Here is a 144,179-nt window from a genome sequence, read left to right as displayed (position 1 = left end):
TGTTTGCTCTAGAAATAAACAGAATAAGACCTGATCTGGGCGTCACATGTCACAGTTGCTAACAAGATGTTTAATCTCATGTTGGATTTCAAGGGTCAGTCAAGTCTTCACCTTTTTCTTCCCCCCGCAGGTTGGACCTTGTTCCGTGACTTCCACAGGGGTACTGGCTGCAGTGTTGCCCAGTTCATCCATTTACGAGCACATGCATCCAAGCGCTGAGGTGTGCTTAGCTGCTCTGTATAAACATTAACCTGAGCGGACTGTCAGATGACCTGCTCCTAATCTCAGGTCCTTTTCAGAATAGAGACCGGACAGCGGCCGCAAGGGTTCGAGCTCATCCCACTTAGTTTGGGAGCTTGAATTGAAACATGCATGCTGGATTTAAACTGTCTGGTGTAAAGCAAGATTTCACCAGTGGTGTGTTTCATTTAGCATCCACAGCAGTCCCTCCATCACTATTTTTATATTACTATTCTCTATTAACTATTCTGAAGCTCTTCCACGGCTGATCTCTGACCTGCGGTCAAAGATAATCATGCCTACTCACATTCATTTGAAGACTACTTGCCTTTCTCTGTGCTCCCCAAAACCTGTGGCCGTTCTCATGTTTGTTTTCCAAAATTCACCTCCAAACATCATTACACTAAGTGAGTTTAAAGTCTAGCTTTAGGGCCACGCTGTTGGCAGTGTCAACAACTGGGCAAGTGAAGCCGCTATTAATGCATCAACCCAGCTAGACATTGGTAGTGGGAGGGGTGCCGGCACACTCCGCCTCTCAAAGGTCGTCCAAGGTATGCTAATGGGAGTCTGATGACATCACCGGGACGATATAAGAGGCAGGCAACCGGGTTTGGCCGCAAACCTCTCTGAGCTGTAATCTGAGGAAACCAGAAGGCGCGAAACTAGCTCCGTCTGCCTCCACGTCTCCCCTGTGGTCCTGGGATACAAGAGGACACCGCACTGGAAAATATGCTGTTCTGCCATTCCCAGCCTGAGTCCTACCACCAGCACTCTGCTAGTTACATTAGGTAAAGCACAAGCTTCAGAAACGGGACGATTGCAGGCGCTTGCATCTGGGAAAGGTTATATCTACAGCAGGTTAAATCAAAGTGTCAGTGCAAAGCAGTGATATATGAAGAGATCTAGAAGTGCTTTTATGAGTTGAAATTTATTGTTTTAAAATGTGCAGATTTGCAGTAATTCTGCCTCCAGGAGCACATTTCTGTATTTTATTACTCACATTAAATTGCATGTGAAATTCTTATTTCTATTTTAAAGGAGCATTGCATTCAAACTCCACATTTCAAACGTCGACTACTTTTTCTCTGCTTCTCTGATGAGTGACATGTATTTTCAAAGGTCAACCTCTTGCACCTTCGTCCCTGTGATTAAATGATTAGATGAAACAGGATGATCACCTTTGTCGTCCACATGCTCAGCCCCTCTTCTTTCCTTCTGGTCTCTTTCAGAGAGGCCTTGGCACCTTTCTTGAAGAACGAAGAAGCGAGGCTTATGGCTGAAAATGGTGCCAGGAGGCCCCCGTTCCAGTACATTCTGTGTGCAGCCACCTCGCCGGCTGTGAAGCAGCAGGAGGAGAGTCTCACTTATCTCAACCAAGGTAGCTATCAGTCCTGTCAGTTCACTGTCCACATTGACTAAATGGACCGGAGCTCATTTTGTCACATGTCGTCCCAGCAGTGGCAGGATTAGATTAACACAATGAAAAGCCAAAAACCAGGACTGCAACAAGATGACAAAATCTGGAGCTGCACAAACAGCAGATTGCTGGCCAGATGAGCTTCGGCAGAATAAAGAATGAGCCCGATTTCTTTTACCTGCAGAGATTTCTTTTGCTAAAGCTCTTAGAGTCGCAGCTCTGGATTTCAGGTCTTTATGATTTCAGAAGTCTAAACTGTCTGGTTCTATGGAGGCAAAGAAAGGCCATAATTATTGACATTTTTATAATTACTCAATTATTATGAATTAAGCTGCTTATTATTTTCTTGATTTATCATTCAGTTGGTGAAGTGTTAAAAGAAAAAAATGGGATTCACAGTTTCTCAAAATAACGTCTTCAGTTTGATTGTAACAACCTAAACATCAAAAATCATCACATTTGAGAAGCTGGAAGCAGATGTTTGGCATATTTCATTAAAAAAACAACTAATCGGTTATCAAATAAAGTAGATTTACTCTGTTGATTGACTAATTGTTGCAGGTCTAAATTTAATCACTACTGAATACTTAATATTGAAATAAAAATCTACAGCTCTGAAACCAGAAAGCGTGGTTTGAATTCTCAATGGTGCCGGTTCTTTTGGCTTCACAGAATCTGAAAATTGCAGTGTTGGAGGTTTCCGGTCACTCGTCTGAACTTTTCTTTCTCGGATCATGTGACCGTCAGGACACGACCTGATAGGACGGAGGTCTGACTGATTCCATTTAGGCTCGATCAATGATCCTCGCGGAGGTCTTTGATTTTAACTTTCCAGTTCGGACAGATGAATTTGAAAGTAAAATATTTCAATGCCATGAAGTCAGAAGTATTTAAATGTTAACATTATTTGGTAATTACAGTATTTTTACATATTATGGTGTCTAAATTACTAATGTACAAAAACGTTTGGAATTGGTCCAGCCTCAGCTGGCAGAAAATAGGCTGTGATGTAATCAATCAGGGCAACTGCACCCGTCAAAGTACGTCCAGGAAACAGGACAGATTCAGGTTCTTATACTGCATACTAAAGTGTCTGACAGCATCATGGCACAGACCCATACAGAGATACTCTCTTCAAAGCCACCAGACTCCACTGACGGAAACAGTAATTTTACTTTGTTCAAAATAAAGAAAGCTCACTGAAACAGTCTTGGTTAGTCTTTCCACTATTCCAACAATAACCAACTTTTTTCCTGCTGACAGCTCGCGGCGAGCTCTCACTCAAAGCGGCCACACCCAACATTTTTACTTTAAGTCTTAATATGATTTAAACGAGCGAGTTACAGTTGTCATGAGCAGGGAAGTTGGCGACAGAGACCAAAGCTGTTTTTTTTTTTTTTTTTTTGCCAGGTGGTAAATTTGTTTATTTCTGCTGTAAATTTTGGTATTTTAATATGGAAGTCTATGGGGATTGACTCTCTTTTGGAAGCAGCCTCGAGTGGCCATTTGAGGAACTGCAGGTTTTGGCGCTTCTTTATTCAGGTGCCGCTTGGTTATAAAATTGCTTAAAAATGAAAATGATTATGGCCTTTGTTGCTTCCATAGCTTTCTGTGTTCGGCAGACAGTTGTTAACAGCCGGTGTAAACTAGGCTGTCTGGGACTAAAAGCCTTTGAGACTTTTAAATTATGAATTTATTTAAATCACTGTGCTATTTGAAAGTCATTATTGATATATCTGTGCAACATGAGCTCCTACATGTGTTAATTTGTCTTGACTTTTATCTCCTCATCTAATTGACCCTCTTTCTGTTTCTTCTCTGTCTGTTCTCTTTCCCTCTTCTTCTTCTTCTTCTTCTTCTTCTTCTTCACATCACTCTCTCCACTTCTGATTGTTTCCGTCTCTCTTGTTGAACAGTGATATATTTTTTATTTGTGCTTTATGTTTCTACCAGTTTGCCCTGCTTATCTGCTCTACAGTAATTTGGTTGGAGTAAAAACAAAAATGAAAGTAAGCTTGCTGTAGCATGCAAATCCTGGCCAACGACTACGCTGCCGTGTAAAGATGGCACGTATTGATTAGATGTTAATTGCCATCAGGGTCCACAGCTTAGTTTCATCTCTATACTGAAGAAGCTCTGATAGTTTAACAGTGGCCCTCAGTGGCTATTTTAATTCTATTTTCTTGTTATATTAAAGTTAATGTATCGTATTTGATCAGGATGGAGATACATAAACGTTTTCTAGCGGCTGGCCTTCATATCTGGCTTAAACAGTTTCTAATTTAATTCAATCTCTATCTCCACTGCCCCTCTTTTCTGATTGACTGATTTCACATTTTTCAATTTTAATCAGGTTTTTTTTAATGTTTTAAAATGTAGGTCAGTCCTACGAAATCCGTATGCTTAACAGAAAACTAGTGGAGTATACAGATATAAGCAGCAAATATGTAAAGGTAGGTGTAAGGTATTGTGTTTTCTGTTGTTTTTGCTGTCTGTTTTTTGACCTTCAGTGACCTCTTCCTCTTTCTTCTCCTATCTGTTTTTATGTATGCATTTCGTGGTTTGTCACAGGTCCCTCGACCCTCCCTTCCACTTCAGGGGTGGGGTGTCGACCTTGGAGAGCTTGGTACTATCACCCAAACTTACCTTTCCTCTTTCCTGAACTTCACAAAAACTCATCTTCCCTTCACGTGTTCACCACACACACACACACACTCTATATGATTCACCCGAACGAGCCAATCTGCTTCACTTCCTGCACTGCTGGGATTTTTTTCAGAAAGACTTGTGCATCTTGACCTGATTACAACATTTTCTTTCTTTAACTGACATTTTAAAAACGAGGTGATATATTCCTGATGCCACGACTTTCTGAATCAAACCCGTTAGCAGCCCATCATTTCTGCCGTGCCAGTTTCATTTCCAGCACGCAAGTCGACTAAATTCCAGACGCGAGTACAAAATGACTCTATTTATTGCAAAGACGCTCATCGACACGCTCACCGAAGAGTAAAGAGAGGTCATATTATTTCATTTCTGTGTGAGTGCATCCACTTGACATGTCTGTATCGTCAGGCTGCCGTCCCTCGACCGTAATGTCGCATCCTAGAAACACGAGAATGGGACAGGTGGCATCTATGCAAACACATGACGCGCCGGGTTCACGGCTCTTTGAGTTCTGGTGCTCAGTCATGCATGAGCCTCCCTTATAAATATCCCCGTGGTTCATGTTTCTACAGGTGCTTAATTCAGTTTGTTAAACTTTGATAGAATCCTTCAGTAGACCCTCGCTGCCTCTTAAACACCACCACACATCCTCAGTTTGTAACGAAGGCTTCCTGTTAAAAATGGCGGCTCTCAAACCCAACGCAACCCAGATGATGTCATCAGGGGTATTTTCATGACTAATTAAATCCTAATCTCTGAGAAGGGACGCTATTATTACCAATAAGCTCAAAGCAGCAGCTGTTGCTCTGCAGGTGACAGAATTAACACCGTCTTTGTTCAGGGTTCCCACATGAACCCAAAACTACCTCAAGTTTGCCAGCTTGGTGGTAACAAACATAATTCTTCTGAGCTTTGGAAAATTAATGGATGGAACCAAAAGCATTTTCTGGTTTTTAACTTTTTTCATCAACCTGACATGATCATTAGTTCTCAGTAGTTTCTCGCACCCCCAAATTTTATATGCTTGAGCATCACCAAAAAGTCTTTAAAGGTCCTATAAAATGGCATCAATGCTTCCTTACTGTGCTGCATTTCCTGTTTAAACTGCTCAGCCAATGGTCTTAAGGCTGTGTGGAAATGTAGATAAAGGTAGAAAGTTTGGCTTGATGAAAATTTTTTAATGATTTTATCAAGTGGAGTTTTTGAACGCATCATGAGTGTTTTTCAGGAACTAGCAGCTTTCTGGGAAGCTCAAATGTCCATTTCATGGGATCTTTAAATTTCTTGTCCAGGTGAATGTGGGAGCTGCATCTCACAGGTCACATGTGCATGTAGCTCATTGGCAGTGGGTCATTTTCCCTCTGGAGACACAGTGTGCACATGCCCTTTTTAAGAATGTGTGACGGGTAGGAATGGAGATGAAATTCGATGTGAATTTCCACCTCCTCACCCTGATGAAACTGTCTGAGTATGTCTTCATGAATAAAATGAGAGGAGCCTTTTCGCACCGTGCCCAACAGTCCAGCTGTTCGGCTCTGTGCGAGCTGCCCCGCTCGGGCTGTTCTCCGGCCTAAACGCCTGATCCTGCCTGTTCGCAGAGCATCGTGCGCGTGGTGTTTCATGACCGTCGACTGCAGTATATGGAGCACCAGCAGCTGGAGGGATGGAGGTGGAACAGACCTGGGGACCGGATCCTGGATATAGGTGAGTTTACTGTACTAACATAGACCTGAGTTCACTGATGGGACGGGAATCGAAGATCTCTGACTTCCTCAGGCTTCATGATGTGTGTTTTAATATAAAAGTGAGCACCAAGAGGCCCTTGAGGAAGGTATTTATCTGCATACTGTCACTGTAGCGATTACTTACTGACAGTACAAGACTAATGCTGTTCTGGAACACAATCCATGCATGCTCACACTCTAACACAAAATTCATGACTAAATAAATAACAACATGCTGATGGGCCTCCCATGGGGAGCATGAATGTCTGTGCCAAACTTCATGCCAATTCATCCAATAGTCATTGAGATGTTTCAGTCCAGACTGACTGGCCAGCAAACATCCATAATGCCACGCCGGGAGAAAATGAAAACCTAGTGAAAATCTGTTCCTGCCAACCTCAAACCAGACAGAAGAGCACAGACAAAACCGAACACGTAGAAAAGTGTGTTTTCAACTCGGAGCTCATCGCTCATACTCATTTCTTGCAGATATCCCGCTGTCAGTGGGGATACAGGAGCCCCGTTCACACCCTCTGCACCTCAACACCATTGAGTTCCTCTGGGATCCCGTGAAGAACGCCTCTGTTTTCATCCAGGTACAGCTAGATTCTGTTCAAAATGTCTGCAGGACTTGTTCATGCATGCTGTACTTGGCGGGCCGACCCTCTTTCGTCTTCTCAGGTCAACTGCATCAGCACCGAGTTCACCCCCAGGAAGCACGGTGGGGAGAAAGGAGTTCCCTTTCGCATCCAGGTGGACTCTTTCACCACCAACGAGCACGGGGAATACATGGAGCACGTCCACTCTTCCAGCTGCCAGGTCAAAGTCTTCAAGGTAAGAAAGTCGCCATGAGCTTCCTGCTTACCTGCCCGCTGTGCTGTGCAACTTCACTCAATGAATGTCTGTTTTTTTTAAAGCCTAAAGGAGCTGATCGCAAACTGAAGACAGACAGGGAGAAGATTGATAAAAAGGTCCTTCAGGACAGAGACAAGTATCAGCCGTCCCACGAGTCCACCCTGCTGAAAGAGGTGAGGCGTGCCGCTCTCGCTCTGCAGCCACGTTACGCAACAGAGCACACCTGAGAGGAGCCTCGGCTTTCAGGTCGCTGTTTATTGATCCCACGGCAGTAAATTCTTGTGTCATCTGGAAATTTATCTAATCTCATCGGCACTGAAGCACTTCAGTCACTGTGCCTCACCTGCCCGTCAGTCGCAGCATGTTTTAAAGCTGTACTACATCAGCGTTAATATGAGCTTTGTGTGTTATGAGGTTATGAGTCAGTCTTTTGAAAGTCTCTGTCAATGATTGAGACTGTGAGTGACTCTGCAGTTTCCGCTTTAGTGTTAATCTGGTTTGCCATTCATGTGGATAAAAAGCAAACATGCACTGTATGTTCGTGGTGTGATCACTAAACACTTAGATCCTTTACATGAGGTGAAAAATACAATGATTCCACTGTGCAGAAATACTAAATAAAGAGTGTTCCAGTATTATTGGCCCAAATATTATTTTATTATCATTATTATTATTATTGGTTGATTTATATAAAAGCAATATTGTAGCTGGTTGAGGTGGATTTAACTACCTTACATAATGTTATATCCTACAGTGGATCATGTTTTAGAAACTGATCGTACGTGCTGCATGTGAAATATTAATGCGTAACTGTCAGTCAGTAACTATACTTGTCAGATACATGACAATAACTGTGCAATACTTGAGTAAATGTACTTAGTTACTTTCCATCACAGCTGAAAATAGTGAAATGAAGTGACAGCGTTTCCTCGTTGGTCTAAAAATCAAGTCAATCAATGGAAACACTGGCACACCGCAGGTATCTTACCTTGTAGATGGTAATGTTTTGGCAAAGGTGTTAGCAAACCGCTGCCTATTCACACATCAAGCAAACTTTGAGCAACATTAGCATTCTCTGTTTTGGTCTCCACCAACCTTTCACCAGCTAGTTGCTAACTCTGTCCCCAGGTTGTTTGATGCAGGCGGGTAGTTTACAGTTTGCAGCTAAAAGAGACGTTACACATTTGATCCATTTTTAATGTGAAGACACACATTTAGTGCAGCTTTGATATATTTTCAACTGTGAATTTTTGCTCCTGCAGCCTTTGTGCTAAGATAAATTTACTTCACCGGCTTGAATAATCAGGAAACACCTTCCTTCTTCTTCCTGTTTCCCTCTCAAGTGCTCTCCTTGGCCTGATGCCCTGAATCTCACCATCCACAGCGGCAGCAGCAGCACGCCATCACCCGTTTACCACAGCTCGCCCACTTCCTGTAGATTCACAGATGGGTGAGTCAGCATTCACAGCGAATGTCACCATTTTGATGTTCACTATGCAGCAACATTACTAATCTGGCTTAGTTGAGCTTTGTAGGAAAACTGTAGATTAACGTGGACTTTAAATTGAGCTAATTTTTGATGAGATTAATAAAGACTACAATGTAAAAATGCATTGAAGGTGGTTACTTTGCTTTGTTGGTATTTTCAGAGATGAAAAGGGTGTAAAAAACCTGTAAATTCTCCATCTAGGCCTGAGGTTGACCACAGCGCCGGTGGTGGAATACAAACAGTGGTCATAGCTCAGGCTGCTTTCCAGGAATACCCAACCTCCTCGACCTGTGCCTGATAAACAAAAAACAGGCTCTTTTTATCATGAGTGGACAGACAGATGTGTTTCATAGTAGAACAAACAAAATACTCAACCAATCACCCCAATCTGTTCTCTCTGTAGCAACTGTTCTCCAAACCAGCAAGAGGATCTGCTCATGCCCGGCTGCTCTGATGTAAGTAACGGAGAGCAGTGCAGAGTGAAAGTGTTAATGTGGCTCTCTTATTCCTTTTAGGCCATTATTTGGAGACAGTGGATGCTGTGCTGCTATACTCAATTCAAGGGCTCTTCTTGTTTTTGACATGTAGCACCTCCTGCCGTCGTCCTCGCCGCAGGACACTCTGCAGTGGCTGCACCGTCACAGGTTCTCGCCGTTCTCAAGGCTCTTCTCCAGCTTCTCAGGTAACGGGGGTCAAAACCACAACACGAGAGCAGAGAGAGAAGAGAGCAGGCACGTGGCTGAGTGGCTCACTGGGGACATATTTCCCTGAGTGTTTCAGAGCAGGAAGGAAGCAGAACGGATTTTCTGCTGTTGTTGCAGGTGCTGACCTGCTGAGGATGAGCAGGGACGACCTGATCCAGATCTGCGGCCCAGCAGACGGCATTCGCCTCTTTAACACCATGAAAGGAAGGTGAGCCATTAAAACGCACCTCTAAGCTCTCAGTCACATCAAAAGCAGACACAAAATACTGTAGGTGGCGCTAGAAGCAGGGCGATTCATGCAGTGGTTACTGTTGGTTTATGCTACACAGCGAGAGGAAACGCACATGCTTTGCATCTGTTGTTACTGTGAGTTCAAAGCATGAACCTAACGAGCAGCAGACAATGATACGAGTCCTCTGCAGACTTTATTTCTGCCTCTCAGGCTTCATACAGGCTGTCCTACCTTAATGATGAAGGACTGACTGCAACACAAAGGAATAACTGCAGACTTTCCTCGCCGTCGTCGTTTTTGCCTTTTTTGAAAAAGTGTTAATGCACTAAATGGGAGATGGAAACAGCTTTGCTGAACAAGTTCTGACGCAGTGAACGTAACTCACATAACGCTCTGTGTGGATTGTGACCACTTAAAAAAAAATACTAGTCCTTAATGCTTCTGCTAATTAATGTTTCACGTCATCAGTCATGTTTCTACGACTGCACGTTCCACCTGGTGCTACAGGCTCTGCTCACACTTTGCAGGTGCATTCAGCCCCGTCTGACCATCTATGTGTGTCAGCAGCAGGCCAGACATCAGCCTCCCATCAAGCCAGGGGGTGGAGAGAGTAAGTGCACATACTGTATCAAGTGATTCAGTGGCCACTTTATTAGGTACACCCGTACAATCTACTGTAATCCAATACAACAGCCGTGCTGAAACGTCTATCTTTACAGACTCATTATGCTGGAAATGTGGAATTTTAATGACATGTTTACTTAACACCTCGATGACACTTTAGGTGTCATAAAAGGCGACTTTATGGCAGGACAGTATTGGCGTGCATGAGATTGTACCTGTTCACACTGAGTGTAAATGTGCACTAACAATCAGTGAGATTAGGTAAGAAGAGTGACTGCAGCGTTTTTCAAATCAGTGTTTAATTTTGATTGTCACTATTCTGACCATATTCATCAACAACATGTCTCATGTTTAATTCAATGTTTAATGTTTTAAAGGGTTATTACATATTGTGGGGTATCTGGAATATAATGGGAAACCAAAGAGACCACAGACTTTCTCTGTGGGGGTTAAAATTTACAAATTGGTCACAATGGACAAAAAAAAAATTAATTTAATTTAATTTTGAGCAGAAAACCATCAATAAAACTCAGAGAAAATGAATAATGTAGTGGTGGACTGTCTCCTCTGTCGTCCCTGCAGTCTATCAAGCGCTGTACCTGGAGGAGCTGACGCTGTTGGACCTGTCTGAAAAGATCGCCATGCTGTACAGCATCGCTCCACAGCAAATTACACACATCTACAGACAAAACCCCAACGGGATCCACGTCTTAGTCTCCGACGAGGTACCCTTTCATCTCCTCTGTCAACCAGTGGCTCCTCATGCCTTTGAGCCATCTACACATGAGCATATTTAAGAGACCAAACACGGTTCTTGTTGTCAGCTCACATCTGTCCAGCTGCATACGTACGTTCAGGCGAGCTACAGGTGGAGATTCTGATCGCCCGATCTGTTTGTTTCAGATGGTGCAGAACTTCAGGGAGGAAACGAGCTTCGTCCTCAGCACCATACGGGGTAATTATCTCCAACCTTTACTTTCACATTTAAACATTCAGCATCCGTTGTACTGCGTCTTTGATTATTTGGAATTTGTGAATGATCTTTCACCGCTTTGTTTTGTGTTACCCAGATGAGAACACAGATGGCTTCCACGTTGTGTTGAAATGACCAACAGACACTCGTGAGGTTCAAAGTTTCACCGGTGGAATTGTACAGATTGTAAATAAATCCTTCTGGACTGCAATATGTGACATTTACTAAGAGTAGACTGCTGTTAAGCTTTTAGTTTTCTGTTGATTTTGTAGTTCTGTTCGGTTTAATTTTCCTGTTTTATTTGTATTTTTGTTAAGTTACTGATTCCTGTTTGATGCTTTGTAATTAGTGGTGACCAGTGCTGTGTTATCCCTTCACATGTGCATACATTTTTGGTTTAAACACGTATAAATGTAAGTTAATGACTCTGGTGATAATAAAGCAAAGTAAATGTCACACGTCATCATACAGACAAATAGAAAAGACAAATGAACAAAACTGTATTGTGTTGTTTGAATGTAGCACGTGTCCATTTCCTGCTTGTCCCAAACGTGAAATGCTGTGATGTAGATTATTGACTGCTTCTGTTGCATATGCTATACGGCCTATTTTCTTGATGAGGTGTAATGTTAAATCAGGTGAAAGTGAGATATTTATGCACATAGCTCGACTGTATGTTTAAACAGACACACTGTGTTGCAGTTTGGAAGATAATTTTGACTGCTGCGGCTCTATGATGAGTGTGTTTCACTCAAAATAAAGTACTCTGCACTGTTTTCTAGAGGTCCACAGCTTTTATTCTGGTGGATGAAAATGGCTGTTATCACAGATACGGTCTGATCATCTGTTCTATGCAAAAGCTGTGAATATAAATCAGCCTTCTGTTCTGTAGGCATGTTCAGTTTCACCCTGTTAATGGTGCCATCATGTGAGGGAATGTGTGTATTACCGGCACAGGAAAGTGCTGCTACTGGTGTCGGTCTAATAAGCAAGAGAGCTAATTTTTTCACATTTATTATGTTCGTCATCTGCTAATATCCCTTGGGCAGACATGCAATCGTTGTTAAAATGAACATGTGCCTGTCCCCTCTCAGATCTTGTCCTGCCGCTGATTGGGGGTCTGTTGTTGAGCTGAATTGGATCATGTCAGGAAAAATAAGAGCACATAGGTATAAGACAGCAGGCATTTCCCAGTTTGTAGGCTTAAAGGCCAATAAGCCTGTCACCTGCAGCACAGCAAACCTTAAAAAAAAAATATTAGTGTCTCTCTGATGTGCAGAATGCAGGGAACCTCGTACTATATAAACTGTAACTTTACACTCTCTGGATTTGGACAACTTTGAAGGCTTAATCCTCATATTAGCTTTAGCATCTTTGCTCAGGAATAGCACATTTTGTCACCCACCTCTCACACTGGAATTTGAAAGTGCGCCTGGCGCGCGCAGCTACGGCGCCCTTTGGGTCAGCGTGCAGGTGGGATGACATTCACTGTGACCGCTTCACTGGTTTGGAAATTAAATGAGCAAAGCGGCATTTTGCTTCATGGCAGCCTTTGGAGGGACGTGATGACGCAGATCATCGTGCGTCAGGCAGGAGTCCGGCTGCAGGTACCGTTTCCTGGAACCAATCAGCACGCAGAGAAAGTGCTGCTTGAGTTTCGTTTCTTCTGAACTGGCTTCACAGATAGACTCCCGGTCAGGGAGCAGCTCGGCGCAGATCGAGACCTCGTCTCTGCCAACAAGCGCGCAAAGAGTCTCCACTTCTGTCACATCAACTCTGTGAAGCATCAAACGGCGGATCGTGAGGATGGGTGAGAGCTGCACTTCTTTCTGTGTGTGAACTGTAGGATGAGAACAGGCTGATCAGAGCAGAACGAGATGGTTAACCTTGCGGGTTTTAGATCCCCCAGCTCGTTGATGTCTCTGTGTTGCGCCTGACTTGCAGGGTTTGTGTGATCTCAGTTGGTCTGACGGTCTGATTCCTCTCACAACCGCAGAGTTAAAAAAAAAAAAAAAAAAAAAAGTTTTGTGTATGGAGCAAAGAGTTTAGACTTAAGCTTCTTCCTGGTTTTATTCTAACCACAGCCGGCAGCAGAGAGCACACTGATGAAATCAAGAATTTCTCATCTACCCAAGAATCCATTTCACTGCGTCATTAGGTATGAGACTGGACAGATGAGACAGATACAAGGTTATAATCTATCTATAGATAGAATATATGACCAGATTATACAGGACATTTCCAAAAATGCACTTTGGGGATCAGTGTTGATGTGAAACATTCAGTTATTCATGACTGTAATGTTGCGCTCATCAATGTAGTACATGTAGTACTTGACATGTCATGGACACTAGTGCTGATGCTACTAATACTGTCGGTTATTGACGTGTTGAAGGAGAAAAACACCAAACTGGTTCTTCCACATGTATTAGTAGCAATGATATAATACTGTTTCATTGCTATTTAGGGTTGGTTTTATCAGTTTTATTTCATTTGTTATTCTAGTGAGAGTTAATTTGGGTGAAATATCAGTATTAGTGTTACAGTAGGCCTCTCTCTTGGCGAGACTTGTGATAGCACAGGTGTAACTACCACAGGTATAACTAGTAGCTGCGATGGTTTTGATTCACTGAGGTGCTCCAGGTGTCATGGCAGGTAGAGCTGGGAGAATGTTTTCTTTTGAGGTTTAGTATTTCTGGCCAACACATACGCTGAACATCTCGGTCGTCAATCCAGGAGAAGATATGCAACCTTACCTGAAACCCAGGTGAGCTCTGCCATGACGCACGCTTGGCTTTGTGGTCAGGCCAGCTGAGACACATCGCTCCGGTCTGCTGCTTGTGCCAACAGCCACAGGGCTCAACACTGGCTTCAGTTTCGTTTAGGTTATCAAACTAGTTCAGGGATGAAGCTCATTCAGTCACTGTCCACGAAGGTCTCCACAAAAAGATCACGCCACTCCCTCTCAATTGTCCGACATCTGCCCTCGGGCGGCTCCTATCATGTTAGACACGCCCTGCTGAGACCCACAAACTGGTCAAAATAAAAACTGTGACCAAGCCAGCATAATCAGCAGCAAATGTCTTGGTTCACTTTGTCAACAGAATATTGCCAGAAGTCAAAAAGTTCACCACTACAGAGGTCTGAAGTACTTTGCTGTGTTTTTAATCCTTTTTAATGCAGAGCGACAGCTTGGGTTGGTTGTGTGTTTCATATACTGTTTGATATTGTGTGTTATTACTGTGTTACTGCTGCACAACCACTTGCCCCTCTGGGCACAAATAATTTATTTGACTTGACAAAGTCTTGAGGTTCAATACCAAGTCATGAATCAGATCAAGCATTTGTTTATACATGAACATATTCATATTTATACTTTGTCTCGCAGCATTAGCCGTCAGGATGAGTGAAAAGTGAGAGACCTATGATGGATGACCAGGAAAATTTAAGGTAAAGCTGAAATCTGTGGCATTTTGTGTTTCATGTGCTTGCAGTACAGTGTCTGGTCCTCTGTTCTGATTTGCTCTTTTTAAATCCTGCTTGTAATTTTAGTGATCCCTACATTTGTGAAGAAGGAACCAACGCTGTTATGGCAGCTGAAGGCGAAGTCAAGGTAAATAGCTGTTGAAATTCTCAACATTTTAGGGCAAGATGCTCCTTTTCAATGCATTAAACTGCCAGCTATAGGTGTTACACTAGATTCAAATGCACCTTAATATATATATTTAAAGATAAAGACAGTTATCAAGCAAACACAACTTTGCAAAATGTGTTCACTTCATATGTATTAAACTACCTCAAATCTTACTACACCTAATACTTCAACACTAAATATCATCAACAAATAATTGCATGTGCAGTAATTTGAGTTGAAAATGGGGAAAAATAACAGCACTTCTTATTTTAGAGTCAGGAGGAGGATCTGCCACCTGACATCAATGACTGGAGTAAACATCAAGTGAGAGACTGGGCTCTCAAGTTGCCTGATGTGGACAACAGAGTTGCAGAAATACTGTTTCAGCAGGACATTAGAGGGCGCAGTCTTTTGCTTTTAAATACAACAGACTTAAACCAGATGGGTGTGACTTTTGGACCAGCAAAACTTATCATTCATGCCAGAGATGAGGAAGTGAAATTAAAAAAAGAGGAACCAACAAGCTCTTCAAATCAGCCTGGAGATCCACGCAAGCCTTATCCATTTTGTAGGTACCATGACACGTATAGATACATGGAGGGCAGCATTCTTGATATTATAGAATCAGGTGCCTCTGACTTAATTGAACCGTGCCACGAGTATAAAGGTTTCACCAATACAACCAATGAGACAAAAATGGGCAAGTTCACTGCTGAGGTTATTAGCTTTGCAGCTGCCTGCATGAATAGTCGCACCAATGGCACCATACATTTTGGAATTGGGGACGAGCCAAACTTCGTCCATGGTGAAGTGTTGGGAGTGGTTGTTGAGGACAGAGAGGCTTATGCAAAGCAACTCAAATCTGCCATTGATGGTTATTTTGAGCATAAACACAAACAGACTGCTCAAAAGTGCATCAGACCCCCTCGATTTGTTGCCATTCTCAATAAGAACACAACATCATCTGGCAAATGTGTGATAGAAGTGGACATAGTTCCCGACTCTACGGTCTGTCAAGAAAACATCTACCACACTTTCAGTGTGGACACAAGTAAAGCCAAGAAAAAAGCCAAAGGTAAAGAAACTGTCCAAACTGAAACACAACCACTGAAACAATTCTTTGTCCGGGATGGTGGCAGCAGCAGGGATCTCCTCTTGCCAACCACGTTTGCCAAACCTATGCAAGAGTACAACCAGTTTGTCGACAGTATGGCACAGTTATCACAACGTCGAAAACAAGCAGAGGAGAAGCACCTCAACGTAATCAAAAACAGTACTCAAGGCTCCAGATTAAGTCAGATGATAACTGGTGGTTCCCTCTCTTTAGATAAGTCACACTTTGAGCGGTACGTGATCGTAACTAACAGATCAGATGCAATCCAGTTTGACTCACTAGGATTTCTTGTGGAACTTAACCCAACAGCTGTTTTAGACTTTGATCCAGAATCGGCTAAACATGGATTAGAGAGTCACTTCGAACAGCAGAGTGCAGTAAGTGTCCATTTACCGGCACAGTATAAAATCACAGAAGCAGTTGAGGACATTGCAAACAAGTTGAAGTTAACTCGAAACACCAGCTGGATATTCTGCAATGGAGGTATTGAGACTGAGGCACCTTCAGACGTAGACCAGTGGTTGATGGAGAAGGGAGCTTCCGTTCGAGATGTGATTTCCTTCTTGTGTCGGAAAGATGTTCTTCCAACCAAGAGATTCCTTGTCATTTTCTTACTTTTGTCACCAGTGAGTGAGAAGATGGACCCTCTTGTTGAGACTTTCAGTACATTCTTGCAGGAGCTCAAAGGCACCGAGCAAATCCTTTGTATATGCGACAATAAAAATGCATTCAACTCCTGGAAAGACCTAATCCATGCTCGGTGCAGAATCGACATTGCCCAGAGATGCATATATGAGCTTACTTTTGCTGAAGTCAATGGCACTATTCTTAGTCTTTTGTCAAAAAACCGTAGATCCAGTCGTTTCCTACCCTGTCATGGAAGTGGCCAAGTCCTTCTAGAAAAGAAAGTGGAGCGTAGCCTGAACACCTTAGAGATCCTGTGCGTGAACCAGTGTGAAGGAGGACATGAGGACAAAATCAGCATAGAGGAGAACTTCTACAAAGGAGGAAAAGTGTCGTGGTGGAATTTCTATTTCTCAGAGCAGCCTGGATCCACACCGTTTATCAAACGAGACAAGTTTGACTTCATCATGAACACAGTCATACCAGATTTGTGCTTCCTAAGAAAAGCCTGCGTGTTGTTCAACCTCATGCATGTACCTGGATGCGGTGGGTCAACGTTGGCCATGCATACTTTGTGGGCTCTCCGGGACAGATTTCGCTGTGCTGTCCTCAGAGACAGCAAGGCTGACTTCGCTGAAGTAGCTGATCAAGTGGTCAAACTGCTAATGTATCAACAGGACGAGTCAGTACAACGGGCCCCTGTCTTGCTGATGATAGATGACTTTGATGACAAGGAAAAAGTGTTTGACTTGCAGCAGTTCATTGAAAAAGAATGTGAGAAAAGACACATTCAGTCTAACTCTGCACAGGTCATTCTCCTGAACTGTATGATGTCAGAGTTGCCTGAACAGACTGAGGCTGAAGACACAGTATTCATTGGAAACAACCTCTCTGACAAGGAGCAGAAACTGTTCGAGGAAAAACTTGTTGAAATCGAGAAAACACACAAGAATGCTCAAAAAACGTTCTATGGATTCATGATCATGAAGAAGAACTTTTTGCCGGAGTACGTACAGGGTGTGTCCCGCAAGACCCTGAAGAGCTTCAACATCAATCAGAAAGAGGCACAGCTCCTGGCAGTTTTAGTTCTGTTGCATGTATACTGCAAGGGGGGCTCTCTGTCCGTCTCTCTGTGTGAGGAATTTCTTGGTCTTCAACCAAAGCCATTTTGTGGAACCATCAAAGTCGAAGACGGGTTTGGGAAATTTTCCACTTTAATTGCCAGCTGCTCAGTTGAGGGTAAGGTTGTATTCAAAGCTGTGAAAATTATCCATTCAAGTATCGCAAGGCACTGTTTGCAGGAACTTACAACAACACACAATGTGAGCAAAGCTGAACTTGCCGATCTTCTGCTGACCACAAACAACCTTTATGAGAGCACACAAGGCAAGGACAAACTCCTGCAGGATGTTCACCACATTTTGGTGAAGAGATATCATTCAGTGGAGGAAGAATCTCAGTTCTCTCCACTCATTCAACACATTGCAACTGAAACCCCAGGCCTGGAAGAGATGGTACTAAAAAATGCATCCAAAAGATTTGAGAAAGATGCCGTTGTCTCTCAGTTACTAGCCAGGTACTATTACCTGAAAAAGAGGGATTTCTCAGAGGCTAAATTTTGGGCAAAGAGAGCAAGAGATTTTTCCAAAGACAGCTCATATATTGCAGACACATCAGCACAAGTTATCAAGCACGAGCTTAAAAATGTCATTGCGAATTGCAAGGGAGACCTTGTTGGTCATGATGATTTAAAGACGTTTCTCAAAATGGCTCAGTCAGCAGTTGATGCATTCAAGGAAACACAGACTCTTGCAAAGAAGGAGTCAGCTCAGCGATTACAAATCAAGACAGACAACTGTCCTTTCAATACATCAGGGTGCCTGGGAGAAATTCAGGTTGGAGTACTGGTCATTGACATGCTGGCAAAGACCCCCGTCTTTTCTTCAGACAACGTCCGCCATGACTTAATGAGTGACGTTCTCTCTGACAATGTTAAACTCGAGGAAGTAGAGAGATGTGATCAAAGGAGAAACAAACACAGACCCTACTACATCATTCTCAGAGAGTTTGAGGATTTACTGTACAACCTCAAATGTGAGATGAAGGCAAACATTGACTTCCTTGACAATTTTTTTGTCAACTTGGGCTCCAGATTTGGAATGAAAGACAGTCGTGAGCAAGTAGCTCAAAATGAGCTTTTCAGGTGTTTTGGCGTGTATGCAAAGCTTTTCTGCAAGACAGATTCTGCATCTCTTTTGAAGAATAAAACCATGCAAAAAAAGCTGAAGCTAATCCAGGTGAGACAATACCTGGAGATGCAAAAAGCTGATACCTATTTCGGGATTCTGAATTTTCTCTCAAATGACATCTCACCTGAAAAATTGGATAAGATTGCAAGACAGTACGCATCTTGTCTTGTACGTGAATATGGTCATGACATGACGGTGAAGGAGAGAATCAACTTCCTGTACCTCAATGTTGTGTTGAGTCGTATCAAACTGGAATCACCACACATTCTGCCATACCAGAAACTAATTAATTACCTTTGCCAAATCCTGTGTGAGCCAGTACGTTTAAGTGACAGTTTGCCACTGCACTTCATTGCAGTTGTGCTGTTGTGGCCACAGCCAAACCAGCCCAGTCAAGAAAGTAAAGGTCTGGTGAGGTACATCTCACAGATGAGGACCTCTTATTACTCAGAGATGAATGAGGTGTGCAATGGCAAGAGGCCCGTTGTCCATTTCTTCCTAGGGAAGAAGCAGGGCTACGATCGACTGGTGCACCTCAGGGCAATCAAAAGGTGCATGGTGGTGACTGACCAGGAGCAGTTTTCCTCCATGTGGGAAAATGGCAAAATATGGAAAGAGAAGAAGGTGGAGGAGCTCCTCTGTAGGGTCACTGGTGAGGTGAAGCACAACTTGATACTGGCAGATACTTGTATCCCAGATCTGAAGGTCGAAGTCACTCCAGTGTTTCGAAGCGAGCTTAGTGGCCGTGCCTACGGGTCGAAAGTGTCGTTCTTCATGGGTTTCTCAATGAAAGGCCCTGTTGCTCTTGACATTCGCTAAGCTCTGAAAGCAGCCTGCTCCAGATCGTTGTATTTTCAGCCAATCGTTGTGGATCCATCTGTTTTATACACCCTTGTATACTTTGAAAAGGAATTGAGTTGCTTGTAATGAATTATGATGCTACTGTATTTTACATTTTTGCCTGTATCCATGGCTCTGGACATTACAGCATTGATACTATTTCTTTGGAAAGGAAAATATTTGTCAATTATAACCTCTTAAAGTGTTTTATTAAAATGTGTCCTATAGTTCACAATATGTTGTATGTATAAGTCATTATAATGAAACTGAAATGTGTTTTTTTCCATAATGAAATAATCTGACATTTGAATTGTTCTGCATTAACTAAAATTTAATAACATTCCACGAAATGAAATAATCTGCATCATACATTTTCCAATACATTTACGTACTTTAACAACTGTGTAAGAATTTGCAATATTTTACATTTAGTATCTTTGATCCTGCATTTTCCATTATTGATGCAGCAAATGTATTTCTAAAGAAGTTTGAATGATGTTTTACTGACTTTACTGACTCTCGTATTTAACAGTCACTTATTTTTTTTATATTGAATATTGAATTGTTGATTTTTGTTTTTACTTTTTTTTTTAAACTATTTTAACTACTGATCCAGATTCTGTGTTACTGCTAAATGTTTTGTACTTTTGCTATTACATTACTTAAATGATTTTGTTCAGGTTTTTTTGCATTCCATGAAAAACAAGCATCGCCACTGAGTTTTGTAATACCTTTCCAATAAAGATGTAATGTTTCCATGTAAGAATGTGTTTAAAATTTACTGTTTAGCTGTCACTGTCCAGCCCAACACTTAAGAAACACATCGCTATCCTAAAATTGAGTCGTTATAAGGATACACACATTAAACACATAGGTGTTTGCCTTAAGTACATTTCAGTACTTCAGTATGAAGTTGCATAGCCCATTTCAGGATGCCCTTACCTGTATGACACACTGGAGGGCGCCACAAACTCAGAAATAGTAAAACCCTTGGGTTGTGCAATTTAGGCTGTTAATACACATAATATGACTTAAGAGATACAACATAAAGTTCCTTTGTGCTCCAGTGTCCAAAATCAAAAACAAGACAATGATAGTTCAATACATTTCAGAAACATCTTGTAAAAACAAACCTCAATTCAATTTGGATTTTATGCCACTGGACACAAATCTTGAATGAATGAATGAATAAATGAACCACTGCATTAAAAGTGAACAGCAGCATATTTAAATACACGGCACATGACGACCATAATGTGAGAATTAAAGTTTGATGCCCTGCAAACATGGCTGAGATGCAAAAAGCAGTCCAGAGGTTGCCAATACATTTCATGATCTACCCATATACTGTGCATGATAACTATATACAGATGGTTGTAAGTGAACTTGAGGGTGGAGGAGGACGGCGGGTGATAGACAGTTGCAGGGTCACCAAACAGAAGAGCTCCCACCTCCCTGGATGATGGGCAGGCTGACTCGTGTCATCTGAGGTTTGAATAGTCAACAAGGCAATGCTGCCCCCTTTTTCTGCCTCTCACTTTCTGTTGCACATAGACTTGCACAGTAAAGCTCCTGTGGGGGTGCTGCAGATGCTGTGTTGCCATGTGGGTCACGATGATGAGGGAGGTGTGGATCCTCTTACTGAATATGTATGTTGCTTTCTGGCCTGTCTGAGCGCAGGTTGTCAGCCTCGGGAGACCTTCCACGTCCGTGTCGCGCTGATGTCAAAGCAGCAGATGGCTCAACAAGTGACGAACATCTGTAAAAGATTCTATGTCTAAATTTGAGGACAGACAGCATATAGACACAAAAAGTCAAACATCTGTTCAGTTGTAATATCTTTGCCTTTAAGTGAAACAAAATCGCACAAATGCCATGATCATACAGCACAGGGCAGCATTTTATGACAATCCAGACATGTTTAGAGCATCTGCAAGCATAGTTATCTCAGATATTCACAAAGTTACCCCAAATATCTCCATGCCGTTTCATCTGTGGAGGCCTTGACGAGCCTCAGTTTGGTGGGTTTATGTCGATAACAGTTACTTTGGTCATTGGTGTGAGTGATTTCCTCCAGTGTCATTTAAGATGGACTGAGTCAGATGTTAGCCCTAAATATACGTGGCACTGCAACACATGGCTGAAAGCAATCTTCAGAGGGTCATCTTCAGGGGGTCAAAGGTCATGCAAGTGATTAGCATGTCCCACCTTTAGCATATTGTAGTGAAAGGGAGCCGGGGACACCAAACATAGGTCTAGATTCAGGAGAAGACAGGGATACATGGATGACCACCTGAAATGCATACAAATATTCTGAATTGTTATTGTTAAACATACTTGAGGATCAATAAGGTCCAAGCGACTGAGTGAGACGTTATGCGTCTGCTCATCCCTGTCAGAGAACTGGGCTGCATCTTCTTGATATACAGGCCGGGAAGCGGAAGCAAGCATGTTAATGTGATCCTGCTGTGTCTCTCCAAAAGGCACATTTTCATTTCAGAACATGTTAAAGAAAAAAGATAAAGGTTTGTGAATGAATCCAGTCAGTTTACAAATTACAGTAACAGTGGAACAGGTGTATTTTGAACCTTATACAGACTTTAATTTCAGACTGGGCAGAGACAGCTAAGATACAACTCTGTGCAACGTCTAGTTTCAATGAGAAGTCTCTCAGTATATATAGACTCTGCAGGGCGTCCAGTGAGAACACAAATATCACTCAGTTCAGTCTTTCTAGGCAGATTCAAAATCTCCTGAAATGTTTGGTGAAGCCAAACAATCAAACCAGGAAGTGCAGGGTGAGACTCGTGGTCGGAGACAGAAGACTGATGTGTTTCCTGGGGAACAGAAGAGCAGACATGATCAAAAATGCTGGAGAGTCTTGCATGCAGGCAAAGAACAACATGGCCCAGACTGCATGTGGGAGAGCAGCTTAAATACTGGACTGATCGGAAATGAGGAGCAGGTGAGTGGACAGGTGGGTGTGGCTGGCAGGGGGTGTGAGAGTGGAAAGTACTGGCTGGGCAGGTGAACAGATGAATGGAATGGCAGCAGGTGAGAAACTGAGGGCTCTGTGACAAACAGTTTGTCAGACTCTCGATGGACAGTTAAAGAAAAAGGATCAAAATCGATGTAGCAGAAGAGGCGACATCGTCTCGACCATCACAGAGGTGAGGCAGCGGGCTGCAGACGTCTGGTAAGCTCTCTTCTTTGCCGCATTCATGGTCATGTTTCCAAAAATACTCTCTAGCACACCAAATGTGTATTAATCCACCACTGGAAATAGTCCCCAGCAAATGCACTGTTTCCTGCTGTTTGAGTAATGTTTGGTAAAAACTACGGCGTCCAGATGTTTTTGGGAATGACTGAGCCTCTTTTGAAATGAAACAATACATTTGTAAGCTGTTTTTAAACCTGCAATAATACATTTTGGCCTCTTGGGGGCAGTGTATGATTCTACAAGCACAACACTGACATATTATCACTTTCTTGGTGCACATGGTCTAGAAAATTGCTTATTTATACGTCCATCAGACACGGAGCAGCATGGAATTTGTCTCAGTAGTTTGCTAAAAAAAGTCTTTTTTAAAGGTTTTCTTCAGCTTTAGGAACAAATGGACGAGGAGCTAAGCCCCACAGACAGGTTGGGGAAGCTGAAAAAACTGAGAGACGGGCTAACTGCTGGTTTTGGTTATTTAATGGGATTTGCTGACAGGAGCAAAAGTTATATATTTCCAGGCTTTTTCTCAGATGAGTGGATGATCACATGGCCACCACTTATTTATACTGCAGCTGATTTTCATGTCATGGTATTAATCATAAAACAGCACATCCTATCCTGAACATGTGACATGTGGCCTATTTGTTCCATCTTTACAGTGATGACAAACCCCACACTACTGTCTGCCTGATATTCATTTTGCACATGTACTTTCAGAAAGTGAACTGAGCTTGGGAGAACATTCTGTTGAGATATCTGCAGTTGTTGTACTACTACTTGTAGTCTTTACATGAACTCAGTAGAAAATGTGGCCTGTGTGTGTGTGTGTGTGTGTCAGAGTGGTTTTGACACATTACTTCCTCCCCTGTAGAGAGCGTATCAGAGCTGTGAAACACTGATCTCAGCTCACAGTCAGCCTGACTAAGCCCTTTGTTGCAGCTCAGAAATAAAAATTGTCTTCACTGTCTCGCTCTGTCTTTGGCAGCCTGATGAAGTTCGTATTTTTGACGAACTGAGAAGCATGTGTGTTCCCTCAGTGGTCAGCGGGGATGAAAGCGATCCTGATCATCTTGCGCCCTTCTGCCATAAAATGCAGCTGTCCACCCTACATTAACACATCTGTGAGAAGCTGAGCCGGCTGAAAATTGGAAGAAAAACTCCTGGTCAGCTATGCCATCAGAGATTTTGTCCTCGCAAATGTTGTTCCCGCTGCAATAATGCATCCATTCATAATGCATGAATGGATGCATCGCAATGCTGTGATTTGAACTCAGTTTAGAGGATCGGAATAAACATTTATACGAGTCGTTGGTATAAATTCATGTCAGAATGAATGCCACAGATTGCACCGTCACACTTGCTTCTATGACTAATATTTTCAGCTAATCAAAGGTTTAATATTTGGACTTGTGGGACAGTTTCCCACAACCCCCTGAGCAGTGGTTCTCATTGAGCCCAAAATACACGACCCTGTTGACCCTCCTCCCAAAAGTCCACTACCACCCAACCCAACCTTCCAGCTCTGTCTGCTGGCTTTGAATTATAACCTTTGCACACTGGCGGGAGCACAATGTGACGATTGTGATTGTATTTTAATTCTGATGGCAAGTGAAAAAAGATAGCTTCCTCTGAGAATGGGCTAGATTTATGGGCCCTGTCCTGGCCGCCGGCCCCACATCCTCTCTGATCTGCTCTTACTCCGACGACCCCTCGACCCTGGGGGGTCATTAGAGAGCCCCCGAATGGTCCGGTTGGCTGCCAGCCCATCTCACACTGCTTGTTTTCCAATCAAATCACTATATTTAACGGGGACACGAGCCCAGGGCCAAGTCCAAACAGACATCTGTTTGAAATTGTTCCTCGCAATTATTTCACACAGAAGTTCTCCCTCTACACCCCCGTCCGCACTGCTCGCCCCACTTTGGTCTTTTGTTTGTTGTTGTTTGTTTTCAGCAAATCCTCCCCCTCTGGATTGCTAATGGACAGAACTGAGAGGGGGAAGTGGGGGGTTTTGGGGTTGGGAAGTGTGGTGGTGGCGAGGGTCTGGCTCCTGGAACCGCTGTCACAGAGATACGCAGCCAGAGGAGAGTAGAAAACCAGCGAGGGCTTTTTGATTTAGCACAAAGCAGGTTTTTCACTGTGAACACAGGGAACAGCTTTTACAATCAGGGGCCCTGTACTGCTGCCAGCTCACATGACGTCTCCATCAACACTGTCCGTCAGGGGCTTTCATGCCCTGCTGGCAGCGTGGACTTGCAAACAAAGCCAATCTGATGGAGGAAAATGCTCTTATTATCATGATTACTGGTTAAGTGTGCTTTACTTTGTGGAGATGAATAAGAAGAATGCAAACTCCAAGCGTTTTTTTTTATGTTGTTACTGCAGGGAACTCATGTCTGGCGCACTGTGCATAATCAGTTGAATTGCTCCTGAAATTACATAAGATTTTCTAAAAAATCGTGTCCTTACAAAGCTATTGTGTGTTGTGTTTATATAACCCTCATGACATTCTTATGCATTTATCATCCTCATTAAACCCCTGTCCATTTTTTAGCCTGGATAAATGGCGTAGGACCAAAAAGCCTTCCCTCCTTTGAGACTTTGTTCAAACAGTGGACTTGGAGAAAGGTCAGAGCGAGATCTTCCTGTCATCCACTCATAAAGCTGCTTTGCGGCTGTAGAACAAGCTGAGGCCACATTTAGTGTTTAAAAGGACCAAGAATCTACGGCCATGCAAGCAACTCTGTGAGGATGTACAATGCTAATGTTTAGCAGGTTTAGCAGGTTTTAATGTTCACCATGTTAACCATCCTTTTATTTGGCGTGCTAGCATGCTAACATTTGCTAATTGTCACAAAAATGCAAAAAAGAGCTAAGGGTGATTTTATATATCTGATATTTTTTGTTGGTTTTGCAAGGATTTGGTTAGAATCAAATTATGGGACACATTTTGGCATGTTGATGAGAAGTTAATAAATCCCTAAAGTTATTGCAATTCATCCTGGGGGAGACATGAAGGTCTGCACAGAATTTTATGGCAATCCATCCAATAGTTGTTGAAACATTTCACTCAAAACCAAAACTATCACGATAGAAGAGCCAGAGGATCAACAGAGTCAGTAAATTCATCCTCTGTGATGAATGCCTGTACAGAGTTTCATGGCAATTCATGTAATAGTTGAGATATTTCAGTCTGGAACCAAGTGGTGGTCTGAAGAGAGTCCAACAGACAAACATCGGCATCCATAAACTTCTTACATGACTAAAACAGATAAGGCTCTCAGTTCAGCTTAAAAATGGCAGCTGACCTGCGTTAAAGCAGCCTGCTGCTGCCCCCTGCAGGCAATGGCTTCAAAGTCTGACTCTTCATTTTTAACAAAAGTAGAAGCTTCTTTCTGCCTCGCAAGATGTGAAAAGTCACACATGTGTTAACAAAATAGCAAAACAAAGGTAGTGAGGTCAGGGTGGTAGGTCAAGTGATGAGAGACAGGACAGGGGCACCTCAGAGACCAATCAGATTTCAGCTGAGGCCAACACCCCTGGATCCGCCCACAGGAAGAGCCACCATGGAGAAAATGTTGTATGGTTGTTCAGGAAAAATGGATAAACTGTTTGGTGGAGAATTTGGTGCTCACTGAGTTTCACGAGTTTCCTCTGTGGCCCTCAATCATACGCCGGCTCCTGAAATTGGCACTCGAGAAGTCCTGGTCTAGACAGTCAGGTGAGCCTACCTCAGGACCAAAATTAGTTATTGGGACCAGAACTGTCATATAGAAAACACTGGAATGACTGGTTTCCTGGATATACAATGTTTATGTAAAGGTGGAGGGGTGTGGATTTACCATAACCAGACAACTAAATGCTTTTGCACAAGTGATTCACGCTGAGATCACTGTTCTCTGATCCACATTCAGGTCTATCAAGGGTGGTGGTTCTATGAGGTATGTTGGGTTGTTGAGCATTTAGCAGGAGTATCCCGATGCTCTTAGCCACCCCCACCCGTGTAGCCGGAGATTAGATGTGTGATAATGCATTGTCACCTAAAATGGGACGTTTTGACACTTTGGAGTGCTAAAAGCAGCGAGGACTTTAGCACCGTACCTGAGTTACACTAAAAGCCGAGTGGTGAGTGGCTTTGCTCCGGTCATTTGGGAAAGATGCAACTAAGGACAGAATACATGTGTGATACTCGTCTATGGAGGATCAGGCCTTACATTAGGCTTTCTTGTTTTAATGAGTGAATATTTTGATGTGCAAAGAGACAGCGGTGTTTTGTATCAGCTGCATAACCACACACACACACAGTATCAGCAGGATAGCCATGGTTGTACAGGTGGTTGACAAAATAATGTTCCCATGTTGTATTTTAGCTGAACATGGAAAAATTCCAAATTAGCAGCAGAAAGGTGTCTAATTATTATGCATTATCAAACAATTCCTCGCATTTTTAACCCAATCACAGCACCAGATTGTTTTGTTAGAAGTTAAACAAAAATGAATTTTTAAATTTACTGGCACATGATATGTATGTATAGCTGATTAAGTGTTGCACTACATACGACTCCTCACACAAATAAGCTAAAATAAATCATTTTAGACTGAGAATAATTGTGAGCATTGTTTAACTTAAGTTTGGCATGCGTGCATGTGTGCTTGTCTGTGTGCGTATGTGCGTGTCGTCCCACACCCGTACGACCACACTAGTGTGATTGCAGGTTTTATTTTTCTTGGCAACCCATGTCCCGGTGCATGCCATACAGTTTGAAATGTTCAGATTGGCTGTGTTTGTGCTGCCGTTCCAGGCAGCCGCTGGTTTCCATTCATTTTCAAACAGCATGAAAGTCAGTTAGCAGGTTCTTGAAACTTACTCAACTTGTGCAATCCGTCACAGTGACCATCAGGTTTGCGTTCATGCATTCACAGTTGTCAGTGTTAAAATTAATGATGCCGCGAGTGAAGATCTGAAAAGGTTGAACTAAATTACTTCACAGCCTGATCAAACACATTAGTGCTCTGTCAGTTTTATTTTGTGGCTCTCATGTGAAATACTTTACTCATTACTTACTTAATTTCTTGCAGTGGTGACAGTGAAGGGAGAGACACCGTCAGCAGTACCAGAGAGCATCACACTACAGCAGGAAGCATCAGGTGAGTCCACAGTTTGATTTTTGCATTCGTGGTAAAGCTTTGCTGTATCCATCGGGCACATGATGCCAGAGATGCACACACACATTGCATCCAATAAGCACACAGATGCTTACAGATGTGCTTTTCATAACCTGTGTGTGTGTGTGTTTTGCAATTTTATGGCTACAGGATTGTAAAACGGTGTATGATTATGTGGTCTTGTTGTAGTGATTATCAGCTGAGACATGTTCAAGGCGCATGAGGTGATGATGCACATTTAAAATGCTGCAAGGGCAGATCGCAGTGGGACTGATGTTCAGCTTTGTCGTTGACTGAAAGTCAGATTTCCGTGGAAAAGAATATTTTCGTTTTCAGTGCAGAATAACAGGGGAAGCCTTTCAAAACTGTGATCACTGTGAGGGTGACTGAGGCAGAAGGAGGGAACCTCCACTGCGCTTCAGGTGCTGCCCATAACCTCTCCAGTATAATCTTTCTTTCAATACGTTTAAAAATGCAAAGTCTGGCCTTTCTATTAACAATTCTCTTGAAGTCATCAAAACCAGCGAAAACACCAAAACCAAAAACGTGTTGCTTTCCGACTTCCTGTCCTGTCTGTGGCATCCAGCGGTTCCCACTGTAGACTAAAAGTAAGCACGCAAACAAAAAAAGGAAACTGGACTAAAGCAGTATTTTTGTTTGAACAATGGATTGTGTGTAAAGTGAAAGGGGTCGGCTCTGTTTTTGTTCAGCTCGGTGTTTTAGTTTTTCTGTTTCGGTTCAGTCTCGCGGCTCTGCCCTCGACTGCGTTTCCCACCGTTTATCAGGCATCAGTTAAAGACCTTTGTGTCGACAGTGATGAGCTACTTTTCTGTACATTTTTAGATGTAGTTTAACCAAAATCCAGTGGTTTCAGATGGTACAAGAAGATGACAGAGAATGAGGGAAGCAGCAGTTCCTTAAAATAGACATCAGCATCCCACATGCTGGCATTATGGCGAGGATATATGCAACACTTGGTCCGTCCTTCATACAGCGCCGCAGTGGTTTACCATCATACACAGACCTGCTGTGTGTGCTAAAAAGAGGAACTTGATTTGGCAAGCGTACCATTGTGCATTGTATGGAAGGAGACAATCTGTGTTTTGTCTGGGCTGATTTTTTTTTTGCTTCATCAGACCCCCTTCCCTGCCTCAGGCCCCGGGGAAAAGCAGGGGGAATATATGATACTTGTGAGATGGTCAGGACTCGTATTAAAGTCAAGTCACCAGCTGGGACTCTTGCAGCAGTTAAAGGTAACTGACCCCAGAGCCTTTCGTGCTGTGGTTGGCCTCTCTGAAATGCATTATGGCACCAGCATCCTCTTTGTTCCAATGATTTATGATGCTATGAAGATTATCTCAGTGCTGAGCTCTTTTAAGGGATCCCAGGCCTTTGTGATTAAGGACAACAAATACGCTAAAATAGCGGTTTGCAAGGTTGTGCAGGTAGATTCTACTGTAGAGGGCTTTTATTTTTAAGCCCAGTCATTCCACTGTCTCTCATCTGTACTCAGTTATTCAAACTGTAGTTCTAGCTGGCATTTCCACTACATAATTACAGTGCTGTGGACGTGAAAATACTAGTCCATCCACAACAGCTTTTATGTAGCAACATGAGCTGCAGCCCAGGTCTCCCAACCCCTAAACAAGGTCAAGGGTTCAGGTTTAGGCTGGGAAACCTCCTTTTGGCTTATTAGTACGTTTGCCCCAGAAGACGCAAAAATGCTCAGACGAGGAGGTTTTCGTAGTGGTGGGGGGGGGTGCTTGGGCCAGTGTGGCCTGAAGAAAATGCAAGTGAGCCAAACCAGAGGAACATTAGCGAAAATGGAACTGCCCATATTCCCTGTGGTCTTCTCTGCCACAAGAACAGATGTGGATTCAACTTTTTAAACATATACGCGAGCATTAAAGAGTTTTTCATGCTTTATTCCAATGGCACGCCGTCCAGCAGTGAAAAGTGAATTCACGAACATGCTTCAATAATCAGAATCGCCGACCATTCATTTCGAAGGGAAAGTGCAGAGGGTGGGGGAGACGAGTGGGTGTACGTCCTTTGTGCCAGTTACAACAGGAAAAGGAAAAGTTGAAAAAGCACAAAAGAGGAGATGAAAACGTTGCTGCCCGAGAGCTAAGACGAGGTCATCGACTCCCTACACTCACTCTCGCTCACATAAGCCTTTAATCAGAAGATCCCCTCCGACTTCAATCAAACGATGGCATTTCTCAACGGCCTACTCATGACGAAGCTCTCAGAGCATCTGACCTCCAGGCTGGCTGGCAATAGAGGATAACCTATGAGAGGTCACAATCTGGGTTAGGGACTGACCCTGGACTCTTACACCCCCGAGGAAGGCCACAATGCTGGCCTTCATCACAGACATCCCGCAGGCTCTGTGCGCGTTCATCATAATTCTTGCACTTCCAGACTTTAGCAGGGCACGCTCTGCCCCCGGGCCAGCAGCAGCAGGATGGGCCAAAGCTCTGCCGGAGCAGTAGGTAACCCTGACTCAGACACGGGTCACGTCCCTCTGATCTCAGAGCTCAATGCAGGAAGCCTTTGATGAGAAGCCGAGCCAAGCCTGGGGAGACAGGCACAGCAGCCCCAGCAGCCCCAGCTAGTGAATCGCTTTATTATGATGACCTGACCTCAAAGGCCAAAGAGCAAAATGTGACACACTCCGATATTTCTTCAAATGCATTCAGGATGCGTTTTCAAACAGAGTTTTGTCCCATTTTATTACAGTTTCACAAAAGCAATTCATATTAATAGCAGCGACATAAAACCATCAAATATTCAAACTGGTGGATACACCAGTGGCCGTTTTAGAGATCTACCTGTTATCATATGTATAGACATAGACGCATTGACGACAAAAACTGTGTGGTTCATTTCCACAAGAGGAAGTGCCCATAGCAGCTTGTCTTATCAAACAATGAACTGCTGTTCACGCACCGCTGGGACCTGCTGAACTGCTGAACTGCTGAGTAACTAAATTCTCCCTCAAGTGGTAAAGAAGACTTCGGGGACCTGATGGATCTGTGTGATTACAGAAATAGATGAATGAGTGAAGATACAAAAAAAAAAGAGAAAGGAAAACTTTCTATATATAGAACTATAAAATAAATGTAACTGAAACAAGTAAAGCAAGGTTTTGTCAAGGCTAATACAGCTGGCAGTTAATCACATTAGCTTCATCAGCTTCTGTAGGCAACCACACGACAGACATATGTGAGATGAAGACTTCAGGCTCACTGTCATGGTAAAATGGTATTCAGATTTTCACCATTTTATCTTAGTCTGGTAGCCTTCAAACAAATGTGCTTTGTCCTGAACTTACTCCAACAAAGTTCTTCCAGTTTAACTCTTTGGTGAAAATGATTGCTGTACTAATCCATCCAACAGTTCTGGAAAAGCTGAACTCTGCACTAAAAATGTCAAGCAGCTGGTGGTGCAGACAGGGCATCACTGAAGCCTTTAGGATTTATCATCTGGGAACCATGAATAGCTGTAGTAACCTTTTTTAGACCAGTACAGATTGTCTGGTGCTGTGGACCAATGAAAATGCTGCTTCTTGCACATTGAAGATATGAGAGTTTAACTTCAATATGAGCTTTGCAGTTTGCATTTGTTCCATCGTGGGTCAGCTGAGGATAGCAATCTTTCATCCATTTGACCCTGCGGCCCTCCGACGCGTGTTGTTTTGTCTGGTAGCAGCCGTGGTGCAGGGTGTGAATGTCATCAGCCAACAGCTGACTTCCTCCGGGTGCCTCCTTCTTAGGGGGCAGCAGCACTTTAGAGCCCTACAGTGAGATGTCGGCCAACTTAGGGACAGCTGAACTGATACGAAGTGGATTCCACAGATAGAGATCGGACGCTGCCCCTCCTCATTACATCGCTCAGATCTTTAATTACATGAGACTTGTATGATTGTGAAAATTCAAATGGGAAATGATTTTAAAGAGATGACTGCAGTTATCTTGAGGTAGAATTGTCGAGATCATGTTCTGGGCACCAACAGTTAAAAAGCCGACTGAGTGATTTAAGGGTTTTAGTCCTGACATCCTTCGTTTAATGTAAATGATTTTTATTTATAATTCTTAGCGTAGGCGCTCTAAGAAGCTGAATATATGTCAACACTCAGATGTCAGTGTTCAGTAATATGCTTATGTTGATTTATGTTGATGCAAACAGCAGGTACAATCAATACCAACAAAATCACAGGCACTGTTATACCTCCACTAAGCCTGTATGTGGTCCTGATATGTTGGTCTAAAAAGAGTTGGCTGCTGCACTCTGACCTTTCCATTGACACCTCACTTGACCAGTTAGGATCTACCATGTCATCTCCACAGCCTATAATAGCCAACAAGAGTCCATGCTGGAAGGAAGTGCCTTGTTATCTTCTTTTCTGTAGAGATCGAGCCAGCTGCAACCAATTATGCAGATCACTGGCGCTTCGTATAGGTAATGAAATTCCACAGTCGAGCATATGCTGCTTCAGTGGGTAATTTACAGCCAGGGCAAATAGGGATATCAGTTTTTATTGAACTAGGGTAAAGCTTCATGCTGTGGTCTCATTGTGTTTTCCAGTTAATAAGGGCCCTGTTTTGACTTTACAGCCACTTGCCTGTTTCATTTAAGTTTCATCATCTACTCAGTGTTTTTTTTTTTTAAGTGAAAAGGCTTAGATTGACCGTTCACAGACAAAGCTAGCTACTAGTAAGTAACATAGTAGAGCATTTAGCAGCCAGATATTTTTTCAGGAGTTGGTGGAGACCAAAAACAGAGCTAAAAGGAGAGTGACTGTTGGACCTCTATTCACCACATGATTCCAAGTGTCTGGTAACTGTATAAACAGGCATTTTTTTTTGCAACATATTAGCAATATCAACCTTATAAAGCCATAAAATATCACAGATTTTTTTTTTTTTAGCTGTTTATAAAGGTCTGCATCAAGTGAGAAATCAATGCAGCTTTAAGATCAGGTGTCTTGAACAGCTGAAACTGCACTTTGTCTTACTTTAAAGTCTAAATTTTGTCTTAACATTATCGAGGAAACAGGTTGATTTCTGTACTTTTTCACATATAGATGCTCTATACTGTATCTCTGTGCCCTGTTTATTGTATGAAGCTGTGTGCTTCAGAGCACACCGTCTCTCCTCATCTGTGTGCTTTGTCTAATCATCTATTTCTGCCTCACTAACCTCTTGTTCTCCCCTCTGATGAGACTCCTTACCCTGGGGCTATTTTTCTCCCATCCTCTCTCTAAGAGAATAAGGAATTCCAGTGGCAAAAGCAATCAGTGAGCTCCACTTCAACCAGTCCCCAGCTGGATTTGCTGTCAAATTAAAAGTGATTTGTTCTTCTTTCAGCACTCTGTTGCATATTTTCTGATACCCACTTCCCTTTTTTCTAGTCTCACTCCTGCTTCCCGTCTCTTACTGGCTTTGCTCTGCTCAACTCCACATTAGTTTTCCTTTGCTCTCCTCTCTTTTTTTCTTGCACCACCTTTTCTCTTCTCTCTTCTTGCCTGTTTTATGTTGCGCTCAGACCCATTTCTTCAGGGCCGGCCTGCTACTGTTAATTTTGGACATCATGCCATCTAACTTTAGAAAGTGCTCTGTATGCATTTTGTGCGAATAGAGTATCCTTTTTCACCTGGGTTTTCAGACTGGAGTCTGTTTCTTCTTCTTTTGCTCTAGTGTGCAGAGTGAAGAATCGTGGATAAAAAGCACAACTGCTGAAAGTAACACATTATCTTTTCATTAGCAGACAGTCAAGGATGATAACTCACAGGTGTATACAGATGAAGACAGGCCTTCAAAGCAAAACAAATATTACTCCTCTATTATTGCAGCATATGCACTGCAGGTATCATAGAACAATCTAAAGAGACTCGAAGAGAAAGGAGAGTGCAAAAATTGCTTAAATTTGACATAAATTATGGTTTTATATGTATGCTAAAGCAACTTAATTAATTTTAATTATTACCTTACACTGAACTGTGAAATCTATATGTCTCCTAAAGGAAAAGGTTTTCCTTTAGGAGACATATAGATTTCATGGTGGGGTCGTGGGGGTGGTATCATCTTTCTGATGCTGCCCTGCTTGACTAGATTCGCAACATCAGATCTGTGCAAAGACATTTCCGAGGATCTGCCAACAAAGCCTGAAATGAACAGAAGGCTTAATAAGAAAATAAGATGCTTAATTTCAGTGACAATGACATTAAAAACTCAATATTGGAAAGTAGAAAAACATATAGTTTATAGCATATAGCATTTTGAACAAAAAGGAAAAATGACAGCGTCAGTGTTTCTGTAGTTGAAATAGAAAAATATGCAGAGATTAATGTATCTTGAGTATTACAAAATGTTCAGATAGTTATTAAAATAAGGAGAAAACCATATACATGTATTAAAGTACAATGTGAAAACAATGGGTCAATGTGAGAGGTGTTTGGCAGTAATGAACCAACAGATAATTATTGCTCAGATCTGCAGTTCTCCACTGCTTTATGAAGCTTGATAGTGAGTTTCAGCTCATTGTTTAGCGGTCCACTTCACTGTTTTGGTTCTCTCTCACGTTGTTGTTTTCCACCACAGCAGGCAGCTCTTACCAGTGAAAATGCTGTAAAAACCCAGTGTACACTGAGCAACAAACAGCAGAGACTAGCTGGTAAGCAGAAGGAGGCGTTTAGCAGCTAAAGAGGGAGATGTTTCCTTTAGGAGTTGCTAGAGACCAAAAACGGAGCTAAAAGACGGTTAGTGTTGGACTTCCATTTATCAAGTGGCCAGAAACACGACTCCAAATGAGTAATAAAGCTACTCTCTAGATTTAAAGCAAATGTAAACCCACCGTGACGTCATCCATTGGTTTGTGGACTACCATTTTGTCGTCATGGCCGTCATGATCTTGGACTTTTTGTGCAGTGCTCTATCCTGATTGGATCTGACTGAGAACCTGATGACAAACCATGGTAGCTGCGCTCTAGAGCATGCCCTACTTTATCATCTGTTTCACTCTAAATGGGACCATAATTTACAAAATGAACATGATGTTGTTCTGAAAACTAGTAATTGAGGCCTTAAACTCATTATGAAAATGTTTACTGAGGTAATGTATCAAGTGAGGAGTAATTTTCAAATTTGCGTACCTACAATCAAACTTCATTTTGCAGAAGGTGGAGTCGCCCCCTGCTGGCCATTAGAAAGAACGCAGGTTTAAGGCCCCTGTTCTTACAAATGGTTTGGAAAATGTTCAAACATGTTATATTTGCCAACTTTAAGCGCCATGTTTTCAAATCTAATTTGTTTTCACTCATATATTCTGGTGCTCAGAATTCTCTTTGTGTGTGCACCCTTTATACGTATGGCTGCTGGAGTTACAGTCAGTATGCTGGCGTTTGCTCTTCGAGCTGTACTCAACAGCAGCCTGAGAACATGCCAAATATGATCTCACTGGTAGCATGCTAGCCCTACTTTCATGTGGCCTCCAGGGACCACAGACTGTGTTATCAAAGACGACACAACGCAGAGATTTTAACAGAAAAAAAAAGAAGATAGTTTATTTGAAATGTACAAAAGCTATATACACACACTCACACAAACCCACACACACTGAGCATAGTAAAAGTGAATGGTGGCATACACACAAACATTTTAAAGGCTACTTAGAAATTCAGCAAACATATTAAAACTGAGGAATTTGCAGGGCTATTTCGCCGGTCCTGTCCGAAACAGCATTTCATTATCAAAGTCTGTGTCCCTTCCTGGACTCTCTGCAGTTCATCCAGAGCCCAGGGGTGCAGCAAAGGGGGGTGGTGTGTGAATGTGTTAATTAGGACTGAGTCTCTACTGAGAACACACAGAGGTACTTGTATATTCTTTTAGAGAAAGCTCCTCATCAGACACAGGGGTTCATGTGCCCTGATAGATAACACAGAGGCATATCCTTGTCCTTTTCAATCATTTACCCTTGTGAGATGGGACCATGGAGAGTTAATGCTTCTGATCCAGAGGGCAAAGATGGAAATCTGATTTTACAGTGCCATCCCCAAGAGCTCCGGCCATGATCAAAAAGCACTTAATATCTGTGGATCATAATGTTGTACAACCATGTGTTTAAACTGGGGCTGTCAAATTCTTAATTCAGTAAATTACAATTACTCATAAATTTCTGGTTGAATGGTATTAATTGCATGTGGAATTTCATAAAGTATTCACTTGTTTTTAATGTAAGAACATTTTTCTCCTTTTCACTAATAACCTTCATTCCAAAATCCAGGAGTAACTGAAAGCAGTATAAAAAAAGATGTGCACAAGACATGTAGCACTTCTTTCCTTATACTGCAAGTCCAAATACTGCATAAACTGCAGTAGCAGTTAATTTTTTTTTTCATAATAGGCATGTATCAGTTTCTACATGCATTGAGTGTTGTTGGGCTCAGACTATGTTGAGTTAAAAGATCTAATTAATAGTAGGTGTTCATACGTTACTGTACCTTTGACAGCCCCAGTTTAAACATCAAAACTCTATAGCATAACTTAAAGCAAGTACCATACAGAATAATCTATACACATAAAGGTCTTCATGAAAAAATATTCTGTTATCTACATATCTTTTCCATTTCCTGGTAACTCTGTTTTCATGTTGTACTCAGATGATCAGCCTCAGTGTCCTCAGCAAGGTACTATGTGAACTGTTTTCAGTGCACCACATTGGAAAGGCTATTAAACCAGCAAATACTGAATGGCAATTGTTTGTAGATGCATTTATATACCCTGGACTATCATATTTGTAGGTAAAATGTATGGCTTTTTAACAAATAATGATAAGGAATTGTCCTTGACCCTAGATATACTTACTATTAAATTTTAATGTAACATATTATAATCTGAAGCAAATATTACAAGATAAGCATATTCCTATGGACAATGAAGTAAAAATGTATGAAATAGCCAGTTTTGCATTGTTCAATCAGTGCTTTCTTGTGTAGTCCATATATTCCTGATGTAGAAATGATCAAGACTGGATAGATGATAAGATGCTTGATCAGCTTATCATGTTGAGGAACTTGCTTTCTTCCGCCAAGGCTGTGAGCATAGAGTTCATGTCACCGATGGCCATGTTGCCAATCCCTGCCGGTACAGATGCGAGGGTGACAGAGTTACGGGGGGTAGTGAGACGCGAGGAATTCTGGGAGAGGCTCTGCAGAAGGCCAGGACTAAGAGTACCTGACATTAGGCTGGAGTGGTCACCATCATCTAACATGGTGTCGAAGTCGATCTGGGCATGCTCTGCGCCACCAGCTCCACCAGAGGAAGAATCCACTGTGCTGCTGGAGACCAGGTTGACTCCTGGTGAGGCCATGTTGGCTGCAGCAGTGTTGCTGGCAGGAGCCTGGATGGCACAGGGGGACATAGGGGCATCAAAGGTGACAGAAGTTGGTTCAAACATTTGAATCTGACCTGTGTAGAACACAGCAGAGTTTGGATTTTCAGAGTTGCTGTTGTGGGCCGCTGTGCCACTGGGCCTCTTTGGGCTCGCCTCTGAGGTGTCAGTGCCACGACTGGGGCTTAAATCAGAAGACTTGGGTATTTGACTCGGTTGCGTCATGGTAGACCCTGTGTATTGTCTGGCAATGGACTTGGGTTCTGTGGGAGGTCTTGGTTGTAACATTCCTCTGAGTCCATTATGAATATTGTGCTGCTGCTGCTGCTGCTGCTGGGAAAGAACACTGTAATTTTGTGGCAGATCCACTTGGTTCACATGAGAATACCCATCAGCCTGTGTCCTTGCTCTGTGACTTTGCAGTTCTGGATCTGTCATAATGTTCCGGGTAGGTCTCATGCTCGTGCTCCCAGATATAGAATTTGGGATTGCCTCTTGACCAAACCCTTGCTGAGGACTCATTTGCTCACTAAAGTTCACATTGTTGCATTGCCTCTGTTGTTGATGCTGCTGGTGGGAGATGTTCATCAGCCTCTGGCTGTTGTGGTTCATATACCCCTGCATAGACATATTCTGACTCATAGGCACTACCTGCTGGTTGCTGCCCAGGCCCTGACCTTGTCCCTGCAAGGAACCAAAATTGTGCCTCTGCTGAACAACGGCTAGATTCCCCCTGAGAGGGTTCTGCTGTTGTTTGGAAAGCTTGGTTGTGGTGTCCACAGTCCCTGAGCTCACCTCGTTCCACTGCACCGGCATGTTGTTCTTGGGCTGCTGGGAGCCACCAGGACCCATCTGGCAGGTCTGCATATCCTGACCAGCTTGAGTGATTGTGCCATCCACCATGGCCATCCTCCTCTGCGCATAAAATGATGCTGGTGGGCCCATACCTGTCTGGTAGCCCTGAGTCTGATTGTTGGAATGGTAGTCCACTTGCCCCAAGTTGTGACCTGAGGGGCCAGAATTCTGGGACCTGAGGTACTGCACCACATCATCTGGAAGCACCATATCATCCTCCCCACTCTGCTCCCCCCCAATCATCATCCCATCTACTGCCATGTTCTCCATGGCTACATTCTCAGAAATGCTAGGTGGTCTGGGGGCAAATGGGTAGCGCTGCAGGCTGCCATCAGAGCGAGTGTATCCCTGCATAGCCAGTGCCTGGTGGCGTTCAGCTGATGGACCACTCATAGGATTCATGCTGTTCATGCTGTTATAGCGTTGAACCCTTGGAAAGGAGAGAGGGTCCAGTGTGGGACGACGCACCGGATCACTGGCACGACGTGGAAGGTTGGTGGGTACCTCATGGGGCATCATGCTTTGCGTGCCATATCCAATATCACTGCATCGTCGAGGAACAGTTCCAGAAGGTGGCTGAAGGAATGGGTGGGATGAGCCTTCCTGGGAGTCACTGTAGAGTGCCATGCGGGTCCTCAGGCTCATTCGGTCCATATTGGGGAGAGGAGTAGGTGGAGCTCCACCAATGGCAGCAGCGTACTTTGCCTTGAGTCGATAATGCTGAGCTGGTGTCAGACTAAGGAGGCTTGGGAGACCTCCTCCGCTGACACCACCACCTCCACACTGGCTGGCCTCGCTGGAGCGGCGAGATAGATCAGTGGAGATTGGGTCATAGGAGTCAGCAGAACTGATATTGTTGTGCCGGTTAGCACCAAACTGGGACGCCTCACTGGAGCGGCGGCTGGAATAGCAGGGTGAAATACCAGAAGAGCGCCGACTCATGGTGTAAGCTGAGCTGATGGTGCTGGTGGTGCTGTCACGGCGCTCATTCAGCTGGTTCAGCAGTGTTACTTCACATGAAGACAGGTCACCCATTCGTTGGCCAGGATACGAACTGCTTAAGTTACTCATCACGTTTGAGTTCTCCAGCAGGGAACCTGGCAGATGAATGGGACATTATTACATAATGATACCAACTAGTTTACAGTTACTTACAGTAAGAGAATGAGCATTACTGCATGTGGTTGTTTCAGCTGTTGGACTTAATCTACTAATACATAATCCCATAGAGCACTCTCAACACATACTAAAGGATTCCTTCAACCTTTCACACTTACCGACTGCAGGTATGGGAGGCAGCTTCATGCTGTTGCGTTGGCCCTGCAGTGGCTGCGGTGCAGAGTTGACCCAGGGGCAGGAGTCCCTCACTGTTTTCAGCCTTTCCTTTTTGATGTTCTCCAGCTTGATGGTGACGGCGCCACCATAACCCACAGCTTTCCTCAACTGAAGCCCCATCCCAGCCTGCTGTCCCCCAGCAGGAACAGTGGAGTCAACCATGGGGCACTCATCCTGTGCACTGAGGTCCCCGAAGCTGCCCCCGCTGTGCATGGCCATCTCTACCCCACTGTCGTTGTTGTTGGCACTGCTGAGAGGCGACGGCTCACTGCTACATGACGAGTGGCCACCAGGACTGGACTGATATGTCTGGAGGAGGACACCAGGGAGGAACCTCATGTAAGTGCAATGAATCAAACTATAAAAGCTTTATAATAAATGACAGGGGTACAATTTTCCACTAGTTAATAAATATTCTGCCAAACTGGCAAAAATGGTGGAAAGAAGTGAAATTTAAAAACAAAAATGAATAAAATAAAATAATAAAAGCTGTAGTCTCAGTTCAGAGAGCTACATTATGTATTCTTCAATATTAAATAATTACCACAGTTAAATAATTCTGATTGTAATGGTGTTTTGTAAAAACTAATGTAGGCCTATACTTCCATAATTATTAATTATGGATGAGTTTGATTTATTAACAACAAGAAAACAAGTAGATAATAGATGAGTTCTGTGAGCAACAATCCAGCACAGCGGCGAGGGTAATTTAAACTGGCCAAAAATGAACTAAAGTCTTGATCACAGCTTGATGCTGGCACTATTTGTTCAGCACACATGCTAAAACAGCCCCAGCCTTTGAATATTAATGCGACAATGACTTTTATCATCGGCCGACAGCACAGACTACTGCCAGTGATCTTGTGGACAGAAATATCCAGTTAAATATTACAGTGTGCGTCTCCATACATGTATATGTGTGCATCCCATATAGAATGGAGCGTGTACTAAATTTGTGAGAATGGATAATCATGCAAGAGGCACATTTTACATCATGCAAAAATGCAACGATGTAGCGTGAAACACCAGGACACATTCGCACATTTCCCATGCTGAGTTGCAAGAAGGCACAGAGACAGTTTGAGTGCTCACCTCAGTGAAGTCTGTCCATTAGGAAGGTTAACTTGAGAAAAGCAAGTTCAAGCAACAACCAGAGAGGTGAGTTAGGAAGGATGCAGGCAGTACCAGCAGTACACATTTAACCTTAGAGCAATGTTAGTGAAGTGGAAAACAGCAAGAAAATTAGTGTCTTTCTCTTTGTTGCTTCCTAAACATACAAAGCCATGCAATTATATTAACCTTTATATTAACAAGTGGCACCGATAATCTGAAGTGCTGAAAGTGGTTCATTTCCTCCAAGATGCAGTTAATGAAACCCCAAAAGTTTAATTTAAAAACAATGGATTTCCTGAACACAAACATTTTATTGTGTATGCATAAAAAGGTGTGTGTGGAATGATTTTTTTAATTTATGTGATCAGGACCAACCATAGAGTTCTCGGTCTTGATTGACTTGACTTGTAGGCAGTCCTCCACTCCTCTAGAGGTGCTGTTGGCCTCGATCTTGCCGTCCACACCCTTTGCACTGAGCTTAGAATTCGCCTCGTTCTCATTGCCTTTGGGTGGCTGCAGTCTCGGAGGTGCGTCACTTCGTTGCTTCTTGGTGACGTGGGCTTCGGGTCCGTGGACTGTCTTAACATGCTTCCTGAGAGAGCTGGGGTCCGTGTAGCGCTTGGTACATCCCGGGATCTTACACACATATGGTTTCTGCCAAGAAGGATTTTAAGTCCAACTGAAATTAAATAGCCTTTTTTTTGTCTGCAACAGCACACATACCTACTCGAAAAACCTTTACCTGTGTTCTCCTAAATCCAGTCTTAATCCAAAAGGATATACATATTTCAATATGTTTTGGTTTCATGATGGCGCCCCTTAGTTTTGCATATGGGGACCTTATTTTGATACAGCCAATCAAATCTCACAAAGCAGAGTAGACGGTCACACGGAGTCAGACAGCTACACATCACAAGAGCCACAGAGTCTGAACAACAACCACATTAGCCTTTCTGCTAAAGAAGTCTCCGCTTCTAACTTACAAACACGTCTTAGCTTGTCGGACAAACATTCGCACGGGGAAAAAGTGCACTGCTAATATCAGTTTACAGGCTAGATAGCTAATTAGCTGCTCAGCTGCAGCCCATTAAACAGCATGTAAACACACTTGCAAATGTCACTGAAGTCCAGTTAGACGCCGGTGTGGTCCTTACTCTTCAGCACCACTAGCACCGTCTACCCAGTGAAAGTCTGCTTACTGTGTAACATTCACATGTGTGGATGTGACAGAAAATCACTTCTATGCGCCACGCAAGTACAAATCTGTTAATTAACGTGGTTGTCGCGTGAAGCCTACTGTGATGATTACGTTTCAGAGTGAACTAAACACTCGGCCGACGGCTCGAATGCATGAAACCCCACAGAGTGAGTCAGCTGATCGATGTGTGTGTGCAAACGTACCTCGTTCGAGTGTGTGCGGTTCTGGTGCTTGGCCCGGTCCGAGGCGTTGGAGAAGGCCTTGTTGCAGCCTTCGTGCTCACACACATACGGCTTCTCCCCGGTGTGGGACCTGAGGTGGGTTTTGAGGTTCTCCAGGCGAGAGTAGGCTTTCGAGCAGCCCTCAAACTGCAGAGAGAGACAGACAGACAGACAGTGAGACTGACTGCCCGAGTGCTCTGTTGTTTTGTCGGCAGCTGGGTTGAGAAAAGAGCCGGGCAACAAAAAAAAAAAGCTCTGTGTGTTTCAGTTTTTAAATGTAATCCACTCTTGGACCGGTGCCCACCGACTGTGGCGTGCCACACAAAGCAAAGCAGTCCTACACTTTGGTAAAAAGGGCTATTATGTGAAATATCTAAACTAAGTGTGAGGTGCGGTGGAGCTCTTTGTCTGGTGTGCTTTGTTGAGACAAAGAGAAGTCTGTGTTTAGCCTTTGTATTCACTTGTACTGTACAAGCTATAATTTGGTATTCCTTCTGAGCAGTCATTGGGAATGTAATTGGCTTTGAAATGAAAAGAGAATCAAATTAGACTAGCTCAGGAATTGGATGTAGAAGTCAGAAGATTCTCCCTTAAAAGACATGACTGAAGGAGTGTTATGGGCAGATGCACGTGGGATTTGTGCAGAGAGTATACAGCATGGGCTTAATAAGGACCCATGGCCCTCTGCTTGTCTGCAGATTTTAATTACACACCCACGCTGTCAATCAGCTTTCTTAACTCTCTCTTTCACAAGTCATCTGTTTTAATGCATTCACAAGAGTGTGTGAGCAAGCTTTGAAGCCAACAAACAGGCCCTCAATTTGATCTTCACACAGCAAATGAAGGCTTCAATAAAACCCCGTGTGATTTATCAACATGGAAAATATCACTGGCGCTCAGCACAAAGAAAATCACATTGACATGTTTTTAATAAATTTTTTTTATCTGAGGCAAAGGGAAGGGTTTTAGGGTAGGACTGTACAGCTGCTAATTTGGCTCATCCAAGTTCTAGTTCCAGTAGTTGGTTAACCAGTTAACCAGCCAGTTAACCCTTAATGCAACATTGCTACTTGTCTGGTCTTTATCACCTGGCACTTAAAATTGTGTTGCTTTTTAACTTTTTGGAGCATATTATTGACAATAACAAATGCAAAAATATTTTTTGTATTAATACAGAACAGAAGATTCTTATTATGTTTTATAATTAACGTTGGGACGCTGCGTGAAACGTAAAAACTCAAGCAGAGTGCAAATAAAAACAAATAAAAATTTTGCAATCATCAGCAAAAAGCTGTTTCCTGTCAACAGTTTTCTGAAGTGTTTCTGAGTCCATGTAGTAACATCCTTTATCCAATCATGTGTTCACAAAGTGGTGAACCTCGCTCCATCCTCCCTTGTGAACAACTATCATCTATGACATCTAACGACTATCTATGACGCTATCACCTGTTACCAATCAACCTGTTTACCTGTGGAGCGATCCAAACAGGTGTTTTTGGATCATTCCACATCTTTCCCAGTCTTTACTTGCTCCTGTCCTAACTTGTTTGAAACATGTTGCTGCTTCAGAAGAAGCAGATATTTACAAAAATCAATGAAGCTGATTGAGAACACGTCAGAAAGGATTAGCAAATTATCACGCAGTTTTTCAGCATTGCTATATTTTGTATCAGCTTTGAGCTCTGAGACTTTGAATTTAGAATAAAAAGCCTGTGTTACAAACTGGTTATTGAAAGACATGGAGATACACGCATGGGAAAAAAACCCCCACTATTAATTGCATTGTGGGAAATGTAGGATCTGGTGTTTGTCTGTGTTGATTGTGACTGTTCCTTTTGGAAATCTTTCTGTAAATTGCCGGAGCATATCTTTACCTACAGAAACCCTTCAGTCAGACAGTGAGTGAGTCACATGATCCTGCGCTCGGTCAGTTGGTTACAGTCAGTGCTTTACAGGGATGCGACGTTCTTACTGTGCATTTATGCGGCTTCTCCCCAGTGTGACGCCTCATGTGGACCACCAGCATGTACTGAGCCTTGAAGGGCTTCTGCTCCCGTGAGCACTCCTCCCAGCGACACACAAACTCCTTCTTCTCACCGTGGATGTGGTCGTTGTTGATGTGCTGAGGAGACAAATCAAGCCGATCACCACAATGTCTCACAACGCGCGTGTGTGTGTGTGATACAGACGATGAGATAACTGTTAAATTGGAGACTAGAAACCAAATGAGCCTGTGTGTGTGTTACTAAAAACGAGTCAGCAGATTCTTGTCTTTTTCCCACCAGCAGATTCTCCCTCTTTCATGTGCTCATGCATACGTCCATCCACACACACACACACACACACACACACACACACCGTGAATGACGGTGCCATCCATTATGGCTGACAGTTATTATGCATCTGTCAACAGGAGACAAAAACTATAAAAGCACTGTGTCTGTTTTTTCAGGCTGTGTGTGTGTTTGTTTCTCTGTGTTTCTCAAGGAAGAGGAACTTCCTCAGATCCCAGTAAAAGTGATCAGGAAGAGTATTTATCTTCCATTCTTCTTACTGTTGAAGGATCAGGAAGTCAGTGATGGGAGCCAAAGTTTCCTGCGTGATGCTTAAACTTTAACATAAATTTTGTATTAGCTACTCTCGTAATTTCATACAAATTAAATTGCAAACTTTAATGAAAAATCTCAAAGAGAATTCTCTTTGAAATGATCCTTCTACACTGCAAAATTACACATCTTTGAGTAATTTCAGCATGAATTCCACCTTGTAGGAATTCATCATGTTTTCAAGATTTTTTTTTTTTTTTTTGGCCTGTTAAAATGAATAATTTGCACTTCTGGATGCAGACACAAGAAGTTTAATCAAACTCAACTGACTTACACTGCAGACACACACACACACACACACAATGTTCTGAACAGACACACTTAAAAACTCGTGCACCACATGCAAATATCCACACACCCAGAGGAACCACTTCATTTCCTGAGGACATCCAGGCCCACAACGCTCCACTTATGTGGCCACTTCTGCACCAGCAAAAAAGCTCAGTGGTTGGCGATTCTGCTGGGATCTATTTTGGGTGAAAGTGGTGGAATGGAAACAAGTGGAGGCCTCTATTTTCAGGTTACACAAAACTGTGGGTCTAGAACTTGAAACGGGATTACTTTGGTTAAGCGGAAGTGGAACCCACAGGTGTGCACGTTTTTTGCTGATATTATGAGAACTTGGATGTGATCAGGGACATGCTGTCTGTGGAGTTTTTACAGAAAAAAAAGGCTTTTACACCCCTGTATTTTTTATAAAGCTGATAGAAAGCAGACACCTTTAAAAAAAAAAACATTGTTCCTGTGAGGATTTGAGAATGTGTTGGCCTCACATTGTCTATCCCCACCCGAGATCAAACCAGCGATCCTCTGCGAGCCTACTCACTAATCCTGGCAAGCGCTCACAGAGTTTGTGGCCTGGGAGTTGGAGTTGGAGTTGGGGCAAAAGTTCTTAAAGGTAACTCTGGTCCTGACACGTAGCAGCCCACAGCAGCCGTTCACCACGGCCCCTCCAACCACCACTCTGCTATGGCTGACAGTCAGAAAACTAGTGGAAAACAAGAGGAGAGGTTGGTCTGAAAAAGGCGGGGGGCATGAGGTTCCATAACTCCAGAGGTTCTGGCATGACGATGGATTTATGGTTGGCCCTCTGGGCTTCGGGGGTTGGGGGTGTTGCTCGGAGTGAGAGGTTAGGGGTTAGGGGTCATTGGGCTGAGGGGACTGGGGGGGCAGCGGGGCACAGCTGCAGGGCTTGGGCTTGAATTTGGCGAGGGCCGGCAGGCTCATTAACGTTACGCGTGTCAGCCCAACAGGAAAGGATCAGTTACTGGACAGCTTTCTGAGCAGACTCCGTCAGCGTGGGTTTAATGAGGAGCAGAAGAGTCGTTTGAACTTTTCACTTTTCACACGACAGAACGCAGTGGCTCTAATGGCATCGTTTGGATTTGACTTTCACTACAGCGAAGGAAGCCAATAATGTTGGTGATGGCGTCCAGAGGAGCGAGGTGACTGTGAAACAACTGACACGTGACTGTTTTTCACGGCAGAATTTCTATGAGCTGCAATAAAAAAGTCCGTCAGTCAGTAATTCTCAATAACAAGGACTTCACTCACATGAACAAGCTGGTCCTGGGTATCATACTCCTTGCTACAGCCCTCCCAGTGGCAGTTGGTCTCATATACGGCCTCTGGCTCCTGTTTGCACTCGTCTTTATCCAGATCCTCACTCAGGTCCAAGATCCCCCCACCGTGGTCCTGGAGAAAGGGGGACAGCACTTTGTCAGAAGGGTCTGACAAACAGTACAGGTGTGTGTGTCCTATATATGACTGGAATAAAAACCTGCTCCGTCTTTTACCTGAATCTGTGGTCAATATGCTGTAGAAGCGTTCTGCATCCTCTTATCTTATCTGTTTCTTAATCCAAATGTTGCTTGATCCCGATGCGTGACAACATGTCTTGTCATTAATTAAAGCTGCTATTTATTCGCTACCAGTAATCACTTAGAGACAAATTAGCAACTGCGGGTAAAGTGGGGACTATTTCCCTGCTGTAAGCAGCTGAAGCTGTTAAAGGGGTAGATAAATAAAAAAATCAATGCATTTGATTAGGATTTTCTGAAGGTCATTACAGGTAGTGATGGTTTTAAATGGCTAGTGCAGCCAAGAAGACTAACATCTGATGCTGCATTTGTTTTTTTCTTTTCAGGATTTCAGATTTTCTTCTTTTTTTTTTTTTTTGATTTAATCTTACCTGAGAGGACGGTGAGATGGGCAGCGGACCCTCTGCTTCCGTCTTAACCTTCGACCTCTTGGTGGTCAATGGGTTGACTGTGCTGCTCACTGCTGGGTCTCCACTGGCATTCTGAAGGGCAGACAAGAACGGACGCTGGGTTGAAGAGACGTTTTTAACTGCAGTGGGTCTGAATGATGAGTTGTTTAACCGCGCTCCCTTTGTCGTCCTCCGATTCCGTCAGCCCACTCATTCATAATCTCGGTGAATCATCCCATTAATCCTAACACATACCGGCCGACCCGTCCGTCCACCCATGCATCCAGTTTATTTAACCACCAGATTCCACACAGTCACCACAGGGAGCGGTGGAGGGGAATCAGATAATGGAGTCGCAGAGATAGCACACAATTGTTTTTGGCTCGACAGTCGGCTGCAAAGAGATGTGTGGAGTCCTGTTTGCGCCAGGCACCGCGGCCCATAAGTCAGACCAGGACCCGCCGCCGAGACTAAACAGTTTAGACTGCTTTATGATCGCCAAAGCCGCAAGGAAATATGAAAGAAGAGGAGTTATTACCCTCGGTACAGAGGGGGAAGGCGGCAGGGTCGGGGGTTGTGGGGGGCGGGGGCTTTGATCTGCCAACAGATTCTGAAGACGACAGAAAGACATGGACACATAAGGCCTGTTAAAGCTGTAATTCAGCTGAAAAGAAAGATATAAAACGCAAAGCAGCTGATGAATTATTGTGTATGTGTGCGTAAATTGGGGCTCATTGGAGGCGGTCCAATATCAGAGGGGGGTCTCCTAATCCCACCCAGACGCTACAGTGCAGCTCAGCATTTCTGGGGGCCTCGATGATTCATTCAGCTGGCTGAAAACCAAAAGGGAAATATGGTTCTGATCACTTGCTGAAAAGGAGCTGAATGTGTGTTAGTGTATGTGGGCGAACGGGGGTGTGTCTTGTTTGTGTGCGTGTGTTTGTGAGCGTACGCAAAAGATGAAAATATATACTCGTGGATACTTGGATACTCTTGGTGTGTGTCAGCAGGCGCTCTGAAACGGAGCTGCAGGCTCTGACAGCAGCGTGACGAGTGATTCACCGAGTGGGAAGTTTACATTACGAGTGGCTGCGGTGTATACAGTGGGCTGATAGAGAGAGCGAGGAGACAGCAGGAAGTAAGACAGATGGAGCGGGGGGGGCTCCTGCATATTTCTGCCCTGAGACAATTTACAAAAAATACTTCATTCATGGCGACTTGTAAATAGGCTGCATTTACAGTAGCGCAGTTTACCTCACCCTCAATTCTGAACTAGTGCTGAAACAATTAGTCGATCAGCACAACTGCCCATAATTTAGATCATCAACTGATTATTTAAGTCCCGTATGAAGGAAACATGCATTCAGTATATTGTTTTCAGGACTATTTGTTCGACAAAAGCAGCATTTTAAAGATGTGACTCATCGCCAGTTTCCATGAGATTTTTATACATGATGCTAACTTGTAAGTAAAATCTAAGCTGACAGTGTGTGCAGAGCAACAATAGCAAAATTCATAATTTTCAGCTCCAGATTGTGCTGCTGAATTTTACTCCTTGTCCTTAAACAATAAATAACACATTTTTAGCCTGTTTTTACAGGTTACATGGTCGCCACCTGCCTCAGGATCACCTTCTGCATCTTGTTATATTGCTCTGATGGAGTTTGAAGCACCTTGCAGATATTCACATTATTACATGAAAGTGAAAAATCATCAATTTGGTAGCAGAAATTATCTGAGGAATCTATGTTGTGCATTACACTTCCATATAAATGGTATCAAAGGTAAGGCAGATCGACGCACCCTTGAATCTGTGTGAATTTGTCAGTTTAGAAGTGTCACATTCAAATGCTCCCATTCCTACCTGGTTGGCCTCAGAGTTGGAGCTGTTGTGGGAGGTGGACATTGCTGAAGCAGTGAGCGGGTGTTGGCGAGCAGAGAAAGAGGACGGCGACGGTTGAATGAGAGGCGGCGTGTGGCCGAAGGCGTTGAGACCCCTTTGCTGGGACAGCAGCTGCTGGTACGCCACAGGGTTGATGTGATGGGGGAAGCTGAACGAGGGGCTGAGCCAAGAGGGCAAAGGAAAGATGTTATTTTAGGGAAAAAATGAATGGAGATTTTTCTCTAGTGGCTAATGTTCAATGACTGAAGCCACACTAGAATCACATTTTAATGAAAACGCAAAATGTCACTGCTAGTGGGACACCTGCAAACACAGCATTTCTGCTGGTTGGCTGCTAAATTTTCAGGAGCTTTTCATAATTGTGACTGAGAAATAAAGTCAACACTAACCAGCTGGTGCAAATGTCTGGTTTTGGCTTTACTGGATACAGTAGGATACAAAAGGGGTTGTACTTCCAAAAGTCCAACTTTTAAAGCACTACTATTAAAGTGTTAAACTGTATCATTGGATTCCAGTAAAGGAAAGTTACTGAAACTAGATATCAAGGAATTTTGAACTTTATTGAATCCTATTCCAAAACCTGTTGGAGCTTGCTGGCTGTGCCTTTTTCCACTACTGCATCAGAAAAAGAGTAGTTACAGATATTATCTCAACTCGTGTGTATATGCCTGTAAATGTGCGGATATGCATGTGCTCCATATGTAGTACCTGATCCCTCCAACTGAGAGGTGCCCGTAGGAGCTGCTGGCGGCCGAGCTGGAGCGGGAGTTGTTGATGTAGGCCACCAGGGAGTTGGGCGAGGTGCGGATCATGGTCTGCAGGTCAATGCTGGCATCTGACAGCGGGGAGATGGACAGCGCCCTCTTCCTGCTCAGTCTGGGTGTCAGTCGTGGGCTGGAGAAACGTGACACTGGACACAGACGCAATAGATGTTAGCCATCTCTGCATTGCTACTTCAACGGACGGCGTCAAAAGAAGTCAACCACTTGTGTGTGTGTGATGTCTTGCAGTACCAAGAACCTCTCAGTCGCCACCGTCATGGCTCAGATTAGAAAACTTAGGTGTAAATTCCATTAAACTCTGCCTGGCCTCAATGGAAACCAGCAGTTACCCTGGACCATGTGACAAGAAACATTCGGCCCTGAGCGTTCTAGTGGAGGTCAAAGCCACGCTAAGCTACACCCTATCTCCACCATCACTCCCTCTCTCTCTCACACACAGCTCCCCTGTTTAACATTCGCATCCTCTTATGCATAATGAATCGGCCCCAATCATTCTCAGTAATTACCGTGATAGCAATCTCTTTCAGACCGCTGTACTTGGGCAAGTTAAATGGAGGCAATTTAAACAAATTGATCTCAGAATACCATTAAAACAAAAGAACAAGGCTGACTCACAAAGGTAGGGTTCATGGCCTCCCGTTAGACCTGGTTGTTGCACTATTTTCTTATTCTCATAGGAAAGAGCACAGGAAAATGATGGGAACTCTTTTCCCATGAAGAGAAGGCTATTTATTTTTCCAGACGTACCGACGGTCATCACTAGTGTATTTCTTTTAAATTTCGGAGGCATGTCGCTCCCACGCAGACAGAGACGGATCACTCAGGGCCAACAGGTGCTGCTTCGCGGTGTGACGGGACGGAGAGCAGCACCGGCCTGCGAGTCTTTGTGCACATGTGTAATTAGGTCCTAAAGCAGACGTCACCAGAGGCGCGAGAGGCAGGAAACTCATAATAGGCCCATCACAACTCACCTAAGCACACATTTGCTGCACGTCAACCCCACTGCTGTCAATGTGAAACCAATCCCCGACTCTCTGCTGGCAGAACTCACAACGCCTCAAGCCAAATGAATCCAGGCACCGCCATAATCACCGCGCCAGACCTACAGCAATAAACCAGGATCTTACTTACAAAACTATTATGTTTGGAGGTGGCGAGTCGTAAAGCACGGGAATATGCACTTAGTTAAAAGGCCCCCGGGAACTTCAGACGGCAGACGACAGTAGTTGGGGGCCTGAAAAAAAGACTGGTGGAGATGATGGAGATGTGTATGAAAGAGTTGGCAAACACAACAAACGGTCCTCAGGAATGTGGCTCTTTAGGGCTAATAAATAAATGTGTCATGTTTGGTTAACTACATAGAGGAGTAAGGACAGAATAAAGGAGGGAGGTGGGAGGGGAGGAACAGAAAAGAACGGGTGGAGGGGCAGGCGATCCGTCGCTCCACTCGGGTCATGCTGCTGCTGTTTTTGCAGTGAGGCGCGCTTGCCGCCTTGCCAACAGATTTAATACGAGATAAGTGCATTAATATTCCCCTTTATACAGCAGGAAACAGGCCTCGCAGCCTGGTGGCCTGGTAGCCTGGCGCCTACTTCACCCTTCTAGGCACTGTGCCCAAAACACCGCCCTCTACCTCCATCGTCAAACCACCCCCTCAATCCACACATCGACCTCAGCTCAGAAGAATTCTTAACGCCTGCAGCAACAACGCTTCAGCGTCTGTGATGTCTGATCCACTAAAGCTAAGGTGCAGACAAGCTAGTTTTGTTTAGCTCAGTGTTGTTCCTATGGATGTCATGGGTCTAACCTAATTCTACCTGCAACAAATTTCACACACACACACACACGCACACACACACTTGGTCTCACCACTTGGTAAAGGAGTGTTTTATAGGTGGCAGTTATAATTGAAAGGGTGAGCAGGTTCCGGCTGGGAGTGAGAAAACAGATGTTGCACAGGCCGCGGCGGCATGTGTGCGAATGTGTATACACTGTATGCGAGTGCGTGTCTGTGTGTGTGCCACTGCTCTGTGGGACAGCATCGTGGGCTGGTTGTAATTGTGGGATCTGGATTTATATAGAGAGTCATAATTACAGGCGCTGCCGTGCACATCGATACAGTAAAGAAAAAAAAAGAATATTAAAAAGGATGGGAGTTAAGAGTGTGTGTGTGTGTGAGATTATTTTAAGCATCTGCCTGTGCTGTTTTATCTGAAAAGGTTTTTAAGGTTACACTTTAATTGGAGGGTTTTGCTAATTCTCAGAAGCAGCTAGCTCTCAGTGTCGTCCTGGAGGGTCACTATGCGGCTCTGCAAAGAATTAAAGAAGTTATTATCATCTTTATCTAAAATAAATGAGCATTTTTAGAGGTAAGCAAAATAAAATCAGAAACTTCCAACTTCTGATTTGAATTTATGGCACATTCATGAGTGGAAGCACTTGCAGTTTCCACTTTGAGAATCCAGTGGGCTCCTCTAGAGTTCACAGACTCAGTGGATTTGATAGAGTAGAATTACGCCAACAACTGAATGATGAGCAGTCGGAGTTGGACTGCAGCTGAGCTGGATACAGAAACAGAGCTCAGCTCGGTGCCAATACGTCACAACATGTAGTGAGGAGTGCAAACCTCAAAACATCCTCGAATGCCTGAACAAACGTGCTTGAGTTCACTGGAAACCGATGTTAGCATCTGCTTTGAGTGAGTACAGACAATAAAAGTATTTTATGGGTTTATGGTATTTTATTCTAAGGGTTGGGCTTGTTTCACTTTGAATAGTTTAGTTTTGTATGTCATGTAGCTTAGGCAGGAGGATGTACTGGACAACGCCGATTCCAAAAATGTTTGCACACCATGTAAAACGCAAATAAAAAAAGAATGCAATGATTTGGAAATGCTTTTTGACATAAATTCTATTGAAAACAGCACAAAGACGAGATATTCAATGTTCAAACTGAGCTGGAGACAGTTATCAGTTTCCATCTCGCAGAGCGAAGCTGCAGCCACTTGTGTTACAATCATTCATGTCATTTGTGCGCTTTTGTTCCCTGATTTTAACCTGTAAGGTAATGCCTACTTTCAGGCAACATAAGTACTTTCTCCTTCACCTTCCACTCCATAACTTTGTGATGTGTCTTTGTGTTTTGGTGTGTAAAAACCTGAACTGTTGTCTGACAAACGAAATACAATAGCTCATGGAGTTAGGCGGAGTTGGAGTTGGGGCATTGCTGAGGGTTTTGCAGGTGAGTGCAAGCGCAGGTTTGTGCGCGCATAAGGAATATACCCCCTCACCAAGACACCGCTACAGAGCTGGAAACATCCAAGAGGCCTTTGAAGGTCAAATTAGCACCACTGCTAATGTGCAGAGCCAGATCAGTGCGGTTTTATAGGTGATCATCAATTTCAATAAAAGTGGAAATTAATCACTGCCTCGTATATTTTCACTGACTTTTCTGTGAATCTGGGTTTTTTGTTTTCACATTTCTTCCAAAAAATAGCTTGTGAGAAATTTGAAATCACTATGTGGTGAAGGGACAGATGCAGTAAGTAAAAGCGCTTTGTCCCGAGCAGTTGGCCCCTGTGAATAATCTTTGGCTTGTCAACCTTGACCTTGTCTGGGGTGAAGCAGGACTCAGTAAAGTCCCCCTCCATGATGAACGGGAGCTGCTCTATGCTGGGCAACCCCCCCCCCCCACCACAACTCAGCTTGAGTTCGTGCCAGCAGGGCCCCAGGCCTCCACATCTCGAGCCAGCCTCGTCACCCCCCCGGACCAGCCCGAGTGAGAAAATGTTTATTTTCCCTGTTAAATCTCACTAATACTAACACTGTGAATTTTATTAGCGAGAGGGCTCGCGCTGAATCCTCTATGAGCCCCCAGTGTCCAGCCCAAAGCCGCCGTTGTGTTTGCCAGTGTGTGTTTATGCACACACTTCCACCCATGTGCTCATGAACCAACATATAGTTAAGTGTTTGTGTATGCAGTCTGAGGGGAACGCCCCCCCTCCAAACCCCCTCACTCCTCACCACCACATCAGTACACAAATCTATCTCCCTCACTACCTCCGCTGCATCAACACTGAAATCTTTTTCCTCAGGACGGCAGACATTTACTTTGGCCGCTGCTTTTGTCGTGGGAGCTTCAGCCTTTTCCCACAAGCCGCTCTGATATTTCTCTGCCCACCCACTCCTTACATACCTGCTCGCTCATAGACAAACAGTCCTCTGAATGCCTCCCAATGTGAAATGCCATAATGTGACTTCAGTTATACTTACTTTACTGGTGATGTACCAATGCTAATGCTTGTTAGCAACGTCAGAATTAATGTTTGTCTGTCTTACTTAGGTTGGACAGCCATGACAACACCTGTGAGGACGAGAGCACAGCTCACCCAGTGCACATCGCTGCTGCAGACAGCGTGCACTCACCTGCACAGGGGGCCCCCCGTGGAGAGCTTTAATCGACACGGCATCTGTGAGGTTTCACAGCTTCTGCGATGTGTGCCACGATGCTAATGATGTTGGTGGCGCTGGCAGGTGAAACACTGACGTTGGCTCCACCTTCTCACAGAGCGAAAGGTGGTATGATTGGTTAGGGTCTCTTGGCCAAACCACTGCAGCCATGTATGACTCTAATGTGACACACTAACCATCTCAAAAAGCAAAATATCATGTTGTTTCATCCTGGCATTAATCCTCCATTTACTACAGTCTGCGTATGCAGAAGATTTTAAATAAAATCTTGAATATACATATATATATATTATATATATATATGTGCAATTTGCACAACAAAGCTCATGCATGTGTGATTCAAGCAGAACTGAAAGATCTGAAATGACACTAGACCACTGGCCAATTTTAAAAAAGCTATAAAACAAAACTAGATTTACTGACTTGTTGAAACTGATATTTGTTTAACAGTGTGTCTTTGGAGCAAAATGTATTTTTGTTGTTTTAGCCCAGTCTCTTCCTGTCAGTCTGCATGTCACTCATGTCAGATAAGGACAGTGATTAATGTGTGAAAAACAAACCATAGACACCAGCACTGACTTAGAGGAGCAGCTGAGCGTATCAGCAAAGCCTTTACAGCCTGTTTATCTAGCGGTCCTGTCCATCATACTGTCATGTGGCGGTTCTGTGGGAGGAAAACCCAGCAAGCAGCTTACGGATCTTTACATAGTAAAACAAGAGCAATCCAACAACCATTCTGTTTTTGTAGTTCAAACAGCATCATGGTGTCAATATTATCTACATTATCTATATATTCATGAGAGGAATTCCTGTGTTCAAGTGTCTGAATTGAGGTGCCCAACAGTAAATCCTTAAAATTCACAAGCAAAACGAGTGAAAAGAGCTGCAGCCGTGCCAAAAGGCCTTTACTGATGCATGTTTCCACAACTTTTCCACCGGAGCACATCTTCACAGCAGCAGTGTTTCATAGTTCAACGGTAAGCATCGCAATTCGCTTATCCAGAGGGAAAACGGGGGCGGGACGGGGGAGACGGGTGAGAAGCCATACTATGGGTTCACTGAGGGCTCCCAGTTTTTGCGGTGGGTCTGCTGAATATTAGTGCATAAATTGATTTTTAATATGCGTTTTATCTGCACTGCCTTCCAAAACTAACGGCAAGGGATTAAGCACATATTTGCCACCTCTGCCACTACTCCTCCTCCCACGCTCTGGCAGTAAATGAGGCCTTTGATTCAGGCCGAGGCTGCCCGCGATGACCATTAGCTGGCCGCCTTGGTCAATATGGGCCCTGTGTCTGGAGGCCGCAGTGGAAGAGCCTCCAGACTGGAAGAGTGGCCCAAACCTGACCACATCACTCCCAGCATGGTAGAACACTAAATAAAAGCTGCTGGGATGGTGGCAGCAAGTGTGGACGCTGCGTTGAGGCAGGCGGTGGGGGTGAGGGAGGCCGGGGGTTGTGGCTATTTGAGTAAACAGCCTCGCCAAACAAGTGTGGGCAAGGCAGCACAGCGGCGGTCACTGAGGTGGTTGGAGGTAGAGAAGAAAAAGGGGGAGGAGGGGGAGGCCTTACCTTCCTCACCCTTCTCTTTCAGCAGCGCTGTGTTTAGCTAAGTGATTGAGGTCATTTAAAAGATTAATTGCAAAGCGATCAGATATCTGCTCCAGTTGCTGTTGTGTTTTCCTGAATGCGAGGATGCCTGCAGAAGTGTCACGCAGGAACTCCGGAGAGCGTGACGCTGCAGCAGCGAAAGCAGGGGGGCAGTTTTTTTTTCTGGGTGGGTGGCTGGACGGGATGAAAGAAAGAGCGAGGGCTCCTGGAGCAGAGCGGGCCAAGGGGAGTGTTTGATTATCAGGCATCGAAAAGGCTGACTTTCACGGACAGTTTTCCACTCTCTGCGCTTTCTATTCCCCATTCATGAGGGCTGACGGTTTCTTGGATGCGTTTCGCCGCTGAAATCAAACGCCTGTTCTGGTGCCTGACCGTCATCTTGATAGAGGGCCGAGGTTCTAGCTGGCATGAAAGAACAGGCTGGTCTCTGTGAGTTTGTGTGCAAACACGTGTACCAGTTTGTGAGCGTTTGCCTGCCTGTTTGCCTGGCTGTGTGTGTTTGTGTGTGTGGGTCAGCGTGGAGCCGCCTCATCCATGCCATTAAGTGGACGGCGCATGCAGCCCACGAGGTGAATCTCTGCCCTAACCGCCTGACACAGAGAGAGCGCACACAAAGGTCTCAGAGTAACCCTCCTACACCTCACACGGCCAAATTCCCTCCATGCTGCCCTTTACGGTCACCCTGGATTTGTTCCGTGGGATGTTACTCATAATAACAGTACAAACACACCTGAAACAGCATCAGAATGAGAGACTGGAAGGTAACACGAGTTTTTATGAGCTCCTGGCCTTGGGGCTTTCAGTGTTAATGCACCATCAACCCTCAACTAGCAGTGGCCCCCATGCTACGTATAAGTCTGAAAAGCTCCACTAGCTTTGATGTGGGGAACTGTTCCATGAAAAAGCCTCAAGAGGAAGAATAAGAGGATGGTATCAACATGCCTGGTGCTGAGAACAAAGGCCAAGACGGCTGTAAAGTTTGGCTGTTACTCCAGTAGCAGGGATGAAAGACACGTATGTGCTTTTGTATTACTGGGACGGGAGCTTGATCATATTTTTGTCATGAAAATATCACTGACATATCATGTTGGTGGTTCAGTCAGCTCTTCATTACAGCTTCTCTTTTTGATCTGCTTCCAGGTTTTATAAAATACCTGCATTTGCTAACCTCCACGGGCAACGAAGCTCTGGAATCTTCTGTCTCTCCTTCTCTTTTCATTAGCAAAGACTGATGTGCAAATCATTCTCACTTTTAGCAGCCGATGACCATCGTACCATGAGTTACTTGAAAAGGCCAAAATAAATGTTGCTTATGTGTAGTTAGGCTAAAACTCTCTGCAAACCAGTGCCGGTTGTCCAAAGATTGCTTATTAGAAGAAGAAGCACTCACAAACTCTCTGAAATTGTGGGCTTTTGCACTTCAAGACAGACAGTATTAAATGTTGTAGTGAAACAATCTTGCTGATGTCTTCATGGCAATTTTAGAATCGTGAAATTCAAATATGCCGCGTTTAACTGGGAGTAAAATGTTGAGCGTTAAGTGGATTTGAACAGATTTGAAAGGATTTGAGAGGCAACATTCGATTCATTCGATATTGGATCGAGATTTTATGAAATGTTATTGCCATCCAGCCAGTATTACTCTCATATTATGAACAGCCATCTGTACAGTAAAACATCTTAAATTGTATTTTTATGCAACCCTGATTCCAGGAATGTTTGAAGTCTGTGTAAAACATTAATAAAACCAGAATCAGTCATTTTCAAACTGTTTCCTGACATCAGTTTCAGGAAAAGTGACATCAGTTTCAGGAAGTGTTCCTGAGTCCAGGTATTAATCTCTTTATCCAATCATGTGTTCACAAAGTGTTGAACCTCGCTCCATCCTCGCTGTGAACGACTGAGCCTGTCAATCATGATGCTATCACCTGTTACCAATCAACCTGTTTACTTGTGGAATGATCCAAACAGGTGTTTTTGGAGCGTTCCACATCTTTCCCAGTCTTTTGCTGCTCCTGTCCCAACTTGTTTGAAATTATTGCTCCATCAAATTTAGAATGATCAGATATTTACAAAAATCAACAAAGCTGATGAGGTCAAACATTAAATATGATGTCTTTGTGCTGCTTTCAGTTGAGTTTATGTCAGAAAGGATCAGCAGATTATCACATTCTGCTTGATTTATGTTTTACACAGAGTCCCAGCTTTTTGCAGTCAGGGTTGTATGTCAGAAGACAGTCTTATCCTCACCATCCACGGGGCTGATGTAATCTGGTAGATGACCTGCAGCCGCCGCCGCCGCCGCCGCCGCCGCGCCGCTCTGCATCAGCAGGTCACCGTAGGGGCTCCGCTGGCTGGCACTGGCCATCAGGTGGTAGTACTCTGTGGGGTTGGCCCCTGGCGGTGGAGGGGGGAGACTGAACAGGGCACGGTCCTTTAGGTGCTCGTGGGTCACTGCAGCAGAAATGAAAGGGACAAATTGGAGATGAAGGAGAACAAGTTTGTTCCTGGTGTAAAAATAAAAGAATAGCTTGTTGTCTAATCGTCTGCATTGCTTCACTAAAAACCAGCGAGTTCGTGCTGGTGCTCCAGTGCAGAGGTCGTAACCTGTGAGGTGATGGTAAAGACATTTAGAGAGGCTCTGAAAATACGTTCTGATTTCATCTCATCATGAAGGAATGTATTCAGTGACATTATTTGACATGCCCCTTGACAGAATGACAAAAACACATACAAGAACAGAAAGCAAACACCGGAGACGAGTGCCCTGCTCTACAGATTTTGAGATTTGTGCTTGCGTGCTTGCCCCGGGGCATGAGGCTTCTGATAAAAGATGTCTGATGTCTTTGAGGCTTGCTGGGTTATGGGGAAATATCTCAGGGGAGTAAAGGAAGCAGAGGAGGAGATGGAGGGAGGTGGGGGGGCTACAGAGAGGAGGGATACCACATTCCTTCACTTCTCTGGTGCTGTGTGTGCGTTAAGTCTGACAGGCTGAAGTCCTACACAGAGTGCAGGTGCACACAGACTCACACACTCATAATGCTGAGGAAGCCTTAAACGCTGCATGTGTTAACACCTGCACCCGGCAAAGCCACGTTTAAAAGTGTCAGGAACTATAAGAGTGAGCGATGGATTGGTTTTCCTCTTTCCTACATCCAACTGTGCCTGTGTCTCCCTTTCCTCCACTTCCTGCCCCCACCTCCACTGGGTAGGGGTGTGCAGAGGGGACAGGGGTGTGGGCCGATGGTGGATTAATATGCATGCTGGTGGAAACAGAGGAGAAGTGGGGGTTGGGATCGCCGGGCGGGGGGCCAAGTGGGATATTGGGCGAGCAAAACCTTGGCCTCCCCCACCCTCTGCGCACACAGACACATACACATAAGCACACACATAAAACAAAAATCTGGATCCATCAGAACCTATTAGGCCATGGCTGCAGGAACAGTCCACAGGCAGCCTGTGTGCGCTCCGGCAGCGGCGGCTCAGGCGCGTTCCTTCAGTTTCTCCGTGGCTGCCAGATCACGTTACCCCCCTCCACAGAGCTGCATTTTGTGTCTGAGTGCTGGTGCCTGTGTGAGCTCCCTTACGAACACACGGGGATGAGAGATAGCAACGACACCTCCGCTGGTCCCAGTAAAACCAGACAAAACGTTACGCTGGTGGAGAGCTGTAGCGTTTTCCAAACACGACGCCTAGTTTTATGGGCTGCAGTGAAACAATGCTCAGGCTGTGTTCACTCCCTCACTCACTGCATAAAAACACTCAGCAGTTAACTCTACAGAAGTACACTGAAGTTTTACATTCATTTTACATTCATCAGCATTTAGCGTTTGGACACAGATGGTGTCTGAATGTTATTTTCTATAAAATATGATAAACTGAGTGGTGGGTTTGTTAGCAGAAAGTCGTACCCGTGCTATGGAAACTACTTTCTACTAATTTTCAAGGGCACTGTGTTGTACATAAACTTCACACTCAAATAAAACGGCAGAGGGTAAATGCAGTGCGCTGTATAGTAAACGGGGGGTCTATAGTCTATAGTCATGCTAGTAGCTGTGGTTGCACTTGGATCCAGAGATGCTTTGAGCCACATGCTAACATCACATGCTGATATTTAGCTGGTATACTCTTTACCACGGTAACCATCCTAGTTGAGCAGTACAGCTGGTGCTGATGGAGATGTGATTAGTTTTAGGAGGCACCTGGTTATAAACCAGAGTGACAAGTTTACATTTTCACCTGATGATGGTGCAGGATGTAACATTAAGGAGTCGCCAAAGTAAGTGCAATTAATTCTGAGAGGAACAGGAATGTTTGTACCGAATTTCACTGTAATCCATTCAATATTACAACATTTTTACTCAAAACCACAACCATCGACCTGCTGGTGGAGCTGCATGGAAGGTTATGGGGTCACTGAGTCACTGGGATTCATCCACTGAGGACCAAAAAAAAGTCTGCAGTAAATTGTAATAGTTGTTCAGATTTTTCAGTCTGGTGGTTGACCAGCTGACCGACATTGCCATATGGCCACAACGCTGGCATGGCTAAAAAAGTGGATGCTACTGCTCTGTCGCAGGTGCAGATATGCAGTGTGTGCTACACAGGTACTACCTGTTGTAGAAATCCTGCAGGCAAAGTTGTGCACAACTATGTGCCAGATGGTGCAACTCTGATTGAATTAAATTAAATTAGTAGGGCACTGGGGATAATGGTAATTTATGTAGGATACCTTAAGCAGTTAGGGTTTCTCAAACACATGCCTTGCATCCAGGCATCCCTATCAGAGGTTTACACATGCTTCACTGAGCTCTGCGCTTCCACACACTTTATTTACAGTAAGTTCAGCAGAGCTGCAGAGTGCCCTCCATTCAGTGCCATACTTCTCTGCCACTTTACCAGCAACAGCATCTCTTCTGCATTGCTTCTCCTGACAGGTGGAGGGGGTGGGATGGGGGGAACATTATTTGCAGTGCATGCTTGGTGATTTATCGGTGCAGCTGTGGTTCCTCACTTCTCCAACCTGTTGTTTGAACAGGGGTTGTAGCGACAGGTCTGTCACTGAGTGAACTCAATAGCTCATGCTTGTGTCTATGCTAATTTTCAGGGTATTTCCTGTCCGAACATTTATACAAACGAGCAGGAAAGTTGCACATGCCGCGAAGCGTGTGCCTGATACACCCGCAAATCACCAGCATGCACACACATGCAAAACACCTTAGCATGCTTGATGAAAGGTGTGCTTCAGTACTGTATGTAGGCGAACGTATAAGGTGCAAGACTAATTATCACCGTGGTTAAATAGCCAACTGTGTAAACTGTGTACGCAGTGGTCTGCAGCCAAGCAGACAGAGCAGGTTTATAGTGAACAGGATACATAAATTCTAAACCCGCTCAACTCCAATCTCACCTCCTTAATGTTAACTGGCACAAGCAGCTGCAGAATAGCCCCCATTTGAAAGATTTTCCACATCGCTTGCAGTTTATTCCTCATATTGTGTTGCATACATGGCCGAGTGTTTCCATCGTGCAAATGCCCGATGGTGATGGTTACCTAACAGGTATGAGAGTGTTTATGGATGAACACATGTGCCTGGGCGTTTGAGCATCTACAGTATACGAGCATTTGAGAAGGTTCTCACGTTTCATTCCAGCGCTTATCGTAGGGAAGTACTGTAAAGGCACCTGCCGGAGTGTGTGTGTACTGTATATTTGCATTTGTACAGCCTACAGCCAAAATGTGTTTGCAGACTAGTGTTGTTAAGCAAACTCTTCCCTCTACAACTGTGCATTGAGAGGCTGAATCAGACATTCAGTAATTCAGACAAATACTGATGCCATCACCAGAGGAAGACAGATGAGGTGTGATCAGAAAGACATTTCCTTACATTCCTTCCTTTTTAAATACACATCTGTCATGATGGTTTTCCTTTTGTATCAGCAACATCAGTGATATTTCAGATGCGGGGTGAATCTTACCCTCAGCAGGGCTCAGTCCTCGGGCCGCCGAGATCATAGAGAGGGTGGGGCTGCCGTGGACCGAGCGGAGGTAATGCTCCATGTGGGGGCTGACGTAGGGATGCGGAGGGCTGAACGGTGATTCACCCGTCCCGGGCGCCGCGTGAGGTGATAGACGGATAAGGGAAATATCTGAGATGACCGGGCTGCCAGTCAGTCCTGGAGGTCTGTGAAGAGGAGTAAAAAGAGATAAAATGAAATAAATGATACAAGGAGGAAGGAGATAAGAGCCAGAGAAAGAAGGAACAAGAAGTGGTGGGGGGAGGGAGGGATGAGGGTCGTAAATAAACGGACAGACAATAACAGTGGGAGATGGAGGATGTGGAGTCAGACTGTGTTAATTTGATTACTTGCATTGTGCTCACTTATCATCGTGAGTGATCTTCATTGGTATGTTCACAGACAAGCCTTAACTTCTGTTGTTCCACAAAAGTGTCTGAATCCACTTACACCCTTTCCCCTCCCGCGTCCCACAGCTAATACATAATAATCCCCTTTTGTTCGCCTTCTCCTATTAAGCCCCGGAGCTACAGACAAGTCGAGACCGAGGGCTTTCGACTGCTAGGCTACCAGGAAGAGTATTTTCAGTCTGTTTGGGTGGGCAAAACTACAGGGTCTCTCACATCAGGTATTACATGGTGTGTGATAAGAGAGCGCAACCGGATGCTCAAAAGCTTAAGTAGCTGCTTTTAGCCACCTTTGGCAAGGAAAGCATTCTGCAACAGCCCGCCGGTCACATCAGGCTACGTAGTAAATTTGTCATCTCTGGCAGGTAATTGGCGGCTCTTCTTGCAGAAACACAGACGAGTGGGTGTTGTAACTCTCAATAAGCCGGTGGGGCTGAACTCTAGATAAAAATGTCTGCTGGCCGCTGGCAGTGGTATAACCCTTTGAAGGGGCACTAGTACTTATGTCGACCTGGTGTGCTTCAGTTCTGACGAGCTGCCTGTTGCTCCCTCAGTGTGTGGTAAGAACACCTGAAACTCAGCCCTCAGAAAGACACTTAAGTGGGAGGAACAGCGACTAAAATAGAAAAGGCTGAATGACATTTAACAAGACCCAATAAATTGTCAATCAGGGCTTCAAATTTAAGTTGAAACGGTGCTCTGATTGGACAGAGAGGTGGGTTACAATGCTGCACCTGGCAGAAACGTCAATGAGAGATAATGGGGGTGTTTGATGGAAATATTTGCAAACTGGCTACCGTTGATATTTCAGAAGTCCATGAAACAAACTAATGTGAGTGAATGGCAGATTTCCATGACGTTAAATGCGCCATAAGCCATTTTCTTCATGAGACTGGATGATTATATGGCAACATGACGCGAAGCACACATTTCATTCTCATGGAAATAAACTGAGTCCTCAGTGAATCTCTCTAAAGGAAAAGGGGAGAGTGCTGAGGGTAATAAACTTTAAGGGAAGCTATGAAGACAAATATGTCCTCCTTTCAGCAGAAATGTCCAGATGAATGACTCACTGTAATGCTGTCAGTGGGGGCAGGGGAGGGCTGTACACAATGAGTAACAAATGAGTAAAACGTTAGGCATCGCAGCCTCCTTTCAGACTGGAATTCGGGTTTGAGGTCACTTACTGTCAGTCCCGTATCTCTTTAGAAATGTTTGATTCTTTGGTCATTATAACGCCGTATTTAGCGTTACTTAAATTCAGAGAGTTCACGCTGGCGCTGCTGGAATCAGTCACAGATTATTTGCTTCACTTAAATCTGCCTCATGATCGGGAGCCATTGTTTACTAGAAAATATGACCACAGTGACACTCGCATGCACCACTACAATGCCGTAAAAAGAACAGAAAAGCTGCTTTATGAGGGTCTGAGAGCAAATGCTTTAAAGCTGACACTTCAGCAGCTCGATGGCTGCAAAGAGCACATGAGTGTTTATACGTGTGGTTTTGATTCTTGGCAGCGTGCTGGGTTCACAGCATGTGTGCGTATGTGTAAGAAAAGGGCGGAAGGAATGGTTGGATCTAAAAGGATGCCAGGATCACGCTGGTAACATGATTCATTAATGTTATTCAGTTAAATGTGGAGGGTAGTCGATGACCTTCTGATGGATACGTTACATCCAAACTTTCATATCTCTCAAACCAAAATGCTACAAAATAATACTCAAGTTCATTGTAAAATGCTTCCAGGTATGTGAACAGAAAATAAGACGCTTAAATATTGAAAGGATGATATGTTTATGTGTTGACAGACAAAAATCAGACACATCAAATCATTTGACAGGATAAAATGAGTGTGACTGGCTCTAGTTCCTGGCTGTGGCTATGAAAGGTGGGCCTGAGACCCAGAACGAATGCTTAGCAGAACCCGCCACCCGCTCAACCCCCCCCTCAGAGTTTCCCTGCTCAGTCTCTCATTCACGATCTCTGTGCGGACGCCAACCTGCTCCCGGCCCGGCCCTGCCCAGCTCGGGCCGAGCCAACCAACCCAGAGCCTCGGCCCTCGCTCCATTTCCAGTAAGCGCCTGCAGACTGCCGGCCTTGTCCGAGGGCCAACTTTCTGCCGTCAGGCCCACTCTTCCCCTACAAACAACCATAAAGAGCCCTCTGTTCTGGACAGGAGGGGAGAAGTGAGAAGAAACAGACGCTCCATACACAAAAACACGCTTCCCTCCGTCCGCTCGAAGCGGCATACAGGGAGCTTGGCAGCGCCTCCTCAGATTAGTGCTCAGGCGCTCTGCTGAAGGATACCTGGGTATGTTGGCACTGGTTCTGGCTTGCGGTCTTATCAGGCCGAGTGACTCAAAGCTCCTCAAAGAAGTCGCACACTAGGATTCCCTGTGTTTCGCTAAAGCCTGAATCTATAATGTAATATAGTCTACAACGTTTCTTTAATGGACACAATATTAGAAACACCTGCCTACTGTAATGGAGGAGCCTGTTCAGCATGTTTCATCTGTACCTCCATCCTGGATTAATGCTGATTTAATAATAGGTACCAGATTTCATTTAAGTTTCATAAAAATAGTGCATGGTTATAATATTTTAAAGGATAAGACTGGCATCATTGTACATTTTGCATCAATAATACATATAATAACACAATAATAAGAGTCAATACTTTTTGGGGACTATTTTGTGTTCATAGTAATGAAAGGAAAATGTCAGCTCTCAGAGGAATCAGGCCGTGGACATACGAGCTATAGTCTCAAGGTATTTGTTGACAATAAGAAAAACATAGACCATCACCAACTTCATCTGTAAAAGCAAATTAAAAAATAGCTTCCAAATTAGTCTCCTGATGTTTGTTGATAAGACAATATGAGTCATCCTATACTGAGTTATGAACAAATACATAGTCACAGCTTCAAGTGTGAACTTGCTTTGAAAATAAATTAATTCCATTAGAAACACTCCACGCTCCATCAACCAAAACCATTTTGCAACATTTTACTTTACACCTATATCCATCAACCAACCAGCGTGTCGACACACATCACTCTCGCTGCAGTAAATCATGACCAACGGTGTGTTTGAGGCCTTGATAATAAGGTGAAATTTACTGCTGTTGCCTGTCGGGAGGCTGCAAATAATAGTCCTGTTTGGCAGGTACCATTATTGAAGCCTTGTCGATCCACCCTTTTTCTGACAAGATGTTACTTGAAGTCTGTGTGTTTTCCAGAGGCTTCAGTCAGGCTGAATGGGCCCTCAGAGCCCTGTGAGGGCCTTGTCTCTTGATCAGTGGCTGCCATTTAAAGACACTTCCATCATACCTTAACACTATGGGTGGCAGCCCTGTCGACAGGAATGGTAGCATTGCTTGCAATTCAGGATTCTTCAATACTGGCAAATAAAAGTGGCAGGAGTTTGTCCGTGTGAGGAGGAACAGGGATGGATAGGGCGATGGGAAGTCAGCAGATGACACGCTTTCAACGAGGTAATTGCTATTTGTCTCTGTGTTCTGCACTGTGTGATTACATGCATGCATTACATCTGTTGTTCCATTGTTAAAGCTATGCTGTGAGAAAAGTGATTTGGACATGGTACAGCTTGTCGAGCATATGAGTAACCCCATGAGTAAGAGCATACCAGACTGTATGTACATTAGACTGCTGGTGGGGGCAGATAGCAGCATGATTAGTAGTGAGTTGAAGAAAAATGTGATGTTTCATCTTTCCAAGTCTCTTTTTACATTCTAGCTAACGGACTGCCAATCCAACATCCGACGAAACAGAAACAAGAAAATGAGTCTGTTGGATCATGAACCAGCGCCTGACGTTCCCTGCCGTCACATCGCTCCCACATCAGATTTGGGGGGGCTGCATTCATCAGTTTTTGCAACTTTCAGAAATCAACCATCCATCAAACAGGCCCACTGTTATCAGCGACTGGCCATGTGTGCAGAGGTGAGGAAGCAGGCGGGAACTTTTTTGAACTTTTATCTTTGTTCCCACAAGAATTTCCGTAATCACGTACAACCAAGAGAGTAAAACCATGAATGCCTCTGTGGAGAAACTGTCCAAAAGTGAGCGTTACCCACATTTGTACGATTCATCACATCTTTATTTTCCCCCAGCCTTTGAGTGTCCTTTCAAAGAGGCTTCAGAGTAGTTCACCTACAGCATATTGCGCCCTTAAAGGTAAAGAAAAGGCATTTTTGCATTGATAATTTCAAGCAATCCAGCTTCACTGTTCTGCGGATTCAGAAAGTTTGAACCTGTGTGCCTGAAAGTGATGAATTTTAAAATGATCCATCTTCACTGCCACAAAATGCTGCCCATGTAACCCGTTTTCAAGGTGAGGCGTTAAAGCCACGCTCCAGCTTCAAGTTCCCTTTCTGTCTGTCTGCTGCCCTCCTGGCTGACCAACAAGTTAGAATTTGCCTCTCTGGCATTTTCCCTACTGGCTCAGGGTGGGATGAATTATGATGTGACACACTCCCTTCTGTACTTCTGGGCAGCCAAGGCGATCAAGATAAATCACCACGCTACCCCACAGGGGACACGCTAAGATCCTGCCTTAGTTGTTTTTGGGGCCCTGATCAGGATGCTGAGGATTTGAACACAACTTAATACTGTACTCCCTGAGAAGCTGGGGCTGTGTACAAAGGAGGGGGGCAGCAGAACTATGTCAGAAGATGGGATAATATACTTAAATGAGATGGGATTATACAGAGGGTAATTATCCATTATTCGGCTCCGCTGCTGTCACATACCATTTGGTCTTTTTTGTGCTCAAGAAAATTACGTTGAGACCGTGCGATAAACCGTGAAAATTTCAGGCTATTGATTTGCAGCTCGGCAGTCTTTTGACTGATGGGTCCCTTGTCTTTTCAGCAGCACATTCCTGGCTGTAACTCAGGGGAGCATCCACATTCAAGCATCAGCCGTGCCGACGAGCCGGAGCTGGAGCCAACGAACAACAACACAAGATAACAACATGTCTGTCAAAACCACTGACAACCAATCGTCAGAGCATACTGCTGCAGTCAAAATATGTCCCCCTTACCTCCCACCCTCCACTTATCCCCCCTTCCCACCCTTCCCCTTTCCATGTTAACCAAAACAAAACAATGAAGGGAAAAAACAACATCAACCCAAATGGCTGATTTGTAAACTGTATTTAATCAACACATTCCGTGCTGTGGGGCTGCGGGCCTTGAACAGGCTGATTGCCTGGTGAGCTGGACCACATCTGTTTGTGTACAGGGGCGGTGTAGGCCACAGCTCTGCCACACAAAAACCTTGGGCATATTTCAACTTTTCAGTGCTGCAATTTGCCCCCCGACTGCTTCCCAAAAAGCATAAATACGGGTTGTGGAATGAGCGGGGGATCTGTTTTTCTCATCCGTTGCGTTGTCGTTGAGGTTCTGGGAACGGAAGGCTGGATTTCGGATGCTAATTACCCGGTCAAACATGCTGGCACGGTGGCTGGCTTTCCTGGCTTGTGGGTTCTCACAGAAGATGCCCGGCTCCACAACATGCAGCAGCACATAAGTGCCGTCTGTAAGTCCAAGTTCTACTGTCATCCCACGAGAGGCTCTCCCTAATGTGTTCCAGAAACAGTTCGGATATGGCATGTTTCTCCTCTCTGGAATGCTAAGTTCGTGAAAGGCAGGGAGACCACAGCCAGAAGGTTGCTACTTTTAAATCCTGGATTGAGCTTTTAGAAGTGTGTTGAAAGATGCATGATGTACTCACGCTGCAACCCGGGGTAATGTATATAAATTTGATTCACATTGCCCAGGAGACTGTTTTGTCCAACCGCCTGTGTTTGTTACAGCTCTTGAATAGACATTTCAATTTAAGCATGCCAACAGCAGCTGAACGCCCTTTTACCTTTAGACATGCTCGGACACGCATCGGACAAACCAGCTCGGACCCTTTTCTGTTCTAGCTTTCCCACAGCTTCCTTAAGGCCCCCCTATATTTCAAATGGAGTGCCTGTCAAATAACATCAATGTTTGAATCCCACTTTCCGACAGAGCCCTCTTTACACAGCCATTGTACGCACTTTTCATTTTTTTACTACCAAGTGCTACCAATAGGAATGAGGCAGAAGATGGGATGCAGCCAGGAGGGGGCTGTGATGGCGGTCTTTGGGCCCGGCCTTTGAGTCCGGTCATTTGGAATATCTACTAACGTTTTTGCTGCTGAGGAGAGCCACACTCCTTGTTACTTAAATGCAAACTCTGTCACAGATCTTGGGGAGCACAGCAGCATATGTGAAAAAGTTGTAAAAAGCCTTTTGTTGCTCCAGAGGGAGCTGCTCACATCGTGATAAATAGCCTCAAGTGATGTCACTTGAGTCAGTCGGGGCTGAGGTCTTTTTGAGTGAAGGGTGAAACTGAAAATGTGGGGCGTGGACTTAGAAAGAAGTGAATTTACGAGACCTCTGTAGCTGCTCCTCACCTGAGGCAAGAGGCGCCAGGCTACATGAGCCACTACTAGCAACCAAATCTCGGACATGTCTCGAGTTGCATTGTGGGTAATGTAGGTGGCAGATTTAATCAAGGACGAATCTACAGAGTCTATCTTGAGTGTGCCAGTGTGACTATAGTGCAATGCTAAATCACTGGAGTTCTCAACAGTTTCTAATAAACCACTAACGCCAAACAGTTGGAACTTTTTTCGTATTTAATGTTGATAAGAAACATAAAAGGAAATGACGAGTAGCAAAGGTTGCTCAAAGCTACTGTGCACGTGTGGTTTGCGCGTTGGCCGACTGAGTCACAGAACACCGCACTCTGTTCTCTGGCATCGTCAGACAGGCATAAAGCAGTGAGGACTGCAGGATGTGCTTTATGACAGTTGTGACAGAATGACCTGCAGCCCTCATTATGCTACATGCAAACAGTGATGACGGGCGCTCCGTATGGAGTTAGCCCTGACAGCGCTGCCACCAAGCACCCTGCTCCATTTCGCCGGGACGACACACAGTAATTAGGTGAATTTGGCGCATGCTGGGGAAAAGACAGCTATATCAAGGTGTTGATGAATTAGTGGGAGCACTCTGTCAGAGTCACGTCACATTAATCAAAACAAACTGGGCGCGCAGCCGCCCTCCCCTCCCGCCCCTCTCTGCCGTTGCAGGTGATGAATAGCTCTGCCTGCACTGTGTATCACCTGATCTTGCTGAATTTAAATGTAACAGCACAGTTCTCACAAAACCTCTATTGATCTTACTCCCGGGTTCCCTTGCAGGACTCGAATGTTTGAGATAAGCAGAAGAAGGCCTGGCAATGTTAGGAAGGCCAGACTTTTAATGCCACATTAATAAAGTCGAAAAATAAACGAGTGTTTCTTTGTAGGTCAGCTCAGGATACTTTGCAAACCGTAGCCTGTTTGTCTGAATCAATCTACTGTGTGATACATTTTCCGACGTGATTCTACTTTAATGGCCAATACTAACGATTTTTCATATGGATTTTACTATTAGAGTTAGTGCTGCCAGCATCTACAGTATGTTCTTCTTCCAACACTGTCTTTCACTGGGCTTCCTCTCAGCACGGCTGTTTTACTAGAGACGATGTTTCTTGGCAGAGCTCCTCATTTCTGTGTCAGGAGAGGAGACAGGAGAGGAAATGTTAACAGTCTGTCTGTATTGTGCTAATGTTCCTTGTCTCTCTTCATCTCGGTCTCCCTCTTGCTCGGTGTGTCTTGTCCGGCTTTGATGTATTTGAACTTGGCTCCGTCACTGAAGCTCAGAGAGAGGGGAGGTTTTTTTTTTTTTTTTCCCGGCTCCAGCAAATAGGAAGGAGTTGTTGTTGAATTCTCTGAGATAGAAAACAATGAAAAGTGACAACTGACCTTCACAAGTTACATTGAGCCACCTTTGCTTTACGAATGTTTTTTAATCAAAGCCAAATTTAAAGTGGAATAACCGACTGTTTAACATGAAATCAACTTGTTTTGTAGCCTTAATCACCAACAAGCAAGCAGACTGTCTGCTGCTGCTGGATCTTATGACTCCTTTATTTGTGCATTATATTCTGCACCAACAACAACTCTGCATAGAAGCTGTGGGATTTTTATAAAAGGGAAGAAGTAAAATTACGGACTCCATTCAATCAAATGGAAATATTATGGACATTTTATCCATCATTTAATCCAGATTTTCCCCAGCCTGAAGTTTTTGGGATCTTTGGAAACTTTTCCAAAGCAAAGTTCTGTGGATTCGAGTCATGACTCGGTAATGATAATGTTTGATGGGACAACTTAACTGTGGAATGTCGCCGTGATTGTTCACGGATGTTTAATGATACTTACCCATGCATGGCGTGGAGTGGGTGTGGCTCATAATGGTATCGCCCCTCGTGGTGCCTCATGTCGATTGGGATGGGTGTGTGAAAGGTGGGGAAGAGGTGATGGGCACCTGCAAAGAAGAGAGAGAAGTCACGAATAGGCAGCAAAATACAGCCGACCAAACAAGAAGAGTGATGAAATAACGCAGGACGAGGAAAACAGTTCCCGACTAGAGCCTGCAACACAGCATGAGATGCAACTGTACCATTTTACAGTTCCCGTAATCCTGCAGTAATTGAAACCTTCTACACTGTGGCGTTTGCCCCGTGAGCTGTATGTTCATTAATGGCTCTCTCTATCCGATGAGACCAAAGCAGAGTTTACACAACAACGAATGTGTTTTTATGTGTCTGACAAAGAATGCACAAATCCACAATTTCCTGCCATAAATGGTCTGATGGCTCGAGGGAAGTCTCATTAAGACAACACAGCCGATCTTCATTAATTACTGTCATTACGACCTCTGAGAAGGAGGCATTATTGTCTCGATTGAAGGAGGAGGAGGAGAGCTCTAATCGCAGACAGAAGGCCCAGTTCCCTCTTGCTTGATATGCTAAAGTTTTGCATGTTTGACGCAGGAAAACAAACCAAAAATGACATTGTAAGAATCCTGAGAGCACACATCGTTGTGTTTGGGTGTGTGTGTGTGTGTGTGTGTATGTGCTGTTCTGGGGAGGGAGTCAAATGGAGATCCCTTGGGTTGATCCCGGCTTGCTATTAGGATTCTTTGGCCGTACGGTCCAGTAAACCTGAGATGACCTGAGAGCAGAGACCACCAGGGTTAAAGGTCAAAGCTCAGTGAGAGCAGATCATTATCTCTATCTGAGAGGACCACTGGGACCGGGTGACAGGGGAGAAATGGGTGCGTCTTTTCACACCAGTGTGATGATAATATGCCACGAGCAAAAATATTGAGGACGTTTAAGTCCCAAATACATGCTGCCAGACTTAAGAGACAGCAAATAACTCAGTCAGTTCAACAGCCACACTCAGTCTTCATCCTCTTCATTCACTAAATTTTCAATAAATTCCACTTTGCAGTTTTTCAATCATTGATAAGTTATTATCAATGAAACCAAACACTTCCTGCTACTTTTTTTTTTTACATTCAAATTCGGCCAAGAGAGGGACTGATTATGCCCATTCAGTCCCTGGACGGCTTTTAATGTGAAACAGCTGTGCAGGAAGTGTTGTGTTTCACATTGATGGCATTTTAACCGTTTGGGGGGAAAGGAACTAAAAAATTTGAAAAGCAGAAGTGACTTGAATTAATTTGTGAATAAAAAACATGGGTAAAAATATGAGCATGTGTGGTTAGCACGAGTGTTTGTTGAGCAGAGTGTACATTACACTGAATTTATCAAGACAACAGGTGAATATTAAAAGACCTAACTAACATCAGGCCTCACTCTAATATTTGCCATCTGCATGAAAATGTTATTTTTCTCTATGTCATGTTTCAATATGTAGACTCTACATTTAAAGTCCTGTGTTTGTCATCCTACGGATTTTCTTTTCAATGTTGTGCATTTTTTAAACACCTTCCTGTTTGAGATGTGCCTTAGGGGTCCTAACTCGCTGGAGCAAACGCTGTGAAAACAAGGCGTAGCAGGACTCTGCGCCTGCGGGCTACGGCTGAATGCTGGATGTTGTTTTTAGGTGATGCCAGTTACAAAGACAGACATTACTGCTACTTAACCCTGATTGAGCCTTTTGTTGTTGTGATTGAGGTAATCATCATGACGTTGTACCATCTTGCTCTTAGTTAATTCTGATGGGATTACACATGACTGGGAGAGGAGAGTTTCCCTGAAGGCAGCTCTGAACTGTGAAACATTTGACTGGTGTGGAATTTGTTTAGGAACGAGCATCACCCAACAATGATTTTCCCTTTGAAAACTCAGTCTGCATGGGCCTGGCTTCACTGACACACCGCCGTGAGGCCTGAAATCAGGTGATTAAGATAAGAATTTTGTGCAATTGGTTTATTCCTGTTTTGTGAAGGAAAACAGGAAAGTTTGCCAAAATAGGAAACACTTTCCTGACAAGATTCATAACATAACAGCCAAAAAACACCAAAAAAAAAAACAAAACAGTTTATCTCAGAACATGATTAGTATTGCTAAAAGAGCTATATCTTTAAAATGTGTACTTCAGAAGTCAAAGAATGGACAATTAGTAGTAAAATAAAATCAAAACCTTCCACTGCACGCTCAGATTGGTAAAACCAAAGTGAGCTGTAGAAATCCGCCTGGTGTCTCCTCGTCTTTGAGCTCAGAGGGCCAAGGGCTCTGTGTTTCTATCAAGATCTACGCCGCTGGATCTCAGCCAGAGACCCTCCCTTGCTTTTGTGTGCGAGACAGGCGGCCAATTCCGAGTCAACTTGTGTGCTACAAAGCCAAAAGAGGCACCCAGTAAATGAGTGAGAGGGAGTGAGAGCTGAGAAAAGGAGTTTGTGCTTTGTTTCACAAGTGGAGCCAGAAGTTCAGGCTTTGTCTGAGAGGTGCCCCCTGCTTGTGCTGCCTGGCACATCTCTGGTGGAGAGGATGGGAAGGGCGCAGAACGGGGAGGCTGGACTACGACGGAGACGGCCTGCCAGTGCTGGAAGTGAGGGCAGCACAGTAGCTTCTTTCAGATGCTTGATCATTTAAACTGTTAAACCTGGAGTCCGGTCTAAGTTTCTTGAGTGTGTTCTTTCTATGCAATCAGCACACTGTGACGTCTTATATTAAAATCTTAATGTCTATGACAGCTGCATAGTATCAGGTATTTACAGTGGCAGATGAAAAAGCTTTCCTGGTTGGGTTGTCAATGAAAACTTATGTTTAAAATGCCATTAATGAATGATGTTCAGTCCAATAGTGAAAACTTGAAAACACTAGAGAACCAAGCAGAAGCCCCAGAGGCTGACCCCTCTGCCCGCTCCCAGCTTGGGGCTGCTGGGTGTGGGGGTGATAAGGGCTGAACAGGCCCTTCCATCACCCAGACAGCTGCATTGTTTCCTGGGCTGCAGGGACGACTGCAGACAGGTACATGGTTGGGACGATTCGCACGCCACAGTTTCTTAATTTACCTCTTGTCTCCTCTGGGTGTGTTTGCATGCAGGGTTACTCCACCCTGGGCCTCATGCTGTATACCCACAACAGAGCAGAGGACTATTCAGACCAATATTAGCGCAACTTGTCTCAACTTAGAGAGACTGAGGATTAAAATGGTCACCGTGATCACTTTCCAGAGTTTTAAACCCCTGTCTTGTAGCACTACGAACCACTCAGTTCGCAGTGTTTATGAGTCAGATAAATCTTTAAAATCATGGCTCTACAGCTCAAACTGGACTTCCTGAAATGTATTTCATCATCTCGCCTGAAACAACACAAGCTCACTGACAGAGCCCTTTGCGTATTTTCAATGCAGTGCTATTTTGGATCTGCTGGAGCTGCTTAGGAAAAGCTTGATATCATTGGAATGACTGGACACAGATTTTGTTAGAGATAATCATATAAACCTTTAGCAAAGGTCCATTTTGTAAATCATGGCAAAGGCTCAACATGCACGGTGCATCGAGGGGCTTTTATGTTGGTGTAATCCAACATCAGAAATCAATCCAGCCCACAGAAACCTTTAACTCGTGGTCAATTTCAGGCACCATATCTGCTCTGATCTCTCATAACGTGTTTGTTTTAACACTGAACATATCTTTGCCCCCTAGCCCCCATAATGAGGCTCCAGACATGCCAAACATCCTGCCAAGCAGCAGGGTTAGAGCCCCACATCTCCTTTTTACTTCGCATCTTAAATACCCGGTTTGATCTCTCACTAAAGACAATGCCAGGTGTTCGGTGTTAACAAAGGCCCCTTCCAGTCTCATGACTCAGAGAAAGAAGAAGGAAAAGCGCTCTCTCATTATGTCCAAATGAAGGCCCCGATCAGGACCACGCTGAAGTGGAGAGTGGAGTGGGCTCATGTCTTCGAGGAAGTACTCAACGATAATAATAATGCCCTGAGAGGCCAAGCCAGGCCAGGAATAATTTTGTGAAAAAAAAAAAGCTTTTGTCGTGCTCTGAGAGAAAGGAGCAGAGGGAGACAGAGAGAAGCGAGGAGCAGGGGAGTAGGAGAGGTGGGGGTGCTCAATTCAGACAGGAAATTCCAGCAGAAAAAGTTGGCCTGCGTCCTAACTACACAGCGCTGTGCCAACGGCTATACACAAACGCTCATGTGCATGCATACACACTAACACACTCACAATTACACACACAGACGCTGATTTGTTCTGCAGTTCACTCTCAGTAAGCAACCATCAAGAGCGGCTGAGACAAACACAAACGTGTTACTTTGAGGTCGGACAGAAATGCCTTTCTTAAACACACACACGCACAAAACACACTACAGCAAGTGTTATGCCTAAGGTTAATAAAAAGTGTATGTTTAGCCTAATCCGGGAATCCTGCACTACACACACAACATGAGACCTGCAGGTTTAGTTTGCAAGACGTCGCTTCCTCTAGGGCAGTACATGGGCGAGTGATGGCGACAGAGGGATTAGAGGCTTACAGGAGAGCACGGAACCACTGCCATCTATGAAAGGAAGTCTTAACAGAGTGGCTCTTTACTTTTAACAGCCCTCGGGGAGGGTAAAATGATACCTTTTTTATTGATAGGGGGATTCTGGGCAGAAGGTAAGTGGATTAGACCGATGGTCTCCGTAATGACACGAGATGGTTTGAGCGGAAATTCATTAGTCCCTGTGAACTCCTGCAAAGTCTGTATATGTTATGATGTACACATCAAACACTCACTCCCTGGGAAGACTAACACAGTTGTTTTCCAGAGGTTTGGAGTCAGCACTGTGAAGAGGACACGCTGCTTGAAGCTTGTAACTGCTTTATGGCACATTATGAAATCAGATGTTTATATTTCAAATATAACAGTGTCCTCTGGTGAGTACTTGTGGCTGGGGCTGGGTATTGAACCGCAACACTTTTATTGCACAGGCCGAAATGTGTGTATAGTACAAAATACTGTCAAATACAATAAACTGATATTGAAAGGATGCTCAGATTAGCAACAAAGTTCTTTCTCAGCAATGCAATGGCACTCGTATTAAAGCAGCACCAATCAGTTTTTTGGCCACTTGGTAGAAGGTAAGTCGAATATTCACTCTCCTTTTAGCTCAGTTTTGGTCTTCACCAACTCCTGAGACATCTATTTGAGTCTTTCGCTTGTTATTTGCTCCACAAAGTTCCCCTGCTTGTTGCTAACTTTGTCTGTGCTGCCTGGTGCTGTAAAGAAATGTAAAGTTGGTTTATCAGAGGTATTTTCTGCTTCCTGCTAGCAGAAACAAGGCTAATGACGTTAATGAGCAGAGAAACTGAAGTTGTGACGGTCAGTCAGGCGCTGAAAGAGACTCTGATTATTGCAGCTTTGAAACTTTCAAATACTTCCCAGGTCTCTTTGGGTTAGTTTGAGATGAACTGTGTGCACATGAGCGAGTGCGAGATTAAAATCTCGGGTTGCTATGAGGGCCTCGTGCCTGTGTTTACATCTCGTCGCCATGGCGCCCTGATCCATCCTACCCCACCTCCCTGCAGATGTGTTGTATCATCTCACAGGGGCTGTTGTGTGGCTGCCCGGGCCTCCGCTGCCTCTGTTCCTGTCCCGGCCTGTTTACAGATCCCACTCAGACCCAGCTGGCCTCCCTCCTCCGCGATCCGTCTCTGTCAAATCTGTACGCCTGCCTCAGCCAATCACTCCTTAGCCTCAGAGTCAACCCCACGAACCCACCACCGGTGCGATCCATCACCTGGGCTACAAGGTGCTGCACTGCCACTCCTAATTGTTCTAAAGACTGAGTGCTACCAAGACCTTATCTCACCTGGGTTGCCATTAGCTCGTGGTACAAACGTCCATTCAGTGTAAAATAGGTGTCAAGGGAAGCAGCAAGTCTTCAGGAGACTCTTGCTCTTCTCAGATGTTTGCACGTCCAAAATAAAAAAAAACATTGCATTTCTGAAGTTATTTTTTCCAAAAACTCTTTTATGATCTCGGCCCACTGCTACCCATGCTCAGCTAAAATCACAAAAATCAGAGTTAGAAGGTTTTCATCTTGGAAGCGGTGGTATAATCACTGGTGTCCAGCAGCAGCAGCTGGGGAGCATTACCTAACGAGCGCCATGCATCACCCGGATGAGAGTCGGGCGTTTAGCGGGGCTGGGTGTATCCTTCATGTGCGAGTGTGTGATGTTAGCATACAGGTAGTTCGGCTTAGCAAGCCTCTCCTTGTGGCAGGCGGTGGGCCTCTCTGTGAAGACTGATGAGGTGTCAGGATAATCAGCTTCCCGTGCAGACCTTTGATTTATCGTCTGGCCACTATAGAGCGCAGGTGTACACCTGATCAACTAATTAATACACTGGGTTTGCTAGTGTTGGTGACGGTAAGAATAAACTGGTGGTCAAATCAGGAGGATGCACGTAAAAATGTGCTAAACTTTGGTGCCGGTCGGGGAGCGTCAATCGTGCTGTAAATGCTTTGAACATTAAGTGGAATAATAGCCGGAATATTAAGTTGTCACTTTTATGTTTCCTGCTATTCCAACCGATATAACCGATGTATCGATACAATACATAAAAGAATTTAGTTTATGTGTGTCTTCATCAATCTGTTACTCATTCTCTCAGGTCTGAACAGCTTCTGGCAAGTCTAAATGCACCAATCCAGCCAAATTACTTCAAACGGCGGGAACTCAGTGCTTTCCTCTGTCTTCCGTGAGCCCTTTAACCTCTCAGACACAGCTGACGGAGTAGCTGCCAGTTCACACAAAGAGCGTCCTCAGCGCCCTATGACGGCATCCTCAGCGCAAGCTCAGCACTCCCCCTCCCCGACTTGTAAACAGGGCTTTTTCTTTAAAGCCAAGAAGGGAAAGGCAGAGGAAATACCCAAAACAGCACACAATGTGTGGGAGAAGGAGGCAGTGTGCATCAATCTAAAGCCGTCTCAGCTGGGGGTCACCCTGAGGTGAGGCGCCCCCCGGGGAGACTCGGGCAGGAGGCTGGGGAGTATCTCCTGGACGGACCTGGTCTGGTCTCCATCAAACTGGCGCATTGAATCCGTTAGATGTGTCTGTGGTCTCAAGGAATGATACATGTTTTCCCTTTCGAGCACAGAATGAGCACCAATAAGCCACAGATGGACTTCGGTTTAAAAAGGCCAGAGGTAAATTCTTCTTGAGGAACTCTTAAAATAATTAATGCTCCGAAAAAATGTTTATAACCATCAGCACGGAGGTTTGATTAAATAAACAACTGATTTCCATTAGTTTCATAGTGACATTAATAGCAGCAAAGTTTACAGCAGCTCCAAAAACATGTGGCCCGTTTCAGACTTAACTGCAGGACGCAGCGAACATCCCTCTACTCTCCCTTCCCGTGTGTTTGCGTTACAAAGCAGAACAATTCTCGGTATTTTAAAAGTCTGCTGACAGGTGAGAATAAACTATCAAGAACATTTGGTCCACCGTGTCGTTGCATTTAGACGAGAACCTACGAGAGCAGTTTCGTGCTCTGAACGCGCCGTCTAAGACGAGGCTCGCTTTCACGTGTTTACATTCAGCAACAGTTGAATGAAAGGTCGACTCGCACTAAATTACTGTAAACATCCTCTGAGTGTTACTGAAGCTCAGTTAAGGGTTGATGCTTTAAAAGCTGGAGACAGATTTGGATGAAATCAAGTCCAGCTCAGCTGACTGTTGGTGGCGTTCATAACACAGGGCAGAGCGTCGTAAGTGCAGGCCCCTGAGCTCTCAGGTCATCTATCCCGATAAGATAAAATGTTAAGACTGGGCTGTTTATACACACACACACACACACACACACACACATGCACACACACTGCAGCGGGGTCTTATAAACCCCCTTCTTGTCTGGCCTCTTTCTTCAGGGCAGGATTCAGTGTGGAAACCATCTCACTCTGGGAATTTGTTTTAAAGCACTAACAAGAAACAGCTGTGAAGCAGGTCAGAGGGCCTCCGACCAACTGCCCCCCCACCCCCCAGTCTGATAATGCTGCCCTGCTCTCTCTTTTTGTGAAGTGACCCTCACTTTAGGGTCTGTGTTTTACAAGGAAAAGATGGAGTAACAGCAGTTGTTATGTGCGATATTGAATATTTTCAAAAGGCTGCTCATGCATCCAAAAACCTAAAACCACTATTCATACAACAGCCGTGCGTCTTGGCTGGCTCTCTCTTACGCTGTGAGCTGCTCTGGAGAGTATTATCAGCTAACACAAACACAATATCTCGTGAAAAGGTGTCTTGAATTTACTGCTTCTTGACACTAGAGAGTGGTCTGTGTTTGATTACGTGCAGTTTCAGAAAAAATATCGAAAAGAGAAATGAGGCAACTGCACACTTTAGTTTAACGAATTCAGAATCAGTTTGTTTAAGGAAACAGAAGTGTTAAGACTAAATTATATTTCAATAGAAGTGCAAACTGACACCTATCAGAAAACTCACACATTGCTGAGACACATGGCTACATTGATACAGCGTCTGACTTCACCACGTCCAAGCTCTCCGATCTAGCGCGCTTGCTAACAGTCAATTAGCAAACTCTTTGACATGCTGATTTTGGTTGCTAAGACAACGAGCTAAATATCAACTCATCTCTAATCAAAGATGAATCAGTTTGAATAACTGAACTGAATCAATATTGAGAATAATATAATCAACATGCAAAATTGGTCTGAATTGCAGTTTGTTGTATCATTACAAAACCATGTATCTCCATGTATACCAAACAGAGAGAGATAGATTCACAACCCTACTATGTTAAATAACTCTGGTTAAAGCAAACAAAGTCCAGGCCAACAGCATCATCAGACCCTATATGGCTGCTTACCAACTTGTTTTCCATCTGTTGTTGTTTCCACAAGATAGAGTGAAAACTGATGTCAGAGCTCCCCCAAAAAAATGATTTTACCTATCACACTGACAGCCAGGAGCCCAACACCCACACGACACATGACACATAACACATGACTGATTCGTGAACTCGTTTAATTTTATAGCACTTTAACAGTGCAGTCTTGTGTGGCTACTTTCAAACCTTTCCTGACCAGAAACGTTCAAGAGCTGCAGACAAACGTTTCCCATTCGGCTCCAATTTGCTGAAGCATCCTGGTTGTTTTAGACAGAATCAGTGATGGAAAGCTCAGCGTCCAAAAAGAGGCAAAGACAGGGGAGCACCTGAGGAACCTGTGAGGAACCTGTGATATAGCGAGTTGGAATGACTGGATCGTAGGTTTGGTGCCTTTGCTTACTGGTAAAGCATAAGTTCTTGTGGTTCGGACAGGAAAACAATTAACAAGAGTGCCTGGCTTCAGGCTAGAGTGAAAGAAGGAGTGAAGAGAGTGACAGCGATAAGCAATGAGGGAGGGAATTGGAAGAAAAAGAGGCCTCATGGATCTGCCAGGTCACAAAACATGCGATTTTAATGTTTCTCTGCTGTGGGGCGCCAGGATTACTGAAGGGCCCTCAGGCAGAGCAGCCCCTTTTTGCACGCACACAAAAAAAACTTATATTTTATAAAGTTTCTCCAGATGCAAAGGCTTATTCTTCTGAAATATAAAACTGCACTAAATGCTTTACCCTCTGCTGTATCAGTGCAAAATGACTAATCGGTGGTTCAGTCATTGCCAGCGAGATCTCTCCTCCTCCCTGCAGCTACCTTTGGCAGTAAGGGTGGCGCTGTGAAAGCAGCCTGGAGGGCAGCTGATGTGTTTACTTGGCCTTAATGCACGTATGGAAGTCAAATAAACAAGGGGCCCTATGAGTAACACATGTCGCTTTCATCAGTCCCTCGCTGGCAGTAGGGTCAAACCATTTAGAAAAGGAGAGGGATTTGCTACATTGAAAGACAAAAGAAGCTTGCTCTCTGTTAGTCTACATGTCAGTCTCCATTAGATTTTTATGCAGACAAATGGAGAGGCCATCAGGCTGAGGGCTGGAAAGCTCGAGTGGGAGAGGAAACGGCAAACGCAGAGTACAAATGAGCTTGTGTTCAAATCAAAGTTTCTTTTTCTGCAAAGCCGTGCTAGAAACGTGCATCTTCGACGGTGCGTGGTCAGGTGTGTACACGTGCACACGTGAATGTGTTGTGGTTGCGGTTCCTGACAGCTGACGGCAGAGCAGCTGAAGCCTCTGAAGGCTCCAGAGACGCGAGCGAGTGGCCAGGACATTACTCAGCAACAACAAACAGCAGCCCTCAAGATAAGGGATCATTTGTCACTGGAGCTGCACTGACAAACAGCATGCATTGTGTGATAAAATTAGCCAACGCGCCGCTTCCCTTGTGTGACACAGAGAGAGTCGAGTCACCTCGGGGTGAGCCTGTGGGGGAATCTCCTTGATCTGACAAACACTGTTATGGATCTGGTCAGGAAGGGCTCTCAATCATAAGGAAGATGCTCTGCAGTTTTGCAATGTGACTTTAATTCAAAAGGCTTTTTACTAGCTGGATGATAATTATCCTGCTTCAATATAAATTATATCATGATGAAATAAAACAGAACAAATTGGTTTAATTAGGTTTCATTCATCTAAATGCCATTAAGCACTATGAATTTCAGTTTCTTATATGATTCTATTAGTTATCTATTTAGGCACCATTTTAAGATTACTGTGATATCATTTTTGTCCGCTGGCCAGTTGTTGGCGTGTGTGCGCCCTGTTTTTCACCCCTTAGCTCTTTGTTTGACATTTACACACATTCACACTGACAATCTGCCCAGTTTAACCACAGACTTCTACTGATGACCACTGAGCAACTCCACTGCAGCATGTGGGCTTTACTGAGTTCGTTGCTCCAAACCACATTTTCATTAACTAAATGTGGAAAAATGCGCCCTGACTGGCACATGATGAGGTATATCTGATGTTTAAAGCAGGCAGCAGCATCCAAAGCCAACTGTAATTGCTAATAGGATTGCACTCTGAGTGCCATGCCGGCCCTGTTTGGAGAAAAGCCCGGAAGTCATTGAGAAGTTTTGTTCACACACTCCTCGGAGCCATCTCAACAGCATAGCTAACATCGTCAGAGGATGGAGGGAGTGCAAACTGGCCTCCATGTCTCTCTTCCCTTAAAATACACTGCCGTGGTGGCTAAGGGTGATGTTTATTTAAGACAGGCAGGGCAGTCAGGCCTGGACAAACACCTTACATGGGTCAAGCTTATGCCCATAAACACGTTTGCGCCCTCGTGAACACATAAACATGCATTACAGCATTGTGATGCTGACGCGTGTCGTGACAAACATCACGTTCCTTCATCGTAGAAGACGCTGCGCTCTCCTTCAAAGGGCAGAGCTGTAAACTGAGCTGAAACTGAACTGTCAAATTCAAAAGATTTCGGTGCCACATTACAGCTAAATTGGCGTTATAATAAAAGTCAGCATTTATGATAATCGGTAGACTGAGGCATTGACACAATGATGACACACCGTTCCTACATCAAGCTCCTACAGGATGTGGATTGCACTCTATCAGAGCTCAGAGAGATCACAAAAGGACTACCTGTCAAAGTAACTTTATTTAGGTGATTTAACTATTAGAGATGACAGGTGAAATTACTCCTCCAAGGATGTCAAGCACAGGGGTTATGTCATATGTCACCTTCCACTGTTCATACAGAGCAAGTAAAAAGGAACTGACTCTTATATTAATCCACTGACTCTCAGTATACATTCCCTCTGCATCTGGACTGCATTGTGTTCATTTGCTCTACAACTACACAGATATACCCTTACAACGTTTCAGAGAAAATGTCAAAACACACAAATGTCAAAATAAAAGAATCCAATGCCACACTGAGGCATACGATCAAAAAGTTAAAGGCTGCTTCCGGAGGGGGGGTCAAAGCAAATGAAAGGTGGAATGGAAATCGTGATGACAGTGATACAATCAAGTAGTTGAAATGTAGCTAACGTAGCATGCAGGGTTTGATTAAAGCCTGAACTCCCTGCATCCCTGGTGCCCATGCAACCTGAAACTAAAACAGAAGAAAGCAACTGAGCTGTAATTACAGGGAGGAGGGCCTCATTTGTAGAAAGCACAATTTCTGCGCATGTGAAAAGAAAGTTCAGGCAAAGTTTTGCCCTGTGGTTGATTGATCTTTGCGTCAGTGAGTGGACAGGTCTTATTTTCCAGAATACTGAAGGGGAACTCCATCGACGTTAAACATGGGGGTCAGTTTCCTGGTTGTGGTGAGACCCACCAGAGTTAACAGTGGTATACTGTCTGTGCCTCTGGAGAAGCTTTGACAAGTGTGAAATATCTCAATTTGGGCATGAAAATGACAAATTTATGCCAGAAAGTCATAAACCGGGCGCAGACCTGGGCTGGGACAGGCTGACATAAATATGTTATTGAGCTGCATTGTGTTAAATGTAGGTTTTTAGTGTTTTTGTCTTATATTAGGGATTAAAAGTCTGGATAACTTTGCCTCTACCGCATCGCTCTTAAGTTTTTTTGTTTCTATTTTTCTCCTGTGAGTACTCCAACTTCATGAACGTGCAATAATAAATCCTTGATGGCCGCCTTTAAGCCGTCATAATTTGTGACACAGACGTTGAATAATGTGAATCTGCGCCATCAAACCATAGACAATCAAAACTGAAGCGTTTTTACATTCTAATTCTAAAATCTGCAGTGTATTATTATAACATACCCATATTTGGTGGCCCATACTTAAGAATTTTGACCATAAGCCTTTGTACAAAGAAGTGTGCTCTGTCATTGAGCCCATTTCTAAACTGGATTACCGCTGGAGAGTTTCCATCAACGCACCAAATGAAACATTTGGGGAATAAATTGAAGCAACTGTCAGTTAAGCATTTCTTACTCAGACTACAACAGCGATGATAACGGTGGGGTTTCATCAAACCTTGACGTTTTGGAGGGCTAAAATAAGACGCCAGAAAATGGGAGAGTTCCATCCGCTATCTCAGTCTTAGTGACGGCGCAATTGAGTGGCGACATGGTGAAGCAATTACAGTGTGGACTTGTGCCAAACTCCAGGCTCCAGAGCAAATCCAGGGTAAAGTCTTGTACACTTATCTTGACTCAATTCAAAAGGGGGAAAAAAGAGTTTAGTGTCTGTAAATTCTCTTTACAGTCTGTTTCCAGTGCTGAATTCCATTCATCAAACCTAGAAAATGTTGTGTCTTAAAGAATCCCCAAAGGGAATTTTGCTCCGCTTTTATGTACTAAACAAACAAATGACTACAGACTTATCATATAATTTTTTTTTCTTTATTTGGTTTTCCATGCAAGAGAAAGAACAAACAAAAACCATCTGGCTCCTTCGCTCGGAGATGGTCTTCTTAGAGTTTAGGCATTGTGGCTTTTGTTTCTGCAAGGTCTTGATTAGAAAGCATTTTCCCTTTGCCTTGCTTCAAAGCTCCAATCTAAGAGCACATTGAATTTTTAACAGTCCCTGCCTGGCTCTTGGTAATGATCCACATGTGGCCCAGTTGTGATCTTCATCAACCGACTCTTGTTCTTTCTGTGGGGAAAGGGTGCCACATGCTGCCACTGTATTATTCTTAATCTTCTCCTTAAATGCACCACATTAAGAGCTTGCAAGAAACACCATGTGAAGTTCACTGGATGCAGTGGTTTAGGAGAGGGGGATGATTCATGACTCCAGCAAGGGCTATAAAGAGAGTTGTGATTTTGGTGGCTTCGATCTCCAGCGTAGATTTACAGAGAGGGGTTGTATTAACGGTGTGCAGCTGAATCCACCAGCGCTGCAGCCCTGCTGCTCACCCTGCATGTCTCAGGTATCCTGCGAGAAGCTTTCAGTCATCCATACAAAGACCAAAGCAGCAAGAACAGTTTGTGGTACTTGGGGTGAGGCACAGAAGCTGCATACTCATTGTACATACAGCTTTTCAACGTGAGCCCACACACCAGCTCTGACCTGCATTTTCATGAGATGCACCACGTCAGGAAACAACACTGGCCTATTTCCCTGCATCGATGCAGGTTGACGCTCCATAAAAGCTGTGACTATTTCACATTCCCCCTGGATTGGTGATAGCATGTCTTCTTGGGTGGTGTTGTAGGTGTCACAGTGGGTGAGAAAAAACATTTATTTGAGTTCTGTGGATGCTTGTGTGCCACAGCTCCAGCGATGTAAAGACAACACTGTATGTAAAGGAGGTTGGATCTTTAGGTGAGGGAACAACCGACAAGTTATTTGTTGAAATGCCTCGTGTGACCTACATGCAGTATGTTTACCTACAACTTCTGACGGTTTTCTGGAACAAAGGAAGACGTAGCAGGATAGTGGTATAACATAACAAAACCTCACAGGGAAGAGCTGAGCTGGACAGATGGTCAACAACACTGGGACCGCTGCTCAATTCCCATTTCCTACCAGCAGTCAAATTCGGTTTCTTTTAACCGTCATCCTCTCCCGAGCCTTAACCGAGACGAATTTGTGCCTAAACTTAACCAAACCTTAACCAGATCAGAAAAAAAATCATATGAATCATTTGGTAACTGTGATCTGTGTTTGTTTTGACTCACAAAAAATAAAATCATGCTTTAAAGGATTAGAAAATGCTGTATGTGTATTTTTACAATCTCATTCCTTCTCAAAACCTTACGCCTCTATTACCAACAATGCAACCCGATTGCCGGCAGGTGTGTGATGCTACTAGCGGCTAATGGAGCCTCGAGCTGCTGTCTAAGGCTACAGAGATCTGGTGCCAAGCTCACTTCTTTCTAACTCCACATACCTGGATTTTTTTTTCCACTTTCAAACTTGCAGTCTTCAGCCCAAATTGACATTTTATCAAATTTCATACATCTCCCTCCCCACCCAAAAAAGGCTTAAAACAACAAACATCCACACAGCAGTTCTTGCCAACAACTCTGAACAGTCTTTGTGTAAAATTGGTGAAGTCCCCCTTTAAAGAGAGCCAGGTACTGTGTATCACTGTGCTGAAACTGAAACTGGCCCTGTGGAGCTTCCTGCAAACAAACTTCATGTTTCCATTCAGTACCACTCACCAAAAATTAGAAAAGGCATTCTGCGTATCATTGAGGTCTTACAAACACTCCACATTCATCGTTAAACATTTGCAACACAGTAGTCTTCTTCTTCCCTGTCTTTGTTGGTGCAATGCTGCACATCTTGGTGTGTTGCTGCCACCTGTAGATCAGTGGAATAGCGTGAAACCATTGGTGGGACTGTGTATGGGGTCACCCATGTGCACGCACATGTCCTTGTACACATGCACAAGAGAAACATGACAAGGACCCACTCATAGCCTTACTCGACGTCTAAAATTCCAGAGGACCCTTTAATTAAAAGGATTAGTTAAAGACGAGGGACCATATGAAATCCAGCATATGCATCTACCAAGTCAGCGTAGGCCTAGAACGACGGAGAGCCCGAGCAGGAGGGGAGCCATGATTGAGTGTTTCTTCTGTACAAAGGCTCTATTTAAAGCAAACCACTCTGCCATAGGGCCTATAGAAACGGAGCTCTGTTTCTATAGCGATAGGCCAGCCCAAGCCATCCGATCTCCCCCCGTCAGACCGCCACTTGTCAGCTCCTATTAGAGCCAGCGGTTGCCTCTGCTTACATGTGGTACCCATCACCCCAGACCATGAGGTAGCAATCCTGTTTGGCTGCCGCAGCGCCTTGGCCCCGGGGACGCTCGGTTCACTCAGTCCTGGAATCACCTCAGGTTATATGTGCCATGTTATGACAGCCTAATGGTGCTAGTAACTGTATGGCAGCAGAGTAAAGAGGGAAGGAAGGAGGAGGGGTAGAGAAAGTTAGAGAGTGAAGGAGGAAGACGGAGGTTAATAAGCATACAGATGCTTGTCTTTCCCAAAGATCAGAGGTGTAGCAATGTCTACATCATATATATAAGCATGGGTGGAGGACAGGGTGAAAGAAGGACGGTGCTGCATTGGCATATTTTAAAGAAACAGTGATTTATCTGCAATAAATGCTTGGAAAATCTGATTTGAACTAAAATGAGGTTCAAGAATATCTTAAACTGTTAAAAAAACACAGGCTTCTGGACATAAAAGTGTTTTAATTAAATCTCTCCAAAGTTAAATCAGAACACAACTTGTAGCTCTGAAGAGTGAAATTCAGTCTGAGGTTGTGCGTTCTGCAATAATTTTACGAAGGAAAATATTGCTCAGGCAATCATCGCTGAACATGAGCCTACAGAGCCCCCCTGTTCCTTCTCCCACTGCAGACTCCTGACACTGATGAGGGCAACACAAACCGCCAGTGTGTAAAACGGATTGAGTTACCGGCGTGCAACAAAGGCGACAGTTAAGCTGAAACTCTTTCACAAACTCTTTACCATAAAAAATACCGCATGACATTATTAATAAATATTCATAAGCGGGCTCGTTTTGCAAGCTGCTGTGGTTGCCTGCCCTGCGTGTGGAGAGGTGAGTCCCCCAAAACCAAAACCTTGTATTATTGTTGTTACTCCATCTGCCACACAGCCAGGATCTGAGGCAATTACACTGTCTCTACAGCTATGACAAGCTGCCGAAGCTAAACACTAGCCAGTCGAATAACACACGCACACACACACCCAGATACATGCACAAGGCTCATTTCACAAAATCACAAGCTGTCTAATATTGACTTAACTTAATGCACACCTGCAAAAACAGCACTATTACCACTGCTTGACTTAGCATTCTAACAATGAAACAAGATGATGTAAAAGACACTAAATAAAGCTTTCTCCTCACTTTTTGGCAACGGGAACAAAAAACAACCTTGATGGCTTCATGTTCTGAATGATGTGATTCAACAAAGCGCCAGATCTCCCGGGACGGTCCCATTTGTACAGATGCTCTAATGGATTAGGAACAGCTGGAAGAGTGTGAAGCATGAAGCAATGATCTGAAGTGCTTTGCTTGACACTGGAACAATATTTGTCTTTGGGTTGTAACTAACATTTATTTTCATCATGGACTAATTTGTAGATTACTTTCTCGATCCAATGTCTGGTCCACAAGATGTCAGAAAATAGCACAGAATGCCCATCAGAGTTTCATCAGATTGTTGGTTTTGTGCGATGGACAGTTAAAAACCAGAGTAGATTCGGTTTATGATCACATGAGACCAAAACAACCTGCAAACCGTCACATTTCTGCTTAAAAACAGACTTTTTAGTGACTAAAGGATTATCAAAAACGTTTTTAATTCATGTTCTGTCCATGGAACTATCTGTTTGAGATAATCTCACCTGCCATAATTCCAGTTTTTCCTGAACAATATAAAAATGTCTTGAAGAAAATGAACTTCCATGAAGGGTCTTTGGCTCAGTACTTCAAATTAAAGTGCATTTAAAAGAAGTGAAAACCCTAAACACATTTATTCGTACTAAATACACAGTTTAATAACTTGTTGATGGATAGTTTTGCAATATTCATTTATTTGACCCGACGTACTTCTTGGAACATTTATAACTTCGGTCAATATTTGCTCATGTCTGTCCTTATGGCTCACTGTGCAGGTACGCAGTCTGGAGTTGTTATGAGATGGCTTTTGCATTAAATGTTCGAAAGGTTGGGAAGATTTTATGAAGTGATTTTCAGTTTGTAGAGGGGAAGGGTCCACAGGGCTTTGGCAGCTTGTGCCAACCCCCCTCGTCCTTTGCGCCCAGACGCCTATAAGTCTCCACCAGGCGAGCCGGTCTGGCCTCACGGAAGGAAATATTAGTTGGAGTGGAGCACTAATTGGCAAGCACCCAGACACCCCACAAGTGCTAATGAACAGGCAAAATAGCCACAGCAAAGAGGGAGTGAGAAATCCACATCGAGGCTGGGGAAGTGGGGGTCCAAACCTCACGGAGGCTCTCCGTGAGCCCTCGGCCTCTGTCCGGGGCTTAGGGCTACTTCCTGCTCTGTAATTAAGGGGTTATCCCCCTGCACAATGGAGAAATTAAACTGTAAAACCTTGCAAGGTAAATTACTGCTTTTCCTGGGAGTTAGAGGAAGTGTCTTGATATGTAAACAATACCCCCTCTTCAGCTGAGTACCCTTTCCTGCTCTCCCTCTCTCAGTCCCCCCCCTTCTTTGTTCCGTGGGAATTTCAGATGGGCCAGATTCTCTCTAAGACTACAACTCTGCTGAATAAAGAGGATTTACAGTACCTTTATTGCTGAAGCATCTCAGACCTGTTCTGCCAAAGCCAACACTTGGAGAATGTGCTCTGCACTCGTGCAAAAGGCATGCACAGATACACACACGTTCATGCCGGTGCACTTCTCCGGCTTTAGTCGAGCTGCACATGCTAGAACACTTTTTTTGTCTTGTTGGTGACAATGAAATATGACTGCAAAATGTGCAAATGACCAAGTACACTGGAGAGGTCTGCACTGACTGTTATGATATGCTTCTTGGAATTGAGTGCGCTTACTGAAGAAGCACCATGCCACAACATGCCACACAGTTAAATCTTTTACCTTGACATTTAAAGCCTACCTTATAATCTCTGATAAGACAACGATCTAGAGTCAGGCTGCATTAAGGCGCCAGGGTCAAGAGGTGATTGTGACTCTATATCCAAACTAAGCGGGCGAAATTTGAAGGTGTCCACACCAGGATTTTCAGGTTGTTGTCATAAAGCTCTCTGTCCACACGGAAAAGCCTGGCCAATGAGAAGACTGCTAAGTCTCCTTTTGTTTTCCTTCTTTTAGTCAGCAAACAAAAAAACTGTGCATCACATCCAACATCTGGTAAGAGAAAAAATGTCATCTTAGTGTGGATGGAAGGTCAAAATCTAGAGAAAAAGATGTGTTTTTACACTTAAACCAACTAAAGTTGGACTTGCAGTTGTGCATTACAGGGTTGTGGCGTAGCTACGGTGTAGACAATGACAGAACATAATTATGCACAGAAGAGTTTCACATTCAGCTAGAGACAGAGGATCTTCCCGCAAAGTAAATGAGAGAATGTAAACTATAGTAACTGTAGGGAATATAATTGAAGCAGAATAAGGCTGCATCACATGCAATACATTCATTTTTTGTATTGCGGTGTTGCTATCAAAACCTACACATTAGGTATTTAAAGCCACAGCAAACCCCTTGTGTCAAATCTAAGTACAGATTTAGTGTGGATGTACTCTCAGAGGGTATTACTGTGTACATTGTGAACGTGTGTGAATGTAAGTATGGGGCTGACACTAATTACAGTTTTCATCATTGAGTAATCTGTTCGAAAAATGCCCATCTGAAAATCTAATCTGAAAATTACCACTACAACTTCCCACAGCCAACGTGTCCTCATATTGTTTTTGACTGATTTATACTGATAAAAAATAGGCAAAGAAGTAAATCCTGACGTTTGAGCTGCTAAAACCAGAGGATGTTTTGCCTGATAAATGTCTTGAATGTAAATTGTTTTTCAATGGATTTTCTGTCTTCACCACTGTGAGTGCAAACTGACAACCCAGGATGATGGTGGTCAAGCTGACAAACGGTCTGCTTGCAGTACTGTGCAGATCCACGTCTGCTGTGAACATGTCTGTATTCGCTGCTGCGAGGGGGACGACCCCGCTGCTCTTTGAAGCCAGAGCCAAAAATTCTCAGGCTTAGCTAACACCGTTGGGGAAATCACCTGGCAAACAAAACACAACAGGCTTACACGCTATGCTAACACACACACAGGCTTTCATTCAACCGACCCTTTTCATTCTTAGACTGTTTATTAGACTGCCGCCTCCTTCCACTTACGTAATGAAGCTAAAGCAAAGCGATGAACCTCGGAGTGTAATTATATCTTCATAGAACAAAACTTTAATTCAGCACTTACGGATGTTTATTTGACAGTAAAGGGTTTGAGGGTGTTTTCATTGTTTGCACCTATGAATGAATGGATGCTTTGAACACCACAGGCGTGAAAGTCCAACTTGTCTATTGCTTTGTTCATCTGCACCTGGACCAGAAATATCTGGTGAAGAGGCTTCTAGTTTTTATTATCACTCGGTTCACATCTTGTCTTTGCAACATGTATCAGTCTGTTTTTTAGGATTTCGTGACGCCCTTCATATCTTTATATATCCTCACCAGTTTAAAGTGGAATGACGAAAACAAAGAAAGTCACAATGATTCTTTATTTAACTTTGTTTTTATATCTCGCAAGATCTCCTGTGCTGGACTTCGACCGCCACCTTCACAGAACTGAACTGTACTGAGGCCATATGAGCTAAAAATGGCACTCTAAAGCACTTCAGGACAATGTAATGTTTGGGTAAGTGAAAAGAGGAGGATTTAAGATTCAAATCTCAGACATCCTGTTTCTAGAAACGTACTGGCTTTAGACGTTCTTTCATACAAAAAAAAAAAAAAAACTACCCTGCCAACCCCTGCCAGGAGTAGCATTCAATCATCTGTTGCTACCCAGCTGTTACAGAACGACTGTCTTTATTCCTGTTTCTCCCGGCATACTTCCTGCAGCTGTATGATGAATGACATTACAAATCAGTTTTCCATATGGCAGCATTTTGTTTGCTTTTTTTTCAAGGGACCATGACAACCATGCAATGGCCTCATGACAGGACTTGCTCTGATTACAGACCAGTGTAACTAATAGTAGCGCAGTCCCAAAGCACTTTCTCACAAAGAATATGACACTGCTGCAAATGGATGCTTATGGCTGGCAAAAAAATCTGTTTTTATCCTGGAGTGGAGAATGGCACAAGAGGAACTGTGCAGGAAAACCAGCCTCCGGTTGGAATTCCTCTATTCTATGTTAAAATAAATGCAACTACGAACTAAAAATACACCTACCAGCACCTACCAGATAAACATGTATCTCATGACCACTAACAGCAGTTTACCTATCCGCCCAGCATTTCTCTGCAGTGCCTCCACCGGCTGCCTGGCAGTCTCACAGTGATGACAAAGACTCCCGTAAGTCACTGCGTCTGGCTGTCGTTTGCTTAGAAATACTCAGAACTCCCCCTAAAGCCACAAATTGTTGTTTTTACATTTCTACAATTCTGTAGGTGGGTTTTTTAAAACTTTGGGCAGAGCTGAGCTGGCTGCTTCCCCCATGCTTCTGGCCTTTATGCTAAGCTAGGCTAATCGGTTCCTGGTGCTAGCTCCATACTTCACACACAGACTGAGACTGATATCGCTTTTTCTCATCCGACTCTCACACAAAAACAGTCAAACTACTCCTCTAAGCTGTCGCAGTTCAAGCGAGATCTTTGGTGTGGACTGATCATGTGACAACTTTCCACAGAGGTCACATGATGTAACCGGAGCCAGCTTTGTTTGGTACGATGCAGCTGAAATCTTCAGGCTGATCTTCGTCATAGATGCTGCCTCTAATCTTTATAATCAGCTTAAAACGCAGTAAAATGAGTGCCTGAGTACTAAATGAGAAATTCTGTAATAAACAATATGTGACACTTGTTTGGGAAGCCTTTCAGCTTTTCAGCTTTGATCCTGTTTTTAGGACAAGCGCCAACGACTTGTGGGCAGCTTTTGTTTGTTATACCTGCATCCACTCTATTTACTCAGGCAACCTCATCTGCTTATTTTGCTGGTTGCACGGTTTACTGCGACTCGTCTGCACCCTGTCCTCGGGAGGAGGCCACTGAAGATGACCGGTGTCACGGCCGCACACTCTGTCTGGGGAAAGATTCACCCTCCTGGAGATGTGACCGTGAAAATATATTGTAAAAGTTTATTTTTTCAGGAATGTTTATGGAATCCCTCCACTGCTGACTGGACTGGACAGTCTGGAACTTTATTTAAAAGTTTGAACCCCGTTCATTTTGCTTTGTTCACCCACTGGCAGGTGATATGTATGAACAAGTCTGGCTCTATGTGACTGTAGCCCACAGCTCTCAGTGATTAGGCTAATTGCTAAATGCTAGCAGAGGTTCGAGCAGTGAAACCTCAGATCTGTAATTACAAGAAGCAGCATCTCCCTCAGGAAGAATTTCACTGATGGCCGAAATCAATTCCCTCCTCTTGTTTTGTTGGGCAGCTACAACACAAATACAGCAGGCGTTAATTGCAAAGACACCCATTGTTCACCAGCTGAGGCACAACTGAACTGTGGCTACCGAGCCTTTACTAAGACACACAAACATTCTGGAGGGAAGATGCAAACTTTTCAAGGCGTATGTTGTTTGATATGTTCTGAACTGATGCCTGAGCGACTGCAGACATGCACTTCTCATCATGGGCGAGTGGGCTTTTTTGCTCCGTGCAGCGCTGTAATTAATTCTTTTCCTCCAGCAGCGTTTCTACGAGGGCAGACCACAGCTGTGTCTGCAGGCGAGGCGGGAGGGGGGGTGGGGTGTTGTGGTGGTGTGGGAGGGGGTGAGGGGATACGAACCGGAAGAGCCTGACCGCAAACTGTCCGCCTCTAGACCGACTCACCCATAGGAACCAGGCCTGTTTACATAAGCGCCTCCCGCCCGTGTTTACAGCTAGCACACATTTTTGTTTTACCACGTCTAAACTCCTCCGACGTTTATTTTGCTTCACTTGAACTGTGAGTGTCGGGGCTACATTAGCAGATGAAAGTAGCCGAGGCTGGCAGAGTGGCGGCTCAACTCTGACGGACACTGAGGGTTACCCCGGGTCGGAGATTGAGAGTTCACAGCACAGAAATGCACGGGCAAGGACTTTCAACAAGTTCTTTAATAACATGCGGTATCTTCCCGTCAAAAGAAAGCGGTTGCCTGAGGCGACACCTTAAAGACGAGGGGAGCGCTCGGCACCTTATTGGGCTGATTCCCATCAGCCCAACAAACAAAACCGGCAGGAAGTGTCTCAGAGGCAGGGGCATGGATTACACTCTGCATGCTGGGAAAGAGCTTTCTGTTTAAGAGAGGATGAAGCACAAAAAGAAAAAGGGAAGCACAAGCCAGGGAGAAGGGAGAGACTCGAGAGATGGGGAGAGAAAGCTGGTTGACGGGGTGCTGGTTAATCCCCTAAAGCATCCATATATTGCCTCCACCTCCTCTCCCACTGCTTGTAAACGGCGAGGAATGTAACATGTTGTCTTTGGGTGCTGTGTGTGTAGACGCCTCTGGTACGGAGAGATTTATATTCGCAGACATTGCCCAAAGCATACCACGTTGCTTTTTTAACTCTGGAGGCTTTGAAGCAAAGGCGGAGCGTTCCAAAGAAACAACCAATATCAGAAATGTCCTCTCATTTGAGCCTGATTTATGTTTCATAACCACATTAGAGACCTGCCAAAGGCTGTAAGTCCTCCATTCAGTCAACACGCAGAAAGACTAGCTCAGAAAACACAGTTTGAAGACTAGACTGCTTAATATTTGCCTTTATGACGGTCTTCTAAGCATTCACTAAAATAAACATTTGTCTTGAGAAATTCCTTTTCAGAACTAGAAAGACAAGCCTCCATGGTGCTTTCATCTTGTTAAGAATTCAACTGAACTGGTTGGATTCGGCTTGGGGTTTCTTCGCTTGCTTATTTCAAGTAAACATAAGAAAGAATCCAGCGATCTTATGTATAATTCAGTTTTGAATCAAATGTAAATAAAGTAATGATAATACATGTATGTACAGTGTATGAACGCTTCAAAGTCCTCGCGAACAATTGCTACCAATCACTGGAGGCGAGCCGCACTGCCTCCTGCGGCACTGCTCTGCTCTTAGTATGTAGGCCAGCACTTCTGTGATGAGGACGCCCCGTAATGAGTGATGATAAAGGCAGCAACTTCAGCCAGTACCAGTGGGCTCAAAAACCTGCGTTTCTGGCTTTTAAACAGCAAAAAGCGAGGCCAAAAATCCACTGAAAAAAAACAAGATGTCCCCCTTTCTGCTTTCACTTAGCATATCTAATCTTTAAATCCAGTCTTGGGCAGCCAGCGAACAAAATGAAACTCCAGATAAGACAGAGAGAAAGACGCAGAGAGAAGAGATGCAAGCTGGGAGGAGAGTTGAGGGGCGACTTGGAAAGCAACCAAGTTAACTGTTTATAAAAGCCACATGAGTTAATGCAAGCAGTGTAACCCGGACAGCCCGTCAGCCATTTAAGCATCTGAGCAAGTTTCTTTTTAAGCATGCTGACTGGAAACATGTGAATGAAAAGCACGAGATGTGTCCGGTCCCACTTTGGGGAACACAGTCTAGGTGTAAGCTGACTCTGCAGATGATGAAGCTTTAAGTTTGCGAACACGAGGCCATGAATTGAAAGTGGTTCCGGGACAGAAAGGATACTGGTCCCGGTTGAAGTCGTTCTTGGAGGACAGCGGTGAGTTCCTGACAGTGTGTGGCTATAGACCCTGACAGGAAGACAAACAACACTGGACTTGGTCAATAGGCTTTCCTGTAAGCTTGTTGCTTTCAGGTCTTCTCAAGTATCACGCAAGGCATTATTGATATGCTGTTGCACAATGTTACTGTAGATGCCACCTGATAGAGCGGATTCTTTCTCGACACTGGGGATACGAACATGTACTTCAGGCTGTTAGCATGAAACCTGTGACATGTCGGGAGCCGGGGGAGGTGTTTCTTCTATGCACAGCCTCGTAACTTGATCTACAGCATTCCCTTAAATAGGAAACATACAAGTTTGCTTTGCTCAAAGAATAATTCACTCGTCCGGATGTTAAGAGTATCTTAGCCATTGCAAAGGATCCTTTTTGTCTTTACTTTGTTAAGTAGAATACTTCAGGCATCAGGAGATGAATTCTTTGATTCTTTCAGCTGAGGTGGAGGGCCAAGGAGTTAAACCAAAAGGGGGGCACAGGGGTCTGGCATGAATGCGGTCATCCCTGCATAACCCTGGCCGCTGAGCTGTGCCCCCACCCCCCTCGTCCACCTCTCACCCAGCCCGTGGAACCACAGCAGCGTAAGAGCCTCATTTAGGAACATAGAAAGAAAGGCAGAAATCTCTTTCTCAGGAAGATTAGTGGCTGTCCCTTTGGAGTAGGCCTGTGGACGGGGAGGGAGCAGGGAGAGGCGGGGGTCTATTTTTCTCTGGGACATTTTTCTCTGCCAGGGGGGCCGTGACCCACTCCAGAGCACCCTCCAGAGAAAGGCCCTGTGGCCAGTGCTGAGACCCCGGAGGAGACCCTTCAGACTCTAGCTCCATCTAAGACTTACCCACGGTGACCATGATTAACACACGGCTCCTTATCGCAAAGCCACGCTCTCCTCCCTGCAAGACTAATTACACCAGACTTCTCCTCTTCATCCATCTACGCTACAGTGACCAGTCTGACTTGTGGCTGATGCATTTTCATGGGGAGAAACTGGAGGTTGGGTGATTTAACGCTGTATTTTTGTTTTTCAGTACAAGTGAGACGGCAAGCCTTGACGAAGGCGAGGACACTTTTTTGTGGCACCTCCATTGGCTGAGATCCTGAGATATATCAGAGCTGTGAATAACTATCTGTGGACAATGTGTTTCTTATCCTGAAGAACATCAATCTCTGTTAGGAGTTCGTAAGCTACGGCCAAACCCAGAGAAAGATGAATATAAGAGACTGTTAGGCAGAAATAATCAGAGTTACGGAGCTCGTCTGCTCCACTGGCCTCGTACAGTCAACACCAAAGTGAGGGATGATGGAAAAATTCTCTTTGGCAAACTTTCTCAGAATATAATAAGGGCCGTAAAACAACATGTTGGCAGATCTATGTTTGAAACTGTCGCTCTTCCTCGGTGGAGGCCAAAGGAGAGCAGCGAAATACAACACATCTGAGCGTCCATATGCTAGTTTTTGGTGTGAAGTAAGGAAGAGGGGGGCATCAATCACAGGTATTCCTTTGAAACTGTGAGATGTTTTACAGTCCTGGTAGCGGGCACCTAATCTGAACACATGTTACTTTGACATGGTAAAGCACAAGCCGACACAGACTCGTAAATCCCAGGGGCCCGGGAGTCAGGTTGCAGGGGCCGAGCCTGTGGAAGCACGCCCTGTAGCTACGAGACAGATGCAGGCTGTCACACAAAATGTGGGCGCCCATTTAAAACCATTAACAAGGTCCTGAGAAAGAAGCTGGATTCCTATCATACGGACTCAACCCAGCCTGCGCTTGATCCTCTTTCCTCTGCTTCCCCTTGGACCCTGAATCACACTCTTCATTAGTGGCCAGACACACTTCCATTATGTCTTCGCACTCAGACACGCAGACAAGTTCAACAGGGCAAGGCATGTCTCCATGAAACCCAAGCAAAGTGGAATAAGTTATGAGATTCATAGCCAGCTGACACACAGGGTTAGAGTGAACAAGATGTTATCAGGATGTTTCTGCCTCAGATACGGTGTTGTACTGTGCAGCATCATTTTCAAACTTAAATAATTATCATGCAGTCTGCATGCTGTGGAGTACTTTGCAATTCCATTTCAAATAAAAAAAAACAAACAATAAAAGCGGACATTTAAGTAAGGTAGTTTTTGTCATCTTACAAACATTGTTTCCGAGCTGCTTGATTTATTCACATTGGCCCCATATTTTTGTTTCCACATGCATGCTAATTTGAGAACCGGTTCAAATAAAAAGAAGGAATAATCAAATAGAAAACAAAAGCAGAGCGTTAAAACTATCTAATGACACACAAACGTCCTACTTTTACCGTTCCCGTGTGACAACGTGAGCATTGTGATGGCAGGCCACCAGGCCCTTCATTAAACAGTAAAACTACTCGAATGATAAGTTCCTGCGGTGGCCCCGGTGCGATGCCAGCGTGTCTCTCGGAGGGGTTTCAGTGTCCGGCAGCCGCTTCAACCAGCAGGCGTTAGTAATTTATAACGCTGGGTACCTCAGAGGCCTGAACAAGGTCTTTAAGACCTCGTTATGAGGAGTTTTCATCACACATTCACTAATGAAAACATGAGCTCTCATCTTTTAATTATGACCCCTTTATGGTGGGAATTGTGCACACCCTGCACCTCCTGCCTTACCTCTCAAGTACAAATAACCCCTGACTGGGGCACAATCAAAAAACTCAACCCCCACAGCCCACACAATGGTCATAACTGTGTAAATGACTGAATAATTCATGTCATGGCAAGTGTAAGATTTTCTTTTTTGCTGGTTTGAAAAACTTGTGTCCTCTTTGTGGAGGTGCCAGGGAGGGTGCACTGGAACGTCCTAGTTTCTCACCCCGCATCCCTAAACAATTAATGCCCCAGGCTCCTCTCGTGGCAGGCCACCAAGCCCATCATTAAGCAGAAATACAGCTAACGCCACAATGTCATACGACGTCTTCTTAGCATTTCAAAGGTGCTTCCCTCCTCCCAGCCTTTATCCAGGGCCTCTGATGCACCATGTTGTCCACTGCTATGCCAGCCTTTTTTAGTAATTCATGAAATTTACACTCGGGAGGTGAGAACAAGGTCTTTCGACCTCATTATAACATTTTTTCATCACCCATTCTTTGACATCTCTGAAACATGCGGCCCCCATCTCTTGGTCTAACTCTTTTCATGAGCCACCCAGCTGCTTATGTGAGTAGCCATAATGTTTCAGCTGACTGCACTGCAGCATGCATGATCCTACAGAAAAACAGAAGCATACAAGAGCCCTACATCTTAGTGCCGTTTAAAACGAACAGAGCTGAAGTGAAGTACAAATTTACCTTGCCCATTATTCTGCAGCTATTTTGTGTCACACCTACTGTATGCCCCCCCTCTGCCAAATATCTAGTGCAAAGTGTAGTGCAAACTGTACCTCTGGTCAAAGTGGTGGGCGAGGGCTTCTTTGGGATTTCTGAGAAGCTGCTTCCATCCAGACCTGAACCCTTACACTCCTTCTTCTCAGTGGCTGTTGGAGCTGAAGTCTCCATGCTGCTCTCCAATTTCCGTCACAACCTGGAGAAGCAGGAGAGACGCAATGTTTGGTGAAACATCTGATGTTGGCTGTTCAAAAAAAAAAAAAAAAAAGCAAAAACAGCGTCTCATTTGAAGCAACTAGAATGAGAAATGAATAGTTATCAGAAGCAGCGATCGACAATATGGCGGAACAAAACGGACCAGCATAACAATGTTATGTTGTTGTTCACTTAAAGTAAAATTTTAACTTTTACTTTTTTGGCTGCAACATTAGCAGCACAAAATGACTGAGCAGGGCAGACAGCAGCTTCCAGTTTTCAGTACTGTGGTACTCCTTTATCGGGATATTGAACCCCAAAAACACAGATGACGGAAATGACAAGAGATCACACAGAGTCATAGGCTCTAGTGGCATCCTGGATATCCATGAGGTGATGCCAGGACTTTCTACGAACCAGAGATGTGATTTTGAAGTCAGGAACGCTGCTTTTCAGCCATAAAGCTACTCAAGCTGCTGAGATGTGCTTGCCTTTAGCTTGACAAACACTGTGGCAATCGTCAGAATTAATAACACACCATTTTGCGTCCTCACATATTTCTCATTTTACATTTAAATTAAATCTAGTACATTAAAAAAAAAACTATTTTGAAATGCTGCAGGTGTTTTGTCAAACACCGGACCACCACGAGTGAAACTATCCTTTTTTTTTTCAACATAGTGCCAAAAGCTGAAGCGTAGTACAAAGTTTGCACTGTGATTTCTCTGTAGGTGTGTATGTGTTTATTCTGTCAGTGTAACTAATGTCAGGTCAGGCCCTAAACACACACACAGGTTTCTCAGTTTGATGTAATGAGTTCATAGTGCTGCTCTGTTCCAATTGTAAATGTGAGTGGCTCTTAGCGCTGAGGTTTTAGCCGCACACACTGTGTCAATACCTCCTCATGTCTGTGTGAATGGCTCGATGGCTTGGCAACGCGCCACTTGTTTGACTTGGTGGGACCTACAAGATCATCCTCTGGCGAGAGCAAACAGGGCCCGGCCCCAGCCTGGGAGGGAGGCGCCATTCAGCGCTCTCCAGCGAGCTTGCGGTCATCGCTTTTCCACCTGCTTTCAGGCGCTGGTGAGAAACTGTCCGTGCACTTTGACAGAACGCTGAGACGACATCATGGCAAGAGCGAGCAACTGGATGCAATCAGAGGGGGTGACCTCATATTTCACAGGTGCGGGGAAAGAGACGTCGTTCCATGTTTGGAAAAGTGAAAAACACAACATTTTAGTGTGCATCTGAACGCTTTGGGGCATCCAGAATGAAGCACTTCACACCTGTTGGCAGCTGCAGGAAGTCAGTTGATTAAAACTTAACACAAACACAGCAAAGAAACAATTTCACAACCTCCAGTCTTATAAAACAAAAGTGTTTATGACTTGACTGTTGCCCAAAGGACACAAACAACACCCTGAAAGCAGCAATCCGGAAATTAAATCCCACTCAAGTCAGGGAAGCAAATGTGATTTCTGGCTGGAAGGATGAAAGGAGCACATTAAAAACGCGCTCTTTGTAATATTCTATGAGAAGATGTAAATGATGGCGTCACTGAAAGGAAGAAGCAAACGTTCAGCGATCTGGTCGCGGCGAGCCGAACGTGTGAAGTGCTGTTTTTGGTTTCATGTGGATATCCAACATGTCATCCTTTATTGTGAGGTGTGTGTATTAGCAGCCGTGTCTGCGACCCTTCGGAGGTGCCAGTCGCCTGTCACCGAGCCAATGTAAGCCGATTAGAGGTGGGTGACTAACAGGTTTAGGCTGCATCTGTTTCTTTTTTTTCTGGTGCCAAAATGTCCTCAAGTCTCGTCTCGGAGAACTCCGTCACTCTGACATCACCTTTGTGATAGAATTTAATGTGCTCTTTCATGGGCTTTTATCTTATTCACAGTTGGCCAGAAAACAGGCTCTTTTCGGTAGTGAACCCTCTTGGCCCAGATAAGATGTGCCCATGAACACACCAGCGCTCACAGCAACAGGGTCTGCCTTCCAAGCAGCCTGCCCCTTAAAAATAACTGAGAATCCTCCCCTTAACATCGCTGTCTGATGAACATCTGGCACCACATTAATAGCTGTTTCCATGCTTTCACAGCACGCCAACTATTTGCTTTTCAATTGCCTCTGAACCTCGAGCCAATATTCTGATGAGGAGAGGTTTTGGGGTACGCGCACCTGTAAAGGTCATTTACCTAAAAATCCATGAGAAGCTGCAGTTTAGTGGACTATTAGATCTAAAAACTGTAAAACTGTTCAGCCTCAGAAAGTGGCCCCAACTTCACCCTGATCCCCCCACTCACCCACCTCTTTCCTTAATTCTGTGGAGCTGTTACATTACCCCCCCCCCCCCCCCCCCCAAACCGGTGTCTCCCTACAGGCCAGACCCGCGTTGCCCCCGATGACAGGGAAGCCCAGCTCTGACAGGCTGGTACAGGTGTCAGGAACCAAGTGGACAGATGGCAGGGGCCAAAGGCGAACAAACAACAAGGGTGCACTTCTTTTCTCATCTTCTGGTTGGCTGGGCAGCCCGTTGTGGCACGAACAGGATAAGCCCCCCCCCCCCCCCACCCCCCCCTCCCCTTACCCCACCCTCTTGTGCCATGTGACCACAGGCTGGGGACTTCGGATAGCGGGGCAGGATTACCCCCACTTCCAACTCACACAGCCACCACACTCCCAACACAACAAATGATGATTTCTCATTTTGCAAAAAAGCGTTGCATAAAAAAATCTTCCATTTTTGTCAGGATACATCTGTAAGTGATGCTGAGCAGACCACCTAAAACCGGAGGGAAAAGCTGCCCCGGGATCAGCTTCACTGTTTGATTTACAAATGATTTCTGGGAAGTGCAGAGCAAAAACAGCACAGCGATGTCTGTCTGGTAGCAGAATCCCAAAACAAGAATCCTGCAGATTACCGCTTTAAGTGATTTATTTAGTTCACGTCGATGCAAAGCTGCTTTTTTTCTTCCTTGGGTAAGGCGAGACTAACCATATCCGAAACCAGTTTTACAGTGAGGCTGCTTTGTTCTCGTCGCTTCCCGCCACACAGCCACAAAACTGAATGTTTTTTCCATTGAGAAATGTCGTTGCCTTTAGTGAATTATCTCGCAAACATTCAAAGTGAGGTTTGGTGAAGAATCTGTGTCTCTGTGTTTGTTTTCTTTCCGAGTGCGAGACATCCGGTTTGACTCTTCTGGAAGTGAACACAGATGCCAAGAAATATGTCTTGTATTCCATAAATTCAGCAGGGAAGATGGTGCATGTGTTCTGGCTGAATATCAAATTGTTATATTTAATTCATAGTGAAAATGCGTAGCAGGAAAAGTCAGCTTTCTGAGCTCAGGATGGCGATTATTAACAGAGGAGAGTCGAGCTAGCAGAGATTGGACATCCTGATTTTCCTCCACCAGCCCTCGCTCTGATGGACCATCCAGACATGCCACTTAACCACACCAGGCACAGGAAAAAGACTGAGGTAATGGGGAAAGTCACTGTTATTTCTTCTTCTGCCAAAGTCTGCCCTAAAATCAAAAGAGGTTCAGATAATTCCACTTGTTTCCAAGGCAGAATCTCTTGTTTTCTCTGAGAAAATGCACATATATCTTGAAACTGAAAAGTCGCTTTGCTGATGAATTTACGTTCCAGGCCAGTAATTATCCTGCTCCATTAGCAGATTTTCTGGGACTTAAAGGAGACAACCTCCGTGCCGAGTCTTCTCTTTGAACTCCTCTTCCTCTGGCTCTTAATTTACCTTCAGCCCCCTCCATCTCAGACTTTTGTTATGAGACCTGGTGTGTGTTTTTCTTAGCGCCTCGATCAGTTTCAAGTGTTCCTCTCCACCACTACCGTTCAACAGCTCCCCTTTCACCAACACTGAAAGGAATGCAAACACACATCAAAAGAGGCCCTCTCATTCTGAAGATTTCCAGGCTTTGCTCTTCTTACTTTCTTCCTTCCTATCTTTCAGTCAGCGTGATCCGTATGCTGGTAGGCTCTCTTTCCTGGCAGCACGCACACAAACACATGCACGAACACACACACTTACATGGGTGCACACTGTGAATTTGCACACAAGGCTCACCAACTGCTGTCCCACACTCTGCTCACTTGGCAAACAGAGGGGGGACAGAAAGGTGAGGTCTCCTGCCCCTATGCCACCTGCAGACCTCTCCGCTCAGGTTTCTGATGGTGACACTCATGCAGGTCAACATAACAACCATCAAAAGCCACAATGTGGTTGTTTTACATACTTTTGTGTCTTCATCTCATGATGTTGACGTGTCCTTTGGCAGATTTTATACCCTGCTTTAGTGCTTTAGTGCTTACAGTGTTGTCATCGGTGTTTTCTCCAGTGTGCCGGAGTCCTTCTAATCCTTATCAGCTTGATTTCAGAGGGAAATATATTTATACTTTTTATATTCATATTATCTTTAATGACTGGTTAGATTACAAATTGCGATTTTCCCATTGTAATTATTGGACTGTTTTATCTGTTTGCAGCTAATGAACGCGAACATGAGCGTCAGTAACTCGCTGATGATCACAAGAAATCATGAACTAAGGGCAAAACCAAGTTCCTCTGCCTAAATCAAACCCACAGCTTGTTGTGAAGGAGCTTCGCTTCCCAACAAGAGGATAGACTGGTGTTCGAGTTCACTGTGGGAGATCTGCAGCCTTTAACATGAACCAGTCCATTCTGATCTTGGGTTTTGAGCTAGCTCTTGTGAAGTATGAACTTGCACAACACCATATAAATATATATATATATCAGCTCTAATCAATATTATTATATTGACAATGGATCAAATGACTAATTGAAATGTGAAAGGGATTTCTTGTGACGAACCAGCAGAGAATTATGACTCGACTCTGTAGCTCCCTTCAGATCTATGGATTAACAGCCTGACACACAACACTCAAAGGAGGAGAGGAGGGATGACTGCAGTGATGACTATTTCAAAGACGGGCTTGAAAAAGTCCAAACCTGTCCTTTAAGCTGTCATACGTATGGAAGCTCATTCAGTCTATGCACTGCTGCAGCTCCTAACCCTTCCTCCAGCTGCACCCTCAGTGGGCAAAAGGCTAAACACGATGATACGCTGAGGAGGAATGCTGGGAGCGTCAGATCTAATTTACAGGTGGACAGGTGTAGGACAGAGGGGAGGAGGTGGTGAGGGAGTCCACACAGGCACAGTTGTACCTTCGTTGTATCCGGATCCAGAGCGCTCCTCACATAATTCAGACAAAATACAGCTGTTTTCCCTCACATGGCAGCCCTGACCGCCTCCGCCAGGCTCTGTCCGCTACTATACGGCGGCTTCACGAGAAACCTTTAATTTAACGTACCAAATGTTCTCTCCATGAGAGCTGGGCTCGCTAACCAAATGCTTCCTCGGGCAGCGCAGCTAATTTTGTTCCAGGCTGCCACAGTATTTGCTTTCACATCAAAATGAAGAAATATATGTGAACTGAGACCACTGGACCGCTGCATACTGGATCTCACAGCAGCATCAAGGTGGCACAGCACAGGTGTCATCTCAAACACTCAAACGTTTTTAAGTGTATCTGCTATTTCAACACCTTCGACTCTGCTCAAACAAAGAGTTTCATCATTTATTCCTTTGAGTTTGAGTCTGGCCTCTGATATTAATCTCTATTATGTGAGCAGGCTGAGCCAGTTACAGCAACTGCAGTTGGTTGATTCTTAACTGATGTGACACACAAAAAAGGATTTACTCTTATTCCTGCTAAGACACTTGAATGACACCTCAACTCTTCCTCTGTACCCTTGAGCTCTTGCAGTATAAGTTCTTACGCCATAACTCTCATTTCAACACCTTTCATGGCTTACACTTCATCGTCACTTCCCTATTACTCACACTCCTTCAGCTGCTCCTCCACATAAAGTTAAGCCAGCAGTGCAGTTTAGCTCCCAGCCATTTATCAAGCAATGCTGTTCAGCTCCCAGCTTCACATGAAACAAAACAGCGCAGCTTTCCAGCAGCTCATGCAGTTCAGTTTAGCTCCTGGCTGTCCATCCGGCTGCGCAGCTCCGAGTCAGCGTTTCGGCAGCCAGCGATCCCACCACAACTTCTTCACAAATTCCATCCTCTAGTTTTTAAACCACATTTTGAAACTTTCACCTTTGGTTTACCACATTTGAAACTGTATTCCTGCCAATGTCCGTCATTTAAATGTCTTTAGTTTTTGATTTCTGAATTTTTTTTGGGTCGGGATGAAGAGAAGACGTATTAACAGGCCTCTTGGGTCATGGTGAGGCAAAAGAAAACTCTGCTCTAATCACGTTGAAATCAGGGTAATACAAGACTGGTTACACACCAAGATCCTATGTTAGACCATGTAATCCTTTGTGAGTTGGTACTCCATTCAAGTTTATAGTGTAGGATAAAACTGGTCTGTAGCTTCTGTTGACTGTCATACATTGTATTTAATGTTATGGCACCCATATATTGAGATTATTCCCACAAGTTTATCAAATGTCTTATTATTGACAGATGAAGTAATAAACCTCTAAACCAGCTAGAATCAATATTTCTAAAATAACAAAGGTTCAAATGACTGTCACTATGAGTTGAGTTGAACAATTCACATTACACACAAACAAAGAACTGTGTGCAGTTTCCCTCAAATCCAAGCAGCGTTTTAGCATCTTTCAGCTAATTGTTTTGGTTTTTTAAGGTCTGCAGCTTTACTTTACTCTCATAGAGTCATTTTCCGCCAACGCAAGCAGCTGTTTTTAGTGAAAATCCTCCTAAAACCCACTGAACACCACCTGCCCAGAAACAAAAGGCAGACAAAGTTAGACACTGAGCAGCTCAAGAGCCAAACATTTTCCTCAGAGGAGCTAAAGGAAGAATGAATATTAGACAGAAACACACTAGAAATCAGCACTAATGTTGCTCTGCATCTGCTGGATGGGCTATAAAGTTAAAGCCATATCAATTTAAAAATGTCAATGTTGTGTTTAAAGCTTGCTTCCACTGCCCCCAAGTGGCCAAAAAATCATTTATTCTGAGAAAAATACTACACTTTTCAGAGCAGACACCCCTCATTCCAGCCACTGCTAAAACGTGCTAAAAAAAAAGTCTCTAACAAAATTTCAAGTAGCATCACAGAGCATTTCATATCAGACTGACAATGTTTTTGTTGACAGATTATGAACGGCAAGTTTCAAAGACCTCTGGGAGAAGACAAGTTTGGACTAGGACGGGGCACATTCTCCATGCGTGAATCACTTGTCTTTGGAGAACCGTCTCCCTGGGAGGATTTGACGCTCAGGTCTAAAAGGTCATGAGGCAGATTGTGAGAGGTTTGACAGCAACACATTAGCCATTAGTCTGATTCAGAGGTTGAAACAACATCACTACAGGCTGTCGCACATGTATAGATTCAGGTCAGTCAAGCGGTAAGGAGAGGATTGCCACAATATGCTTTCCAAACCAGGGTTCAGGTTCTCTCTGGGCAAGCCTTTTAAGTGCTTCACTTAATGCAGGAACTAAGTGAAGTTAGAAAATAAGGGAAATTTAACCTGAAGGTGATTCAAATTTCAATTCAAAGTGATTTATCATATTGACCCAGAGCAAGATTGTTCATATACTGTATGTCAGGCCTGTTTTTAATCATGTAGTCATATAAATTAGGGCTTTTAAACAAAGATTTTCCCGGCCACATTCCAGGTTTTTATTAATCTCCTCTCTGTTCCAAACCTTTACAATCTGCAGACTGCACATGAGGACTGAAATCCCTTACCAAAACCCAACCATCCAGCGGATTGCAGAAGATACAGAGTAATGAGCATCTAACAACTGATGTAATATAAAAGGCATCTAAAACAGCAGAGAAAAGCCCCCTGGATGAGTTCCTACCCCACCCCTGAACCTGACCTTTCCTGCTAGTAAAGGCAATATCCTGTGGTTGATCTCTTCGTCTCCCTCAACCAACAGAAAACAGATGTGGAGCTCATGGCCTACACACACAGTCCTGGGCAGGGAGGAATCTACATGGATGCAGTTTGGGTTTTTAGTCCTCAGAGAGTCAAATAACTACAGTGAGTGAGCAGACACTGATGCAAGAGTATAGAATACACTTCCAAATGAGATTTACACACCGGCAGGATATCGGAGGATGTGTGAACAGTTCGCTGATTAACAAATTAGTCAAGTGACAGGAGATTAATGAATAACAACTTTGATTTTCAATTAATGTCTGTAGTCATTTACTGAGCAACAAGAGTCTACACAAGTGTCTCTCTGCGGCTATGCTAATGCATCTTAAACTGCATTAAATGGTAACACTTTGCCAACAAGCCCAGGTTTAGCTGGTGTAATGTTTACCATGGTCTTAGTTTATCTGTTAGCATGCTAATATTTGCTAATTAGCGCTTATCACTAATCATACTTGGAACTGGGGAAATGTTCTTAGTTTTGCAGGCGTGTGGTCATAACTCAGAGTATAGGACAGAGTGAAATATTGACCAGATGATGGCGAGATAGGAAAGCATTTCAACATGTGAGGGAATGAATGTGTGCCAAATTCATCCAAACATTGCGGAGACAACTCACTAAAACACAAACGTCCTCGTCCTCGCGGTGGCACTGGACAGAAATTCAGGGGATCTCCAGAATGATCGGGCTTCATCCTGCGGGAACCACGAACGCTTGTTTGTCCGGACCAAAGTGCAGCCATGCCGCTAACGTGGCTAAAATGCTAAATGTGAGCATCTGCTGTTCATCTAACGCTCATGTAAACTGAAACACAAGCAGTCTGAATGCGTCAGCTTTGCTCTGGAAAAATCACATTTTTCAATATTTACAAACATTTCATCTTCCAAACGACAGAAACAATCTCAGCTGAAAACTGAAATATTTTTATTGCTGACACATCACAGCTGAATTAGCACCAAACTGACCCTGCAGCCACGTAGTGGAGGTGTGTGTGTGTGTGTGTGTCTGCATGTTATAGTCACAGCTGTCACTGGTGCCACATAGCACGCTGCTTCCTCTCTCCAGCATTTGGACTGGGTCATTCATCCTAAATGTGTTGTTAGCACTCATTCTCGACTGCTTCAGCTGTCAATAACCTCAGCAACTACTTAAGCAAGGCAGACTTTGTGTGTGTGTGTGTTCCTGTGCAGAACCACAGCGGATATGCCTACACGTCAGTGAGTAAGGAGTTGGCCAAATCAGAGCTGGCATTTGCTGCACTCAGGTTTCACTGTGGTGCAACTTGCACATTGTTGTGGTGAATTCGCCTCTTAAGCAGAAGTGCTTGCGATAGCCGACAAGCATCTGTGGTTGTACGTTGCCGGCCCTTACGAGCCAGCTGCTGCTACGTCCGAGTCAGATCTCAGGCCTTTGGTGACAGCAGGGGCACCTCCCTTGAAGTCGGGGGGATGTCAGCGTATGTGTGTGTTAGTGAGGGAGCGTGACCTGCCGGCAGCAGCTGTCAGAGCATGTAACCAGGTGAGAGCTTGTGTTAATCACAGCTCCTGTAATTATGTCCACACTAAGCTGGCTAAATTTGAAAATGCATCTTTTCCTCATAGCAGAGCTTCTCGGCCTCCACGGTGGATACATTTTAAAACACCGGCTTTGTGTTTTTAGTGTGAAAACTGACCTTTTGGGAAAGTATGACATAAGCCTGCTCAGACAGGTTGAGAGCTATGAAGCTGTGAAGTCAGGAAGGCAACAAGAAGCTAACTGTAGCCCATCCCATGACCAGTCACACTACACAGGTGTTACCGTTAACCCCTATTTCAGTTTATTTTGTGATAAACGTCAGATCATGGCCATAAAATAGAGATTTGATCAACATCTGGGCGCAGCAATGTGAGAAATGTTCCTGGTGCTGCAGTTCAATTACTACTTCAGATCATTTGGCCATATTGAGGAACTTTAAAGGCAATCAAGGAAAGCAACAGGGGACAAAAAGTAGGTTTAAATAGCTGAGAGGATTTTTACGTGTAAAATCAGTGGAGAGCTCCTTTAACTGTCTGCTCTGATGTAGCTGGTTTAGTGTGGACTCGTGGTAAATCAGACTCTACAAGTAATTTGGCTCAGGTTGACATTAATGAAAGTAACTAAGTAACTAAGAGCTGCATTATAACCACTTCAAACCACAAGGACCAGATACAGGAAACGTTAATGTTAATATTGTTGCATCCGTTTCAAAATTCAGTTGTTTTAACAGAACTTTGTTGCTAAAAACACATGAATGCAGCTTTCCAGAATGAGACGTATGTAGATTTCCTGCTGTCTTCACCCCCCCCCCCCCCCCCGGAATGCTTTGCTATGCTACGACCACCTGTTGACAACAGCGAGTTCACTCTGAGAGCAGCCCGCCATTACCAAGTCTCGCATGTGAAAGAGCCGAGCAAAGGCGGCCCTGCACGTAACCGGCGCGGTTCTCATCCCACTTTCTCTCTGATGAGCTGATTACAAAACATGAGCAAACCTCAACTTGGCCCGGAGCCAGAGCGAGAGACCGGGAGAGGAGCGGGGAGATGATGCGAGGGAGGAGGGGAAGGTTGCTGAGCTTGTTGCTAAAGACAACCACATGTGTCTATACCCGAGCTCGACTCTGACTCTCTCTGTCTCTCGTCTCCAGCTTCTATCTGAGAGGAGACTGTGGCCTGGCGTGGAGTCAGCGCCATTTGGGATCTAATATCTCCCATCATATGGAAACGTAAGAAAAGGAGCCCAACCGCCCTGCCCTTGAGGCGGCGTCGACTTTATAGCTGTGGGAGGGCCTATAGCGTAAATCATAACTTACAAACCCCTTGCCCTTTCCCCTCCCAACACAAACCCCGAAGTTAGAAACACAAACAGATCCCGCTTCCCCCTGCATAGACCCCGATCTCTGCCTCTGCATCAGATTAGGGCCCGTGGCAAACATCGCAGACAATACGGCATTGTCTGCGAGCCAGTGTCAGTCTATCAGCTCACAGTCACACAGCAAGCCTGCTGGGTGTTTGATGAGGAAGTGATGATGATACAGTGAAGGGAAATCAGGATCCTTCTCCTTCTCACAGTCATATTCCTGATGGCACTAACAGCTGATCATCTTTTTATAAGTTCATTTACCAGAGGATGGAGCGAGGATACGCTCATATTCCACGACTCAATCCCACTTCAGTACAGGCCGTACAGGACTGAAATGCTGCATTTCACATTCCTGGACGGCCATATCCTGAATTTAGACATTTTAGATGCTGAGTGATTCATTAAATTTGCTACAAGAACAAGAACAATTATGATGGAAAGTGACGAAAACACGAATTCTGCCAATCTGAAGGGCTTCTCCACTAAATCCTAAAACCAGAAGGAAAGAAGTGCAGTCTTTGCTTTGTGTCGACTTCACTGGAGCACACCTTCCTTTCTCAAGGTAATTCACGTTATTTTACACCTGACCGACATTAGCCCTCGGCATGACTGACGTGTTCTTTTTCTGGCCATCCCATAATGATCCTGCACATGACGATCACTGTATTCAAACTGCAGTGATATTAAACTGTAAAAAGAAAGAGAATCAATCATTTAATCACATTTGAGACTAAATTTGATGTTTTTACTTGACGAAAACGTCCGAGACAGATTTTTTTTTCTTCTGCTGATTAACTAATCAATGAACTAATTCATTAGTTGGTGATTTGATAAAGTGTAATCCTCTCTTTTCCCATCTTTCTCCTTCCATTTCTTCTCCACCCTCAGCTCGTTCATTTAGTCATATAAGCAAAAGAATAAATTGTGAATGGCTGCAACTTGCAATTTTTTTCACAATCGATTAATCTGTCAGTTATTTTCCTGATTAATCCACATTTGAGAGGCTAGAAATTGAGAACTGAACAAGAAAATATGTTTTCCTTAAACAAATACTCAAAATTATTAATTGATGATCGAAAGTGTTTCTGATATAAATTCCTTGATTAATCGACTGATCGCTGAAGCTCTAATCTTGATATTTCATTGTGTTTTCAAGTCAAGCATTGAGTGTTTGGAGGAAAACGGGAAGAGCCTCACTTTGCACCCCCCCGCCATTAAAACAAACAGCAGGTTAACTGTCTCCTCGTGGACGGACTGTGCTGTGAAAAGTGAAGGCAAATAAAAAGATTCAAGCTGTTGGGATAAAAAAAACAACCTGTCACTCTGCATTGTCCCCAGAGTTTATCTTGTGCGAGATAATGAAATTAGCTCCACCATCCCCCTCCTACAAATGAACTGACCTCCCGTGAACTGGGCAGGGTTTCCCCAGAAGACCCCTGAGCTGCGACCACCATTGTTCCTTTGTAAGCCGACAGACAATGATGATGTTACTGCTGAAATGCTTTTGGGAAATTGGGTTTCCGATGAGTCAGTATGTGAGTTAAGGAGTTTGGCCGGGACGTGACGTGACGGGATGATCTCCGCACTGTGCCGGTGATGACACACCGTGCATCACGCAGAGTACACTGTGTACAAAAGCCGATCTGGTGAAGCTTTGCTCCCTTTTGGAGATAATGGAGCTGGCTAAGGCTTCTTCTTCTTCTGCAGCTAAAGAGCGACAGAGGCACAGTCACAGGAAGAGGGCTGTCAGACCTGGTTGCATGACTTGGAAATATAGTTTTCCTGAAACAACCTATTTCCGCTGCAATTGTGCGCCCGAGCTTCAGACGACGGCGAGCGCCTCCTGTGATTGATGAGGTCAATCTGCCTGTAAGGAGCTTGTCAGGTATTTTACCATACAGCCCTTAAAACGGCTTGTTAAACGCACATCAGGCCCGTTTCTCAACGACGTGTTTTTCGAGGCCCGACAGTGTGGAGGTGTTCTTTTGAAGGCAGGGCTACAATCCAGCCTGACCTCACTTCTGTTCTGGGATTCGAGTGCCCACTCATAGCCGCTCTAGTGTAAAGACGTGGGAAGCAGGAGGGGTGAAATGTGCAAACCCCCCCCCACTCCCAAAACTCCTCTCCCCCCGCAACCCAGATATGATGTGAGCCCATTCAACCTCACACACTTGAGGGAGAATGAACAGGACGCCTCGAGGGGAGCGAAACAACCGGCGTTAAAACAAGCGGGGATTGTCCCGTGCCGTCCTCATGCCGAAAGCCAAGAGTGAAGAGCTCTACACATGAATGTAAACGGGCATTTCTCTCCCGCTCTCCCACTCGTCCCTCCAGCTGAAGTGCGGGCTGGCTGAGAGGGATCGCGGTGGCATCGCTCGACACATAGCCGCCTTTTACAGCCCCCTAAATGGCCATTAAAATCTCATCAATTCATGCCTGCACATGAGCAAGTCTCAGGCCACAACACAGGCGTCGTCTGTGGGCCGCGGGCCTCACAGAGCCGAGGGGACGGCGCGACAGCCGGTCCCACGGCACAATATTCATTACCATTAATTATTATTTGTTAAAGTAAATTATTAAGCAGAAGCACCAAACATTTGCTGCTTAGAGATTCTCAGCTGTGACTAACATGATGCTTTTCTCCTTTTCAGAATATTCTAATTTGAATTTCACTGGGTGCTTCACTGTCGGTCGGACAAAACGAACAACTTTAAAACATCACATCGCGGATTACAACAATTAATCAATAGACAGAAAATTAATGAACAACATTTTGATCATTTTTAAGCAAAAATGCAAGATTCTCATCTTCCAGTCACTGCAAAGATATCTTCTATTTCTGTGTTTGTCATTTCAAATCAAACATTTCAGAGTTTTGTGCTGTTGGCAAATCTGAAGACGTCCCCTCACTTTTTTCTGACGTCTATTAAGCTACTAAGATTTGGGAAACTGTGATTGTCAATTTGTAATTACAAAAATCATTAGCTGCCACTTAATTTAGGCTAAATTATCAACAGGAGCATTAGGAAAACTTATCAATATACCTAATGATTGCTTGCAGCCTTACACAGGCGCTGGTCATGACACACATCCTGCAAACGTGTGATCTCATTCAAACTGCAAGTGATTGAATGAAGAACTGTTTGCAATTGTGTTCTTCTTAAAGGAAAAGAGAGCGACAACCTCACAATTCAAATGAGCCGTGAGATGGCCGAGACAGAGCAGAAGGAGAAATCTTTCATCCGTCCATCTTTGATCCCTCCGAATCAAAAAGCAGGATTCACCATGTTGCACCTGCACGTGTTCATCAGGAAGAAGCCTGAGCAGAGCAAGCAGAGATACTAATGTGACAGGACGCTGCAGCCTGCCTTCACATTGAAAAAGCTCTTTATATACATGCTACTCCACCACCTCCATCCATTCACACATCCATTCTCTGAGATTTCTATGCAGTTACTCTAACATGGGACATGTTGAACTGAGGAAGACCACAGAATAACTCTGACAGAACGTGTTGATAAATGTGCACCAATGCTAAGACTCTCTGTTTGTTCGTATATTGTAGAAAAGTTAGTGGTAACTCTTTGCTGCAGCATGTTTAGCAGCAGAACATTTTCCACCCGAAGCAGCGAGGCCTCAGAAGCCCCCCACCTGACGCAGCCCCTCTGCGATGCGGCGGCGGGCAGCAGAACGGCTTCATTGGTACAGTGCTGCGTCTTAGCTCGGTGAAATGAGGGTCGCGGCGGGACGGCTCGGGGTTGAAGGCATTCTCTCTCTGTTTTCAACTTTTGAGTTTACTCAGCAGGAGTGGGTGGCTGTGGTGGAGGAGGGCGGTGGTGGGGTGCTCCTCCCCCCTCCTCAGAGTCAGTCAGACTTCACCCTCTTCACCCTCTCCTCCAACCCTCCTCTCAGTCCCTGTACGCTAGACTTCATCGGTATTTGCTTTCAAAAAAAGCTGCAAACCCCCTCCTCTTTCCTCCTCCTCTCCCACCCTCTCCTCCTCCTCCTTGGCCTACACCCCTCCAACACACACACACACACAACACAGTCACTCCTTTTCCAGTATTTGGTTCATTAAATTTTCTGCAGACTTCCAGAAAAGAGGCAAAAAAAAAAAAAAAGGAAGCAGATCAATAAAGTGGGGCCTGTGCACAGAGGCGATGTGTGAAAACGGGGGCTACAGCAGCGTTCATACAACAGCACACAGGGGCTGGGCTGAGGAGATGAAAGTGACATGGCCACTATGGGTCTCTGAACGCCACAGAGCGGAGCCCCCGAACTGAGGCTGAATGAGCTGAATAGGCTCATCCATTCTTTACTCCTTTCACTCTCCGTAGGCCCTAACTGTTGGAACTCTTCATTCCTCACAATGGACAAATGCACTAAAACTTTTTCCTTTTTTTCTCATGCAAATCACCTCAGCCCTGACTGGGGCTGTCATCATGTGAAGCGGAAAACACACATGCACTAATCTTACTGATTAAAGATCACCAGCACTGCTTTTATTTCAAACTTCGTCTCAAACTTCCACAATTTTGCTTTTCTCGCCGTTTCTCATCAGCGTGCAAAAACCGTCGTCAGAACAGGGTCCGATGTTTGATTTTAAGATGTGAATTATGCGGAAAAAGCTTTGAGAAAACCAAACAGTTCTATGTAGGCCAAAACAACTAACAAAAAAGTGGGACTCATAAGTCCACACATGAGTTTGGAGATCATTAGCAGCGCCTGTTAGATAGGGGTAAAAGCCAACAGCAAATATTGCTGCTTGAGGGCCCCACAAAGGCATCAAGTGTTTGTTGACTGCTCAGGCTGGAGAGCAAACAGCAAACTTTGAATCTTTCAACAATAAGTACACATCTCCCACAGTCCTGTCACAGGCGCTAATGTGTCCACGCTGCCACTGCTCTCCTCATGTTTGTCTCTTTGCTTTGTGGCATTAAGAGATTAAAAAAGTAAAGTGCTGGAAATGTGAGAGTGTGGGCGGCTGCGTCAGTGCAACCTGTGATACTGTGATTGTTTTCATAGTTTTTCCATTCAAGCCTTACAAAGAAAAAAAACAGGAAAAGCGCTTTTCTCCATGTTGGAGATTAAATTTCATGTATTTCTATTCTAATTATTATTTCACAGGTTTAAGCATGAAACAGCTTCAATGTCTGCAGACCTGAGTGGAAACAGTAACGTTACAACAGTTTGTGTTGAGCTAATGAAAGCTGTGCAGAGGGATTGGCGCCGCGCGTTCTCATCGCATCTCTTCCCATATGGATCAAGTTGCAGGACAAAAATTTTTTGGATTCCTGTGTCAGATAAGTTCAAAGTGCAAATGAGATGTGAAGCTGCCCTGAGCCTCATCTGCCGCTGACACGCAGAGCAGCAGAAAAAGAGGAGAAACCCAGCAGGAAAACACGTTAAACAGAACTGAAGTGTGAATATAAGAGCTGAAAAGACGAACACACTGAACCAAAAGGCGAGAATAAAGCGACCTCTCCCCGACCCGCTGCTGTCAGCATCAGCGCAAAGTTTCCTTACCTTCGCTGCCTTCTCTTTTCACGTCGACGCCGAGGCTCTTCCACTCTCTTTTTGTCCGAGGAAAACTTTGCCTGCAGTCTGATTCCCGTAAACTAGGACTGAGCTGGCACCACCGCTGAACGCACGACGCGCAAACAAGCCTCTCCGGACTTGACGCGAAACTCCATGAACCGAGTTAAGAAAAGTTTGGAGACGGTCAAAGTTTGCACGGCATTACCAGCCGCTCTGTCCCGGAGAGAGATTCAGTGCGCAGCAGAAGTCGACTCTAACTTTCTCTTACAATCCATCTTCTCCGGGAGGTGCGCTCTCGTGTGCGTGCTTTGCGCGCATTTCAGCAAACTAACATGATGCGTAAAAGCTTTTTTTTTTTTTCTTGAGTTCACGTAAAAGTTTGAAACTGAAGGCGGTTCGGGTTCACCCGACAGTTGCAGCAGAGACATGCGGTGGTGTTGAGATCTTCAGGCTGCTGATCTGTTTTCAATCCGACCCCCCTTTCTTTCTCCTTCCCCCCTTCACCATCTCCTCCTCTCTCACTCCCCTTGCTCCCTGGTGAGTTGGGCCATTTGCTGCACCAGATGGGCCGGGCTAACTTTATCCAGCAGTTGTAGACTGGGGGGGGGGGGGGGGGGAGTTAGATAAAGTTTCATTTATTGTTCGATTTTTCACGGGCTTAACAGTTCAGAATGTCCACCGGAGCCAGTTTTCTAAGTCACAGGAGTGATCAGCCTTTCACTCGCATTCCTGTCAGCTGCAAAGGTGCTGCGTCTCAGCAGCTCTCTGCAGTTGGAAAAAAGAGCTTCTGAAGCTCTTAATGTTTTTCTTTTCTTTAGGAGCAGTTATTCTTTGAGGGGGTGGACGCATAATCAAACTCACATTTACCAACAAATACATCCAGCCCCTATAGTTAAAGCTTGTTGATTTAAAAAGTAGACAGCAAGCGGTCTTCATAATTCATGCTTTGTTTATTCCAATCCAGGCTTTTTCATCTTAGCTGGAACCTTTTATTCAGCAGTGCAGCGGGGGCAGCGCTGGAGGAGGCAGTGATATGTTGCGGACAAACAGCATTTATTATGTGATTCATGTAGATTTCACCGAAAGTAACCCTGTCCATGCCAGTGCCTTTAAATAATCATTTAGTGTTAATGTTTTTAGGGAAAGTGAGGATGCGGAAGTGAAGAGAAGAGAGAAAATGAACCCTCTCTGTGTACACTTTCCTATGCTAGAATAAACCTGTGTGATTTAATTATTTGGAACATTAATTTAGAAATATGCAGCACTAAATATGCCCAGAAATGATACTGTGAAGGTCTGAAAACTAGATGTTGAGCCTTCAAGGTGAGATAATGAAGTTGAAAGTCTTTATGAAGCTATTTATTGAGCCTTTTCCATTAAATGAGCACAAACCAGTTGAATCACAGTCAGACTGAAGCTTTCAGGGCTGCAGGGCAGCTGTTCCTTTTTGTTTGGTAACCAAGCCGGGGAATATTACACAGCAAAGATCCTCCACTGCAGGTGAAAAATTACAGGAAATGCACGACTCATTATTATTTTTAATGTCTGTGTCAAACCTTTGAAATATTACAACACCACATAGAATCACATGACAGACAAAACTACTAAACATAAATGAGGACTTTTGGTTTGGTGTTGTTCAGAAGAAAGACAAATGCATTCAGACATGCTACAGCTGCTGCGCTAAACCAAAGTAAAGAAAGTAAAACAGGTTGCACACAGAAACACAATATTAAAACTGACTGCCGTAAAACAACACGTAAGGCTTCAAAAGTCACAGAACGGCCTCTATCAGGTGTGTTGGGTTTAATTTATATATTGTAGTATTATTGCCATGGGATATTGTGCATTCAGGGGTTGGACACATTTTAATGTTGCAGCTGGAGCTAATGTTAACCACTTTGTATAGTGTTGGCCTGCTCATGACAACACATCAAGGGTTATGAACTGATCTTTTGTTTGATATAGTGGAGCAAAAAGTGCACAAGTTCCTTATGAAGTCAGGTCAAGTTTAAAGTAGAATAAAGTGGAAAAACTTGATTTAAAAAAAGTCTCATTAGGATTGTTCAGTGCTTGAGTAAATGTACTTAGTTATTTTCTGCCAGTGGCGAACAGACTAGTGCTCAGTATGAGCCTGCATCCCTTCATGGCCTCCAGACACATTCATTCATTCTTTCACCACTGCTTGCTCATCCTTACATTAAGGCTTGTACGTTGCTTTTTGTGCACACATGCACAAAGAGAGTCTGATTCGGCACCTGTAGACTTACACACACACACTCCTAACATGGGTAAACTCCTCACAGGCTGCTCCGTGGTCCTGAGACGGCAGTTCAAACCACAAACACGACAGAAAGCGGTGGATAGATGCAGGGGATGAACAGAGACTGACACACAGAAGGATTGTCAGGCCTCGTCGGTTTCAGGGCTCGAGGTGCTGCCACCTATTGTCTCCGTGTGTGCTTGCATCATGCCCGAGTGGCCACTCTCAAAACAAGCCTGTGCACATGAGCGACCTCTGTAGCTCCCTGCGCCTCCGTGCCTGTGCACGTCCTCAAAAGAGGGTGAATGCCAGAGTCGGGCTCACTGGCCTTCTCTCCCGTGCTCGTATGGTCTTACAAGCAGGAATTTTAATGAGCTTGTTGGGCTTTTATGATTGGAATAGAAGAATGTAACTGCAAAGCGCTGACGGTGTAGCTGTTGGATCACAGAGGGAAGAGGAGGAAAAAGAATAAAGGTGAGGAGGCGAGGAGGCGAGGAGGACAGATGCCAATGATCTGAAGTTTGATAGGGAGACCATAAGATTATGGTTTGATCATATTACCTCATGCATTCTTTTATGATGACATCTGCAGCCTGTGATGGTGCAGCTCATTATTTACCCAAATGTTTATGAGGTACATGTTGTTTAAATGAACTTGTGGCTCATGTTAGTGGATAATCTAAAACAAATTCAAATATGATGCTGTGGTCAAACTCTCAGTTAAACAGCAGCGGCGTGGGCCTTTAATGTTGATCTGAGGGAAGTTTTGTTAGGCTGGTGATCATTGTATAATGTGCTGTTGAGTCATTGTGAGATGATGAACGTATAAACATATTTGAAACTAAAGCTTCAAGTTTCTGAAGTTCTATTTGTCAATGATCCAAATGCCTCCTCTAAGGTTTATTTCCAGCCTGAATACAAAATAATGTAGAAATCCATGACTGAATTGTTGCTTCTTTTAAACAATTTGTGATGTGCATGAAAGGGGAAGGTAAACATAAGTTAGCTTCTTCCTTCTCCTTTTTTGAACATGTAGAGACCTTTAATTTATTCATTTCAGTGAGAAATGTCATGTGAAAAATGCTTCCTTGCTGATTCTCATGTTCAAAAATAAATTTCATTTCAAAAAGATTTTAACACATTTTTTTCTGCCTAAAAATGATAAATATCCGCAGATACTGAGTGGGTGAAATCGTTTACACAAAAGTGGATAATATTAGCTCCAAATATCTACTAGGCAGCGTTCCATGGAGTTCTAAATTAATCTTTCAACGTCAGTTTCCTTCATATATCTCATATATCTCATCCATTTTCCTGAGTGGGCTTTACAACCTGTATAATAAACGACTCTCTCTCGACCTTTAGAAAGGATAAAGCAGGGCTAGCTCACGTCCATGCAGAGCAGATGAGGAGAGTGAGTGAGGCAGCCCTCTGCTGGAGTACAGTAGTGACTTTGTCCTCTTATCTGTCCATCAGTGAGCCCCTGACAGTCCATTCAACCAGACCTTCTGTGGCCTTGACAGAGCTGCAGTGTTTTCTCAGGGCAGGTACCCGTCCCTGTGTCTCCCAGGTATGGTGAGAGGGTCCAGGGTGTTGATGCCTGTCGATTCAGACATGAGCTTTGAGTAGAGAAATAAAGCTCTAAATGAAGGTATATTAAACATTTAATTTTACATGTGCTAAATTGTTAAAGTGAATTGAAAATTAAACTATTTAATTCTATTTTAGACGAGGGCCAACATGCATTATTTTTATATTCTCATTATTAATATACCATGCTTTTATATTTTATCCCATTATTCAGTATTATTACCTATTGGCTCGCCAACCCCTCAGAATAAAGGTCTGGGTCTACTTGTGGCCCCCTCAGCACACACCATGGCTTCAGTGGACATGTAGCTGTGAGCAATTCAATGTAAGAGTGATTTTCTTCTTTTCAGATTGTTTCATTTGAAGGATTTTTAGAGACCCGAAGAGGTGCAAGTATTCAGTATTTCACATCACAAAAAGCTAAAATTGGAGAAAAATGAGAAAACATTATTTTGTATCAGCTGAACCTTCGATTTGATTAAAAAAATCTTGTTCAACTGAGAAGGAAAGCGTTCAGTCTCTGACTGTTAGATGTATGAATTTCTTTGAAAATGCTGCCCTCTAATGACGTTTTAAAATATTGCAGCTTGTTTGTTTCTAAAGGCAGTCACTACATTTATCACAAGTTTATTTTCACAGTATGAACATTTGAAGTGTTTCTCATCTTATCGTCATATTTCCACTGTGTTTACAAGCATTGAACAGCATTTGAACTTTAGCGTAAAGGTTTTAAACACTCAGGGTCCACCCACACACATTCTTTCATTTATTTCTCCTGATTAAACTCCCTCTCAGGACTGTGTGAGCGTGCAAACATGGTGTTTGATCAACATTTGCTTGATTGGGAGAAGTTGCACCTTTATCAATCTTATTGGCTCATGGCGTTCGGTGACCTCATGCGATTCCAGCAAAGCTCCACCCGCCTTCATCCTGAGCAGAGGTCTAATCAGCAGGATTAACTGGAAACACCTGCGTGGGTGTGCTGGACGTTTGACTCTGATCACCTGTCAGACAGTCTGAGAGCGACAGCAGGTTTACATCCTGTTTCAATGTTGGAGCTGAGGAGACTCTTTGGTTTAAGTTTGGATGTTGGAAAACGCTTCCTGTGCCTGTAACACCGAATCATCTGACTCTTCATACCTATCATACTTCTATGCGATACTGTATTGAGATTGTGCAATACTGTGTACATACTGTCACTTGTAAGTCGAAGCAGGCTGCATTTATCATATACACACAATAGACACATACTGTATAGTCAACCTCTGCACAGAAAGGTACTACAATTCTACCAATACTGTACAAATATATTTGTTTGGTACTCACTGTCACTTTGTTAGGAGACCTGTAAAATCTAATGCAATTCAATTCTCATGCATATATAGATAATGATGTTCAGTTTTAATTTTAACTAATTTAACTACGTTTCTGATGTAGTTTGCAGTGGTGTCGTATGAGATTACATTATATGTAAAAATGTTTCTTATATTCCCTCTCCATTATTTACGTAAATGTGGTGAGGAAAATGTTAGAAACGCGTCTCGTTCTTCATCAACAAGCCCTCAAACACCACGTAAGATTGCACTTCAACTGAGAACTCATTACATGTGTTGGAACTTTAGTTGTAGTCTTAACTGCGGTGACATGAATGTGTTATTTGCATAAGCACTGTTCTCTTCACTGTCCAACATATCATCCAATATCATACACGAAGGCAGGGACAGCAGCAGAGAAACGATCTACAACTACTGCAAGTCAAAAGTACCCATTACTGCATCTACACTCATAATATCATCAGAATATACTAGAGGTATCGAAGTACTAAGGATGCAGAAAAACGCTCCTGTCAGTATAACATAATTAATGATGATGTGATTGATGCATGAGCAGAATGTTATGTTGCAGCTGGTGAACAGGGAGTTTTCTGTTATGTCTTTAACGCTTTATAATATTTTGAAATGTATCTCACGTTTTGTACAGAAAATCTGCAAAATCAGCAGCAGCTACTGCGATCAAATAAAACTAAAAGTTACAATATTTCCCTCTGAAATGTTGAATTTGAGGAAAGCACATGTATCTAAATATGTTCCTGAAGTCTAGCACCCTGAGTTAATGGTGTCAGTCACACTGCATCACTGGGCAGGGAAACGTTTTTTCTCTTACTGCAGAAATCCCAAAAAGATCGTGTCTTACACAAAGTTAGTGTCAGTATAATTTGTTTACTCTGAAATCAAACTGGAAATATACTTTTCTATCCATTTCCTGTATGTACACACAAACCAGTGTGTTGTGAAAAAACTGTTAAAAATGAAGAATATGTCCACTAACCAACAAGCTGTACTATATAACAGTTAACGGTTTAAAGGATTTCACTGTTGAAGCTGGATCACCGCTGACCTGCGAGTCCTGAAACTGAAAGTCGGAGCATCTAACCTCTGAATTCAGTGACATTTGGCCTCTGCATCTCTTCAGCGCAGCAGTGAGAGTGTGAGCTTTGTTGTGACAAAGTTGTCCTGAGCTTGTAAGCCTCAGCGAGGTGCCTGGCCGGGCATTTGTTCTGGCTCCGCTTTGGGAATCCTCATTTCCAGCATTCTCAAAGTGGCCATCACAAAAGAGCGTCCGTCCGTCCGGAGGTACGAGAGCTACTAAACAGCCCTATAAACTCAATAGAACTGTCTTAGTGGCCATTTCCTTGCCTTGGGTGGTAAATCACAGCGTTTGTCGCAGGGAGGTTTATGTTGTTTGTGCACAATCTGCCACCACTTCAAAGCCGTGGGAGGGGACCAGAGGAGGGGGGAGGGAGGGTGTTGTCCCCTTTCAGTGACTCATGGTCAACCTCAAAGGGCCCGGCCTATAACATCCGGTCCAGGCATTTTGTTGGTTTAACTGGGAGAAGTGGTCAAGAGGTTGTCATTGTTTGAGGTTTTAAGAATCCAGCAGGTGGGAACAAGTCACTGCTGAGTTTTAAGACTTCAGATGCCGACTGAGCTGCCTCGAGCCCTAATTTTACTTTCGTCCACAGGAAGAATTACAAGGCTGCTTCTCTCGGATATGACTTCGTCTGGGACTTTCCTTCATCTCCCCTCTGAGGGCCATGAGAACGCAGCTCTGGTCACTTGAGGTCCAGACTCCTGGCCGCAGATTGCTGCAGATACAGCGGCTGTCAGGCTATCTGCAGCCAAAGCCTCACCGCAGCAGTCACAGCCGGCTGAGTGAGCTGGAACTATAGCAGGCCGCAAGTGCCCGTTCCACTCTGACTCACGGCCCAGTCTGGCTTTCCGAGTCATGGTAGCGTGCGGCGCAGATCCTATGGAAACGAATCAGACGTCAACACACACCCCGACCACTAATCACACATTAACAGTCTGTCTCAGGGGAGGAATCAGTGAGGGAGTTCTGTGATGTCTCCAAATGATCCAGTAAAAAGTTTCCCCGCTGTTACGGTAAAGAGGAGTAAGAAAATCACACATTAGAGAAAGGTTTACAGCTGGAGCCAGCATTTTTTTTTTTTTTAGAGAAGTAATAAATGTGCTTTTACTGTTGGTGCTGACCTCAGATTCTCAGAGTTGTTTGCAAGTGTCAGGTGCATTACCGATTATGAACACTAGGAGGAACCAGTGATCTGTTTTTGCTAGTGGTTCTGTGTAACAACAACTTTTTTTAAAGCATGAACTGAAATTCTTATCTGCTTTTTGCATTGATGTTCAAGTGATTTTTCAGGCCGATGTTTGTTTGTTTTAGGTAAAGACATCCCAGATTCTCGCTCCTTTCACCCAATGACAGTGTGAAACCCAGACATTAGACGTATTCCTTCCTAATGAGTGATGGCACAACCTTCCATTTGATCCCCTCGGACCAAGAATATCAATATCTTGGCCTGAGATCTGAGAATAATGAATTAAATAAAAATTCATCAATCAATCAATCAGTCAATGGATTGCTCTTTGCTTGTAATTAACGCCCAACTTTCTCCAAAAAGGCCCCATGGTGGATATTTGACTGCTAAATGACTGACTCTGTCATCATTCATTGACTTGACAAGATTATCAATGACAAAATGAGTCGACTAATGAAGATGATTGGTGGGGGTCACTGAGGCTCACTAGTTAATGCTGATAAATCCTTTAATTTGAAAACAGTCCTGTTCCACGAGCAGAAAACGGTTTTAACGTAAGTTTCAAATAGATGAAACTACAGCATTGAAGTGTTAAAGTATGTTTATGATAACAACAATATAGAATGACTGAGAGATGAGAACAGAAGACCTGAAGCCTCATCTAATATGCATCAATACCAATAGCTCACACCAATAACCATCATCATGTCAAATCCTAACCGTTTCAAATGGAAAGTGCTGACAATGAGTCACTGAATTACAGGTTGGTTTAGGGAGAAACAGAGAAGGATTAAGTTAAAGTGCTTGAAAGCTCAGGTAAAAGTTATCGTAAACAGTCCCAAAAGCACGTTGCCCGACATTTTCATCACAGCTAGCTGAAAACAATCCACGACACAACTGGCCCCAGATGTCACTGTGGTGAGATTATTGTTTGTATCTAACTGATGGTTGCACACAGCTGAGCACCAGACAGGAAATGTGGCTGGAGAGAGAGAGAGAGAGCGGAATGATAGGCAACAGAAATCCCTGCTCGGATTCAAACCAGCATTCGTATTAGACCCCGGGCCACTTTGACTTCCTCCAGCTGACAGACTTTAATTGTACAAATAGCATACTGTGGCACAACCGCCCTGCATGCTCTTCTTAGTCTGTGCTGATGCTCGAGTACGAGCGACCAGCGCTGGATTACCCTGCTCAGAGGTCATGGACAAAAAACGAAACTGAGCTATGAAGTCCAACATGAGGCAGCTTCATTATATTTTGCCTACAGCTCCAGAGACCCACCAGTCCTCATATGCTGGAATAATACTACCTGCCCAGTTAAAGGTGTAATTCTTCAACCAAAGTGCTTGATGTTCTGGTCCAACAGCTTCTGGCCCATCGTCATATCTCACCTCTCTCTTCACCTGCTGGCTTTTCAGTCCGTCTTCCTGTGGCCTTCAGCACGGCTATCAACGCTTCACTTGAACACATCGGTTCTGTATGCTGACACAGTTTATCATTGTAGCTGAAATAGTGCTTCAGACATGGATAGATTACTGATCGGGCCCATAACGGATTACAAAAGATAAACTCCCTCATTCCTATATTCAAACTGCAGAGGAGCGTATCAAACAAACACAATCGAACTGCAGCAAGTCGAGCAATGAGCTGCCTCATGTGTGAGAGACCCCCCCAGCAGTCCTCAGTGATCTGTAGTGCTGATATGAACACGACGGAGACAGACATACATGCTCACCAACGGCCATTTGGTGACATCCGCTCAGTTCTTAGATTTTGATTTTCGCGGTTGTTTATTTGCCAGCTTTCCTGACAGCACTGCGGGAAAGCATCTCGCTTGATCTAAATTACAACATACATCCTGTTGTTCTCCAACCAGGACAATCTGTTTGAAATTAGACGAACCGCTTTGGCACATTAACATAATTAACTTATCAGCTGACTGGTCCTCAAGGCTTTCTGCAAGAGTTAGCCATTTGTAGTCTTTCTGTCTATCCGTGGCTTAAGGCGGGGGGGTTTAACAAAGATACAGCTGATGAAATTTCAAGACCTTCAACGCATCTCTTCAGGCGACACCAGCGTGCACCGTGCAGCGTTCTGTCGTGTGGTACTTCGCCGTCTCGTAAATCACACAGCCATTGACCTATGAAGCAGCTTTCATGGCCCCGTTTTGCGTCTCGGAGCGCTGCTGCAGAAACGTGAGACGACGGGCATGCGTCGAAGCTGCGCTCCCAGCTGCCGATGTCCAGATAAAACTCAGCGACTGTGTGCGTCACTCTCTTGTCATGGTACTTTGAATACTATCAGCTCTCTTTCAAGATTGCCCAAACACAGAGGGGCAGTTTGAGGAACCCCGGGGAGGGATCAGTCCAAAATATGCAGGCCAGATAGATACACATCGCTGGTGTGAGCCTCGGAGAATAAAAGGACGGCAGATGAGGGGAAAGGAATAAACTCTCCCTCATCTCTCCATCTCTCTCCCACGTCGCTTGCGTTCAGTCTTCCCTTTTGTAACTCTTTCGTGTACAATACGACTTTCTGCCTCTTCAACTGCCCGTCTTCATTTTTCACCCATTATGAGCTCCAAAGTGTACAATACATTTAACAAATAATTATGTCCATGACTGAACAACAGATTGGTTTTCACTGAAAGCATTTATTGTGTAATGTGCTTTTAAAACTAGTCCTGATGGCTGAGCAGTTCACCCTGATGCTGAACATGTAGTTTGGTTTGGTGCAGCTGGGGAGTTCATTTCCCAGGTGTCTATTTTCTAATTCATTCAATAAAGACAGAAAACAGCCCCAAAATAGCAAAAAGTTGCCAAACTGCAAATTTCTGTTGTCTAAAATGACATTTGAAGAATGATTGTTTGGTTCAACGATACAAAGCCCAAAGAGTATCAATCCAGGATGACAGAGAACAGAGATGTGTGGCAAGAAGCCACATCTGAGAGGCCGGATCCAACAAATATTCAGGATTTTTGCTTTATTGATTGTTTACTTATGTAAAACCAGATATACTGCAATGGAAAAATAGCTTTAAGAGTTAAAAGTTTTGCCTTCAATTTTTAGTAGTAAAGAAACAGACAAAACTAAAATCTGCAAAATATACTTTGAGTATGAAAAGTAAAGATACTCATATGCTAGTTGTGTCAGCGTTCAATTATTATACATGTCACATTATTTTATTGTTATTTTGGGTTAGCAGCAGCTGTAGCTGGTTGGGGTGGAAATTTATTTATCTCCTTTACATACTGTTTGATAAATTAATCTATAAAAATGCATTGTGTTTCAGACATTGATCATATATTTAATATATGAAGTCTGAAGCTGTGTAGCTATGTAGCAGAAAATGGAAAAAAACTCCCAAAAGTATCTCAAACTTAAGTACAGTACTTCAGTAAATGTATCCAGTTACTTTCCACCACTGTCTCCAGCTCTCATTCCTTTTATGATTTGGATTCTTGCATTCAGCAGTGAAACCTTGCAGCTACGAGGATATGAAAGCAGTGACACTGAGGTGTATTCTTGGAGCATTACATGGCCGTTAGTGACTTTTACTATCTGAACTTCATCTGAGAGCTTTCAGACACCTGTCCAAATGGTGCTGCCAAAACACTATGCAGATGTGAGATCAAGGCCATTCTTTCTTGACATGCCTTCCTCCCTCTGTTTTTATTATAGTCGGTCTGTGATATATTACATAGTAACCCCGATGACTGGCCAGCCTGATGCCTCCTCTCAACTGAAAGACCTGCCTGTTTTTTTCCATATGACCAAACCGTCTGGGAGCCTCGAGCGCCGAGACAGACAAGGAAATTGGACTTAGACTCTCTGCCTCCCACTTCTCTCTGAAATCTGCGAGCTGTAGTCTCCAGAGGATCCACTTGCTCGCTCCCAGATATGATCCAGTTGCCAGAACTGACCCCACCTTGGTTCCTGCTGCAGCCCCATCATAGGGGTGGCTACAGTTAAATGCAACAAAAGCTCATGGGGCGGGAGGGGGCTGGGGATTGAAATAAGGGGTTCATGTGTGCCACATCTGAGCGCTTTGATTCCTCATGGGAAGTCTCATAAGGGAAAAGGTCAGAGGTTGGGGAGTTTCCCCACTGTTTCTTGCTTTTGTTGTGGTCTCTCGCTGCAGCTTTGGTGATTAAGTTAAGGTGCTTTGATGTGCCATTAGACAAGCTTGCAAGTGACAGGGGTGGGGTGGGGGGGTATCTTTCTCACGCAGGTGAGCGACGGTCTCAGACAGGTGAGTGATGATGAAAGACAACAGCCATTGTGTTGTCAACAGTCTCAGACATACTGTAAAAACACCTTTTAGTATCTAAACAAGTAACAAAGGGGATTTGCTTCAAGAGTGCACTCAAAACCTTCTAAGCCAAAGTCCCAGATGACCACAGTGCCTGCCACTCAGTGTCTCATGTATCGAGCTTTTATGCCTGCATAGGCACATTACTTAACGAGTGTTGTTCGGAGAACTTTTACATTTGAAGTATGTAGGTGGAAAAAACATCTTGGGGGCCCGTTGTGATTGACGGCTGAGAGAGATCAGACTGCAGCGACTGAAGCCGGCCCTATTGGTATCTGATACACATCCACAAAGCACAAACACAGGCCTCCTATCACATTACCTGAGCACACATACGCCGTGTTGTCTGTAACGAGGTATTTTAAGGACAAAAACCAAGAACAAAAAATCTTTTTTTAGTCCTGAAGCAGTTGCTTTGGAAAGCAGAAGCACATTATTCCCCTTAAAGCATGGAGCTGCTGAAACTGAGTAGGTCTCGCACCACAACACGACATGTAGGTCAGAGACATCTCTGTGGTGAATCAGTCAGACTGGGGCACTGTCTGGGACTTCATGTTATTCCCCGAGTGACCGCCTCAACTGTCTTAACCCCATTTAACTTGTCTCCGCAGCGGCAGTAGGTATGCACGAGGGACTTGGGAAGCTGGATGCCCTCATTCAAGAATCTTAAGACCTTTGGATCCACTTCAAAGCCGTTCACCTGAGCGTCACGTGTGTCTGTGGACGTGGCTTGATGCCACCTTCGGCTCAGTGTGTTCATTAGCCTTAAAGGGTCAGTTCACTTGAATTACGAAAACACGTGGTTATTTTTTAACTTGCCTCCAGCCATATCTAGGCATGCAGATATCTGTTTCTGAGATTTCTCACATTATCCCCAATACAATGGAGGTGAATGGTTTCTTGTGTAGAGCTCACAGCAATATTGCATTAAAAAAACGCGACAGTAATGTTTTCATTTTTGGGGGGTTTTTAAGATTTTCCAAGATTCTCTTGAGTGAATTTCTGCTAATTAACCAGAACAAACATGACTTTCTGTGAGATGCTCACGTCTCGTTTTACTTTAAATCCATTAAAAGGTATCTGTAGCATGCAAAAGTAGTACAGTACAAGAAGAAAAGAGTCACAATGTCTGCAAAGTGTATGAGTAATGCCAGTTCCACAGCAGGATCTATCTGAACGTCGGCCTACATGCAGGATCATACATCAGCGGCGATGCCAGATGCAGTAACACTGCAGCGGTAAAACCCTGCATGGCCTGAATGGAGAAAGGGTGCATTCAGCTTTTCATTTGCACGAGGGAGGTTTTGTTTTAGAAGTTACATGCCCTCATTTTAATGCTGTGAGCACAATTTTAAAGTGAGAACATCATATTCAGTCACCTCTATTGCTCTATTGGCAAGGTGGAGGGAATCCCAGAGGCAGACATCTCAAAATGTAGACGAAGAAAATCAAAACTTCCTGCGTGGCTAGATGCGACCAGAGGCAAGCCGGAGAGTGTGTGTCATTTTGGTGAAATGACCATCGACTTATCATCTATAAACTGATGATCTGATGATTTAAACCGTCGATCTTTCAGTCACGCGTCTGCATCTTTCCGATGAATTTGTCCTTTTTTATAAGGAGGAGAAAAGGCAAAATCCTTCCTGCATGCTGTATGGGTCTGAGCCATTGAGGAATTCAACCTGGCACATCTGTGAATGAAACCAAAGCCTTCTGGCTACCCAGAAAGCCCCCGTATTACAACTACAAGTGTAATCACAGTAATCTGGCTGAATCCCATTATAGCACTACCAGAGTCTAGACAGCGTGATCTCTGCAGTGCTCCCAACTCTGCTCATAAATGACATCAGTGAATTTTATACCGTTATATTTCTCCCGCAAATACAAACAGAAGCTGAGTGGACGCCTCCAAAACACACACACACAGTCAACCCCCATCCAATAATCCACCTAAATCAAATGGCGGCATAACCCTGCATGATATCAGACAGAGGGGATAGAGGATTTGCGGTCTTTCTAAAAATACAGCATAAGAGATGAATGAGTGGAATCTGTCGCGCTAAGCTGTATTATACATTTGTGTAAGCACATGCTTTGCGTTCATTTAGCAACTCTGTTTTGTTTTTCAACTTTCACCCTCCATCTCCGATCAGTATGACCTCCGGTTTTCTCCGCAAAGTAGACTGCCTGTGCTTAATAGTCTGCTTTGTGAAGAGGGATATGTTCCAGACAAACACGTGGATTAGAGAGCACAGGAACACATTGTAACTCGAGCACAGGCAGATGAAAATGTTCTGGATTTCCTCGGCCCGGCTGAAGTTAAAACTGTCCCCATGAACATCAGTTCACATGTCCTTCTGTGTTTTCACTGATGCCGATGATGCGGCTGTCCTTAGATGGAGGGCATCGGCGCCCTGACGGCGAAAAATGCAGGACAAATGAGAGCACTGACATTGTCCTCAGGAAGAAGTTCAAATGATGTGAAAGATTTAATCCATTTCAGGCCTCCAGTAACTGTTTGAAAAGTGGATGTAATACTGCAGCTTTGCCCTGCTGGTGCTGGATTTTATGCATTTCTGTCCACTGTTTTTTGGAGTTGTCGTTGTATGTCGTCACCTCAATTCTCCACTTAGAGCGAACTTGTGCCTGCTTGTGTCCTTCCATTGACTTAATTGTGTTATGTCTAAAATTGGCTTAGCTTTCAGTCCCAACACACAAAATCCTCAATATGTTGTTTGTCCAGTGCTTCGTACTGTCAGCCTGTGAGCACACGCTGTTCTGCTGGCACGAGCTTGAATTATGTATCAGACGACAAGAGCGACGAAAAGTTACATAAATAGGAGCACGCAGTATATATACTGATAGATCAGATTCATATCGTTTCAGTCACTGCTGTCATTTCCATAACAAACACTTTGTCATAAATGTAGTCTAAGTGCACTGCAAGAGCCTTTTGTTCCTCCACCAAAAGGTTGCTGCATTTGAGTTACCACAGACAGTTATTCTGTTATGCAACTGCAAGAGGAGCCTCTATTATCTAAAAATCATATCCTGGTTTTCTGTATTCATTTCAAGGCCAGTCGGATTCTCTGTTTGCTTTCAGACGGTTCTGGCTTACTCTGCAAAGCAGTCGGCCTTTGAGACAACTAAAAACTATTCAATTTAGATATTTTGAAACCTGTAATATGTAGAAAACTGGTGAATACACAGAATCCTTTAACGGCGAGCCCAACAGTGCCTCTGGACGACCGTTGTATCTCACAAATACATTTTACATTTGCTTTATAAAACTTTTTCAGTATTGCACAAATGAAATGAAGCCTGCAAGTTAGTTCAAGTAGACAACGTGCTGCACCCAAACATCACATGCTTCACTCACTGTAACAAATACCCAACGCACCCTTTGCAGCAGTGTTTTATATTTGGCTCTGCTCTGTCTTTTCATCTGCCATGCCTGCTGCTGCACAGCTCGTCTCAAATCACTTGCTGCTGCTGTTGCTGTTTGCACGGCAAACAATACGTACCATTTCCGCCTCCACCCAAACATCCACATCTCTAAATTATCACCTTTACCCAGTCTTTGTTGAAATAACTGTGGTGCGTCCTTGTAAGGAGCGACAAGGTCAGAACCCAGATGCTACACATCTGAACACATTCTGCATTCACATAAAATGTGTTCCACATGAGGTGGCTGACTGAAAGCCAGATGATGGGCTCGGGCATCTCTCACTGGTCCCTCCCGCTTGCACATGTTGGCATCGCAGAGCACTAAAGTACCACTTGATTTGAAGAGCTAAGCAGGTCTGGAGGCCTGCCAAAGGGGAGCTCCGATTGCAGTGTTGACATTGCTCTCTCTCATCCTTCACCTGCTATCTATTAGCTGTGTGCTGGTGATACTCGGGCAACGGCACAATGTTTCTCAGCTACAGTCATTATTGCCCGGGGCTAGTTTCACTGCTTTGGACCCAGAGAAGTTCGGTTGAAAATGAGTGTGGGGTCCGAATATCATCAGCGTTATGGAAAACCCACTCGCCGCAGTTCTGGTTATTTAAGGAGATTTTAAATGATAGAGATTATAGATAAATTTTCATCTCTCCTCTGCCAATGAAAGCTGTGATAAACTTCAAAATGTTTGTCGACTGATCTGAAAGTATGGTTCTTCTTTAGACTGCGATGTTTTCATCCAGCAGCGATACCGTATGTGTCTTTGTTCCAATCGTGTGAGAGGACAGAAAGGTTTCTGTTGTGAAACAGGGCCCAGCTTACACCTTCTATAATGTTATTATTTAGCTTCTTGTTCCTTTGTGTCTCCCTGCAGTATCAATAACATGTGAATTATAAAGGCTTTGTTCTGTGTTTTGGTCGTGATGCGACACAGATTTGAATATACAGAAACTCCTCAGAGAGAAGTGTCATGGCGGTGTGTGTTACCCCCTGAGGACAGGCACATATAAGTTTACACACACAGAGAGACTCACGCACACACACATTTACTGGATACACACACATACACCTACATGTAGCCGTAGGCACACGCACATTCCCTTACCCTAACCTTAACCATCACAACTAAAAGCCTAAATCCAACCTTAAAATTCTAATCTTAAAACCAAGTCTTAACCTCCAAACAGCCCTCTGAAGTTGTGAGGACTGGATGAAGACGTCCCCACTCTGCAGAAAGTTCACACACATTGAACTTAAAGGGCCACATCCTCTCGTCCTCTCCACCATGACGACATGGACAGGGGACGTCAAGCTATAGGCAAGATTTAAGCACACCGTTCACACAGAGGAGGCTAAATCTCTTGGAGGACGAAGACACAGATCCGAAATGTCTAGAACGAGGCGCCGACAGCCAGTGGACACAGAGAAAAGTCCCAGGATGGCCGACAGTCCAGCGCGTCTTCTTAGCTGTTACTGTTTTTATGAGATCTTGCGATCTTACGACAACATCAAGAAGCATGTGTGCATTTTTAGGAGCATAATTCATCCTGTGGTTCTTACTTTTTCCTTCTTAAAACCTGAGATCAAATTAAGCAAAGCGGCACTCAGCCTGCAGAAGGGGGGATTAACTCATGTGCTGTGCAGGCTAAGGTGAAGAATCCTCGACTGTCCATTCCTTAAAGCTTATTAAGCGGTCTCTGCCTCTAGTCAGCTCCTCCTCATAACACACACACACACAAATCACAGGTATGATTTTGTGCTCTGTCAGAGTCTGTATTTGATCCTCTTTAGTTAATTAAGTGTTGTGGCATAGAAAGAGTTCCAAACTTTAATTAAAAGCAAATAGCAAATGCTTGGAAAACATGCAGACACAATGCACATCAAATGCTTATTAGTTAACAAAATTCAAATTTCTATATTATTATACTGAATCATAATATTCACATGCTAATACAACACACAACAGCATGTTAAAGACCTTGACCTTTCAAATGTGAAGAAAACTGTTCTTCCTGAGTGAGTGAATTTAATTCTAAGCAAAGTGTTTCCAAACTTGCTCATCGTGCCTTCGTTCTGAGGTCCAGGTGGTTAAAGAATAATCCAGCCTTGTGAGGAGAGAGAGCATGAGTGTCTTATGGTGTCTGGACAGCAACCTTGGGACTGGCGGCAGGTCCAGACAGACCTAGAGAGGGGATTTGGTCACGCTGTAGTGGGAAACTGGGGCACACTGGGATCTGTGGTCCTCAGAGTGGAGTCCCGGGTTTTACTGAATGAGCCTGGCCCGACCCAGCAACAGTTGCAGCCACGTCCCATTGGTCCAGCTGCAACTGGTGGCGTGCAGATATTGGGTATCAGCTGTAGTGCTGGCAGCTGTCAGTCACTCACCACCTGCCTTTCCGCTGGATTGTCTTCTAGACTGGCTGTGTGACAGGTCTTTGGACTGAGTGTGCGTATGGAGCCAGGTTATATATCCATGACCGGGACTCCAGATTTCACAAGGAAGATTTTTGATGCATTTTTCAACTTCCATGGATTAGCAGAATCATTGGAGCACCAGCATGTGCATGTCCAGCACACACCTGGGGTGAGTGTTATTCATTTGCCAGCAGCACGTCAGTCTGAACAGGATGTTTGTTTGATGTAGACAAAAATACAACAATCTGAAACCCATTAGGTTAAATGTGAACGCATCCCTGTAGACTGTTTTAAAAGTCTAATAATCTTACCTGGAAGAACTTCCCATACTACAGATTTCACTTCCATGTGTTGTTGCTATTGCTTGGCACTCGATATAACTGAATGTTTCAATTCTTCTGGCTATCGTGTTTGCATAAGTAAGTGCTCACACTGCCACTACTTGGCACACAGAGGCCAAATAATCACATTATAGGAGATCCAGTAAAAGCAGGTTACTGTTTCAGGTTCACCACAGAGACGCATCTGGCCTCACGCAGGACTCAGACTGTGATGCTGCTATTGGATAAACCGTCTGAACTGTCTTAAAAAAGACTCAAAACAACTTTAAAATAACTGTCTTTTCATACTGATGGGCGTACTCTGATCATATATCTCCTCTCGGCTCTGGGACGATGTGTTTGTTTTCAACCGGTGGCACGGCAGGTGCTGCACACCCCCCCTGTTACCTAGCCTTAGTTGATTACTTGTAATGCCTGAGTGCGTATGGCTGAAGGCACACGCTGGTGTCAGAGGGAATGCCCTCTTAATGGGGGCAGCAATCAGGCAGCCGTCGCCACTGAGGCGAAGGAAAACATGCTAGAAACATGCAGCGTGTCAGAGGCTCATTAAGAGACGGAGCAGCGTTTATAACACTGCTGAGAGGAACAGTAAATCACTGTGCTCTCCCAGAGCGCTGAGTGGAGGGAGTCCTGCCCCGTTAAATGCACCGGTCATCATTCTACACACACCACTGACTCTGTGTGTGTGTGTGTGTGTAAGTATACTCCACAGTGGTGGTAGCCATGGCCAGTTTTCTTACTTCTTTATGTTTAAAGGTCCTACCCCATCATGCTTTCCTTTAAAATCCTTTATAATTAATAATAAATGCAACAACTTACAAGCAAAAATGATCCCTACTAAAGATAAAATACAGGTTGGGACCAGAACCATTCACCTACCGGTTTCTGTCTGTTCTTAACCTCCATCTGACTCTGCTCCATCGAATCTCTTATATAAATCATCCCGGAGGAAACACATTGTGTACAGGCGAACATGAACGCATCAATTCTTCAGACATTAGCTCTTGATTAACTCTCATAATTAGATAGCCATCAGCAGCACTGAGGCCCTGACACAAACCAACTGGGATAGCAGACACACAGCCGCAGTGAATTGTGTCATTGTAAGGCTGATAATGGCTGCCTTCTTACAAACATTAAATGCAAGTCAGGGGGGCCCTTGAGGCCCCTGGTGGCCTGTTTTTGCATGAAGTAAAATGCCTCCCATTCAATAGGGCAATGGCAGCAACGTTAAACATTTATGGAGGTTGTTTAAACAGCCGTTAACTGCAGATTAAGTGAGATCTGCGCTCCTGGTTTGGAAGAATCTGCCGTTCAGATCCTGCACACATACACACACACACACACACACATGCACGCACATGAAAATACATGGCAGCCTGCATGCAAACACACAGACACATGAATGAAACCATGGCCTGTAAAGACATAATCACACACATGGACGCCCGAAAAACAAACTGCCACGTATGTGCATGGACACGCACACACACACGCATACACACACGCATACACACACACACACACACACACACACGCGCGCACACGCGCACACACGCACGCACGCACGCACGCACGCACACACACACACACTCGTTTATACTCTGCTTTCACTGCTGCTGGAGTTTGATCCTCTCATGAGTAACATGTACTTTGTAGAATCTAATGGTTCCCTGATGAGTGGTTAATGTATCTAACAGGTGTGAACATATTTGGGATTAGGAGGAAGGTATCTTTATTCTTCATCCCTTTTCAGAGGACATAGACTTCGGACTGATGGTCGACCGTCAGTATTCTTCATAATGTCTCAAACTCTGTTTTTCTAAAGGAAACTAATCTGAGTTTTTGCACCAAATTCAAAGACCCACAATTCCGACAGGGAGACTGAAATAGTATCTTGCAGTGCTAGATATCACACAAGAACAGCAGCGGTCTGTAAGGAGGCTCCATCTAATGATGAGTAAAATGACATTTCTCATGCAGGCCCACGACGTAATCATGCTGCATTTGCTTGAGAAGAATCCAGTGATCTGTAGCACATTTCACATTTAATTACAGCATCTCCCGGTGATGCATAAGGGGATTAGGAATTGGCTGGATTCATTCAGTCCTGCCCACTGACAGCTACTACACTTTCTCAGGTTTAAAGAAATATTTGTCCAATCAAAACTCAGCAAGAGTAAGAAGTGGGATGTCACTCAGTGTCTTAGCTACCTAGCTACAGGCAGGAATAATAGTAACAGAAAAATGGCAACGAGCCTGGATGAGATTGACACAACTGTGCAGGTTTAAGATGACTTACAGAAATAACATCTCTGGGCATATTCATTTGAGCCTCATGAGAAACGCTGACTGCTCCTGGCAACGTTGCTGCTGACTGATCGGGGCAAAACAAAAACAAAAAAAAAACGATTATTCCGACAGCATATGAATGCAGTCAGTAATGAGAGAAAAAAGGTCGTGTAGGACACTGGTTTGAGTCAGAGTTAAAGAATCTGGAAGGAATCAGAAGAAATAATGATAGCTACAAATCTACCCTTTAATTATGCATTAGGAGAGGAAATAAAGAAATATGCTGACAAAAAAACATTTTGCAGATAGAACAGCAAAATCATTTCCTCGCTGAATTGATAAATAAAACATAATCCAGATGGTTTTAGATGGATTAAATCTGTTGTGGTCGTCATTTTTTAGTTGGAGGAATTGGATTGTCTAATTTTCTAGGTTGGACTCTTGAAGATTAGAAGATTTTGATCAATATCAGCATAATGTATTGTCGTATCAGCCAGTCATTAACTCATCATGCCTCACAGAGCTCATATTGAGGGGTTGCATGTTTCTGGACGGTCAGCTCTCTTACATCCACATGTGAGAGCTTGGTGAAAAAACATTTCTCTTCAATGTATAGTGAAAAGTAAAGGAGCCACTTGTTTGTCATTAGGTAATCGAGCAGTATTTCCACTGCCCTGGTGCCCTGATTTTGGAGGGCTCGTCTATTCCAGTGTCCTATCTTTCACTTGCCCTTTTCTTGGCTAATCTGGCCTTGAAACCTCCGTCTGAGTGGACGAGACCTGGCCCCTCTGTAAAGGATGGGCACTGAGATTGTGACCTGACCAGATTATCCTTGCCGGTCCTCCCACTGTCTTGCTCTCAACCCAGACAGAAACGTGACGTAAAGTTGAATTGTCGCCCGGAGCCGGGTGTCGCACGCTCGCACTGTCTAATACGGAGTTAGCCTGCTTTCGCCGCTCTGTAATCAGCAGCGGAGGCAGGTCGGGAGATGGACTGTACGTGGAGAGGAAACACCATGAGGTCATGAGGCTGCTGGTGGGTCACTGTCAGGGTCAGGGACTTGTTAATGAGGCGAGGATGTTTTGACTACACTGATGAGATCGCTGGCCTGTGGAAAGAACTGGAAGCGATTTGGACTCAATGCAGGAAAAAAAAAAAATCAAGGGTCAATGCTATGCCAACCTGGAGCTAACAAAAAAAGTCTACCAACAAACACTTAAAATGAACAAAAGCCTTTAAACATTTTGAATACTTTCCTAATTTCCATTGAATCGGCTCAAATGTATCAGTGAAACCAGAATTTGAAATGGCAGTGTTTTATTTACATCCTCGGAGCCAGTGTTTGAGGTATGGTAATAAGCCTGCTCGCGCAGTTGAATTGGCAGCGCACACAGTTGGCGCGTTGTTGTTTTGGTGTTTTGTGTGGGCTGGGGCCGGGGTGCCTGCCGAGGCGCTGGTGTGGACAGCTGGCCCGTCTGATCCCTCTAGTCTGCTCTTAAATTGGTTTTAGCGGCAGCACTAATAAAGCTGATTATCTGTGTGGCTCAAGGCCCCACTAACCCTGTGACACTCCTGGCAGCTGGTGGGACCGGGCGCTCGGAAGCCATCCACACAGCAAAAAAAAAAAAAAAAAAAAAAAAAAAGGCATATTAATTAGTCATTTTGTCATCTAACATCTAGACATCACATTTTTCCTCAAAATTGGCAGGACGAGAAGACACGCAGGTAGTATTTCAGAGTGGATGCATACATTGTGCTTGAACTAATCCTTTTCATCCCAGTGGATTTGTTTTTCCAAAAAGACTTAATATGCGTGAAGCTAAATGACAATTTTTGCATTTTTTTCAGTGAAGCACTGCCTCCTCCTCCTCCTCCTCCTCCTCCTCCATCCACTCTTCGCGAGTCTCTTCCTCCCTCCTGCTCACCCCTCGGTTTTCCCTCTCTCAATCCGCCCTCCCTCCATTCCTTCCCTTCCCTTGCTCTTTATTTCTCCGTCTCCCTCTCGTACCGTCGACACACTCTGGGCAGCTGCTGCCAAACCCTCTCTGCTGCTTTGCCCCCACCCATCATCACCCCGTCTCACCCCCATCATCGCTGCTTGTTCCCACTTCACCCACTCTGCACATTTCACATTCGATGGACATAGTTGTGTGCTGTATGAGTGCCTTTTGTCCTTCACAGCACAGGTAATCTATTCATTTTTAACCGGTTATGTTCAGCATATTATCAGCCCACATGCACATCGACATTTGTGTAGTTCCACTGTTGAACAATGGAGGGAGGGGGGTGTCCTGATTTCACCTTCACGGTGTCACCTTATGGCTTCTGACAAATACCCAGAATCCCTTTTTCAAACAGGAAATGTGATTTTGCATCAATTACAAATATGCCTTTAATTCTTCTTCACAAGATGTTTCCTGTCCAGTGTCCAACTTGAACGTATTTGCGATTGAGAGGTTAACGATGGGGTTGCTGATCAGTGCAAACACTGTGTTTGAACAGACTCCAACCTCTCAAAAGCCAATAAGGTCAGAGATTGTGTCAACAATTCACTCAGATTGCTAAAGTGATCAATGGACAAGGCTGATCAATAACAGCATTTAGGTAACAAAGGAGAAGGTGTGATCCTTGTGTAGTCCTGCTTGTGCAGCTTACACCCCTGGGAGGAGTGTTTGGCTGGTGAATGGGTGTCTTTGACTCACTATCCCCACTCCCATGTGCACTGCCATTTCTCTAGTTTCACTCACGGAGAGAAGCCTGCTTGAATTGGCCGGAGGCCCAGGCTTCCTATAGGCCCTAAACTCAACACAGCTTTTATGACACGAGCAGTTTCAGCCGCTCCACTGAGAAAGAAGGAGAATTATCACGGCAGGGAGTATTTGATTTCTAGGGCACTTATCTTGGTGTTTTGAATCTAAATTTTTTATTGTACACATTTGCATCAGAAGGAGAAAGCTGAGGTGGTCCAGGCTTCTGTTAGGGATTCCTCCTGGTCACCTACCTGCCCCTGATACCTACAGGCCCACGATGTACTTGCAGAACTCAGTGCAGACTACGGGCAGCAGACATACAGCACATGCAGTTCTGTACTCTCTTGGGCGCTGGCATGCATGTCTTCCAAGCATGTGCCGTCAGCCTGTTTGCTGGCGTGTACCATCCACAGTTATTGATTTTGGATGGAGCGCCGACATCCACGTAAAGGTACGAGCAAACCTTCACAGCTGTTAACGCTTAGACCTCACAAACCCTCGAGGTTATGTGGAAAGAACGATTTAGGTTTAAGATGGAACGTGGGATTGACAGTGGGATTAGTGCAGCGTCAGCAGTGATGCAGACACTGTACTGAACTGTTGTGGTGATGAGGAAGCTCAAACCCTTTCCTATAGTGAGAAGCTCTGTTTTCTGATTAGCTTCATTAGCTTTACCCAGCCTCGAGTATAAATGACATTCGGATCCGTCAGGCTGGTTCTAGTTCACAGCTCTAATCTGTTTATGTGTGCAAACACACCAAGCAGCTCATTTATCGCTGAAAGAGACCAATCATTGCTTTTAGGTTCAGACTCATTATTTTCAGTTTCATAAAAAATAAAGAAAATCTCGAACTTTATGTGAGTCCAGATCTGATTAAAAAAATCTAATTCTGTTGTGTTTTCTCGTATCTGATTAGACTTCTAAGGACTGTGTGGGTGTGTATGGACAGTGCTTAATTAACATCTCCATGCTTCCCGTAAACTGGCACAATTCACACTTTTATCAGTCCTTTGAATACCATCTTCTGAGACGCCTGAGGACACCTGTGCAGGTGTCTGCAGATTACTTTAAATCACTCTGGTGAACAGAACACAGCTGCCGCTGAGCTGCTGAGCTGCTGAGCTGTTGTATTTTCAGTAAAGGAAACTACCTCTATGACAGTATGGTTAAGAAAATCCATTTAAGTCAATCTGAATGTTTTAGAAATGATCATTTTGAGGTGAAGAATGCACACACACACACACACACACACACACACACACACACACACACACACACACACACAGACACACACATCGTACGCCCATCCATGTGCTAAGGTGACAAAATGGAGACTGGGCCTGAGCTGACTTTGCTTGTGGCTCGTTTCTTACCCTCAGAGAGAAAGAGGAGGCCCCCCCCAACTTGAGGAAATGACTTCAAAAGGCTCAGAGACTTCTGAACATTTAGGAAGTAAACAAAAAAGTGACGCAGGCGGCTGCACTGTAATTGCCCGGCCCCTTTGACTGTTGCCTGGACTGTCAGCTGGAATGTGCAGTGGGGAAGAACTGTGTTGACATTAAGCCTGGCCTGGCTGGAGGAGTTTTTGGTTGGTTTGATGAGCTTATATATTCACTGAATGACGGACAGATTGACTTTGCTGGGTGGTTGAATGGTCGAATATTTGGTTGGTTTGTACAAATGTTATGTGACATAAGCATGTCATCTGCAACCAATAACACAAATATTATTAAGAACAGGATGATTATAGCCAGTAATACGACTACAGGAAGTAACACTTGATAACTTTGCAGTGCTCACAGTATATGACTACTTTTCCCTTCCATAGCTAACAGTTTCAAACATTGCTGGTATTAAACCAAACAATTATTTGCTACTCATTTATTTTGGTAAATATGTTTGTGTGTTCTTCCCGGGGGTCAATGCAGCTGGATGAAAACACTGATACCATCCAGGACATGTTTGGCTTCGCTTTACATGAGCACAAAGACAAAGAAGTCGGGTAAAACAGCCATCCAGCCTGTGCCTTCCAACCAATCCACTCAGGTTTTATCTATTTTATTATATTTGATTAACTAACCATCGAAGGACCACCACTGTCGGGTGCTTGTAAGCGCATGAAGCCAGCAACTTCATGAGAGAGGTCTGAAAGCAGCAGGTTAGCCAGATTTAAAACAAAAAAACAAAAACAAAACTCAAACTGCTCATAGTTGTAAACATCTATCACACTTCACAGACTTCCTGATTCAATCAGTTAATCAGTGTTTCATTTTCTTGACTGCAGCAGGCAGTAAAGGTTTTATTAATGCCACGCAATGCCACTGTTTCACCAAAGCCTCTGTAACAGTCGGCTGAATATTTATACACTTGTAGAAATCACATAATGCTGGAAAAGAGAAGGCTTAAAAAATGAAACATACCAAAGGGATTTTATCTGTCAAGCACCACATCATAAAAAGTTGCTACTGAACAAAAATGCACCATGCAAGCAGAGAGTGCTGCTGGTATTCAGGGGTTTAAAGGAAGGTACAGTTACAGTAGTCTACTGTATATCTCTGCGCCACTTTGTTTTATCTCAAGGAGCAAATGTGTCTCTAGACAGAACTACCAGAATATATCTCTTCTCATAATATGACCGCTGAAGCGGAGCATGTTGCCAAAGAATGTGTTTCGGTTTACACGTTTCATCACTTAGAAATGATGGACCGAGTAAACCAGAGAACATTCTTTGGCAACGTGACCAGAGTGAGATTTGAGATGATGAAGAGAGACGCAGAACCGTTTTTCACACCGCGTAATCCAAGTTCAGATGAATTTCATATGGGCACTAGACATTTATCTGCATCGAATTTCTCTTTATCTCATAAAACATCTGTTTGACGTTTTCAGTGGATATAAAGGCGGTACAAAGATTTTTCAGTGCATTTTACACACCAGCCAACTTTGATGCTTAATCCAAGACATTTACTCTTTTTTCTCTCTGTTGTTTAGTCGTCTACAGCCAGCACACTTCAGGCTGTACAGTTATCTCTCGAGAAGACATTTGTACTTGCTCAGCTATGTTGAAGCCATCAACAGCTCAACGGTTTAATTGTGATACTCTTGCAAAGATTACCACAGCGGCATGTTTGCACCTCTGACATCACTGCAGTGTAATGGGGACCACGATGGAATATTAATGGAAGAACCCCATGCAAACATCTTACTTGAATTAGAGCCTTATGCTTATTATTAGTTATAATTGGATTATTATGTGCATGTAAACATAGCCGTGGGGTCGCGATATAAGAAGGAAACTGTGTTTGCAGCAACAAAGTAGTAATCATAAAACTTTTAGTTCAGTCCAGACCACCGTAATTATGTTCCAGTTCCATTTCAGGGGGTAAAGGCGAGCAAAAATACCAAAGACTAAAGACAAAGAACAAAAGGCATTAAACAGCGAGTGTGTGTTACCTGTACAGGTTATGCATAAGGTATTTCTTAAGGGGCACGCCGCTGATTTTCCACATAAAGGTCAGATTACACCTCATGGGGAGCAGTGTTTAGCATTGTTTTCTGTGGCTCTGAAAGAGATTTGTCAAGTGTGGGAAAACAACTCTGCTGGTGTCATCAGGATTATCTCAGTTCAATTGCCCAAAACTGACGTGGGATGGATAATTATGAAACTACAGAACATGTACAGCGATGACATTTGGTGCTCTGACCTCGTCACTCCTTACAAGGAAGCACAGCAGAGCAGAGAGCGGGGGGGGGGGGTTGATGATGATATGATGGTAACCTGGTAACCTCGGACCCACGGGCCCACTGGTGGAAGCTGAGGTGGAGGCGGGGCTTTGAAATGCTTCGTGAACAGCAGCAGCGGAGGCAGCAGTAGCAGAAAATGACACCACAGGTTTCAGGTGAGCAGCGTGGCAGCAAAAGACTGAGCAGAGCGCTGCAGGCTTAAGGGAGTATGCTACCAGTTTAGCACTGCGCGCTCATGACATTGTGGAACTCATAAATGCATCAGACCATGCAGCAGAAGCAGAGGGATTATCTTTTTTATTTCTCCCTCTGGAGAAACAAAATGCTTTATGCATCTTTTTTTAAACTGATTTCCACAGTCCTGTAGACATATTTTGATGTGTAAAATTGATGGTTCCCTTTAAATGCACCCTAGTGTGTAGTGATGGACTGGATAGCTCCCAGGCTTCGCTCCATTTTTGCATGGGGACCACAAATCTTTGCAAGGTAGCCTGTTAAAAACTGAGGTTCAGTGAGTTTTTCCCAGTATGGGAAGTGTAGGATCTAATGGTTTCAGAGCTTGACCCATACTGGTGACTAAAATTTCTTGGCTTACCTCAACTGTGGCTATGACATTCCTTTTGTTAATGTGACTTTTATGAACAACGAAATGGAAGTTCAACAATGAAATTACTGGCGTGATCAATAGATTTTCTTAATATCTACATTGTTCATCATTCATGCTCTTTGTGATTCACACAGATAAGGTTGAACTGTTAAAATTAGCTCTGTTATTTGGTAGCTCGTGCTCCCTCTCATACGCACATATAGCATAAGCCATCAGTGTGAAAATTCTCTGACCGCTGGCAAACCTTCGCATAGACATGCACAGTTTGTTCCATTGTACAAACAGACGAAATGCAGCAAACTACCTCACTCTCCTCAGAGAACTATAAAACTGCTGGGTGCAGCTTCAGGACATGCTATGCCTCCATAACCTCTGCTTCTAAAAGCACTTTCATAACAGCTGTAAACGGGACAGTGAAAACAGGATAACCGTGTTACTGGGCTGCGGTGACAGACAGCATCCAAGCTGTTTACATTGGACGGAGTCTGACATAAACACACACACACACACACACTCTCTCTCTCTCTCTCTCTACGTTATCCCCTCTTTCTCTCCCTCTCTCAGCCTGTCTGTCTCCCTCTCCCCTCCTGAGTCCACACTGTGGCTTCTCCTGGCAGGCCTCTCAGTAGTGGTGCTAGGGTCAAAGGTTAAATATGTGACCTGGCCTTGTCAGGATCTGCTCTGGGTTCATCACGACTGAAGATAAGACTCTGCCCCGATGCTGAGTCCCTCTAATTGTTTGAACTCAGCCATCACGGACAGAACCTGGACTGTGCTGGGTGAATGAGTATGTATAATCTGTCTGCTGTGGAACTCCCATGCTACTCACGTCTAAATAGTGTGTATAAATAGTACGTATGGGTGTGTCTCTGAAAGTGTGCGTGTGTGTCCTCGCATGATGAGGTAGTGTATGTGAATTTGTGTAAACAGCAGCTGAAATGCCTCCCCTATATGGCTCATAGTCCCATCTCTCTCCCTCTCTGCCTCCACATGTGTTTGTTCCTTCTTCAGTTAACGTTTATACTGTGACTGTTAGTCGCTGCCTGTTAGCAGCCAGTCAGATGTCTTCGATTAATTGTTTCCTGAGATATGACAAAATACCCTCACACTGTCCCAGAGTTGCAATGATCAGCTGATTACTTGATTAGTCGGCTGACAGAAAATTAATGTGCAGCTGTTTTGGGAAACGATTAATCATTCTAGTCATTCTCTCAAATATATGTGATTTCTAAGTTTTATTTATCTACTTATTTAAACAATCAGCAATACTGCACATGAAAGGCAATAAGGTCTTATTACTGATATTAATAGACATGTATGTACATTAAATAAGACAACATTATGCATGCATCAATTTAAACATGCAACACAGAAACATGTCATACACTCAAAAAACACTTAAATCACTCTGCCACAATAAAAGCAAGGCCACAATGAAGGACATGCATGCAGCATTTTCATCCTTTATTGCAGATAATTGCCACCCAGCAGAGACGTGCCCCTGTTAGAGATTACCCCTTCACTGTTTCTTGACCAATGTGATTTCATCCCGTATGATCCGACTAGAGGAGCATGATGTGACGTTGAGTAGACCTAGTTTTTGTTTTGACTGAACAAAAGAAGAATAAATGTCTCAGAAATGATAAGAAAACAGATGTAAAATTTGGGTCTATTTAGGATCTGAAGTCAATTTACTTTTATTTTCATTTTCTAATTACTGATATATTTTTAATCATTCTGACCTGTTGCTAAAAGAGGCATCGTTTCAGTGATAATAGTACAACGTACTGACTTAATTTGAGAAAATCCTGATCCTCACTCACCTCGTCACAGCAGCATCGAGGCGCTCAGGCCACTTGTCTCTTTGCTACTTCTCTGTGTTGTGAGCTTTGCTAGCCTTGACCTTGACAACCAAGCAGCCTGCCATTACACCTCATTAACATTAACAACAGTCTGCCTGGTGTGAACTGCTGGCTATGGGAACCTTCTGGACTTTTATGGCTCCAATTGGCTGTCAGGTTCTAACATGTGGAAAGAGGAAGTTGTATTATCTTCACTGTGAGGCTAATGGTAGGCTGCATTCATGTTAGAAATGCCCCATGGTGTGCAACGGTGGACACCCACATGTCAGTTTCTGCTGGAACATTGAGGAAAATCTGCATGTGTGCTCTCAGTACCCTTAAAATGAACTGTACTCTTAATAAAAACTGGGCTGAAAATGCATTAGATTGCATGCATCATCATGAATTATCATGATGGATATTGTAAAACAAAACAAAACAAAACAAAACATGGCAATGAC

The 144,179-nt window shown here is 44.1% G+C and overlaps 4 protein-coding genes across 16 annotated transcripts in view; 3 read left to right on the top strand and 1 right to left on the bottom strand.

The window, feature by feature from the left end:
• Positions 1–34, top strand: part of clasp1a (cytoplasmic linker associated protein 1a) — a 78,867-nt gene extending 78,833 nt beyond the window's left edge. For all 12 annotated transcript variants that reach the window (XM_041950756.1, XM_041950751.1, XM_041950753.1 and 9 more), the window contains one exon: positions 1–34. This exon is cut by the window's left edge and continues 2,548 nt beyond it. The gene's annotated coding sequence lies outside the window, so the exon portion shown is untranslated.
• Positions 30–11,647, top strand: tfcp2l1 (transcription factor CP2-like 1). 2 transcript variants are annotated; one of them, XM_041950758.1, is made up of 15 exons: positions 30–1,028; positions 1,470–1,618; positions 4,037–4,110; positions 5,923–6,028; positions 6,538–6,644; positions 6,730–6,882; positions 6,966–7,076; positions 8,247–8,353; positions 8,796–8,847; positions 8,981–9,074; positions 9,214–9,304; positions 9,856–9,938; positions 10,535–10,677; positions 10,856–10,907; positions 11,023–11,647. In XM_041950758.1, the coding sequence occupies exons 1-15, from the start codon at positions 970–972 to the stop codon at positions 11,058–11,060; spliced, it is 1,419 nt and encodes a 472-aa protein (XP_041806692.1). In that variant the 5' UTR covers positions 30–969; the 3' UTR covers positions 11,061–11,647. The 2 variants fall into 2 exon arrangements, with proteins under 2 accessions (XP_041806692.1, XP_041806691.1); XM_041950757.1 differs by lacking the exons at positions 30–1,028; positions 1,470–1,618; positions 4,037–4,110 and adding an exon at positions 4,195–4,283.
• Positions 11,648–12,607: 960 nt separating this feature from the next.
• On the top strand, positions 12,608–20,146 carry LOC121616523 (sterile alpha motif domain-containing protein 9-like). The gene is made up of 4 exons (XM_041951324.1): positions 12,608–12,735; positions 14,314–14,375; positions 14,478–14,538; positions 14,833–20,146. The coding sequence occupies exons 2-4, from the start codon at positions 14,350–14,352 to the stop codon at positions 19,363–19,365; spliced, it is 4,620 nt and encodes a 1,539-aa protein (XP_041807258.1). The 5' UTR covers positions 12,608–12,735; positions 14,314–14,349; the 3' UTR covers positions 19,366–20,146.
• A 15,171-nt stretch (positions 20,147–35,317) lies between these two features.
• On the bottom strand, positions 35,318–114,810 carry gli2a (GLI family zinc finger 2a). The gene is made up of 14 exons (XM_041950930.1): positions 114,488–114,810; positions 97,976–98,115; positions 70,219–70,324; positions 61,446–61,651; positions 57,717–57,920; positions 49,314–49,515; positions 48,567–48,765; positions 46,685–46,795; positions 46,048–46,188; positions 43,860–44,009; positions 41,870–42,034; positions 40,844–41,122; positions 39,298–39,664; positions 35,318–39,117 (listed from the first exon to the last, which is right to left on the bottom strand). The coding sequence occupies exons 2-14, from the start codon at positions 98,088–98,090 to the stop codon at positions 36,827–36,829; spliced, it is 4,536 nt and encodes a 1,511-aa protein (XP_041806864.1). The 5' UTR covers positions 98,091–98,115; positions 114,488–114,810; the 3' UTR covers positions 35,318–36,826.
• Positions 114,811–144,179: the final 29,369 nt, after the last annotated feature.

The sequence above is a fragment of the Chelmon rostratus genome, chromosome 13 (assembly GCF_017976325.1).
Source record: "Chelmon rostratus isolate fCheRos1 chromosome 13, fCheRos1.pri, whole genome shotgun sequence".
NCBI lineage: Eukaryota > Metazoa > Chordata > Actinopteri > Chaetodontiformes > Chaetodontidae > Chelmon > Chelmon rostratus.
This window is presented reverse-complemented; position numbering and strand designations above follow the sequence as displayed.

Excerpts from the sequence above, each read along its gene's own strand:
- tfcp2l1 (XM_041950758.1), top strand. The coding sequence starts at position 970 with ATGCTGTTCTGCCATTCCCAGCCTGAGTCCTACCACCAGCACTCTGCT. Across the intron at positions 6,029-6,537 it reads GGACCGGATCCTGGATATAG|ATATCCCGCTGTCAGTGGGG; the intron begins GTGAGTTTACTG and ends CATTTCTTGCAG. Across the intron at positions 6,645-6,729 it reads ACGCCTCTGTTTTCATCCAG|GTCAACTGCATCAGCACCGA; the intron begins GTACAGCTAGAT and ends TCGTCTTCTCAG.
- gli2a (XM_041950930.1), bottom strand. The coding sequence starts at position 98,090 with ATGGAGACTTCAGCTCCAACAGCCACTGAGAAGAAGGAGTGTAAGGGT. Across the intron at positions 70,325-97,975 it reads GCCCACCACTTTGACCAGAG|GTGCCCATCACCTCTTCCCC; the intron begins GTACAGTTTGCA and ends TCTTCTTTGCAG. Across the intron at positions 48,766-49,313 it reads CTCTCAGTTGGAGGGATCAG|CCCCTCGTTCAGCTTCCCCC; the intron begins GTACTACATATG and ends CTCTTGGCTCAG.
- LOC121616523 (XM_041951324.1), top strand. The coding sequence starts at position 14,350 with ATGATGGATGACCAGGAAAATTTAAG. Across the intron at positions 14,376-14,477 it reads GATGACCAGGAAAATTTAAG|TGATCCCTACATTTGTGAAG; the intron begins GTAAAGCTGAAA and ends TTGTAATTTTAG. Across the intron at positions 14,539-14,832 it reads CAGCTGAAGGCGAAGTCAAG|AGTCAGGAGGAGGATCTGCC; the intron begins GTAAATAGCTGT and ends TTCTTATTTTAG.